This window comes from Amphiprion ocellaris, chromosome 11 (genome assembly GCF_022539595.1).
Source record: "Amphiprion ocellaris isolate individual 3 ecotype Okinawa chromosome 11, ASM2253959v1, whole genome shotgun sequence".
NCBI classification, from domain to species: Eukaryota; Metazoa; Chordata; class Actinopteri; family Pomacentridae; genus Amphiprion; species Amphiprion ocellaris.
The window spans coordinates 21,042,194-21,186,372 of record NC_072776.1 but is presented as its reverse complement, the minus strand read 5'-3'; the positions used below and the strand labels follow the sequence as shown (position 1 = coordinate 21,186,372).

General features: G+C 40.0%; 3 protein-coding genes and 1 long non-coding RNA gene across 5 annotated transcripts; 3 read left to right on the top strand and 1 right to left on the bottom strand.

Moving 5' to 3' along the window:
• Positions 1 to 79,854: 79,854 nt before the first annotated feature.
• igfbp5b (insulin-like growth factor binding protein 5b) lies at positions 79,855 to 93,279 on the top strand. The gene is made up of 4 exons (XM_023279041.3): positions 79,855 to 80,562; positions 89,078 to 89,292; positions 89,563 to 89,682; positions 89,911 to 93,279. The coding sequence occupies exons 1-4, from the start codon at positions 80,229 to 80,231 to the stop codon at positions 90,043 to 90,045; spliced, it is 804 nt and encodes a 267-aa protein (XP_023134809.1). The 5' UTR covers positions 79,855 to 80,228; the 3' UTR covers positions 90,046 to 93,279.
• Positions 93,280 to 101,745: 8,466 nt separating this feature from the next.
• igfbp2b (insulin-like growth factor binding protein 2b) lies at positions 101,746 to 130,262 on the bottom strand. Of its 2 annotated transcripts, XM_055015559.1 has the most exons (5): positions 129,537 to 130,262; positions 114,126 to 114,277; positions 111,300 to 111,359; positions 107,814 to 107,954; positions 101,746 to 103,646 (listed from the first exon to the last, which is right to left on the bottom strand). In XM_055015559.1, the coding sequence occupies exons 1-5, from the start codon at positions 129,895 to 129,897 to the stop codon at positions 103,488 to 103,490; spliced, it is 873 nt and encodes a 290-aa protein (XP_054871534.1). In that variant the 5' UTR covers positions 129,898 to 130,262; the 3' UTR covers positions 101,746 to 103,487. The 2 variants fall into 2 exon arrangements, with proteins under 2 accessions (XP_054871534.1, XP_054871535.1); XM_055015560.1 differs by lacking the exon at positions 111,300 to 111,359 and having other exon boundaries at positions 129,537 to 130,239.
• Positions 129,904 to 136,208, top strand: LOC129350084 (uncharacterized). Its single transcript, XM_055015558.1, has 2 exons — positions 129,904 to 131,815; positions 131,914 to 136,208. The coding sequence occupies exon 2, from the start codon at positions 132,756 to 132,758 to the stop codon at positions 133,887 to 133,889; it is 1,134 nt and encodes a 377-aa protein (XP_054871533.1). The 5' UTR covers positions 129,904 to 131,815; positions 131,914 to 132,755; the 3' UTR covers positions 133,890 to 136,208.
• A 183-nt stretch (positions 136,209 to 136,391) lies between these two features.
• On the top strand, positions 136,392 to 138,239 carry LOC129349992 (uncharacterized). Its single transcript, XR_008603177.1, has 2 exons — positions 136,392 to 137,278; positions 138,004 to 138,239. It is a non-coding gene; the product is annotated as an uncharacterized LOC129349992 (long non-coding RNA).
• The last annotated feature ends 5,940 nt before the right edge of the window (positions 138,240 to 144,179 follow it).

Sequence of the window (144,179 nt, the reverse complement as noted above, 5' to 3'; positions counted from 1 at the left end):
AGAGGCCCATTTCCAGCAACCATCACTCCTGTGTTCTAATGCTACATTGTGTTAGCTAATGGTATTAAAATGCTAATTGATGATTAGAAAACCCTTGGGCAATTATGTTAGCACATGAAAAAAGTGTGAGTTTTCATGGAAAACATGAAAATGTCTGGGTGACCCCCAACTTTTGAACGGTAGTGTATCTGATTTCTAAAATCCAGTTGCTCCAGCCAGCTTGGGAGCAGTTATCAAGCAGCTTTAGTTTCATTATGTCCATGATCTGCACGTGAAAGAGGACCAACTCTGGCTAGTAATCTTGCCGATCAAGACACATATATGTGCGTCTAAGTGTAAATGAGCCCCTAGCAACTGAACGAGTACAAGGCATGCCACATATCCACAACATCCACGCTTCATTTCTGGCTGAGACCTGCCTCATACTCCTGTCTCCTCATGTTTCTTGTCTTCCTCTACGCTTTCAGGATACAAGTTGAAACTGTAAAAAAATCCCATCTCCATATGATTCCAAGAGAGATTTGCAATGGCAAGTCTAAAAGCCAGTAAAAGGACAAAAAAAAAAGGCAGGGTGAAGGATTGCTGTATAATATAACATGAAAGGGTGCAACAATTAGATGCTATTCACTGTGAGGACTACACTTTACAATAAGAGCTGAGAAAGAAACTTAAGCTTGGTATTTTAAAGCAGGGAAGGGTTTGGGTATTTGTCAGGTTGCCACTTTAGTGCAGACAGCACATATCTCCATGTCAGCAGTGGCAGTGTTTGTTTTGGATACTGTTCATATTAAATAGATATGTCCAGCAGCCAGAGTTTCTTGACAATTAGTGACATGTATGAATTTGCTTTGGCAGCATGCCAGCTAGTTTTGTTTTTGTAGCCTCAAATGAAAAAACAGACAGATTTCTTTTTAATACCCCCCCCAAAAAAAAGATAGGTGGGTGTGAGAACAGTGTGCAAAGCAGTACAAAGTTTCATCTCGTGTGAGATAATCCTTACACTAGCACAGTTACCCCCGTCTCACTGCTACATTGGTTGTAACTCAACACACCCAATAAAAAAAGGGCTCTGCTAATGTTTAAAGGCGCTGTCTGGAGACAATGGTAATATAATACCAGCAGTAACATGGACGCTGGCATTGCTGGCAGCAGTGCCAGCACGGATAAACTGCCTCATAACCACTGGGAAGAGTCATTCATCTCAAGGACTGGCAAAAGGATGTTTCTTTTGACCATAGGGCGGAGGGTGGAAACCATGAAGGAATTTAAGTCAGTAAACTGGCAAGATGGACAGCGGTATACTGTTTAAGGGCAGAGCCCCTGAGGAATCCAAGGGTGATGGTCAAGAAAAGAATGCCGAGGTTGTGCCAAGGAGCCTTGGTGGCGGCGATGTTTCCACAGTGCAATCCTCGCCAGGCATATATACAGATATGTCTCCTGGGGGTGAGCATGACCTCTTATCCCTTTGCTTGATCAAATATGAAATGGTCCTGTGAAGTCAAAGACTGACAAGTCCACCATGATGTGCTGTAAACATTAACAACTGCAGTATGATTACACCACTGCTGCACAAGGATCACAATGGACATTTGAGGCTTTCTTGTAATCGTGCATGCAGACACTGTGCAAGTGTTTCCATGTATTTTTCAGTAGTTCATTATGAGGGAAATGACACAGTGATACTGGGATATCACACACAGTTAAATGTCGTCACTAGGGGTGAAGGTTTTTCCCTGAGATTTGAAAGTTATTGCTTCCTGGAAATGTATCTTTTCCTGAGAAACTTACAATTCTCACCATAAATTACGTTTTATTTTTGGATCATTTTCAACAGCATGTGTTCAATTTTTTTATTCTCTCTTGTTAGACTTCACATGTATGTTAGATGTGTAAAATATCTTCTGTCAGCCATTCAGAATATTGTCTTTCTCTGTTTTTCAGCAAATCATCTATGAGCAGTTTGAATATGTCTGACTTAATGAGAGTCTATCACTACACTGAATGATCGCTATCACTGACTAATCTGTAGATTTTAGCAGTGGAGTTCCCCTCACAGAGGACTAAGAGCCTGACTGGCAATTCAGCTGTGATTCATAGTACTGTACGATGTGTGATCGGAAAGTTTTGAGACTGTGCCTGTAAAAATCAAAAAACGGTACCCGATTGTTTTGTTGTGGTCAAAAAACCTGTGCAGAGTCACTGTGAATGACGTCACACCACAGTTCTGGTCATTTGCACTGAATGTTCCGCCTCAGACGCCTCAGAACATCACAGTCGAAAACACTGACAGTCTGACTGTGGAGGAGTCCATGCACGTCAAGAAAACAAGATAAGTACTCAGTCAAGGCAGCTCGGTCATTGTATGATTTCCAACGGATAAGTCCTGTTAAGTCTGCTGATCATGTGATCACAGCAGGCAGGTGACGTAGTGCTCACTTGTCGTCATAGTTACAGTGACAACGTGCAGCTATGTCGAAATGATACAGAAATCTTTAACAAATCTGTGAATCCAGACTAGAAGCCATCACTGCCAAAATCTAATCAGTTGGTCCTTGTGTCAATTCTGACCTTCCCTGAAAATTTTGTCCAAATCCGTTAGTCCATTTTTGGGTAATGTTGCTAACAGACAGACAAACAGACGGACAAACGTACCCTGATCGCCACATAACTCCGCTGCGTTCCTTGGCAGAGTAACAATAAACATGCATCTAGTGGTTCGGTTCTCTCGGTTCTAACTGCAGAACCACCTTTCGTCACCAGTGGTGATCCTCCACATGGAGGTTGGACCATCCAGCTGCTGACCAACACAGGATGTGATGTTTGCTTTCTGCTCCAGTTTGAGGTCCATGGTGTATTTACAAATACACACCTGCTAGCAGTCGCAGAAGCATCCTGATGCTGATAGCATGATGTTATGCAGCATCCTTAATTGTGACAGTAACTGTATGCATATTTGGCACATGTGACCATCACATGCTCTGTGAATGCAAAACAGGAATTTTATAATTACAGTTTGTGTGGTAGAGCAATACTGCTCGTTGTATTACTTCCTGGTTTACAAGCTCACTGAAAGACTCCTAAACCCCAGCAACAATCATAATGTGACAAACATGTTTAAAAATACAACTGACTAATGAGCAGTTCCTCCCATAAACAGTGTCTGAATATGCCTATTTTTGTGCAGATCTGAATGGAAAAGTTTGAGCTACTTGGACTCTCTGGTATGCAGTGCTGAAGACAGAATCACAGCATTATGAACAGCGATATCATCAATTATTCTCTTGTGTATATTTCCTGTGATTGGTGGTGTGACTGCTTAGGTTAGGGGAAAATGAACAAGAATCAAAAACAGTAACTAATCTTTTAACGGAACCAAACTGAACAGTGATTCATATTTTCTACCCATCATGCTACCTGAGGTGATTGCTGTACGGTGTTTGGACATGGAGGCCTGCATCTCTCATTTAGCCACTTCATTTTTTTTCGTTTGCAGATTTTCCATTGGTAAGTGTTTTGCCATACAGCTGCACAGCAAGCTACCATTTCAACATGAAAAGTTAGAAGAAAACTGCCAAACACATTATACAAATATATTATGCTAATAATGACACTTCAAGGTTGGACTTCAGTGTCTGAGATTGCAGTTATTTATTTAAGAGGTTTAGAAAAGCTCTTCCACAAGGACTTATGTGGCTTCCTGCAAGTAGTTTTCTTGTGTAAAGAAAGAACAATATTGGTGAAAAAAAAAACCCAGGAAAAGCTGAAATCTTTTTTCCCTCGTGAACACGAAGCAGATGACCACAACAACTACATGTTGTCAGCGCACATCTGGATAGACTGCAGGGATCACTGTGAACAGACGTGTGTATTATGGGAATCTGTTGGTATCTATTTTATATTTATCAGGTAAGCAAATCTGATCTTGAGCTCAGCTGGACTTGAGTCATGAGGAACAGGAATAATATGACTTCTACTGTCATCCTGTCTCCTCAGAGACCTATTCAGAAACTACGTCACAGGATGGGCCGAGTGAGTATATCCAAACACACCTCCGCTAACACAGGACATCCCTGGGTGACCTTTAAGTCTTATCAAAATAAGTCAAGCGATGAGTTGTTCTTTCACATGGGCTGGATGATATCATTGTTTCTAAAAGTCACAGTATAGATTTGAACCTCTGAGCATTTGAGGATCCTACTGGGTTTGCTTCTTCTAACCCTGCAATAGGAAACGATAATACACAAAGTAAAGGATAACTTAAAGTTGAACTGCAATTTACATTCTTTACTCAGTTTGTATAAGCAAACACTGAAGTTTGTGTAAAGCAGTGGAATCTATGTGTGCTGAGTTTGTCACACCACAGAAGATTGTTTCATCAACCAATCAGACAAATCTGAATGATTAAAGAAATATATGAAATTAGGTTACAGAATTATGGAAGAAAAATGAGCAGCTTTGTCGACTTTGAAGCTGTGATTGACAGCTTTTCAAAGCAGCACAAATGATGTGCACCTTAGTTTGTTTTAGCCAAACGGGTTAAATGTGAAATCACAAACTTTAGATACAGAATATTTTTGTCACTTTGGGGAAACAGAAGATTATCTGTGAATTGCATCTGTCTCTGATGAAAGTATGTAAAATGGTCACTGCAGAGGCAGGTGTTGGTGGTGATATTTATCTCTCCATCATTGTGGCTCTTTTTACAAAATCAGCCCACCTCTTCTTCATTTCATCATTCCTAGGAACTTTAAAGAAGGATGCAGAACTTTTCTGAAGACTCTGGCATCCAGGGAAGACACATTTGCAAAGCTATCTGAAAAACTGTAGGTTGTAGTAAACATATTATGTCGCTATCGAACAGATGAACTACAAATGTTATTGCGCTACAGTATAAATAAGGTAGTAGTATTAAGAAGAGGCTTCATGCTAAGTGCTTTTCCAGTGTGTCAATGACCCAGGATTTTTGACCTGCTCAAAAAATCCACAGCACAAAATTACTGAAAAGAGTCTAAAATCAAATTCAACAGTTCATTCCTGTCTTTTCACGTTTACAGTTACTATTTTCTGAAATCTATCACTTGTTTAGAAACAAATGTCAAAATTTCCTTCACATTATGTTAAGACCACTGGTGATTGTGTGCTGTCTCACTTCTGTGTTGGCCTCTGTGTGGGGAGATGGCTTGTAGAACTGTACTGATTACAGCTGGCTGAGGACAGAGCTCCAGATCTCACCTGGCAGACATCAGAGATGATTGGCCTGGAGCTCCAGACCTGCTCTCAGTGCTGGTCCTCCCCGCCTCCCGACCTGTCGGATTGGTCCACAACCTGGATTCCTCCTCAAACAGGACTCCAGTTATCACCACACCTGTTATAAATCCTCAACAAAACTCTCAGGCAGGGCGGTTGGGATTTAGTGTGAGCAGTTCCTCCTAGTGCTTCTTGTTTATTGGTGTTCGCAGTAACTTTGGTTAGCTGCTATTAGCTTAGTGAAGAAGTTTCTGGTGTGTGATTTTTGGTTGGCGGCAGTAAACTTAGTGAAGAAGTTACTCGGTGTGTGTGTGTGTATTGTAACTTCTGTTAGCAGCTGTCTCACTTAGTAAAGGAGTTACTGGTGTGTCCGAAAATGTAGCTTCTGTTAGCAGCTGTTAAACTCAGTTCAGGAGTTACTCATGGCCTCTGTTTTCTGTAGCTCGAGTCTTGTGTGTTAATGTGTGTTTTGAGGCACCTGTTTGTTTAGTTATTCATGTGCACTCTGAACTTCTGAGGCTGCTGTTGTGTTTAAGTTTGGCAAAGGGTTTAGCTGTTTTTTTTTCTTTAGCTAGTTTGATAACTCTACTAGCCCTTGTTTGGTTTTATTTGGTTCTTTGGTTTAGCAACTTCCACCAGCCCTTATTTCTTTGTATTATCACATTTGCTAAGTGTTAAACCTGACACCACCAGTCAAGCTTTACACAAAACGGGCAACAGGGAATATAGATGATTATTATTATTTATTATTCACAATGCAAATATCATAAAATCACAATCCCATTTATCTGAACAGGGTCTAATCTTATTCCACTGAGGCCGGCTACGCATCAGCCCATTGAACCACAAGGTGAAAATCGCTGCACTCCCTTTTCTGTGACGCCTCGCACAGAAAATCATCTGCACCTGCCTACTCACCTGACATACTTGATCATTGCCTGCCCCAATCAGAGGCAGACAGCAGAGGACCACAAAGTACCACTAATTACATCCAATTACGTCAGTAAGCAATACATTTCTTCACCTTACCAATAACATCTGGTGTTTGGGTTTTTTTTTGTCTTTGCTTTTTGGTTTGTTCTTTGTTGCACCTAGCTGACCATTGAGGCTGGGTCGTAACACTTACTTTATCCAGCACGATACTGCAGTTATTGTCCATATTTAAATTAATTTCAAAAGAGTTTCTTATCTCTGGGCAAGAGCAGCTTCGGGTATTTAAATAGTATTAATGACCATAGTTGACTGACGTAGAAATTGGCATATTAAGGAAAATGTGGTCAACTTTCATTTAGTAGTGTGCCACTGACTAGGAAGTTTTATACTGTATGTCCTATGAATGACTGATACATTTTGACCACACAGCATTAACTAGCATCCAACTACTGATTAAATATGAACCAACTAGTGATTTAGACATTTTTCCATTTCAAAAGTGGAAGTCAGCTGGCCAATGAGTCCCATTTATTTTCATTGTATATCAGCATCCGCAGAGTGATTTGCAAACCCCACATGCTCTGTGAAGTTTTCGTACTGCATTATTAAAGAGACCACTGGTCTAGGTGATAATAGCTGTCTTCTCTCATGAGTCCAGCCTTGTAGAAGGTGAACGCTGGGTCCCGTAACCACAGTTTATCCCATAAGTTCAATTATGTCATGTAGCCAGGAACAGTGTTGCCAAATATCTTAAATGTAAAGTAGCCAAAGCCTAATAGCAGGATAAAGAATCACATGACAGGATGTAGAGCTTTAATTAAGCTGAAAACATCCATCCTCAGCTATACCGAACAGGCATAACATTATGACCACCTGCCTAATATTGTGCTGGTCCCCTTTTGCTGCCAAAACAGCCCTGAGCCATCGAGGCATGGACTCCACTAGACCCCTGAAGGTGTGCTGTGGTGTCTGGCACCAAGATGTTAGCAACAGATCCTTTAAGTCCTGGAACATGCAAGGTGGGGCCTCCGTGGATCGGACTTGTTTGTCCAGCACATCTCACAGATGTTTGACTGGACTGAGATCTGGGGAATTTGGAAGCCAAATTCACACTTCAAACTGGTTGTTATGCTCCTCAAATCATTCCTGAACCATTTTTGCTTTGTGGCATGACATATTATCCTTCTGAAAGAGGCCACAGCCATCAGGGAAGACCGTGTACATGGTTTACAACAATACTTAGGTAGGTGGTAGGTGTCAAAGTAATATCCACATGGTTGACAGGACCCAAAATTTCCCAGCAGAACATTGCCCAAAGCATCACACTGCCATTGCCAGCTTACCTTTTTCTCTTAGTGAATCTTGGTGCCAAGTGTTCCCAAGGTAAGCGATGCACATGCAACCGGCCATCCACGTGGTGTAAAAGAAAACATGATTCATTGGACCAGGCCACCGTCTTCCATTGCTCCCTGGTCCAGTTCTGATGCTCACATGCCCATTGCTGGTGCCTTCAGCTGTGCACAGGGGTCAGCATGGGTACCCTGATTGGTCTGCACCCATGGAGCCCCATACACAACAAACTGCAATACGCTATGTATTCTGACACCCTTCTGCCAGAACCAGCATTAACTTCTTCAGCAATTTGAACAACAGTAGCTCGTCTGTGAGATTGGACCATATGGGCCAGCATTCACTCCCCACATGCATTAATGAGCCTTGAACCCTGTTGCCAGTTCACTACTGTTCCTTCCTTGGACCACTTTTGATAGATACTGACCACCGCAGACCAGGAATGATATGACCCAGTCGTCTAGACATCACAATTCGAACTCGCTCAAATCCTTACGCTTTTCCTGCTTCTAAACATCAACTTTGAGGACAAAATGTTCATTTGCTGCCTAATATATCCAACTCACTAACAGGTGCCACGATGAAGACATAAACAATGTTATTCACTTCACCTGTCACTGGTCATAATTTTATGCCTGTAGTTAGCTGCTGTTTGATGCATGAATAACACTAAAGCAGTGTCATAAAAATAATAAAATAATTTTTGCTGATGGCAATTTTGACCAAAAGAATACAGGAGGCAAAAGAAACACCAATGATTCTGTGTATTCCTATATCCAAGCAAAACTGAATTTTAATCTCATTTTAACTTGAACATACTTGCCTCCTCTAACATTGTAATTGTAATGAAGAATTGCCTGTTGCTGACCTCCAGATTATATCTTGATGTTCCCATTTTGTTTTCTAGCCCCATCCAACACTGTGGTCTTAAGTTGCAGTTTCAAAATGGCATATTACGTTACTAAACATCCTCAAAAGGTGTAATTACAAGATAATTATATGCATTACATCAAGACAAACCCAGTGTGTAATTGAAGTCATACCAGAGTACAAACAGCTTACCAAGCTTTCCAGTCCTTATCACAACAGTAATCCTCTAATTAGATTTACTGTAACCCAACACTCGGAAGTATTTTCTTTTCATATGTTACAGTGGTGCGTAACCTTTGCATGGCCCTAACCCTTCCACCCCTGTTCACTTACACACCCACACACACCTACTCTGTTCATGTGAGACTTCTGCACTTCAATTAATGAGGTTAGGGTAACAAACCTTTAGTAATGTCAACATCCCATCTACACAATCATTTCCTGCTCCTGTCCTATGACTAAATTAACTGGAGATTTGCCTTTGTGATTTCAGCAGTTTCCCACAGTGGGCGGCAAAAGGACAGCCTTGCAGCACATTCTATTAACATTGTGCTGTTCCTTTAGCTAAAAAACATTCTCAGTGCTTCCTTGAGCCAAATGCATTGCATCTGGTTTTGCTTTTTAAATTTAAATACATGTTTTTTAAAAAAAAAAAAAGCAGTGATAATAACTGAATCATGGCTCAGGCAGGACTCCCACTGTGTAATACTGCATGGATAGCTCCACTTAAGTAATAAATTGAGAAACCTGAAAATACATTATGAAACCCTATTCTCTTTAAATCAGTGGGGCAGCTAACCGCAAGAAGCAGAGCAGCGAGGCACACAGGCAGTATTATCTCCAAGATTCTCAACCTGACCAGTCATTTAATACTGATTATTAGATTATTAGTGAGGGGCAACAGCCATAAAATATGTTGTTGAACTCCAGTTAACCATGGTTACTTGTGTTTTGACTTGAAAGTGCCTGTAAATCAGACAAAAAAAAATCTTAATTTGTGACTCCACAGAAAAGTGTCTTATAAACCATCCAACTAAATTAAAAAAAAAACCAAAAAACAACTACAAATATATATGTGAAAACAGACCTGAGTTTGTCATAACCTGACAGATTAGAAGTGAAATCACAGTTTGTAGACATGGAATATTTTGGTGACTTTGTGTCTGTGGACTAATTTGCCTACTATAATAAACTAAGCAGACAAGGAAACATACACTCACTGGTGGGCATGTCCTGCCAATGATGCTACCAGATGTAGACAGGACGGGAGCAGGAATCCCAGGAGGGACATAGTCCATTCAGCCCATCCACCAGCAACAGCAGAAAGTTTGCAAAACTACCTGGTGTAAAAATCTCTGATTCTCAGCACTCCATATCTTCTTCATCTCATCAGTTAATGGCGAACACAAGTCAGCACTACTTAGTACACCGTCTTTTTCAGAAGTAGTTTTTTCCCCCATGTGTTTAGAAATGTGTTTTAAAACAAATCTTTGAATATCATTTACACAGACTTTCAGATGGAGCCTTCAAGTTAAATAACCCTATTAAAGTGTAATTATTCTAGAAATGGAAAGAGAACGTAACACCGCAAGCATGACTATGCAGGGTAAGTTTCAAGTTGATTTTATCTTCAATTTCTTAAAATAAAAAATCCCAAACTTGCCACAAAAGACAGAACAGTCTGTACAACATCTGTTATACTGTATGTCATACAGCTCAGTTCAGTTTGGCACTAATGAACATGCAAAACTCAAAAAACCCTTTTACTCTAGTACTTTATCAAGTTCATCAGTTCAGCACTGTTCAAAGAACAACACTGATTATTGGTCAGAAATAACAAACGACCTTTTCCAAAGTTGAAAGATTTGTCGTTCTATTGTTCCCTAACCTCTCCTTACATTGACTTTGTGGATCTATAATCATCATACGTACCTCAGTTCATAGAGAGCTTTGTCACAGGAATGTACACGTCATTTTGGGAGAGTTTGCTGAAACATCTACTAACAGTCTCTTGTGGGAGTACACATGGATGGCTGTGGACATCATGGATGCGTGGTTCATATCACTGTACTTCTTTCAAGTCCAACTGGAGTCTGCTTGCAGGATTAATTCTTTCAATGCACAATAGATCAGCATCTGCATATTCTGTGCATGCACACTTTTAGTGCCCCTTGTGTTCCTAGTGCACACTACTGCTCTTGTATCATAGTCAAATTTTGGAATGCTGCAACCACAGAGGGGTCGATGCAGTGTCTGGTGGACTTGGGCGGATGACAAAATTGAAATTACTATGACCTTTGTGGACTCACACATACTCATGGACGTGGGAAGTATGACATTGGCCATAGAAGTCACTTAACAGTGAAATTATATTAAACTGCTTCCGCAAATGCAGCGACCAGTGCCTCATAGTGATACTATGTAGAGAAACCATGCTGATGTCACTTTTTCATGTGTGCATGTTTACATTAGAGCATTGGCAAATTTGCATTTGCATTAGAGAATCCCTTGTTAACCAGACAGCTCTACATACTGGAAAATAATATAGTTACAAAGATTTGTTGTTGTGTCCACAGTTTTTCATATTGATGCTGGTGACACGTGTGTATGATATATAATATGCCATTTTTTCATCAATGGCTATCTAAAACAGTATATAACATTGACGGCGAGCAATATTGTCTACCAGAGGTGAGATAACCATAAACAAGGAAAGCACTCAGAGAGCGCAGTACTCCACAGAGACTGTTCATTCCCCTATATGGCGTTGTCAGAAATGCAGCATTTTATTTTTTTTTTTTTTTTAAAGAAATGCAGCAATTGTTTATTAGATATTGATGATCAGAAATCACGATAACATATAATGTGGCCATATAAAATGACCTTGCGCTGGGCACAGACGTGTGTTATGCATGTGTTTGTTATGTATGGATACTGAATTGCGTGACCTAAATATGTAGTCGGCAGCAGGAATTGATGGGACTCAGAAGCACCCCCACAATTTAATCAATTGTTCCTTTTTCATTTCTGATGGACAAGTCAGATTAAGTCCACAGTGGTCGATATGAAGTAGAATCGCAATCATGTGATCGTCAGCAGGCAGCTGACGTAGTGTTCGCTTGTTGTCATAGTTACAGCGACGCTGTGCCGCTGTCTCACAATGATACCGAAATGTTTAACAAATCCATGGATCCAAACTAAAAGCTGCATCACTCCCAAAATCTAATCACTTGGTTCTTGTATCATTTCTGACTTTCCCTGAAAATTTCATCCAAACCCGTTATTCTGTTTTGGGTAATATTTGCGAACAGACAGACAAACCAACAAAGATTGTCACATAACTCTTCCGCATTCTGTGGTGGCGTAACAAATCCCCTCTTATAGCACACGGGTGGAGGAGAGCAGAATTGTGACTAAAAGTCACAACTGGAAGGGCTTGACAGCAAATCAAATAGAGGAAGAAAGTGTTGGAGAGACTGAGACAGTAGAAGACATGATGGGTGAATGGTAGAAGAAGAACCGTTTTGGCCTGGGAACCCCTGCTTCCCTGCAGAACCTGAAGCTTGGCCACTTTGCAATAGATGACTTCACATGACGCACCTGAATACACAGATTTACACACAAACCTGGCCAGAGCTTCTGAGCCGGAATATTCGACACACTGCCTACTGACATCACTACAGCTGGTGTGAATTTAGCAGAACTTAGCCTAGGGCTGCCTCTCAGCAACAACACCCCCCTGCACTCTACACCCTCACACACACATGCACGCACACACACATGCGCACACACACACACACACCAACTCTCAGCATGGTTCCACCTTACTCTCACCCCCTCTTTTTTTTTTTTGCCTTTTTCTTTTCTGACCCCTGAAAGCTGATCTGATTAGAACTACTCCCAACATCTCAGTGTGAAGGCTTATCAACTGTGATCTATTTGATGTAAGAGGAGACACTCTGCTTTAAACCGGAGCTTATTCACACCAGGCAAAATATAACATTTTACATGCAGTATTTGCAGCTGACTTATCACACTATGTTACCTGAATGCAATTTGCTCTGGTGAATTAACAATGTTTATGGATGCCTTTTTCATAACTGATAACGTTTCAAGGTTTTATAATTTGTTACATTAGTCAAGAATATTTATTTCCTCTGTAAAACCTATTAAAATGTAAAGTCCCCCTACACATTTGCTTCCTTTTCAATTTTCCAGTTGTTTTACACAGCATCCTGTACTTATCACTACTTGGACATGTAAAATACTGAAATCATTCACCAAAAATATTGGCAGCACACATGTGCCTCGTTTATAAACAAACTTTATTTTCCCTCCCTCTGTCAGACGTTTTCCACTGCAGGGATGGATGGTTATAATGAGAGTTCCAGCGTCCAGCTATTTTTAAGGTTGGAGACAGGCTGTTATTGCGCTGGAGGTAGCGAGGCCTTTGGGGTGGTGGATAATTCCACAGACCTGCACTCCAGACTTTATGGGTCTGAAAATAACTGTCCTACCTAGCCCTTCCAATGCTCCCCCCATGGTAATCACAAAGTGCAGCCATCCATAAATGAATGTGGTATCTGCTTAAACTGTCATCTCACCAATATTAGGTGAACCGAAGTTCAGATATCTACGTCAAGAGCTGGGAAAACAAATCAGATGTCTGAAAGCATTGTGTCTTTCTCAGAAATCTCTGGATTTGTTCATTCATGCCTCACTGATATGTGCAGAAACAGAAAGAAGGTGGAGTTTTCAAGTGTGCTCTGTTGGTTCTTGACCAGAAATCCATTTTACCAGAACAATCCTCCTCATTCTATCAGTATAATTCTTTATTACAGCTATTTGTTGCAGCGCAGCAGTAGAAGTGACAACATATCGGCTTGTGAAGATGTTTTGGTGATGTCAACAATGAAGATGAAAACAGGCATGAAGAATTGCCTTCTTCTTATCTCCCAGCTGCTCAATCAGAGAGGCCCTGAAGTACAAAAAATCTTGGAAGTGAAGGAGACATGCACTGTTAGACCTTGTTAGGTAGTGAATAGCTCCAAGTCTCGGCCTCCATGTATGATTCACACTTATAATCAAGTGGTAGTGAGCCAGTTCAGCTCCTGAGGGTATCACAGAGTTGGCACAGTTGCCTGCTGTCAGGAAGTCAGTCATACAAAACACAAAAAAATAAATGGCCACTTAATTGATTTTACTGAACACCACTGAATAGTATTTTCTGGGACTCTGGATGGTGCCATTAGGGTTATCTGTGCTTCGGCTTGAAGACTAACAGATGGTGTGGATTGTAAAACACGTGGATGTTCAACAGGGGAAGAGGGTACAGCACACAGCATGGTATTAATGTACATGGGGGCTAAAGCAGGGTTAATGGATCACACATGAAGGGTTTAATGGGAGCCCTGCAGGACAAAGTTACAGTGGTTTTAAGTCGCTGTCAAATTTTACTCATTGGCAAGACTGATTAGTTTTCACATTTTTCTTTTACTGTATGAATAACCCTGTATTATAACCAATCCCAACTCAACAGTACATGCCCCCCTCATCGTGTCAAGTCATCTCTGACCTGCTGGACCATGGACATGGAGCTCGAGGGGTGGCCTGTGGTGTCTCGTCTCAGGAAGCTGTTAGCAGATCCTTTGGGTATGGTGGGCTGTGGGGTGGGGCTTCCATGTATCAGGCTTGTTCTGACGTGTCCCGTGGATGCTCAATCAGGTTTGACCTGAGGAATTTGAAGGCTAGGGCAATACCTTTGACTTTATTTTGTGTTCCTCGAGCCATTTCTGAGCAGTTTATGAGGTGTGGTGGTGTGCACAGCCCTGCTTGAGGAGGTCGCTGCTGTTGGGAAGTGCTATTCCTGAAATGATGTTTAAGTGGGTAGTACATGTCAAAGTAAAACCCATGCTTGAATCCCAACAGAACATTGCATTCAAATGTTTTAATGATTTTAATGGTGTGACTGGTTGGCATATGTTGACCAGTCTTCTTCCCATCACTGTTTTTAATGCAGTTTCACTCACTGTGATAGAGAAAGGTGAACAGGAGGTTTGCAGTAAAAATGTCTTTGCTAGTGTTACCAAAACTCTTCTTAATACATTATTGCCAATGTCTTATCCATATCTACCAGCACCAAAATTTGTAAGACAAGACAAAAAGCCCAAGCTGATCAATCACAGTTCTTATAGATATCCCTAATGTATTACATTACATGCATGAGTTGTATGCATAGGCTGTTTAGCAACACTGGAACTCCCTAATGCACAACTAGAAATCCACTGGGAAAGTGTGAAATATGAATGAATGGAATAGTTTCATACAAGCCCTAGAAAGACACACTACTGTTCAAAACTGACATTTGGGGTCACTTACAAATGTTTTTAAAGAAAAGCAGTTTTTCAATGAAGATAACATTAAATGAATCAGAAATACAGTCTAGACATTGTTAATGTGGTAAATGACTATTCTAGCAGGAACAGCTGATTTTTAATGGAATATCTACATAGGGGTACAGAGGAACATTTCCAGCAACCATCACTCCTGTGTTCTAATGCTACATTGTGTTAGCTAATGATGTTGAAAGGCTACTTGATGATTAGAAAACCCTTGAGCAATTATGTTAGCACATGAATAAAGTGTGAGTTTTCATGGAAAACATGAAATTGTGTGGGTGACCCCAAACTTTTGACCAGTAGTGTATAAATAAGCAAGCATGGTTGAAGACCAGCAAGTTATACAATTAGCAAAAACGATTAAAGATTAAGCCAAAAAAAGAACACTTTAACCAAAAACACCTCTTTGTGCAAACAGAAAAACTTACTTCTGTTATTCTGTTGTTAGCAGTACACCTGATTTACTGCAGGGCTGAATAATGTCCAACTGTTGGCAGTTGTCTTTTGAGTTAATAAATTGACATATATTATGTCAAGACAGCAGCTTGAAACATAAGGTGTACTGAATGCTAGTACACTTCTGAAAGTACTTCACCGTACAGGAATAGATTTACTCTGAGCTGTCAACCAAATAATCAAGATTTATATGAATCACACAAATCTGAAAGAGAAATTCAAGAAACCAGTTCCAATATAGCCTCAACAGTCTCTCCAGCAGGCATGGTGATAACGTTCACAAAGCATGATGGGAGAACATGAAACCAGCTGGGCTCTGATACAGTCTCTTTGAAATCTTTCCAGTTGCCGTGTTTTGCCGATGGCCGTCAGAGAGGGTGCAACAAAACCCTTGCTTCTGTGTTTCCTTGCGGGAAATAGCACCTGCTGTTTCTCATTTCAGATGCCATTCACTTGTGAGATTGAGAACCAAACCCATCCCATTGCTTGAGTTTATTTTGGGAATGCCTCGGGAGTTTGACCCCAAATCACTTCAGTTACGTTCTGATTGTTTGACCCTTTTTGTTCAACTGGACAGAAAGGTTGAGTTTGGCTGATGCAGTCGTCTGTCCATCACATCATTAAACAAAGATATCACTCGGACTAACCTCTGTAATGGTATGTCACTAAAGGTCAAAGGTTATGGCCTCTGCTGAGAATTGTTCAAGAAGCTTATTTAAGAGGCTTTTGTACTGCAGCTGTGTAATGCCTGATTTCTTTTCCTATCCTTTACTGATACAAATGTCTTCCTAAAAGTCAAGAAAAGTCTTACATAAAATAGGCAAAAATAGCAAAAAGGATGAAATGTTAAAAGTGAAAGGAGTGCTGGTGGAATTAGAAAACCATTTCATCCTGTGGTTAATCACATCAGGTCTACGGAGATTCTGTAAGCTTGTCTGAATCATCTGATAAACAACATAAAGGTACAATTACGCATCCGGCTTATTACCTTGAAAACTAATCAACGGGCTGTATTTCCTGCATCCGTGATGGGAAAGAGATTCTTCTAGTTTGTGTATGGAACTGGGAATTTAAACAAACAGTGATTGACCAAAGACCCTCTGCCCTTGAGATCTGTTCAGCATTTAAAGTGATATCTTCCACCTGGAAACATAGTGCAGCTTGAGATTAAGCGTGCACAGTATGTGCACTTCAACAGCTCCCCATTATGTAAAGTTTGTCTAGTTAGGTGTGCAGTACAGTACCTAAATATTGTAAGAACTGATATTTTTTTTTAAAAAATTCTAATGTTTTAATAGATAAAATTCCTTTTTAACAATTATCACGTTAACTCTTTGAATCCCAAGCAGTTTGTGGCCGTCTTTTGCTCGCTGTAGACTCATTCAGACTCTTACAGGCTATAGATATTTACATTTACATTTGTATGTCCTCTGCGAAACATACTTTTCTTTATACTCTGCACATCAAGTATAGAAAGCTAGTTCACCATACTGAATGCATCTTCCAACAACTCGGTCTTCTGTATACTGTTTTTGAACCAAGCTGTATTTTAAATACACTACTGTTCAAAAGTTTGGGATCACCCAGTCAATTTCATGTCTTCCATGGAAACTCATGCTTTTATTGATGTGCTAACATAGTTGCACAAGGGTTTTCTCATCATTAATTAGCCTTTCATCACAATTAGCTAACACGACATACCATTAGAACATAAAAGTGATGGTTGCTGGAAATGGGCCTCTGTACCATTAAAAATCAGCTAGAATAGTCATTTACCACATTAACAATGTCTAGACTGTATTTCTGATTAATTGAATGTTGTCTTCATTGAAAAATATTGCTTTTCTTTCAAAAATAAGAACATTTCTAAGTGACCCCAAACTTTGGAATTGTAGTATATGTTTAATTTTCCCCTAAATTTTTTCCATACTTGTTTCCTACTTGGTCTGTGTAAACACAGCCTGCAGTTCAGTCAAATATTCACAGACTTTTTTTTATTGCATGACTGTTGGTTACAGCTGAATGAAGTGTGGCTTTTCAAATTTGGTGAGAGGCCCAGATTTCAATCCCTGAGCTGCATGTCACACATGATTCACTCAAGGACTGCTGGAAAATTGAAAATCCAGTGATTAGATTTTTAGTTTCAGGCTCTGATAAATGATGTAATTGGTAATCTTTTAACGATAACTTGCACATCAAACCTGTTTTAGGTTTTGGGGTTCAGAGAGTTAATAATCATCCACTTGCATTTGTCATTCCAAATTGCCCTTTTTATGATCATGCAGAAATGTGGTTCTCTTCCAGTAAACAAATAAGCCTAAAGGCCAACTCGTGGTTTCAGCATGGGTCTATGAGACAAGTTTATCATCTGACCAAGTCTGGAAGGTGCAACTGCTGTGCAGAGGTTCGTGTGCACTCCAAAGTTTTTGATAGTATGGACTGCCTGCAAATTAACAGGACACTCCTTTGTAGAATGCAAATATACATTTTATTGCCTTTCTATCCTTTGTCCTATTCTTGTTTCGTGGCCACACATGCTGTTTTTTTTTTTTTTTTGACTTCACAAGTCATTCAGCCAAAAAAAAGGAGGTCTTCCTCTTGTTGACAGGAGGATACAAGCATGTTCTCTGGTGCATAAGTGATCATCAGGACTGCGTATACATATCCCCAATTGCAGTATGCATAAATGTGTGTGTATGTCTGCTGTCAACACACAAGTTCACAGCTGTCTGCAACTGTCCTGAACATTTTGATGGGTGATCCATTCAACAGCTGTCTAAACACTGAAAAAACTAAAATGAAAACCTCATGGAGGCACTAGAGGAAAAGTAACAGGATCATCAGCATTGTTGGAATTCATCCTCTGGGTACCCTGAATATCTGGAACAAAGTGGTGTACCCACCAGCCACCTGACTGCCACTGCCTTCACAGAGCCACATTGCTAATAAACTCTTGTCCAGAAAGCCATGCTTTTATTTCTGCTTTTCTCAGCTGTTGGAATTCTGCATTCTTTTTTAAGTAAAGAAGCTGCAGTTTAACTGTTCTAAATTTTAAAGACAGGAACCAGCCCATCGGCTACTCCTATCCTGGCTTCACTGCACTGGACTCCAATCACAATTTAGGAGTGAGCTAGAAATCCTTCTCATTACCCAACAGGCTTTACACAGCTTGGCTCTACCTTTTATCTGTGAATAGCTGATCCCTGATAAGTCCATTAAGCCCTTGAGGTCCTTGGAGTAAGGTCTCTTAGTTGCACTGTGCTCATAGGTTTGGAATTAATGTGACTGTGTTTTTAATGACATGCAAACCCAACTCAAGACTGCTTGAAACATTTAATTTGATTAATTATATTTTTTTCAGATGTATAGAACTGTTTTTACTCTTGGATGTTTTCAACAGTCAGCCATGATATTTGTGACAGGTGAAGTGAATAACTGATCATCTTGTGACAGTGTGGGAAACCTCAGGGACTGGCATTCGTGTGGATGTTACATTGACACATACCACTAGATACACGGCCATTCAAAAGTTTGGGGTCACCCAGGCAGTTTCATGTTTTCCATGAAAAAAGAAGTTTTTTGTCCTCCGAAGGGGGGCCTGACTGAAAAAAGTTTGAGAACCACCTACATAATATTAAGCAGGTGGTTTTTATGTTGTCACTGATTGATGTATGCGCACCTTAAATGGTCTGTTGTAAATTATTGCAAAAAAGTCTGTGCTTCCTTACCTCTTAAAAATTGCTTCAAAATTACTCTTTTTGTGTATTAGATGATATGTGGTCCAAATAATGTGCTCTCCAAATACAATGCAGTTTATTTACCACCTCAGGCATTTACCAAAAATAATCTCCTTGCTAATTGTCAAACAGACGTGAGTTACATGTTCTGGGAGATACATATGTGCAACAGATCTGTCTGAGTTGGGCAGGAAACTGGAGGAAATCTGATGAGCAGAGAAGACGGAGATGCTTGCATCACTGGAAAATGAGCAGTGTGAAGCTGTTTAACAATTTCATAATTTCATAAACAGACAAGATAATCCTTTACAGCACAAGGTAATCAGGTCACAGTGGACCGTTGAGCAAGAGGAATGTCAGACAAACACAGGTGGTTTCCATCCCAAATTTCCAGCTGAGCAGAGGAGCACAATTATTTCTGTCTTTTCAACAGTAAAACAGCAAAAGACAAAAATGTGTCTGACATCATGACACATAACGACATTATCAAAAACAAATATTATCTGGTGTGCTTTTTAAATTATTTTTTTGTGGCTTGCAGGTACAAAAATGTCTCGGCACAAGTGTCAATGAGTTCAGTTAACGTTCCAATTAAACATAGGGGGTATTGAAATAACTGCCTCCCAATTCACCTGGCATTCAAAGTGTTATTTTAAAATATACTGTTCAGGCCACACAAAGTCTCTCGATTAAAATGGGAAACGAAACAATGGAGCCCTGAAACAAGAGATAGCTTTGCTTACCGGTTGCTATAGGAACAGAGGAAGCAGCCGCTGCTAAGCAGAGACCCTGGCGGCATGAACCCACATAAAGGAGTTACTGACTGTTTGTGTTGATAATTGGTTAGCTAATCATAACAAGCTATTAATCTGACTTTACAATATGTATTTCCTTTAACGCCATGTATTTTCAAGGGTTGCTGGGGATATCTGCTGTGTGAAGCCTGTGAATGACTTTTGCAGAAGCTGAAATGTCCTGACAACAACCTGGTTCCTTCCCGTTAAAGCATAAAATGAACAAGTCTCCAAAGAGTCACATAGCAATTGGTTTGACTTTTCTCTGGCAGATGAACACATCGGAATGGGGAGTGGAACTTTGGTTGATTAAAGCCATATCCAGGGCTCTTAAGGTGACAAAGCGTGCAGCTGGGTGGTAACACCATGGAAATAAATCTTTGTGATGGACCGGAATTCATTATTTCTGAACAATATACTGTGTTCTACTGTGTGCATCTAATGAGAATTACGGTGACGTTAAATCTAAACTTCAGTGGATGGATATCACTAAATTTCCCTGTGTGTGCTCTTCACTGTAGCACTGAGCTCAAATTTCTCTTGCATTGTGTCGATTTTTTGCACTTCACTGCAACATTATGCTCCCTTCCATGCTCTTAATGTAAAATTATCTTAGAGAAATGTATGTTGAAATAGTGCAAGGGTGCAATAATTATGTCTTCCTTTAGAACTGACAATGGTTTTTCTACGTGCGCCCAACTCGAGATACTTGCATTGCATTAGCAGATGGATAACGAAGTAGCTCACTTTTTCTTCTGATGATATTCAGGAATCTGTTAAAGAGTTTATATGATGCTTTTCTGTTTGTTTTTGTGAGCATGCTATAACTTTTTTGTACATGTGAAAGCCCTAAGCCACAGCAACAGGAGTTAATTTCTCCTACAGATGACGCCTCATTTGAAGTTGAAACTATTCTTCTATTACTTATCTACATCACAGTGCAACACACTCGCGTACTACCTAGCATGCATAGCTTGTAGTTTAGCCATACCCACAAACAAAGACTGCTAGGTCTATGTCTTTTTGCCTGCAGTCAAATATCCAGGGGGATCATCTCTTATCAATGTTACCTCGCTTTCATCAGAACAGCTGACCATTCAGAGCAGCCTTAAAGAGTTCCGAGCCAAAATGGAATGATTGACACAGATGGTGAGAAGAAGTGCTGCAGCAAAGTATAAAAAATAAATTGCTTTTTGAACATCACAGCATGTAAATATGCTCTAGTAAACCCTTAAAATAAAATGATAAACTTGTCGATGTACACTACCATTCACAAGTTTGGAGTCACTTAGAAATGTCCTTATTTTTGAAAGAAAAGCAGTTTTTATTCAATGAAGATGACATTAAATGAATCAGAAATACAGTCTAGACATTGTTCATGTGGTAAATGACTATTCTAGCTGGAAACAGATGATTTTTAATGGAATATCTATCTATCTGTGTTCTAATGCTACATTGTGTTAGCTAATGGTGTTGAAAGGCTAATTGATGATTAGAAAACCCTTGTGGAATTATGTTAGCACATGAATAAAAGTGTGAGTTTTCATGGAAAACATGAAATTGTCTAAGTGACCCCAAATTTTTGAACAGTAGTGTACATAATATGTGCTCTTTAAAATTCGAATGGGGTCTGAGCTATACAATGCATAATTAAAAAATCTGGCCACTATGCCTATTCAAAATGAACACCATTCCTGAATAAAGTTGGCCTGCCAACCCCTTCCCAGTAATCACTATTGGCATTCAAATAGCTCTCCCAGCACTTCTGCAATGCTTGGAACACTTTGCTAGAAGAAGAATATTATGTAAACACAAGCACAATTTGTGAGGAGTGTCAAAACAGTTCACAGTCCTTAAGTGTGGCAATACAGTGACCCTTGAACTTGAATTTCATTCTGGGGAAAATAAGAAGGGACACAGGGAGCCAAATCTAGCAACAATTGTGTTTTTGTGGCTATTAAAACTTTGTGTAATCACAGCAATGCACTGGGCGCACAGCGCATTGTGGCATCCACATGCTATACACGCCACAGTTCAAGTTGTTTTCAATGAATTTTCTCCCTCAGATGTTACAGAAGAACTCTGCCTAGACAGTCAGACCGTCTGTTACTGCTCACACATGCTGCACTCACATGACCGTGACCCTAGACATGCACAACGTACAGTCCCAGAACATTTTTTACTGCACCATGTAGTGTGTTTTGCTGAGGAAAAACAAACAACAAAAAAACATCTGCAACCTACAAATGAATATAAACGTTTTTCAAAAAAAAAGAAAAAGGACTTATGGTGGATACATAGAAACCGTTTTGAAACTAAAACATGTGATGCAGAACTTAACTTGCATAGAAGTTCTGATTTTCTCAAATATGTTCAAATGCACTTTCACAAATGCATTTAAAGACTTTGGGGAATCGTATTGATTCTGAACTAATCCCTTGCTAACTTCCTTCCATCCCTCTGTTCAAAAATGCTTTTAACACTTCAGCTGAACCTTCTTTTAGAGTTTATAACCGTTCTCACGTCAAAGCCAGCTTCCTCTTTGAATAACGCTTCCCCATGTGTTTCCAGCGATGCTGAGGTTAGGTCTTAGGTTATCTTAAGGTTACGTGTAGCAAAAGTGACTGGGCAAAGGTTGGGTTAGGGGAAAGGGAAACACAATCAATGGGGAAACACATTTCAACACAACGCAGATGTTTTGTTTTTTCCGGCAACAAACTTAGAAAGAACATTCAGCTGCAGCTCAGCTGTGGGATCCAGGAAAAATGAAAAGAGGGAATTTCAGGCTAAAAAGATGAGAACTCAATAAAGTCTTGTGTTAGTTCCAAATAAACTTTTATATGTATTATGTATTCCAATATAATACAGTGCACTGTAGTGCATAAAAAGGATCATTTTGTCATTGCCAGACTGAACTGGAGGAAGGGTGACTTTGCTAATTCTTTTTTGTGTGTGTACATATGTGCATGTGAGTATTCTAATCCTTACTTGAAGAAGTTCACAGATTTTGACTAAAATGAAAGCTATCCTTGACACAGCCTGCTATTTTTCAGTCTAGTAACAATTGTAAACACTTGTGTCCAGTTTGAGTTGGTAGGGAATATATTGCTAATTCTGGAGCACAAATCTCAATCACAATACCAGCAGGCCTGCTTTCAATTACTGCAAAACCTTAGAAACAAATGTCCCTCTCTGGCCCTTTGAGGCAAGCAATCCAAAGTTGGGTATACCTCAGTTTGAGTAAGAATCAAAGTTTCACAAATAGACCTAATTAGAAGCTTCTCTTGCCACAAACGATAAGATCTCTTGTAATACACCCCAGATAGATTAATAAACTATTGGAAGGATGTTGAGAGGATCACAGCGCTGCAACTGGCAGTGTTTCACGGCAGTTTAGTTACACAAACCTCTGTTCCCGCTCCAGCTTAATTAGAGGGAGTCAGAATTTTCTGATTAAAACAAAGCTTGTGCCAGGATTGCCAGTCTTACAACATGAAAGTATTATGCAGCAGAAAAGTCTTTGGAGGGATTTGACTGGATTCAAAAGTATGGAATCTAAACTTAGTTTCACATTAGACAATTAATATGGGATTTTTTTTGTATGGTATTAGTCTCTACAGTGAATACAGCAAGCTGTTCCCATTCCAATAGACTCAATAGCAGCAGCCACAAGCCAAATAATGAACTTTTATATAGCTGCTAATGTACCATAGCATTTTAGATTAAATGTGTTAAGTAGATTCAATTGTGTTGACCTAAATGATGAATGAAAGGGGAGCTGCTCTGTTCTTATTAAGCTGCTTACAGTTCATTATGAGAACTGTAGTATACTCTTTTACTCATTAAAAAAAAAGTTCCTATAGTTCAAGCACAAAAAAATCATTGTATGTTATGTAGGTAGAAAATGTGTGCTGTGAACATATGTCTTTAATCACTCACTTGAACACACATACACAAACTACATTCAATTTGCATTCTGTATTTGCATACTGTAGTACTGCAATTATTAGTTTCGTGCACAGCTGGTACCACGTTAGCATTTCCCATCATGTTACACACAAATATCCTTTCAACAACAATGACAACAAGTAATACCTCAAGCTGAAGGCAGCCAAGTGAGACTAATAGAGGAATACAATAGCACATCATCAGCAGTAACAACTTCATAAAAGGAAGCACTGTGATTGGCTGCACTGAACAGTAAACCGTCTTCCCCCGTTTTATCTTTGGAAATCCCCCGCTGAGCACCAGAACATGTTCTACCAGGAAGAACAAAACAAATCAAAAATACAAGGAGACAAAACGCAAACCCACGAAAACAGTTATTTTTTTGGACGCGTTCCCAAAAACTGTTGTCACACTCCCAGTTTTCACACACTTAAGCCCCAGCCAGTCAGGCCCTGTCACTCGCCATCTTGTCCTGAGTGCTGAGAGGCCCGTGCTTCTGGTTTCCAAAATAAGTCATCAACAGGAGCCTCTCTGTGGGACGAGACAAAGGGAGGCTGATAGGAGCCCAGAGCTCTCACATTATGGACCCCAAACAGCTGAAGACAACCGCAACAGGCTGAAGCTCTGCTGGACTGTGGCATTTGAATAGGGATATTGGACTCTTAAAGCGCTTCTAACCATGAAAAAGCCTTTAAGTGCTCAGCATCAGGCCAAAACAAGTACAGTACATTTTGTTCCCAAATTTTCCCCCATTCCCCTGAAGGCACGCACACACCATCCTCTTCCTCATGTCATTAGATGTGAAACTGGTATTCCTGGCAAAGCACTTCCCATCTGAGATCACTCATTTTAACTATTAAAGCCTACTTTGATTTATGTTCTTTTTCCAGCCGCTTAACATTTTAATTAAATATAGGTCCGTAGCTGCATATAGGCTTTTGTGTTTTTTGACCTATAAATACTGCTGTCAGCAGCTCTGAAAGGCTCCTTAAATAGTCACAGTAAACACTTGTACAGCTTATGGCAACCTCCACTCATCTTACAGCGTTCATCACTCCATATAAAGTTATTTCATGCCCCATTTGAGATTCACTGAAAATAAGAAGGCAATGTATTGAAGTGTATACATGCTGCACAGGTTTCCTGGAATAACAGGGGAACAGGAACATATTGTCACTGAGAGTCTTGCTGTCACTGGAGGATATCAAAATACATGAAATGGAGCAACACTGAAATCTAATTCAATCAGCTGCACCCACATCAAAGTCCCAGAGATGGCTGTAATTCAACCCACATGATAACATAACAAAACAATCAAATTTCACACCCTGCCAATACTTTTCTATTAGACACCTCATCACACACCACACCAGAGCTGTAACACAGCCACCACTTTTACAGGGTTGTGGTCTCATTAGATTTGGAAGTGAGTTTGTGATCACACCAAAACCTGTGATGATTCCAGGTCAGACTGAATCAATTTTAACAATCCTTTTTATATTGTTTGAGTGACAAAAGAAATCACTTATGTAGGGGTTACATGTTTTATATTAGTTTTTCCTACTTTGTTCTTACATTAGATGCATCCAACCATTATCTATACACCTATCTATACTTAATCCTCATTGGGGTCACGGGGGGCTGGAGTCTATCCCAGCTGACTTAGGGTGAAGGCAGGGGACACCCTGGACAGGTCACCAGTCTATCACAAGTCTACATATAGAGACAAACAATCACACTCACATTCACAGCTATGGACAATTTCAAATCACCAATTAACCTCAGCATGTTTTTGGACTGTGGGAGGAAGCTGGAGAACCCAGAGAAAACCCATGCATGCACAGGGAGAACATGCAAACTCCAAACAGGTAGATCCCAGGCTGGGGCCCTACCTGTGATCTTCAAGCTGCAAGGCGATGGTACTAACCACCGATCCACCGTGCAGCCCTACATTAGATGCAGTGTATGCAAAAAATAAAAAATAAAAAACATCCTCCAGTGAAAATCTAATTTTTTGTTACCTTCTTGACATGTCCATGTAGCTTGTATAGGGGTCAACATGGCTGAGCATTTCCACCTTGAAACTGCAGTGCACTTATGATAGTGTCAGAAACACAGATTCAGACTCCTGGGGATTCAAATGTGACACACCTGCAGAACCAATCATGTCATCTTGCAGGGTGGGACTTTGTATCTTTATTCTGTTTCAGGTTTGTTTTCTGGTTGTGGTGTGCTGAGCTGCAGCTTGTGTATGTGATAAGGTAAGGAAGACATGGCACAAGGGGATTGAATTGGATAAGAAACACAAAGTTGACATTCACGCTTTCTTAGAAGTGTTTTAAATTGTTAAGACAAAAGACATTAGTGATCAAAACTAACTGGCTGTTCTGGCAGTTGAATGTCTGGCTCATTTCCTCACCAACATTAAAAAGCAGCACACAGCTGCTTCCCAAAGCTTTTCTATGGGATCCAGCCACTATCTCCCATGCAGCAGATGAAACTGTTTGAAACTGGGCCAGTGTAACTGGTGAGTAAGATGGAGGTTAATTAACAAATAATGAATTTCAAAGGCATGTTCTTATGACCTTTTAACTATAATTCAGAGTACAATAAAAAAAATAGGAGTGAGAGAAAAATTTGACTGCTTCCAGTGTCAGAAGACTTAGTTTGGCAGCCAAAAGGAAAGAATCTTGGAGACAAACAAAGAGGAAGGAGCAGTCAAGAGAAGCAGAGAAAAGGCGCTTCAGAGAGAAGCCAGAAACAGCCAGATCAAAAGGAAAGAAGGGGATAGATGGCGCATAATGAAGAAAGAGACGAGGAGGAACGGCAAATGCTGAAGGAATCACAGGACAACTGCTTGGAGAGAAAGAGCAGCTCTTCTCACCGTGCACCTATTTGCTGTAGCACAAATCACTGCTAGGCCCAGAGGGGAAAGCACTTTTCCTCACCTCATCGTCAGGCCTTGGAATCCCGTTCCACTTTTCCAGATGGCTTCAGCAGCAGCAGCAGCAGCAGCAGACTGAGCTGGTCTTGCTTCCGCTGACCCGCCCAGTCATCCCATCTGTCCAACCCCAGCAACCCCATCACTACTGGCTGCAACTGTTTGGGACTGGGAACTTAATCCCAGTCCCTCACTGGAGACCAGTTTGTGAGGTTCTCTGGCCTGGTTTTATGGCACCTGGCAAATAGCCTAATTGGTCAATGGTTAACCAAAAAGTGTGTGTTCCACTTTAACACAGCCATTCCCATGGAGTAAAAGTAAACCACTGTACCACTTAAGTTATTAAAATACAAATTTCTTTTTGCTGTATGTTTATGTACACATTTATTCCTGGCAGCCAGATACAGTACGCAGGGCTGAATTCTGAAACACATTTCAAAAGCAGAATGATTTTACATTAAGTCACCAGATAGTCACATAAACCCATACACAGATTCAGTCTATACACACATAGATGTATGCTCCTACTTTACAGTTTATATACCAACTGCTGATGGCAATTAAACATGAACTCCGTGCTGATCTGCATCTAAGTTCACATGAAAGAAGTAAGGCAAAAAAGCTCAATTCCAGTTCCATGTGAACGAGCCTTTAATGCTTTCAGATAGATCTATAGATGTTGGCTCATTCCCTATGCCAACATATACAAATCTCTCTTCAGAACTCCATATGGATTTAGGAACATGGTGTTAGGGGAACAATCAAAACATTATATTTTTGCCAGTTATTCAGCAGGAAATTTTATCTTCAGGGGTATTTTTGTGATCTCACAGGTGGCTGAAAGGCCCTCCGACCAAAATGATAAATGTTTCCTCAGGATAAAACTAAAGTTCAAATCCATCATTTCTGCATACTGTGCTGCTCCACTGTGCATTTTTTCTCTGTTGGAATGTATGTTAAATGTAGCACAGAGGCCTTGGCTAGTGAAGCCTGTGGAAATACTGGAGAAAGGTTGGTCAGCCACAACATTAAAACCACTTGCTTAATATTGTGTAGGATCCTTAAAAGCCACCAAAACAAGACCTCTAGGGGTCTCCTGAACTGTCTGGAAGTACAACATTAGCAGCAGACCTTTTAGCTCCTGTGGGTTGTGGAGTGGGGCTTCCTGAGCAGTTGTTTAATGGTGTGGTGGGGCACATTGTCCTGCTGGGGGAGACCATTGACGTGGTGTACAAATCAGACACAATGCAGGGTAATGAGAAGATCAATGTTACTCACTTCATCTGTCTGTGGTTCCAATGTTCTGGCTGATCAGTGTAAATGTTTATTTCCAAGACTATATATTTCAGATTTTTCTTCCTATTTTTTGTCAACATCCATTGTTGGACGTCAGCCAAAAACAATAAGTAAACTTATCCCTCAAAGTATTCACAGAAAATGCAACTTCTCCGGATTTGTGTGTGTGTGTGCGTGTATGTGTGCGTGTGTGTGTGTGTGTGTGTGTGTGTGTGTGTGTGTGTGTGTGTGTGTGTGTGTGTGTGTGTGTGTGTGTGTGTGTGTGTGTGTGTGTGTGTGTGTGTGTGTGTGTGTGTGTGTGTGTGTATTAACGAGCTCATGTGCCCAATAGCAAATTCATATTATCTTGGAATGCCACTCGTTTCTTGTGGCACCAGGACTTGACAAATGTCATAACAATCAGAGTGACACACTACATAAGGGAAGCGGTGTGTCACAAATGCTTAATAGAGACATCCCCCACTCTGCATGCAAGGACATTTGAGACTCTTTATTGAGGCTTGTGGGGCTCTAGGAGCCCTCTCAGTTTCCGCCAGCTGAAAAGGACTTTCTAGCGAGATGGGAGCAGCCTGGAAAGCATGGCCAAGTAAGAGCCAGGGTTTGGACTTCAGGCCAGAAATTTCCCCAGCTGCTTCCACCAAGCAATATGCAGACCCAGGTGTTCAGGCAGGATTTGAAACCCAAACCCAGCAGTTTAACTGTTCCACAACCCCCAATCCCATATTGCCCCTCTATTTACCCCTCTATAATGCTACTCCCCCCAAATCCTTTTTTTTTCTGTCAAACACAGACCAAACACTATAGTCATCCAAGTGTATATATTTGCTAGGTATGTCAACATAGTGCAGATCATATTAATTACTTTGTATTTTAATAATTAGGACTGTATAACCTCTGTGTTACCTTTGTTTATCATAGAGAGAAAACAAATGGGGTCCTGGCATTCATGTGTCTGTGAATGTGTGAGGCATCCTGGGAACTTTACAAGCCACTTTTAACAGTAGTTTTAGAGTAATACAATCTTTATGAAGCTTGACTCATTGGTAGTCAAAAGCACTCTTGTTCACTTCAGTGAGAGCTTTTGTTGCTCGACCAGTATGGTAGCCAGTTTATGTAAATCTAGCTAACAATAGTTATCTGGTTGTGTCTTCTGTGCATTGTGTCACATTCTTAACGGCCATGGTGTTTTAGTGCTTTACATGGTAAAGAAATACACATCTATTGCTTTGACATCTGCGTTCATTAGGTGCTTCAAAAGATTTATTCTGTCCTTCCCCAAACAAATCACAAACTCTCCTCCACTACATACTACAGTATTTGGAGCTGCTCAACACCAGTGTCATCTCAGTTTGTGGACTTTAATACCGTCGTTCAAAGACCACCTAACCATCAAGATGCTACAGCTGCTTGTACCCCGGGACATCTACGTGTGGTTTACGGCCATCATGACCAGCAGGTAACAACAGGTGCAGCTTGGCATCCACTTATCTGCCCTCCTCACCACCATCGCAGTGTTCTTTCTTCATTTCTCTGACTGCACCTCTAGCCATCCTTCCATCAAGCTGGTAAAGTGTGATGATGATACCAGGATCATAGGCCTCATTAAGAACTATGACGTGGTCTGCAGAGAAGCTCTGTCACAGCTGGCAGCATGGAATACAGAAAGCAACAAGCTCAATCGGCCATTTTCCACTGCAGGAATATTTTAGGGATCCTGAACCTTTCAGCATATTCGAACTATAAGAAGAAGCAGTAGAATTTCTTCCAGGGCTGTTTTCAGGAGAGATAAAAGTACCTACGATGGAACTCAAGTACAGGTTCCCATCAGTGTTCTGCATCATACCAGAGCCAGGAAGCAGGTTGGTAGGATAATGGCAGACTCATCACACTCCCTTCACCACCTCATCAGAAAACTTCCATGCAGTCCTTGGACCTGCCCTGTTTGAAGCAGGAAACCATGAACAGTTTTGCCCGAAAGCCATCACCTTCCTCAACAATCCATCCTAACTCCAACCTCATTCCCTGGATGCAGACCACATATCAAAGCTAGTACTGCCCTCATACATGCACACATTCACACACACAGACCCATTTTCACGCACAGTATGGGACAGCTCAGTTCATAGCATGGACACAACTGTTCTTCCACGATGCTGCATTATGTAACAAACTGTAGTTTACAAGCTGACACACTAGCAGCCTTGTGTTTTTCAATATCTGCTAGCCATCCATCCATTTCCATCCATTATCTATACACCTCCTAATCCTCATTAGGGTTGCAGGGGGGCTGGTGTCTATCCCAGCTGATTTAGGGCAAAGGAAGGGATACCTGGCCAGGTCACCAGTCTATCACAGGGCTACACCTAGAGACAAACAGTCACACTCACATTCACACCGATGGACAATTCATACATACTCAATTGATCTCAGCATGTTTTTGGACTGTGGGAAGAAGCCAGAGTACTTGGAGAAAACCTATGCATGCACAGGGAGAACATGCCAACTTCATGCAGAAAGATAACTGGAAGGCCGGGACGTGAACCAGGGATCTTCTAGCTGCAAGGCGACAGTGCTAACCACCGATCCACTGTGCAGTTTGATTAGACAGTTGAATTATTTTCTTTTACAGTTGATTTCATGTGTTGCACCATTGATCGCTCTCTTTTGACTTTATTTCTGTCACTGATTCAGCAGCACCCACAGGCCCCAATTTCTTTTGCAGTTTTGTCTCCTGTCTTTGTTAATGATGTTACTAAACATACAATAAATAATTTTACTAAACCAAAAACTATTTTAAAAACTTTTTTCTTTTCTGCTTCCATTTACTAGCGCACTTGGGATGGAACAGTCACCATGTCATTCCTTTGTCCATTCTACATTAGTCAAATAAAAAAGATTTGGATTCTTTAGTGTGATCGTGCTGTTTCACTGATATTACGAAGCAAATTCTCTGACTCTGTGACACTGCTCTCAAACTACTGATGCTACATATTAGCTCGTTATGCATAAATCTGTAAATGGTTTTAAAATAAGCAAAAGAAGATGAAAACAACTAACCAGAATAAATTTTCATGCTTGAGGGAATGTTTCAGTCGCTTCTATAGTGAGGCAGGCTAACGAGTAGGCATTTAGGGCAAGAAATACATATAACAAGAAAAGCACTAAGTGAGTGCAGTTCTCCACCAAGGCTGCTCAGTTGTTGCATCATTTCTGATGGATGAAATCTTTAAAAAGTTTGTGGTCCACAGTGGTGGATTTGTAGTAGGATCGCAATCGTGATCGTCAGCAGGTAGCTGACGTAGCGTTCCCTTGTTGTCATAGTTACAGTCATGCCATGCTGGTATCCTGCAATGATACAGAAGTCTTTAACAAATCTGTGGATCCAGACTATAAGCTGTATCACTGCCAAAAGCTAATCACTTGGTCCTTGTGTCATTTCTGATTCCCTGAAAATTTCATCCAAATCCATTTGTGAGTAATGCTGCAAACAGACAGACAAGCAGACAGACAAACATATGCCAGTCGTCACATAACTCCACCATGCTCCTTGGTGGAGCAATAACACAACCTCCTCTGAAAAGTCAATATGTGAAAATGAAACTTGGAAAGTTTTCACTACTTCTTATTTGACTACCATGCCTTTTACTACTTAAATCTACTTAATATATTCATCCATAAATTATAAAATGGGAAATCTGTTCATTTCATTTTCAGAAATTCAATACAGGCTGCTTCTCTGTGGTCAGTTAGCCACACACACCCAAAAAATTCTCTTTGAAGCAACAACAAGAGAACTGGATAAGAAAAAGCCATCGATGCATTTTAAAGAGTGCATGCTCTGGGGTTTGTAGCATGTGATGCTCAAGAAAGTCTCCCCATACTCTACAACTGACAGCAAGAGAAAAAGACTGGCTGAGAGAAGCACTGCAAATAATGAAGATGCTCAGCAGACTTATACCACAAGTTCAGTATAAGTTCAGTATCTTAATCTAACCAAACCACATGAAAAAATGTTCAAAGGTACATCACCACTGAAAAAGAAACAGAATGTCAAGGAGACAAGAGCAAAGGGAATAAGTGAAATAGTTCATTATATCCACTGGGGAATTCGATCAGTAATATGTAGGAATCTCTATACAGAAACACAGGTGCCATTCATGTGCCTGCCCGCCCTTACTGGTTAATGAAAAGAAATGAATCCATTAAGTCATGCAGACAAATTAAGTGAGTCAAGAGCATTAATTAATAATTCTCATATAATACATTCCATTTGGAATTAGCTGTGGCTCACGTTGGATAAGGGAGGTAATAAAATGTACGTGAGCACGTGTGTGTAATGTATATGAAGGGGGGAACTGGGTTAATGAGAAAAGTTCACTCAAAGTCCAACCTCCCTGATTCCATCTTCAGCTTGTAACACAAAGGCAGGCAGAGTTCACATGCACTTGCGGGGAAGAAAGGCGAGGTGACAGGTTCAAAAGTTCAGGCACTGCTTTAGACTTACTTCGCATGCCACTACCATTCGGCACACCCTGATACTTTGGAAATGTCAGGGGGAACCTCATTTACTGTTCTGTACTAAGCTCTGGGTGGCAGGGATCTCCACAGGGGAATACCAAAATGGGAATAAGAGCAGAGGGGAGCTGCAGAAAAAAAGAGCCCTGAGTCTTCCATGTCCCCCTTGATGAATTTGTAAAACAGATCCGCGATGTCTCACTAAAGACAAGCTGTGGCATGGCCCCCTTTTCAGATGTACTAATTTCTGAATGGTTTTTATCTTCACGAGATACCATGAAATCAATTCCTCCACCTGTGACCTCTAAATGCTATGGGATATATAAGCGTCACCCCAGGGGAATAAAATCAATTTCTCAAAACAGATTCCCTGTAGGGAACACTATGTCTAGTTTGTATGAAACAAAAACACCCTTAAATTATGGACTATTGAAAAAAAAAAAGAAAGAACCTCACAATTCCATGCATTTACTTTGGAAAAAGCTGTTTGGTTCTTATCTAGTAATACTTTTGCTGACTGATAAATGCTCATGTCTTTCAAATTCTACTCTCCCACTTTCTAATGCGGAAAATGTTCTCAAAAAGCCATTGGAATGTTTGTCAGAGGACAAACCATTTTTCCATCTGAGCACTTTCTATGACTAACAGTAATCCTTCAAGTGTAACCAAGACAGTACGTACTAAATAGGCTTACTTATTTAAATCTGCAATTGTGTGCAGAAAAAAAGGTGTATTTGCTTTCAGTTGAATTAAAATGCAAACATTCAAAGCAGGTTCAATATGTGCGGCAAATGGTACTTGAAATCTGAATCAGAATGTATGAAATTGAAATGATACTGAACTGTATATTTAAGATTAGCGTTCGTTAATTCTGAAATTCTAAAAACCTATTGTATGTACAGTACGGTTCAAAAGTTTGGGGTCACCCACACAAATTCATGCTTTTCATGATAACTCACACTTTTATTCATGTGCTAACACAATTGCACAAGGATTTTCTAATCATCAGTTAGCCTTTCAACACCATTAGCTAACACAATGTAGCATTAGAACACAGGAGTGATGGTTGCTGGAAATGTTCCTCTGTACCTCTATGTAGATATTCCATTAAAAACCAGTTGTTTCCAGCTAGAATAGTCATTTACCACATTAACAATGTCTAGACTGTATTTCTGATTAATTTAATGTTATCTTCATTGAAAAGAATGCATTTCTTCCAAAAATAAGGACATTTCTAAGTGACCCCAAACTTTTAACGGTAGTGTATATATATGTAAATTTTAAATCCTTATTCCTGTCTTAAGGGCCACACTTCATGCTTCAAGTCAACAGAGACACAAATAAGGGTCGGGATGTGGATGTGTGTGAATATCTACATTTATCTCTTAGAGAATTTAATGAAGCAACAGAGTGAAGAATGACAGGGAAGAGACCAGCGTGAGGTTTCCATTATTGTGCCACGTCATGGAGCTGCTGCCGTGTGGAAGGTCGGGATCCTTGGCTGGTCTCCATCCGTCTGACAGCCTGTCTCTGTGCCTGCAGTGGCTCCCTGCCCACCAGTTCACTTTTAATTATCTCTTAAGTCAAACTCACTGTGAGGAAGTCCAGGAGCACAGTATCAAAACCTTCTGGAGGATTTATTCTCTTACCCTCCTCTTTGGTTCCCTTGAATGAGTCGCACAAAGCTGTGTTTGTGACATCTTGCTCTGCGAAAAGTTTAGGATTGTGAAATCGTTTTGCCTCACACCTTACCCTCATTTTAAAAGCTAATTCTTTCCTGAAGCTCCCACTTTTCAGATTGCAATACAAGATTGTCTCAGCTGCCTCTGGTTGGATGGACATTATGTGGCTCTTAAAGAGGAATGTTGGAGAAAAACTTGCACGTTGATTTATGATGTGATATGGAACTTGACATTTTTACCACAGTGCTACTGTCAGGGCGCCATGGTCATTAGGCAACAAATTCAGTTCAGTCAGTCAGGCTTGCGACACTCCTCCCTATCTGTCTACAATCAAACTACGTGAAATGGACAACTCCATCTGTTGTGTTTTATGTACTCCCGCAAGATCCAACTTTGTAGAATCTGTAAGTGATTAGAAACACCTTGTATCTGAGCAAAGTTATGCAGATGCTGCTACAGTTTGTGTTTTATGTGTATAAGACTCCAATCAAGAAGACAACATAAAGTCTCAGAAAAGATGTCTTTTTGCAGTTTAATGCAGATTGAAATGCGCTGTCATTTGGAAATTCTGCTGAAATGCTGACAATATGAGACTAAGGGACATGACTGAGGGTTAATCCACAAGATCTCATGTTGACTCAGAATTTTGGATTACTCCTTAGTGAGTCATCAATCTTTTGTCGTGCCATTAGTAAATATTTCTTTCCACTCTCAGTCACAAACAGAGACTCTTAAGCCAATATTTAAAATTCTAAGACTTAAAAACAAGGCCTAACATGCAACAGAGAAAAACTATTTTGAAAAAAAAAAAAAAAACGCAACAGGAGACCGAAAGCAAAACATTAACATCCTCCAAGGCAGAGTTCTTCTTTATTGCTGGTACATGCTTCCAATTTAGAGAAAAACACATTATTAATAACTGCCCATATTGTTTTGTTGACAGCGTAGAGCCCCGAGAAACGAACACTATTTTAAGTGCTTTGGTATGTGGTCGGAAGGCCAATTGGACTGCATGTTTAATATGCTGAAATCAAGCAGCTGCAAAATTACAGTAGCGTGCTCTCACCGCAACCGACTGGAGCTGTGCAATTAATCAGAGGTTAACCCCACAACCCCACAAACTTGTGCATAATCTCTAATTTACGTACCTTCTCTCTTTACATGCACAAACACACACACACACACAAACAGACCGAGACGCTGAAGCCTCAAATGCATTCACCGACTCCTAAAAAGAATGTGTGTAAACATGTCCTTAAAGTAGATGTCATATGTTCTATAAATAGACATCAGAGCACCATGTGAGCTAATAAAATGTTTTGGAAGATGTCATGCAGAAAATAAGAACTCAAGGCAAGATAGCTGTTGTGGTTAAATACACTACCGTTCAAAAGTTTGGGGACACTTAGAAATGTCCTTATTTTTGAAAGAAAGGCAGTTTTTTCAATGAAGATAACATTAAATTAATCAGAAATACAGTCTAGACATTGCTAATGGGATTAATGACTATTGTAGCTAGAAATGGCTAATTTTTAATGGAATATCTACATAGAGGTACAGAGGAACATTTCCAGCAACCATCACTCCTGTGTTCTAATGCTACATTGTGTTAGCTAATGGTGTTGAAAGGCTAACTGATGATTAGAAAACCCTTGTGCAGTTATGTTAGCACATGAATAAAAGTGTGAATTTTCATGGAAAACATGAATTTGTCTGGGTGACCCTAAACTTTTGAAAGGTAGTGTATATCATGTTTACTGAAAAATTCTTAAAAAAAAGTACTCCAACTCCTGCAGTAAATTTACGAAGGAAATTTCCTCTTTCTGAGCTGTTGCATGTGTGTTTACGCCTCAGACTCCTCACACAGGCATCCGACTATTAATCATCACCTACTCTCGACTAATAGCTTTGTTATCTTAGTCTCACCTTCCTGAATTCTTAGCCCTCTGACTCTGAGGCAGGAAACTCCTGGACAATACCCCACCGCTGAATACAACGCATAAGAAATTAACATTAATACGTGTCAAGTGTGCTGTGAGCAGGGAGTTGAGCAACACAGCTGGGTTTCTGTTCAGAGCACAGCCAAAAGCAGCACTAAATAAGATAAGATAGAGGGACATGCAGCTCTGCATTCTATAAACTGCAACCATCTTTTTCTCCCTTTCATCAAGTGTTTTATTTGCTCGGCTATACTTTTATTGCTTCTTGTCATAATTCCTCCTCAAAGGAACACGGCGGAGTTATGTGACAATCGGCTTTGGTTTGTCTGTCTGTTAACAATATTACTCAGAAACAAACTAACAGATTTAGATGAAATTTTCAGGGAAGGTCAGAAATGACAAGGACCAAGTGATTAGATTTTTAGCAGTGATGCAGCTTATAGTTTGGATCCATGAATTTGTTAAAGATTTCTATATCATTTCAAGATAGTGGTAGGATGTCACTGTAACCATGACAACAAGTGAACGCTATGTCAGCAGCCTGCTGACGATCACATGATTGAGATCCTACTACAAATCAACCTCTGCGGACTTATTAGGACTTATCCACTGGAAATGATACAAGGAACAGCTGATTAAATTGTGGGGGTGTTTCCGAGTCCCATCAATTCCCGCCACCCGCTACATATTTAGGTCACGTGATTCAGCATCCGTGCATAAAGTACACATGCATAACACACGCCTGTGCTCAGTGCAAGGTTTATGTGTACATCTATTTTAAATGACCACATTCTATGTTGCCGTGATTTCAGATCATTATAACTAATCAACAAATGTTGCATTTCTAAAAGAAAAAAAAATGCTGCATTTCTGACAATGCCATATGGGGAAATGAACAGCCTTGGCGGAGTACTTAGGATAAAGTCTTTTTTTTTTTTTTTTTTTTTTTTAATATTTCATGGCTTGTATTTCCCCTGTTCTTCCATAAAAAACAAATCATCAATGCCAGATTGGATAAGGCATTCTCCACAATACTCAGTTTACATTACGACCTCACATGTTCACCTCCAAAAAGTGTATTGTTACTGTTGCCCTTTGGAAGGGCTCCTGCCCATCAGCACATGAAATATTCTGCTAACTACTACTGTACAGCATTAAGCTGGTATTGTTTGAACACACTTTGAGTGAGGTGACATGGTGGTGTTTGCAGGAGCAAATGGAATGCAGTTCTCACTTGTCCTTGGAAGTACCCTTGTTTGAGTCAACGATTCTTAAAGCAGTTCATTTAAGTTCATCCTGTTCGGAAGAAAAACTTAATCTCTCCCTTTGGTTTCGGTGATGGCCCTTGTTCATTTTATTCTGTTGCAAAGGAAGGAGGAGGGGAAGATCCTTCAACATCCTGGTCATGGATTAGTTTCTCAGTGGATGACATCACTTTTTGGGGCTTTGCCCTACTATGTAGTATTGTGCTGCCACTTGATGGAGGGGGGTGAGGGCTGAAACCAAAGGTTGTTCCCTGACGTGTCTCCGTTCTACATGGTAGAGTCTTAGTTAACAGTAATTAGTCACCATGTTAAGACGAAACTTAAACTTTACAACAGTGACCCTAACCATATGTAACTCTGTGAACCTATCGGTGTGAGTCAGAGAGCTGAATAGAGGAATCACTAACAAAGACATAAAAATTAGAGAGTTCATATATTTGTTATATATATAATCAGGATGAAAACTGTAGAAAGAAGTCGGTCATTGACATTCCACATAACTCAATGTCTTTTTTCATGTTCACACATGTGAAATGTCCTGTGAAAATGCATCATTTTCCGAAACAGCTAACAGACGCAGGCATCCACTGACTTCTGGTTTCCCACTTTGGGAGCTTGTGGATTCCACCAGAGGAAGTGCAAAATCAGGCAATCTGCAATTGCAGGATTAGCAGTGAGCCGTTTGTGAAATCCAGTTGTGCAGAGCTTTGTGTTCACTGCTGGTGTAGCAAGAAGTAGCTAATGAGATAACGCTCCCCTGTGAAATGAACTTCCAACCTGCAGATGGTACTGAGTCAAGAGTATGACTTATGTTTGAGCCATTGACAGATGATGTCATCACTAAGCATCATTATTTTATACATGAATTCTTCCAATGTGTCTTGGAAATAGACTACATATTCCTTGAATTGTAACTGCAACAGCTGCACAGTGGTGTGGTGGTTAGCACTTCTGCCTTGCTGGTTTAAGTCCTTGCCTTCATGGGATCTTTCTGCATGGAGTTTGCATGTTTTTCAGCAACATTTTATATTCACTAACATTTTTTTACTCATTTTATGTTTGCTTAACATTTCTCTTGGCTGCAGCTTTACTGCAACAAATGCAGTTTGTAGTACAAACATGCTGCCATGGTGTAAATATAACTGAAAATGCAATATTTATTTTCTGATATTTATTCTAATTTACTTTTGTATTTAGCTTACTGATGTTTACTTGTTGAAAAGAAAACCAAGAGCCCTGACTAAGATTGAAAATATATGTATTGTGTATTATTCTGACCCAAACCCTTCAAACCCAGTTGTATTTTGTGAGTACTGTACACTGCAAAGAATGGTGGCATACTTGTTGACATCATGGTCACTTCAGATAATCCTGTTCATCAAATCGATTAAGACTTCTCACTGTAACATTTTATTTCCAGAAATATAAAACCCTGAGCAAGACATACGTGTAGATAGAGGAGTGTTAGACGTCCACTCAGTAGGCTGTATGTAATAAGAGTTATTGCAAAAAATGTTACAAGATTAAAGGTGGTGTCTTTTCAAGAGATCACATTCCCCTTGATGTGCTCAGTGCCCCAGCTATGGCTGGAACAGTTCTTCAGTATTAGATAAGTTGTGCTCCAGTGATCATTCTTCTCAGTCTCAGTCTCCGTGAGGAAGCTCATGCCATCATGTTGTGTGGTTAGCCTCTGTCTTAGATTGAATTCTGAAAAATAGTTTGCCTTGCTTTAACTGTGTACTGAAGGGGACATTGTGTGGTTTTCCCTCCAATGTACTTGTACATTGTAGACTTGGCGAATCCCCGTGGTCATTGCAGAACGAGGTGTTGCTTTGTTACTTGTTCTGAATGTAATTCTCTTGGACAAGAATATAAAGTACAGCAGCAAGTGGGCCTTTAGATTTGCTACTTTATTCGCAGGTCGCGTTGCTTTACAGGGCTCCATTGTGCTGCGTTCAGTGATTGGCTGCAGTTTGCTCTGCAGCTGCTCCGGTACGTGGTGTTGTGGTTCAATCAACGTCCAATATTTGACGTTTGGCACATTATCGGCAATTAGAAGCCAAACTCAGTGGATTTTTGATTGTATTCCAATGCTTACTGTTTATTTTTTGGTTAGATTTTTGTAGAGAACTGATTAGGTATCAGCTTGAAGTCCAAAACTGAATTATTAGTTGCATTGTTATGCAGATCTCAGTGAGTACAGTATTCCTAGCAGTGGTTGTAATTATTTATGAAAATAGCATATGTTAAAAGAATGAGCATATATGCATTGTTACTGGAGTTACTATATAAAGTGTATGTATATATAATGGAACCATGAAAAAAGTCAGGAAACTAAGAAAGAGAGTAGCATGATGACATGCAGCACATTGTCCAGTCGGTCAAGAATCAAACCAGCCATCCACTGTTTGTGTCCATGTGGTATGTGCTCCAGCCACTTGGCTATCAGCTCGTTCCAAGGTTTGCTGTTTTAATGCACCTGATGGGTCCCTAATTAAAGTGAAACTTCTGTATACTGAAACATGAATCAGTGCACATTTTAAGAGTACCAGGTCCAAACATCTGCATTTGTTTGCATACAGGTGCTATTTATAACAATTTATTTGATATGCAGCAGTATATTTACGGATTTATATTTGGTTAATTCTGGATTAATCTCTGTTGTGGAAAACACATTGTGGCTATGAACCGCTTCCAAACAAGGGAGGGACTTCTGGAATTGTAATTGCATGTATGCTGTGCCTGACCAAACACATGAGCGCTCACATAAATTCAGACTTGAAGCTTAACGCATGGCAGATGATGAACTTCACTTCTAAATCTAATTCCATTAACAAATGATCATCTTATTTAATTCCTGGCAGGATCGGGACTTGAGCCGGCTTCCACATGGTTGCCACTGCAATTGGAAAATGGCTTTTGTGCTGGAACGCTGCCTGTGTGTCACATATGTAACAGGTTCAAGTTAAAACCACATAGTGGTAGAATGGGGGCAGGGAAGACCAGGGTTTGAGGTTGAGGAGAAAAGTGTGTGTGTGTGTGTGTGTGTGTGTGTGTGTGTGTGTGTGTGTGTGTGTGTGTGTGTGTGTGTGTGTGTGCGTGCGTGCGTGCGTGTGTGTGCATGAGGCACAGGCAGTGCTGAAAGAAGTGTGTGTCTGCATGTGTGTGCATGTTTATGTCTGAGCGCCTGTGTGTGTTTGAGATAGAGGGAGCAGACAGTATTCACTGAGACACAACAAGAGGTCACAGACGTGAGGAGAGAAAGTGCACATTCAGCATTTCCCAGGGAGGTGGATGAGCGGTTAGACAGTTGAAGAGTCAGAAGATGCAGGTGGTGCTGCTGAACGTGACGGTAAGCAGCAAACATAACAAGTCTAATCAGGTCTTATCTGGCTCTGCTACAATTTCATGGCTGTTTGAAGCAAGTGGGCCATGTTCCTCAGATCTTTGGTGGAGGATTTTATCTTGGACAAAAGTTTCCATAAAGCATTTTGGAGCTATGTAGAGAAAAGGGGTAGTATGTGTGTGCAAGAGATACCATTTCCACAGTCATGACTCGAGGTCTTCTGAGTACACAATGGTAAGTTAAAATAAAGTTCACACATTAGGAGCAAGGGAACGACCCAGTAACAATGCATGATAAAATGGCCTTTTAAAGAAATAATGCAAAAAGCATCTGACATCAAACGGCAGCAGTGGGCTCATAATTATTCATTTTAAAAAGCTATTATATCATTTATTTCTAATTTTAAAAAGGTTAAATGTATAAAATAAATATTTCAATATATACAAAAATATCTGTGGAAAACCAAAAATACTGTTTTTAAGTGTGAGCAGTGTCTTTGCAGCAGGAATCACACCAACTATTGAACTAAAATTCAATGTAAACAGATCATCATTACCAAAAATTAACCAAATGCTTTGGGCAGTATTTTAGATCTATTATCTATGTCAACAACACTAACAGTTAATTTGTCTTTAAAACATTCCCAGCCTGTTGTTAAATAAAGATTATTGGCAGCAAGTTCATATCGGTCTATCTACTAGGCCACAAGATAATTATGCAAAAAATGTGTGCTTGTTTGGGTTAAAGTTGAACGAGGCCAGCCATCTGCATATTGCATTATCATGAGGCACATTTCAACAAAGCATTTACACCCAGGTTAAGCTGCGTTAATACATATTTTCAGCCACGTGGGAGTAATACAACAAGCTATAAACAGAAGGTTGAATATCATTACTTTATATAGTTGTTCTCGCATCTTTTATATGCAGGAAGACAAATTATGAGTATAAAAAGCAGTCAGTGTGATGACTGAGCATTTCCACCTTGAAACTGCAGTGTACCAATGACAGTCTTTATATCATGTAGTCTTCCAGAGTTTCATAGGCAACAAACCAAAGGAATTAGTTTGGAACTTCGCTGAAATGCTCTGTTTTAACAAATGGCCATTATGTAGCACGAAGCAGTTTGAGAGTGTTTGAACAGAGCTGGAGGTGAGCTGCTGTACTAGAGTTGCAGTGAGTGTCAGAGGGGTGGGTGGAGACAAAGTTAGGGACTTCATAGGTCTGCACATTCGAGGGGAAAAACCGGTGTAAAGTTACACCATAACAGAGGTTTAATCAATGACTGGAGAGAGACTCTGACCCCCAAGACTATTGGGTCAACCACTGTAATCATATGTAGCATGAACAGATCAAGACAGGCACCCCTATAGAGTTAAGTTTCTGAGATGAGTTATTAGAGGTTTAATCAGTCTCCAGAGAAGGATTCTGTATGGTTAGGGTACTTTTAAAAATTGCCGAAAGATATGTGTTTTATTCATGTAACAACTGTTTTGCAATTATTTGGAGTTGTGTTTCTGGCCACCTGACTAATGTAAGCCCAATATTCACTCACTTTATTAAAGCTGTCTGTTTGTTCCCCACCAAATTTGGAGGATTGGCCAATAATTGTTACACTATAGTAATCAGAAAGTGATTAATTATGTCTATGCTATTTAGTGCTGGCCAGTTTAGTTTGGTTTATTCAAGCTTTTTTGCCAATGAAGAGGAGATGAGAAAAGAGAGTGAACAACAACAGTACAACTGTGAGTTGTAAACCCAAAACAATAGCTAATCGACTCAAATGGTAAGTCCTTGTCTGTGGGTGACCAGGAACAGCTATGTATACGTAGCTGTAACATTTAGCATAATAATTTGACTGTCATTATTTAAATACTGATTTGTGAAGGTTTAAAAAATATTGCCGGTGCCCCGGTAGCTCAACAGGTTGAGCGTGCAAGCCATTAACAGGGGCTATAGTGACCGACGCAGTGGCCATAGGTTCGATTGCAGCCCATGGTCCTTTGCTGCAAGTCTTTCCCCAATTCTTCTCCCCACTTTCTTGTCTTCATCTCGCCACTATCCTGTCAATAAAGCTGAAAAAGGCCAAAAAAAAATTTTAAAAAGTGTTGCTGAGACAAGGAATTTTTATATAGGTTTCTATCAGGCCACCGATTGATTCTTTAAAGATTTTGTGCATGTTTGTATTCACTCTGAACATACATGTTACCTTTACGATGCATATAAAACCAGAACACTGGCACTCGATTAAGGCACACCCAAACAGATTAGGAGAGTAAAGTGGGCATTTACAGCAAAAGCAGAGCCACATTCTGAATTTGTACCAGTTCACCAAAACAAAACAGTGAAGAGGGCAGAACTGGGTGCACCAACAAGATCAAGCTTACAGTGTTCCAAGTGCGCTCCCTGTTAGCGAAGGCCAGAGCTCACTTCAAGTTTTTTCCCACAAGTCTTGTTTGCCCACATGATCGACAGCTAGGCTACCAGTCGACATAAATCAAAACCAGGCTCCCGAAGGCTGCACTCAGCCATCATCTTCAGCTCTGTAACACCAGTAAAAATCCCCTTAAAAACCGCTGATGAAATAACAATCTGAGCTGTTTCAGCTTATACCACTTCTTACCACTGCAAGAAACACTCATAGCACAATGTGTAACTGTTGTGTTTGTTTTTTCTTACCGGTTAGAACCTTCAAATGACAACTTCTTGGAACTATCTATGTAAAGTTTGATTCCTGGTATAGTATGGTCACTAAAGGGTCATTGCAAAACCTAAGTAACCATTTGCATTGTGTGCTCAACAGAGCACTAAAAAGATTTGAATGATGTGCTCTGCATGTTTGCTTTTTTAACTTGAATTGACCACTGCTTTGCACTGGATTATTGTTGAGGTTTGCTTAGTCATTTTTCAAGTTAAGTCCGCACATAAACTAACTCCAACAACATGAACTGGTTGACTTTAACTGTTCAATGGCCTTTTGCTTTGTCTGATAAACCACACTCATATTTGGAGGTCAGCTCAATAAATATTCCACACATTCACATACTCCCTGAACTTTAACAAACCAGACGGGGAATTAATAGTCTGCTTGTGCAACACCAGCCTTGCAATAAAGTATTCTGTGTCTCTGATGAGTACATAAGTGAGTCCATAAGTCCTGTCCTCATGTGTTTGCAGTAAAATTTCATGACCTTGCTTCCCCCGTGTAATCTTCCGACAACCTTCTGACATCCTCGATTAAAAGTTCATGTGGGAGTGCATGTATGTGAACCCCAAGGCCTATTTTCATTGCTTCCTGCTTCAAGTGGGACTCGCAACCACACCCAAATCTATAACACTGTAAATACAGTGTTCCTAGGAATAGAGGTGTAAGTAACAGGTGCTTCTCAAGAGCAGCATTCTGGCCTTTCTTGGGAGCACATTTGAGAAATCCAGCAATATTTCAATATATGTTCAATAATGACGTGCATAGAATCTAGCTAACAGCTCTCGTGAGGGCCGTTGAAAAGGTGAACTCTGTTCTTGGCAAAATCCTGATTTCAAAAACAAATACCTTTCTTTCTGTGAACCTTTTCCCAAAGAAAGGTTGGCTATAACACCACAAATCAGGTTTGAGGGATAACACTTAAAATATTATTGTAGATGATGGCAAGGTTCCATCAGCTTTAATGGTGAAAATTAACCTGTCTAAGTAATCCAAGTAAATCTTGATCAAGTAAAATGAGGACAGCAAAGCCAGACATGCTTTTTATGTTAAGGAAACTGTAACAGTTTCTTCAGGTCGGACATTTCTTACTTGCAATAGTGGTCAAAATAGGAACTGCCGGGCACATGATGCCCACTGGGCCAGAGAGAATTACACTTTCTCTCAAACTTTCTGACAAATTAAATAGTTCAGTAAGGCTGGATAGATTTTTCTGGGAGCCATAAGATTCCAAAATGACAGTTTTTCAAGCCATATATATGTTCATGGAGTCAGCAGGAAGTCAGCCAGCTCAGTCAAAGAGAGACTTGTTTTATGGGTCCAAAGATGTGAATGTCCAAGGAAGCCTGGAAAACTTTATTGGCGTATGATCTAGTGAGCAACTCTCACTGGAATAAAAAAAAAAAGTGGCATCTTGGAACTAACTTAATGTGTCTATGAAAGACAAAAATTAGCTGGTTCCACACCTCGGAATCACTGCATACATCTTTGTTCAGTCAGCAAACATGTGCAGTGGGCCCACTGGCAGCTCTTCTTCATGTTTGATGGAACAACAGGCTAATCAGTGTTAGTCACAATATGCAGGATCAATAAGAGGGAAGTTATCTTCCTAGTGCTAACTAGTTACACACTAAATAACAACAGCTGTACATGTGGTTATTATTAGCCCTGCAGAAGTAATGGGAATGTTTTAAAGAAAAATGGATCCTATAAGTAGTTTTGACACTGGAGATGTCAAAAATTTATTCTCATGCATATATGCTGGACAGCAGCCCTATAATTATGATCCTCACTTGTGCTCAGTGCTAGGATATATCAGGATATAGCAAAACTAGTACTGACCATTTAGTACTTGGAGTATTAATACTTGCCCAAATTAAATAAACTAATGTGCAAGAGAATCGGGTGGAATTAGTCACATTTGTGTTGTCTGACAAAATAAGTGGTGCCACATGAGAAAAACAATGAGATAGAAGAGAGTTGACTAATTTAGATATTTCCAAACATTAAAGAAGGCTTAAAGTGCACAGTTTGCATTTTGCTGAATCTGTGACCATTAGTTCCATCGGCACCATTACCAGAAGCTGCTGGTGATGGTGGACCTAAACCAATTGTGTGCAACAGTGGATCAAACCAGCTGTCAGTCTCACATCCCATCAAATATGCCATGATATCTCTGCACATACAAAACAAATAAACATTTTCAGTGCTGTTAAACCTCATTATGGCTTTTTTTAAATTCTGTAATTCTGTATAATAAGATAAGATATATTTCATAATAGTGCTCTAATTCCCTCCATTTAGTGCTTCTGACTACAATTAACCAGCACAAAAATAAATAAAAATCTGTTATGGGAGACTAACAATCTATAATACACTATGCTGGAGGTCTTCTTCAATAAAGGTTTGTGTGATCTATTCTTTCTCAAACCTCTAGCAATCAACACTGTTTATGAAGGTGACATCATTATATTACAAGCCAAAGGATGTAACTCATTAATGCCAGCAAAACCACATGATATTCTGAAAAGGATAGGACACAGTTTACAAGGCAGTGAAGGGAGGGCTGAAACGCCTGTTAAAATGTGACTCGTCCAGATAAGTAATTGGTGCTCATTTTGCCAAAGACATAACATCATAAAAACAGCATCTATTTAAAACTGACTTGGCCTGCAAACATTACCTCCCTAATGTGAACAGTATGAGAATGTTAAATCTAGGTTTACAGCATTTAAATACTTTTACCAGGTGGTCTCTTTAAAATCAGAGTGAGAATAATTAATAGGATGTACCGTGTATTTGATGCACATAGCATGAAGGCAAAAAAGAAATCACATTAATAGTTTTTTCCTTAGCCATAGTTCTGCAGGTCTGGATAAATTATCATTATCTTTCATGACACAGGAAGTTGTAGAAATGTCTGAAAAGCTTGCATCTACTACTATAACTGAACACGACGAATTTTTAAAAAATGTAAATTAGATCCAGAAAACAAACCCACATACATTTTCAGGCATCAACTGTCCAAAAAATGGATAGTATTTTAGTAACTTACATATTCACATTTTCAGACCTTTATGTCGACTTTAAAATGTCTACAGTACAATCTACTAGAAAGGCTATGTATTGTCCTTTCCCAACATTTTTAGACAGTTTGTTGATGTAAAGTTATAGTTTGACCTTTTTAAAAATATCCTTATTTGCTTTTTTTGTAAAATTTAGATGAGAGAACTGACAGAAGTCATACTTGGTCACGTATTTTGGAGTTTCTGATAGGAGTTGGTTAACGTGGCTTAGTACACCAGGATATTTCTTTACAGCAAAAACTAAGCCCCTGTCCCAGGTGCATAAACATCTTGCTTTTCATTGTTTGCATTGTTTTTTTTTGTGAATACTGTATGTCTTATTATTGCCTTACACAGACTAAAAATGTTGCCATTTGAACTGCATCAGCCCACTCTTAATCATATTTGATAAACTATACATCACCTGAAATCCTCATGATTTAAACAATGTAAATCATTTTAAGATGACAACATCACAGCAGCAATAGCTCCTCACACTGTAATAAGGGTGCCTACAAAACAAAATAATAATTTCTGTCATCAACACGAGCATATACTGCCATTTAAAAGTTTGGGGTCATCCAGGCAATTTCATGTTTTCCATGAAAACTCACACTTTTATTCATGCACTAACATAACTGCACAAGGGTTTTCTAATCATCTATTAACCTTTCAACACCATTAGCTAACACAATGTAGCATTAGAACACAGGAGTGATGGTTGCTGGAAATGTTCCTCTGTACCTCTATGGAGATATTCCATTAAATATTAGCTGTTTCCAGCTAGAACAGTCATTTACCACATTAACTTAATGTCTAGCCTGTATTTCTGATTCCTTTTAATCAACTAAAAAAAATGTTGTTTTTTTTTTTTCAAAAGTAAAGACATTTCTAAATGACTCCAAACTTTTGAACGGTTGTTTATATACCAATCAGCCACCACAGGTGAAGTGACGACCATTGATCATCTGGTTATAATACAATGTTCTGCTGGGAAACCATGACTACTGGCATTCATGTGCATGTTACTTGACATGAACCACCTTCTTAAGCATTTTTGTGGACCAAGCACACTCCCATGGCAGCGGTACTCCCCTACACCAGCAGCCTCCCCCAACAAGACAATGTGCCACCCCAGAAAACAATACTGCCCAGAAACAGCTCCAGGAGCACAAAAAAGTGCACAAGGCACTGTCATGGCCTCTAAATTCTCCAGATCCAATCTGATCAAGCACCCATGGGATGCACTGGAATAATCCCGATACATAAAAACCCCACCCTGCAACCCACAGGACCCAAAGGATCTGCTGCCGGTGTCTAGGTTGTAGACACCACGAGACACGCCCAGACGTCCAGAGATGTCTATGGGTCAGAGTTGCTTTAGTGGCCTATGCAATAGTATGTGTGTGGTTTAAATGTGGTTTAAATGTTGTGTACGTGTTAAATCACTCTGCTCTATACACCATTTTCACTGCAAGAGTCCTACAAAGTGTCTCAAACCTTGTAGTTTAAACAGATTGGATGTTAAGGTGATGAAGTACAATATCACCTGACATGACCTGATGTAGCTTTGTGTCAACACCTAGTTCCTTCTTCAATGTTTCAGCTGATACTGTTTAAATTGTGCATAGACCCAAACTGTGTGTTTATCAAGTTAAATCATCACACAGCAAACATAGGTTCATGTAATATTCCAGGACAGAAACAGTATATATTACAACTAGAAGGAACAGAACTGGTGCTAAATAGCAACTCAGAGACCCAAGGAAGTTAAGTCATCATAGTTTTACAACACAAAACACAACTTGGGACATACCATTATCACCTCTGCCAAATCAAACCCCTCACACGTAATATTTTGCTCAACCTCAGTTGCCAGAGGAAAAATACCAGTTCTTGCTTGCACAACTTTGCCCATAAGACAAGCAAGATGTAACACGGCACTTAGATTAAATGCAAATAGGTGTATGAAGTCATTTGGATCATTAAGAACCTCAAACTGGCTGAAATGTGTTACAAACTTGGCCTTAAGAGCACAACATGTATCTTTGGAAGCACATTATCTATTTTTAGTCTTTCAGAATTTTGTTTTAAGAGTTTAAATTTGTACTGTGACTCCTAACAAACACATCCACACATTTAATCTAACTTGCAGATGACCACAAACGCACTGCACTGATGGCAAAACTCAGATGTTTCTAGTAAATGTCAGAATGCAAGCAACAGCCCCAACCTCCACCAGGGACAGAACGTGTTTAATAGGGCGACACTTTTCAGTTATTTTTCATTGCTGCTGTTTTATATGAAAATGAATCTTTAGCTCTGGAGAGAATACAAAAGATAGATTTACTGTTTAACTTGTTTTGATTTGCTGTCTTTTCTCACATACTTGGAGCATGGCTTTTATACACCAAAAGTAATCTCTTATCATTTGCTGCCAGTAAAGTGTCAGTTGCAGTCTTCATGTTCTGTCACATTCAGCAGGCCTTTCTCAAAGATCCAGTGATGGATGGGAGCAAACAGCAGAAAGGGATGGAATGCTTCATGCTACAATCTGTTTCCAGTAAAAGTTTTATGAGCGTGTCCTCTCCCTCACTGATGTTATGTCCAGTGACTCAACATGCAAAAACCAGCAATCAATCATGTGACACCTATCTAAAGCAGGTTGACACATTTGCAGTAAAGAGGAGAATCACGGTGGAGATTGATGCTATGCAGATTACATTTTACGAGTGGCTGGGGAAAAGTCGTTCGGGTTCTCATGTGTTACAAGAACAGCTGGAGAAAAAGGAAAAACAAATAAGAAACTCTGAGATAGAAAGGAATTGTCTTTTCAAAGATAAACATTTTAGCTTCTGGAAAATTTGACCTCAGTAATCGTGTGTGGACTTACCAATTATATAACGAAAGTATGAAAACACGGGAACTATAGTAGAGGCAATCATTGTTTCCTGGTTGGTTGGTGCCAGACAGAAATACCACATTGGAAGAATGCAAGAAACTTCTCCTGCTCCTCTTGACTTGGCAGTGTTAAAAAACTTCCCATGTCTGTTTAATTCCAAATGAGTGGGAAGCTCTATATTAACACAGAAGGGTGGATCAGAAGGCCTACATAGCCATGCTGTCACCACACAGCAATTCAGACTTTAAGTGTAAGCGCACAACAACATCAATGTTTCACTGAAGTCTAATGGGGAAGAGAGAGTCCAGTGAGTCTGAACATGGTTTCCAGTTAACATGCAGCATATCTGACTTTGTTGCTCCCCTGCTGGCCCTGAGCTTTGTGTCCTCCAACCCCTCCCTCGCAGAGAGCTTGTTAATTCTTGCAGGCTGGTTCCACATTGCCACACCATCAGTCCAACACAAAAACAGCGAGGCATCGGTCAGTGTGAGGGACATTTTGGAGGTCTGTGTGTGGGCTGGTCGGTTCGTCCACTGCGATACTCTACCGTTTAAACATTTGCAAATTATCAACAACTTTGAATAACCAGACTTCGTTGTGTTCATTGCTCCTTTGTATTTGAGGTCCTAAAGAAAAGCGATGCTATGACGTTAATGACCAAACTGTAGTCATGGCATTTGACATTTGCTTTGTCAGGCTCCATCACCGCATTGTGGTGAGCATAAATGTCAAACAATAGCCCTTTTTGAGGCACATCCCCAGAACTGTAAACCTATGAATCACTGTGGCTTTTTCTTGTCCTTTGAGGCGTCGTTTGGGTACAAGGAATTCAGGCTTTGGCAGCTCATTTTTGAACAAAAGACGTTTAAGAGTAGGTTCTGCGTTACAGTTTGTGCTCATCACAATGCTAGTCTCCAATTGCACACCCTAAACCTTCGTCATTGCTAGATAATGGCAATCCTGTCTCCACCTGTTTATCTTTGCTCCATCACTTGATTTGCTCTTAGTCTGGTATGCACAATGCGTCGTTGTGCACATAGTGAGCCAAGCAATCAGGATGCTGTCTGTATCCAGCAGATGCCAAATCTAATTCACACACAAAGATGTCAGCTCCAAATCGGATTTACTGCTTGTTATTCTAATGACACATACATGCTTTTTTCAAATTCATTTCAAGAACTTGCATTAAAGGAATTTCTTGTACATATTTTTCTTTAGCATTTATTTAACCAGGTTAGTCCCATTGAAATCAGTGGTTTCTTTTACAACGGAGACCTGACCAAGAAGGCAGCAGCATAGTTACATTAAAAAACAGTAAACAGCAGGTAGAATTAACAACATTAAAACTTGCTCACATATACATATACACTACCGTTCAAAAGTTTGGGGTCACCCAGACAATTTCATGTTTTCCACGAAAACTCACACTTTTATTCATGTGCTAACATAATTGCACAAGTGTTTTCTAATCATCAATTAGTCTTTCAACATGACTAGCTAGCACAATGTACTATTGGAACACAGGAGTGATGGTTGCTGGAAATGTTCCTCTGTACCCCTATGGAGATATTCCATTAAAAACCAGCCGTTTCCAGCTAGAATAGTCATTTACCACATTAACAATGTCTAGACCATATTTCAGATTCATGTAATGTTATCTTTAAAAAAGCTTTGCTTCAAAAATAAGGACATTTCTAAGTGACCTCAAACTTTTGAGCGGTAGTGTATATGTGTTAGTTTGTTTTTCATATGTTTGGCTCAAATGAAGTTGTATCTTAGCAAAAACACACTGATGCTAATACAGCTGTGAGAAAAGCTACCCTTTAGACATCATATTGTGCATGTACTGTGAATGGAATGGACTCCTTCACAGTGACTCCAATGGACTAGAAAGTAGTATAATAACAACTGTAGATTCATGATGTCTGCAACTGTCCATGTGTGCATCTGCAAGACGATACAATCAAGACTTAACGCAGAGAGACAAAAGAGAATGTTCACATTCACACCTACAGGAAGTCGAGAAGCTCCACTTCACCTGCCCCTCACAGAAACAGTGGTAAAGTTAAATATCCACAAATTAGTCTTGGGACAAGATGTGTGCAACAGAAAAATACTCAAAACCATGATCAAAGTGGAGTAAAGCAAAGCACTACACCCTCACCCACAGTAGGAGACTAAAGCTGAAATGTTGGCTCTCATGATCAATGTTATGGTCTGGAATCACAATGAGCACAATGTAAGAAGCTTTATTCACGTGCAACGCCTTGTTTAACATCGTATAGTTATGCATACATTTCAAAAGTATTGATTCAAGCGAGCGCACTGCGATCCTCATCAAATCCACTCGCAAATCTTTCTATTTATGCTTGTGCACAGCCTGCTCTGCATGAGTTCAAACACAGACCTACGCATACAATAAAAGTACTTCAAGTGCCTGCCAGCATTTGAGAAGTAATGACTAAAATGGTATTGTATGACAGGTCTTCTCTTCTTTATTGCCAGGATTTATTCATCTTACAGTTACATACCCTGTTTTTTATGAAATTTGATTGCTGCAGAATGAACTAAAACACATTTGATAAATTCCAAAAGGGAAACGACGGACCTTGGCCGTATTTCTTTGAGGCAGTTTCCCCCAGGGAGGAGATGTGAGAACGCCCAACTTGACTTCAAGGAAAGACAACATGGTTTCTCGCCCCGCTTCGGCGGGATGCAGACGCATGCTCTCCTAAAACAATACTGAGGAGCAGTCATCTTCATTTACCGTGATAAAGAAAAACACAGCTTTTTCTCTTAAGCTCTGGTGGGTGAGCACTCTTCAGAGAATGCTGTAGTAGATATTTCCACTGAGTGTTTCCATTACTAGTTCTAATGACTAACAGTGCTTCAAGGGTGTCATTGTTGTCATCTGCTCGGCACTGACAAAGACTGGGCCTTATCATCATGCTAATTTGTCTCCACATTGTCCAAATATCCATTCCAGTTGGCCTACATCTTTATTGTTTTTCTCTCTATCATAATGTTTTCTTGTCAGCCCCCTTTGCTCATCTATACCGTGTCCATGCTCATCATCGTTTGCACGGGGAGTATCAGGCTTCTAACCTCATTGAGTTGTAACTCCTCTCTGAGCCAAGAGGATTCTGCTTCTGTCTGTAGGAAACAAAAGTGCTAGAGTCATAAACAAAGGAGCCATTAGGAGCGCTGTTGTTGTGTAATCCCTTAGATCATGGTGGAATCACTTAACTGCACGGTTTTCTTTGCATTCCTATGACCCAAAGCACAGAAACTGTAACCATCCTCAGGGTTTTGAATCCTCTTTATTTGATTTAGAAACCACTCATCTGTCTCTCACAAGTTATAGTCTCATCATTCATGTCTGCCTCAACAAGCTCTTTAACCCTATTCCAAAGACAGATTTTGTGAACATAATGATGCTCCGAGAAATGAAAACTCCAGAAAATTTCTGTTAGCAGAACTACTAATATCACTTCGTACTCCTGAATAACAGCTAATTTCTCATAATGAATTAAACAAATTCCCTATCTAGAATTGTACATGTTATTCTTTGTGGCATTTGCAGCTGCTGTCAAAATATGATAGTTTTTAAATTTTTTTTAGTCTTACAAAGCCACTGAAATGTTTAAACTAAGACAGAAATCCTTGTCTGCAACCACTAATGTGTGAAAATACCGCTGAAGACCAACCAACCAATAGATTTGTTAGGTTGGTTTGTCACCTTGCTAACCCAGAAATTGGAGGAGAAGCTTTATGGTCTGACATAAGACACAAACTCCAGTGTTCCACGTGAACTTTCTCATGCAGGCTTTGTGGCTCTTTGGAGATGGAAATGTTTCTTGCTATGAGAAATGACTTTTCTTTTAAAACGTAATTGAAAATGCAGTATTGTTGTGTAGAAACATAACTCTTGGGTGACTCGGTTGCAAAAGCAAATCAATAAGCTTTTAGACTGCATCACGATATGTTTCTTCATTGCACTGAAGCTTATTTTTATCATTGTAGCTTATTTTGGGGTAATCTCACACATGCCATTCTACCATTCTCCCTAGAGCACCAAAACTTGGAGATGGTCCCTACCAACACAGCAAAAACATTAGCTCTGTTTGAGTAATGTTTGCTTAAGAAAAAGAGAAGCTACAGCACCCAGCTGTTTTAGGAAATTACAGAGCAATTATATACATTTCAGACCAGACTTTAAGGAGCAGCAACCAGTGAGTTCAGAGGGGAGTGTCACAGACAGGGTCACAACATCGAGAACCAGACTAATGCATTTTGTTTGGAGTCGTTTAAACATAGTGTTGGTCTTTCCATGGGATTTGTTGACAATAACAACAGTCTAGAACAGCACCAGTCTTATTGTTTAAGGGTCGCAGGACAGCAAGGCCAGGGACCATGATGATCTTTTGTGTACTGTGTCACTTATGTGTGGTCTGACACAGCAAAATGTGCCCCTAAACAATCTGGAACCAGAAGTTATATAAATACAAAAAACTGCTTAGGTCACATAACACAGAAGAATTCTTTTTTTTACACAAATGTAATACTTACAAGATAAAATCCAATGCAATTTAACTATGTTACATTATGTCTCAAAGTAATCCTTTAAATGAGTGACACACACAATACACAATGGCAATTTGTACAACTGGAATAATTCAGTTTATACACTACCAGTCAAAAGTTTGGACACACATTCTCATTCAATGGTTTTTATTTCATTATTTTGTACATTGTAGATTAATACTAAAGGCTATACTATAAAAGAATACATATGGAATTATATTGTAAACAAAAAGTGTGAATCTTCGATATTAATCTGCAACGTAGAAAATAATACAAATACATAAAAAGCATTGAATGAGTAAGTGTGCCCAAACTTTTGACTGGTAGTGTACGTGTTTGAACTGAACACAATTCTGAGGAAAAACAGTGATGTAGAAAGTTCCACCCTGCAAGCAGACAGGATTAGCTCCTCAGGTTTGCTACATATGAAATCTTGGAGGTCTGAAACTTTTTGTTTTTTAGACTGCAGCAGCGTCAAGGTGGAAATGCTCAGCCATGGCACTGACTGCTTATTTCGTTCATTGAATGTCTTCTGGCAGATTAAAAATCCATCCATCTATCAATAATCGCTTAACCGCTTAATCGTCATTAGGGTCTCGGGGGTCTCATGCAAATGAGAAGCAAAACTTTAAAATCCATATGTGGGAGAATGGAGCTAGCAGATCTACATCATCTGCAAAAAGGTTGATGCGATTAGGTCACAAAGCTGAACGCTCTCCACACCTCCCACATCTTGGACAATTATATTACACATGTAAAGATTATTTAAAGAACAAATAAGGGCTTCTTCCTGAACATCCATCTACCATTATCTATACACCACTTAATCCTCATTAGGGTTGCAGGGGGGCTGGAGTCTATCCCAGCTGACTTAGGGTGAAGGCAGGACACCCTGGACAGGTCATCAGTCTATCACAGGGCTATATACAAACAAAGAATTCAAAGAAATCATTGTTTAAGTCTATCATCTAAAACTCATCCCTTGACAGTTGTAATTATTGCACTGGGGACCTCCATTTAATGTTAAGTCACAACCTATATCTCCAAACAGTCTGTTTTTGGTAAAAATCAGTCACATGCAACTGCAGGCCAATTACAGGGCTTCTGATTTTGCTCCATCAAACACACCAATGTTTTGTGGTGCGAAGTCGGTGAGGGATTTTGAGTTTTTCCACTCAAATTTGATTTATATTTTGTTTGATATTTATTGTCATTTTTAACCACCCAAGATGTTCCTCTTTGTCAGGGCTTTGGTTCATTTTGCAAGATGAATCTTAAGCAAACAAAAAAGTTTGGTTTACATTTCTAATGTTCTTGTCATTTGTAAGTGCCTTTGACATTTCAGTGATTAATTGTTTAAAAAAAAGTAATCATTTTGCTCACTGCTACATAAAACTCAGTTTCCCATAAAACAATGTTTAATGCATGTCTGTACGGATGGCATACAAGAATTGAAATAGCTTTGATTAAATGCTGAAAGGTACTGAGAGGTATACTATGTTTAACCTCTCCATACCTTGAGGTAATTTTAATATCACACATAGCACTATTGTGCATAAAGCACAATAGTGCAATGTGTGACAATGTGACAATCAATTTCCATAAATCTGTCAATGTGTCTGACAGGCATTATATTGAAAACTAAATTTAATGATGGGGTAAAAAGATACACAGAGAAAACCACTGTCTTATATGTTGTCAGATTATGCTCCTACTATCTGTATACAATGTGTATCATGTTCTCTCTTTTTTTTGCATTTAGCTCGACACAATGAAAGATTGGTTTGCATAGACATATTTGCCCTCAGACACAGAAACACAATCCTGAAATATCTCACCTGATGAAAAGAACAAAAGACACAGAACAGACCAAAAATGTGCTGCAGATAATAAAGTTGTTTTCCCTAAACCTGCAGCACAAGATCCTCAGGAGCCTGTCTGTATATTCCAAATACATATATATGTGTTCATACAAATTTCCTTTTCTGGAACGTCGTGTATTGTATTCAAGTATCACTGTCCTGTGCATCTCGGTGAAGCATACATCGTAAGGGAAAGCAATGAAAGCTTGGTACAGAAAAAGGGGGTGGGGTCAGTGGTACCATGTTTCATATTTCTATGCTCAGTTGCATGGTGCACGAGCATTATCAGATTGAGATTACCATCCATTCCCAGCTGTTCCCTTTCACACTGGCCTCTCTATCCCTCCTACTATCAACTTTACTGCCACCAACCATCCCATTCCTTTCTTTGCTTTCCCTAAACTGCAAAGCAGGGAAGCTGCCGGGGCCAATGTTTTCAGCAATGTGTTGTCTTATCGTCACAGTTAAATCGCTCTATCCTCACAACATGGGGAAAAGATTGTATGCAAAGCATGTTTTAGCCTGCTCTTTACATTTTACCAGATCTGGGAGGAGAATGCACATCAACTACAAATGTGCTTCAGTGTGATACTTCATGATAATTTATTTTCATTTACACCACAAAGCCCACATGAGCAAATACTGCACCACAGTTGTCAAACAAAAACAACACAACATGTTATATTTTTGTCAGGTGTTCAGGAAGAAGGGCTGCACAGTGGTTTGGTGGTTAGCACTTTCACCTTGCAGCCAGAAGATCAGGGTTTTGCATGGAGTTTGCATGCTCTCCCTGCACATGCATGGGTTATCGCTGGATTCTCCGGCTTCCTCCCACAGTCTCAATACATGCTGAGGTTAACTGGTAACTGTAAATTGTCTGTAGGTGTGAATTTGAGTGTGATTGTTTGTATTTGTAGTCCTGTGATAGACTGGTAACCTGTCCAGGGTGTCTCCTGCCTTCACCCTAAGTCAGCTGGGATAGACTCCAGCCCCCCTGCAACCCTAATGAGGATTAAGTGGTGTATAGATAATGGATGGATGTAGGAGGTGTGGAGAGCGTTCAGCTTTGTGACCTAATCGCATCAACCTTTTTGCAGATGATGTAGATCTGCTAGCCCCATTCTCCCACATATGGATTTTAAAGTTTTGCTTCTCATTTGCATGAAATTTTGTATTTTTATTATTACACAACTGATGCACAACTAAGTGGCTAACTTTCTAAGCAATGTGTATAACTTCATTATGTTGATTTATTCAAGGTCTGATTGTTGTTTGTTAGTGTTCTACTGAATGGCAAAGCCTGTCCTCTGTTTAAACTATTTTGAATAAGAGAAGTTGGAACAGAAAAAGACTGCATTCAGTTCTCAAGGGAATGTAATCAGATGACAATAGCTCCGTTCAGAACCTGACTCCAAAGACATTTGCATGATGCTGCTTCCTCATTCACAGGACTGAGTCTTCAGTTGCAATGAACATATTGTTAGAGATCCCACTGTCAACTGATGACATCCTGTTACACCTCTACTGTTTGAACCTGTATATGTAAAAGTTCTTGTTCTAATAACTAGGATTGTGTTAGCACATCCAACTAAGAGGCTATGAAAATACTGGGGTGTCTACTTTGGATTGAGGGACTTTTAAAGACTGAAGTTGGTGACGTGAGTAATGTTGTTTAAGCTAATGTTCACTCAGATCATTCAAAGCTGCTGGTGTATCAGAGATACACACAGGGGGTCCTTTGGCATGACAGACCTATAGAAGTTTTTCCTCACTGGAGATAAGAGATGGAGGAGACTGAGGTATGTGTCCTGTGTTAAAACATTCTGTTTTCACTTTTGGGTTGGGGGTAAAACACAGGTACCCAAAACGTGACATCAAGGGATCCTGACAATACGGCACAATGTAATGACTTCAGAATAATATCCGGTCAGTTTACTGTGCGCTCACTTCTGCAAGTATGTTACCTCGGTGCTGACCTTGAGAAGCCCACATTAAATATTTTACTACTTGGCTTTACATCATTTCAGATCACACGCACTGGTGTTCACTGGGGGCTTCAGCCATATGGAGAGAAATAAGGAACCAATATAGGAATTTTTTTAAAAAATGAGAGTCTGTTGACAGTGAGTCAAATGCATTATACACTCAGCTCTTTAATAACTTCTGCTCAGGTTTGTTAAATGGTCTTTAATCTCCAGATGCAGCATCTCATCTGCTCAGTGTGAAGTTTCTGTCAGTTTTACTGCTTCACTCCCAGGTGTTAATGCAAATCATTACACCAATGTGAATAAAGCAACATGTTGTCCGAAAGCAGCATGTAGCTCAGAATGGCCTCTGTGAATACATTCAGATAGTATTTTTTTATTCTACAAAATAAATTTTGGATCAAGCTTGTAAAAGTTTTATTGCGTACATAACATCATCCAAAAACGAGCCAGTAAGAATGTTGAGTATATCCAGAGAGCCATGAAGGTTTTAGTTCATGTGAAAAACGAAAGGGAAACAAACCACACACCCCTCCCTTTATACGCTTTTTGGAATTATTGTTTATCAAAACTTGATCTCAGCCAGGGGGAAAACCAATCAGATTATTCATGAGGCAATCTCTGTAAGGATCATTAGCACGTCATCACAATCCATCTCCCCTCTTGGTGCTATCATTGCCTCTAATCGGATTAGCATCATTGTGTCATTACATCAGGGTACCTGTGCATCATTTCATTTGATGAAATAGTGTATGAAACTCCCAACACATGGAACATCTTACCCTGCAGACGCCCACAGCGAAGACACTGGAATATGCTTATACTTAACAGGCATGCAATACTGGTATTACCTCATGCTATTTATCATTGGTTTGAGTTGTTTTCATTTATTGTTGTAACATATTGCGATCATAGGAATGCTATAAGACATAATGAAACTGAATACAACATGCAAATACACAACAGTTCTGAAGTCTGAGGAGAAACTCTATGCCTCGAATCATATGTGACAGTTGGTAAGGCTCCATGTGGCCTGATTTGCCATGGTTCTGAATGCACGGAAAGAGACAAAGTAGAACTAGTTGAAACTTCTCTTGTTATTTCTGTTGTAATAACAGGAGAGAAATGCATTTATTGCTATTTTTCATGCGGATTGCATCAGCTCCTCGACCATTCCTGGACGGATTTAAAAAGAAGAAATCCTCCCCAGAAGAAATCCAAAACTGACAGAAATATGACTGAGGGATACTGAAAACACAACAAAGCAACATGCATGGAAAAAAAAAAAAAGTTTTGTCCTGACTGACAAAGGCAGAGAGAAGCAAGCATGTCAGCAGTTTTTGTTAGAGTGGCTCATCACTTCTTGTTGTGGCTTGCCAACATCACAGAGCCTGAGGTGCTCCGAGCCTGTCACGATAGGAGGAGGCAGTGGCTCACATGTGCAACTGGATCTGCGTGGTACATGATCCGCACAGTGCTGTTGCTGGGTAAAAGCCTGCATCTGCAACAGCATGTTTGATAAGAACGCACATTTCATTTTAAAATTCAGGCTCACAGGTCCAACAGGTAAATATGTTTGATGTATGTCAGATGTACAGTATGCAACTTGTGTCATGCATAGCAGCCTGCATCACCTATTAAATACTAGTATATGTCAATATCTACTAAAATATTATGACAAGACCTAAGATTTGTAGACTAGAGGCCTGTATCTACTTAAGCGTAGTATGTAGAAACATCTGGATCGTATAAAAAAAATGTAGTAAACCTTCATTTGTTTATTTGACTGGTTTACAGAATGCATTGAGTGCAAATTCATAAATGCCATTTCTTAAGGAAATTTACAGCAAACAAGAACAGTATTGTACCGTGCTTGATGTCGCTCGCAGCCATCTTTTGCGACTCTGCAGGGCACAGCTGCTGTACATCTCACGAGATAAACAGCAAAACCAGACAATTGCTTAACGGTACATTCAGGGCAGTCCTCATTGGCTCATAAAGTTGGGAAAGCATCATATGACAATGCTCAGCAGGTGTGCGTTTAGGCGGTCATCGGTCACTGGCAAACACATCACATTAACTGCACCAATGAAAATGCCACTGTGAGAGATAAATAATGGGAGACAGGCCTGTACCAGCAGCCTGGATATGCTGTTAAACGCTGAATAGAATACAAGCTACAGACACAAACACTGACAGCTGCAAATCATATGCTGAAATGAAATGTGAAAACTAGAAGCTTGAGTATCACAGAATATTTCTCAGTTTAACCGCTGGTAGTTAACACTTTTCCCAGCTGTTTTTGGGCACACTCCCACAAAGCTGGAAATGTCGGATTTTACAAATTGACAGAGAACTTTTAAATGGACTATTAGTTTTGTCTCAGTTCAGGCTCTCTGGATGATGCTGTGGTGAAGTCTGTCATTAAGGAACGGCAGGCAGGTTCAGCCCAGGCTTGAATTCCTTTTGTACACTTCAAAAAAAGAGAAAAAAAGCTGCCCCTGAAATGGAACGTGCCTACAGAGCAATAGCAAATAGTCCAAAGCAAAGACTGCACATAGAGATGGACAAACCCTCCTTCACTCCTTGCAGCCATCACCATCTTGGCAGTGCCTGACTCCTCCTAATCCAAGAATGAACAGAAAGGTGGAACATGCCAACATCTCTGTGCCATGAATTGTCTTGTGACAGGACCCTCCTGTTACTCAAACCATTGATTTTACATAAATTTAGGCCTTAATGCAATTTGAATGAATGGGTAAGTTGTATAAAAATTCACCCCCTTTATAGTGGTCATGAAGAAGGAAATTAACTATAGAGACCAGAACAGTTTTTTGCACCAGGCTATAAACATGCTTTTTCCTGCTCTGCAGTTGGACATTTTGGCATGGATGTCTGGCAGGGATTGACTAGATTTTAAAGCCAGCCTCAAATGGACATTTATCTTTACTCTTCAGCTTTGCAGGTCGGTGCTTGGTCTCAAAACTGCACTTCATAATCAGGACAAAGGAAGGTCTGAAACATTACTTCTAAACTGCAGTGCTAATAGTGTACGTTATTCAATGCAAAATTTGTCCTCATGAAGCAGATTTTTTATTTATTTTTTTAATCCAAAATCTTTGCCAGACACAGCATAAAGTGACTTTTTGGCCCTGATTAAGCCCTCTTGTTCCTCAACTTAGTTTGGTTAAAACATGATTAAATGCAAACTTGTTTCAGAATATGCACAATGCAACATGACTATAGTACTGAAGGCATTCAAAATTATCACAGAGTGTCTCTGCAATTGCCCTTTCAGGTTGGGTTTAAATAGATCAATAAGTGAGCCTCGAACATATTATTAGGTCTTAGGGGGCCCTTGAGACTCTGAGGCTCCTAGGCAGTTGGCTAATTTGTCAGGCTGGTAATCCAGCATGCGAGGTGCGTCACAAGACTTAATTTGTACATATTTACTTTCCTGGTTGTACAGTGGCTCGGTGGTTAGCAATGTCCCCTTGCAGCTAGAAGATCCCCAGAACGCGTCCCGGCCTGGGATTGGGATCTTTCTGCATGGAGTTTGCATGTTCTCCCTGTACATGCATGGGTTTTCCCTGAGTACTCCGGCTTCCTATAATCCAAAAACATGCTTGGATCAATTGGTGATTCCAAATTGTCTGTATGTGTGAATGTGAGTGTGGTTGTTTGTCTCCATGTGTAGCCCTGTCAAAGACTGGTGACCTGTCCAGGGTTTCCCCTGCCTTCACCCAAAGCCAGCTGGGATAGATTCCAGCCCCGCTGTGGCCCTAATGAGGAAGAAGCGATGTATAGATATTGGATGGATGGATATTTGTTTTTCCTCCTGAACTGCACTGTGATTACTATTGAAATTTGCAAGATTTTGCTTACAGTAATTAATATACTTCGCCAAGATATCGAGATTTATGCTACCACCATAAATCTTTTTCTTGTTATTACAAGACAGTCTATAAATTATCACGTGCCAATTTAATTACTTATAAAAGCAATGTTTCTTCTTATGATATGACAAACATGTATGTTCTTACTGTAAAAATGTTTGTCTTATAAAGACATTTCTTTTTACATAATGGGTTTTTCTATTACTGAACATAGTGGATGTATTAACTCAAACGTACTTTAAAGGGGACGTTTGAGGTTCACCTGCAGGGGTGCAAAAAGTTGTAAGCTTACTACAAGTAATCAAACAATAAAAATTCCACATAAACCACAACCAATAATGTGTGAGTCTCCCCACCTGTGGCACTCAGTCCCAAGACACAATTCTTTAAAACAGTTTTCAAATACATAGGTTTACTTTTTAAAAGGCTAATTCATTTTCTAAAACAGAACACTTTTTACCAAAGATACTCGAACTTGACTCAGTACTGGACTCATTGGCAGGTATGGATTACAGTAAGAGTGGTATTGCAATAGCAAAAAAAGAAATTAAAATAAAAAAGGTGTATGCTGCAATAATTTGAAAAATACGTATACAAATTACACTATGAATTGTTTTATGCAGTCCAAAGAAATAAGGTTACTTCTTGGATTCATTAAATCTTGGAAGACTTCTCTTACATTCTTTTTAAAATTGTTGAAGATTTATAAAGTCCTTTATGAACAGTGTCAGACATAGTTTACATTTAGACAGAAAAAAGTCTGAGCATTTCTTCATTCCATATTAAAAGCCTATACTCTATCAGCTCTCTGAGGAAAAGGTAAATGTTTCTGATAAAGCTGAATCTACAGTCAACTCCTTCCATTACTGCTGCTCTGCTCTGCTCTGCTCTGCTCCTGACCACAGAAACAGATGTTCTACAGGTTGCCCTGCTCTGAAAGGCTCCCATTGTTGGAGATTAAAACAGAGCAAGTGTCCACAGTGGGTCAGGGGTCGGCTTGGGCAAAAGGCACCAGGTTCAACAAGTCTTGACCTTTTAAATGAGTGCAATGTGATACAATGCATGGGTCAGCAGTCAAATGCTGAAAGCAGGCCCACATGTTGACGAACGCCCTCCGACCCCCGCCGCCTCAGACCAACCCCCTTCCCGGCCATGTCGTGTGGTGACAGACACTCTGCTGGGATAACAACTCCCCCAAGGCTTCTGGGTAATTAGGGGACCCAATCAAGCAAACCCAGGGCCTGGCGTTCTTGGATATTATTGTCATTTGATTTATAATGGAAACAGACAAGATTTGGTTTTACTTTTAACTTAATAATGAAGGGTGAAGACTTTACCAGCTCTAAGCACCAATCGATAACTCATTTCACTGATATAGTTTGACAAGCAAAAGAGTAGTTCAGCTCTACAATGCAGTCCTTCAAGCAAAGAAACATGCGGATTTGCACATAGATCTGGTCTTCGTTTTGACAACACCTAATAATTTTTGATTAAAGACGTCTCTTTGGCTTTCATCCTATTAAATAGTGTTGCATTATATATTTTTCCACTTACAATTTCTATGGCTCACAGTCCAAAACTTCCATTCTGTGCGTTCATTAAGGTGGAATGATATTTACCACTAATTAGGGACTCCAAGATGACGTATGAAAAATACTTTGTGACAAATCTATTGCGCTGGTTTAAAGCTGAAGCAGAGCAGATGCTCTATGGAGAGTCCAAAATAGCCCCACCACACTGGAGGTTTTTCTGACTTAATAATGTCAACACCAGAGTCCTCACAAAACCAGATGGAGCCACTTTATTTGTTGGACTGATTGCATCTGCTCAAGTTTATCTCCAGCAGTTCACATGGAGAGATGTCTGGTCCAGTCAATGCTGTAATTTATGAAGTGCTTTTAAAGGCCAGGGTTGCCACAGCATTCTGTGTAACAAAGCACATAAATGCATGATAACAACATCAGAGAACACTGCATAAATTCAACATGTGAGTCTAGATTGTCTTTTCTTCCTCGTCTCTTTCTCTGAGTGGAAACATGTGAAAGAATAAAAAGTAAGGTACACAAAGAGCAGGGAGGGACTGTTTCAACAATATGGGGGCTGGGACCATTTGAACCCACACCTGAGTTCTTATTTGTTTTCTAGATTGTCAAAATATTTTTTTTGTTTGTTTGTTTCAATTACAATTATAAATACCGTGCATGTTTAGTAGGAACGTAGTGTCCAGGTTGACTGGTTGATTTGGCCGGTCAAAATGTTTTCATCTGATCAAACTGGCCAGATTTGATCGCTGGTGTTACTTTCATAAGAAGAAAAACACTGGAAATATAGCCTTCCAGGATTGCTCGATACTTCAACAACAGAGGGACACACCTCACCTGACAGGTGAAATATCTTCAAGAACTAAAAAGAAAGTCCAGTTTCTTTTCTACTGAAGCATTTAGGATTACCATGACCTGCATTTCAGCTCCTGTCTTAGGCCCCATTCCCCAAAATCCCAATCTGCTCTGATGGAAATAAAGTAATGTTGGCTCAGCACATTGATCAAAGGTCTGTAGGTATAAAGCAGGAAGCCCTCCACAATAAGGATGTGAGTCTCCTCCTTCTCCTTGTGGTTGGACTTTGTGACAGTCTCTGTATCCAGGGTGTTATTAACGCCATGAGACTTCTCAAACTTCACCGGGTTCTCCAATCACATGTACATCATACTCATCATGGCGTCCATGTCCAGAGCAGTAACGACATCGTAATGCTTAAAGCCATCTTCACCAACTTCAGTCTAATCTTGGTGCTTGAAGAAGTCATCCTGATGGACCACACAGCAGTTGGGCAGGTTCTTGATCAGTTGGTTGGTGAGGGTGGTTTTCCCTCCATTGGTTACGCTGCAGATGCCGATGATGTACTTCATGTTCTTGGATTGTTTAAAGCTCACAAAAGGTCAAAACATCAAAAAAAAAAATGGGTCAGGAGTGATCGGACATGGAAGAAGGCTGAAAAATAGATGGCTGCAGCAGGAAACATCAACTAGTTGATTCCTCCATGGCACTTCAGTTTAGTGAGTAAAGTAAGAGCAGAAGGAGAGCTGCCACTCGAATGCAGTTTCTCCCCCAAGAGAGGGCCTTGTTTGGCTGTTGTTGCTACACATACTGACTGGAATCCCTTCTGTCTATACTCGAAGTAAAGATGGAACTACCGCTTAAGAAGGGGTTGCTTATTCCATCTTATACTGTAGATTCTGATGTAGTTATTGACAGAGAGTTTGTATGAGGAGACTGCTCCATCAGATGAACTGCACCCGAGTTAATCCAAAGTAATCTACCTGGAACAGTACCAACTCACCTAGATTACTCTCCAAACCTTAAGGATACCTCTGTGCATGTACATCTACAGCTAAGACATACACTCCCTCTTATGATAAACCTAACTATTGTCTCATCACCATCATTATCGCAACAATAAATGTCAGTCAACAAGTCAGGATACTAATGCATGAAGGCAAATTGAAGTGCGTGGTAGAGGTCATGAGGTCAGTAGAAAGGATAATCTCAGGCCCAGAAGTCTAAAACATGATATGATGAGTTTATTTTGCTGATTCGGACCAATATTCTATGTCATGTGTTATTTTTTGGCAGCTCGTCTTGAAAACCAGTAACTTGCCTGTATTGCTACGTGTGGAAGAGGATGTTCCAGTGAGGAGGAATGCTGAACTCTTCACTGAAGTCAACTGTGCTTCGTATTAAGTTTTTAAGAAACAGGATCCATCAGATAGTTTCTGCCTAAACAAACACTCTGGTTGGATCTGCTTACACTGAATCAAAGTCATGGCCAAGCCCATCAGACTCACATAATATATCTTCCTCTTTCTCTCTCCTTCTGTCATCGCTGAGTTTCTGCTGTCACTTTTATGGTATGCATGTCGCTGCGTGAAGCGCAATTTTACACCCACATTTTGATTCTGAAGCCAAGATACAGCTCACTGGTTTAGTCCATGTTTACTGATGACATTTCACTGTGGCCACATGAGAAAAGAAATGCTTCTTTATAAAAACAATAAACCACTTCCAGGTACATGGTCCCGGCCTATGTCGAAGGTCTGTTTTTTTAAAGCGTGTGGCTCTGTGCTGCCAGAGGCTTCCTTGTAAGCTGGTTTTGAAAATGAATGCCTTTATGTTTTGGTTTGGACCCACTGAATAATTTACTATGTAATTACATACTCTGCAAAAGCCTCTGTGTCCACTTGGGCCCGTTTGGGATTCTCTGTAGCATTGCAGTCACAACCAGAGCCTTGACCAAATCAAAATTCAAACCCACTCTCTAATCAAAAAACTGGAAAACTCACATCCAGAGGCAAAGTTTTATGTCTGCAGTTTTGCTAAATACCCTTATACCAACAATTGGGGTGTAATTTCTGATTTGCAGCTCAGCCAGACTGTGTTTTTTCTTTTCATTTGGGCCACTGCAAAACAGCACTTGGTTGAAATGCGGCAGTTTGTGCAGAACGAGTGCAAAACATGTCCCGTCATTACAGTTGGCAGCGGTCTGCTAAGAAAAATGACAGTATGCTTCAGCAAAGACACCAGTGTGACTGGTGGAAATTCCAGATTAGTTATAAAGCACAAGGAAAACAAATCAAAAATATGATCATTGTCACGAAAGAGTATGCCTGACTCTTGAGGTTGGAGAATATAAAAAAAAAAAAAAAAAACAGACTACAGGTCAAGTCAGCAAAGATCTTTCAGAGAGATGCTTTTTGTGTGATTTCAAATATGGAAAAAGCAAGAGAGATGTCAAACAGATCATGAGGATCAGATTCGGGGCCGGAGGCACATTTTGATGGATCAGCGTTGGATAAAACAGCGATGACCTGAGTCTAACTTTTTCCAAAGTGCCTGCAAATGCTGCAGCACAGCTCTCATTAATGCTGGCCTGCCTCTACACTGGAGGCATGTAATTCAGTATCTGTAACAGTAATATCTAAAATATAATCCAAACTGACTTATCTGATATCAGGGTTTCAGAATACATTGATTTGCTAACAAATGCATCATCTCTAGGCTACACAGTGACTCAGTGGTTAGCACTTTTGCCTTGCAGCTAGAAGATCCTCAGTTCACGTCCTGGCCTTCCTGGGATCTTTCTGCATGGACTTTGCATGTTCTCCCTGTGCATATGGGTTTTCTCCAGGTTCTCTGGCTTCCTCCCACAGTCCAAAACATGCTGAGGTTAATTGGTGATTCTAAATTGTCCGTAAGGTTCCAGTCAAACTTTTGTTATATAAATGATTTAATCCCATGTACTTAGTAAATAGCCTGCAGGATTTCAATGACAGAGTTTATGAAAAATAAGGTGCAAGAGAGAGAAGAGTCTCCTCGAAAGTCAGACTGAATCCAAAGCATAGTAGATACAGCACATCTCAGCCAACAGCGGTGGCCAACACTTGCCAAAACGTCATCTATTCTCTATCGTTCCTGTGCCCAGATGTGTAATACTTAATGAAAATACAGCTGATGCATGTGCATTTTAAATTACATCCATACCAGTGTGTTACTGCTGCTGATTAACCCGTTTGGACTGCTGTTTTTTAAATATAACCGGCTGTGGGGTTTTGCTCACTCAGCCACTTGCCTTTTAACAATTGGGTTTGTGGTTAGATTGTCAGTAAAGTGTGTGGAAGTTGCCTAAAGTATCAGTAGTACCACAACGACATCTTGTTGTTGCTGTGACTTTTAAATGTTTGAATAATCACTTGGTATTAACAAATACGTTTTCACAAGTTTATTAATGATGCATTAAACTAATGAAAGACACAACAAGACAAAGATATCAATGATTCTCTCTGAGGTATTAGATCATAAACCAAATTTTGTAGTATTGCAACCACCTAATTTTTACTTGTATACTGATGAGAGCGTGTCTCCAGCACACATCCTTAATTCTTTGATTGTGTATACAGCTGTACATTCCATATAATACGTATCAGCTAATAATCATTTCTAAACCCAACTTGGAAATATTAACACTAACACAACGGAGAAATAAACAAGAACAATGTGAAACACTATCATCATTTGTAAGGCAAATAAAATAGGTGTGAAATTCTAAAACCAAAAGCCTTTGAAAACATGTAAATCTCCTGATTTAAAGATGTTTAAAGAACAGGAATATTTGATTTGGAAGAGGACAGCTTTTAAAAAGCTTTGGAGCTGCTGCTGCACAGGCAGCCTCCAGGGTGGAACAGTTACAGCAGCTGGTCTGAGGATCTAAGAGGCCGAGAGGTAGAATAGGAGCGGAGAAGTTCAGACATGTAGCCAGGTGCCAGGCCATGCATGGCTTTATAGACTTTTTTTTATTTCTTTAAATCTACTCTATATTCAAGAGGTAGCCAGTGCAGGTAAAGTACCGTTCAAAAGTTTGGGATCACCCAGGCAATTTCATGTTTTCCATGAAAACTCACAATTTTATTCATGTGCTAACATAATTACACAAGAGTTGAACAGTAGTGTAGTACTGTAAGAGTACTGCTTTTCACCTTTTCATCTCAGGGGTCTTGCAGCAGTATTCTGCACCAAGTGCAGATGAGACAGTGAGGTTTGCCCAATACCAGAAACAGAGAGTTACAGTAATCTAGACCAGAGGAAATCAATGCAGTGTTCAGTCTTTGTGTCATTCAGAGAGGACGGAATTCAATTTAGCAGTGTTCCTCAGTTTGATGTTGCACTTGTTTCTTCTCTTTTTTCTCTCTCTCTCTTTCTCTTTTATTTATTTATTTATTTATTTATTTATTTTTTACACATATTGACCTTTTCTTGATTAGAGGTTAGGTGGGGAGGGATACTATTTAACTGTAATTATTCCAAACTTTGTTCTGTATGTGGGCTGGAGGTTAGCACTTTCGCTTTGCAGCTAAAAGATCCCCGGTTCGCGTCCTGGCCTGTGTCTAGGATCTTTCTGCATGGAGTTTGCATGTTCTCCCTGAGGATGCATGGGTTTTGTCCACGTACTCCCACAGTCCAAATCATGCTGAGGTTAACTGGTAATTCTAAATTGTCCGTAGGTGTGAATGTGAGTGAGATTGTTTGTCTCTCTATATATAGCCCTGTGACAGACTGGTGACCTGTCCAGGGTGTCCCCTGCCTTCACTCTAAGGCAGCTGGGATAAACTCCTGCACCTCCCTGCTGCCTCCCTTTCACATTGTTCTGTCTTCGCATATGAGTTAATCAGGATTCCATTCATTCCTATGAGAACCTCTAGATTTCCAATGTGTTTGAGAAATGTCTCTTTTTGTATTTTTCCAGTCTGTAACTTGCTTTGGGTACTTGGGAAAAAATGTAACCTTTGTGGTGGATCGCAGAGACACTGGACTGTGTGGCAGGAAGTTGGAATATTGAATTAGCTAACAGGCTATGTTGTTTAACAGCATTGACAGTCAAATTGTTTAATTTGCAATTACAAAGAAACTAGTTTAGCTATTTAACACATGCTAGCTAGGTAACATACATGTTGACACATCCTGCAACAAATATTTCACTAAACTGGCTCCCTGTCTGGCAGGATATTCTTCTAACTTATTCCTCTCCATGTATTATTCTTTCTATTTTACTGGCAGTAGTTCTCTGTGCACATATTCCAGAAAACTGGATAGTAAGAACTGTTAGCGTCTGATGAGCCTCTTGCATTAGCTGCAGAGAAGTCTGCAGTCATGTAATGAAATGCATTTCTTCACTTTGAATAGTCCATATATTTTATGGCTTTACAGACACGGAGCAAAACTATGTGGAAACAAGAAGTAACTCTTCCTTCCACAGGCAAAAATAACAGTTATTCACCGAACAGCTGGGTCATTCCAGAATTGGAGGACATTTTACGTCCCACCCATCAAATTTCAAATAATCCATGTACAAAATAATAAAACATGCAGTTGTTGTGTAAATTTACTTGTCCTGAGACCAAATCTAAAAAAAAAAAAAAAAAAAAAGAACAGGAGAAAGGAATGTTTGAAAATATTTTTAAAAATATTTTTCTCTTGCCCCACCCCTCAAACTGAATCTCAAATAAAACAGTTAAAATGACATTTAAATGTCCTTTTTTAGGTATTATGTTTTTCATTGATGTCTCTTATTATGTATGGAATGTGTGTCCCACAACATGCATGCAACTCTGCTAGCATAACATTTTTAGCAGGTAGAAGAAGAAAACAGTGAATCACATGAAACGCTGGAATTGACATCATCAGTTTTCCAAAAGAATGGTTTGAGCAAAGCTATGTCCTCTCTTCTATTTTTCATATTTTCATAACATTGTCAGCCTTGATTGAATGTCTCACTCTACCTCATATTATCAGGATAACTTTTTTTTTTATTGTTATTTGGGCCTTTTAGGCTTTTTTATTATGTAGGACCATGGAGAGAGACACAGGAAAGAGGGGAGAAGAATGGGGAGGAGGACCTGCAACAAAGAACCATGGACTGGATTCCAACCCATGACCAATGCGTCAGGGACTATAGCCCATTTATGGGTTGCCTGCTCAACCAGTTGAGCTACCAGGATGCCCAAGACAAATTCTTTTTACTTTTTTCTTTTCTTTTTTACATCAGTAAGTTTGTCCTCTTGATCAGCAGTAACAGCTAGTTAAATATCTAGCTTCTAGTCATGATCTAACTAATTCCAGATACTCCCAGCAGTTAGGGTGCCATGCGAGGAAATGTGTATAGCATATGAAATAAAACTGGGCCGTTTGTATTTCACGAATTGATGCAGCCACAAAGTTTAATTTGAATATTTCAGTCAGTATAAACAGAAGCTTTAATGAAGAGTTAGAGAGCGCCGATACACAGTAAATGTGATATTTGTCACATAGCGTGTAATAGTTGGACTTTAGCAACCTTAATAACATTAACTCTTTAGGTCTTTGTATCACCATATCAAGTAAAAAAATGCAGTAATGACTATGAATGATGTCATAAAGTCCAAAATTAATACCCAGATGCTCAGTAAAACAGAATACTGCTCCAACAGCAAAACAAGAAAGTGAATCAGAAATGTCTTTGGTCTTGCTGCAGGGCAAGAAGTTGAAGTCATATTGTAATTTATTTATAACAGCTTGTTCAACTTCTTGTTGTTTGGAAAGTTGTCATGTTAAGGATGATCAATTCTAGCAGTATTACTCTGTGAATGGCATAAAGTTATAGAGTTCTTGAAGACTTTTTTTCTGTATACTCTTTTCATTTGTTTCTTTGATTGTTACCATTACTGTTGCTTAACACAAAAACATTTTTTCTCTCCTGGATATATATTATAACAGTCCTGAAGGGTTTATTTTTGACCACCTTTTTCAGTTATTTCAACTTTCTTTTCTGAGAAACAATGTTCCATATGTGGTTGTTGTAAATGGCTCTATATACTACATTATCCGCAAGTGTCAGCCAAGGTTGTAGCTGACACTTTACTGAAGTGGAGACAATATCAGATATTTAATATTAAATCTCAGCTCAGCTCATGCTGCAGTTAAAGCTCAAAGCTGTATGAGTGCTTTAACAACCACAGTGACACTGGTCAGCTAAGTCTCAATATCTTGAAATTTCTGTCACACCCCAACATACACCACATCTCGACGTGCACCACGTTCCGACATGCGTGGGTGTGTGGCAGCCCATTCAACACTGCTTGCAGCTTTAATTTACATTTGCTTTCTTCCTATCACACTGTGTACATGTGCCTGGCTATAGCTCAGTACACATCCCAATCAGAACACATCTCACACACCGAGCCTGGCATCACATGCTAGTATGTTAATGTGCTTGATCTGCTGTCCAGCAGGATCCTGCCAGCTCGTCTTCTACCGTCCAAAATGCCATTCATACCCAAAGGCTGGCACATACCTGAGCTGTCCATTATCAGGTCTTTTGCCCAGAGCTGTTGCCGAACCGCTCAGCATGTGGCGCTGAAAGCAGCATGTTGACATGGCCTGGATAAAAGTAGTAGGCATTCACTTTAGACCCAAAAAGGAATGACAGGCACCTTAGTTTGCTTGGGAAAGTTTTCTTTTTCCCTGGACTGTTGATTTTACATTCATTAGAGTGACATTTTAATATAAATGCAATTGACTACTTGTACTCTCCTTCCACTCTGACATTTGCTGTTCTAATAAAACATTCCTGTGTTACATTGAATGAACTATAAGGTCAGTTTGTGAGTTACATTTCTTTTTCTTCAGCTCTTAGTTTGAGATCAGCCCTCTTCAAATACTGATGATAAATGTATTTTTTTGTTGTCCTATGGCTGTTGTTGTACTTCATGCTTTCTTGAACTCTTGCCAGCAGAGGAATTTAGTGTAATTTATAGTTGAGGAATTTTAATGTTGATCTTAGTGTAGGACATTCTGGATGAGAGCATTCGCTAAATACCTAAACTGACAAACCGAAGACATTGTTTGGAAGTGTTTAAAGAATACTTGAGGAGTACTTGATGTAAAAATTCAAATATTTGTACATATGAGTCGTCACTTTTGACCCGGCCTGCCGCCTGCATGCACACACGCACTTCTTCACATACACACATTAATAAAGTCGAACTTCTTTTGTTAGGTTGATTGCATAAGATTGCCTGTCAGTTACAAGAGTGAAGGATAAAATGGAGAAATGTGCAGGTGGCACAGGGAAATGCAGCCTTGAGTAAATTATCTTGTTAGCTATTTCAAGTTAAAGGTTTGGCCAGGAACCAGGCCACAAAACAAAACCATCCCATGCTGCTCATACACTCCTCATCTCAGACCCTCTTTGACATCTCTCACACATGTTTGAATGGGCTTTGTTTTGGAAATGCTTTAGGCCAACCATACATTAATAGACTATAAAAAGACTGCCACTTGTGTAAGGTTTTACACTGCCAGCTTATCTCGATCTGCAGAGTTTCCATCGCAGCGCTCAGATAAGCCTTCACACCGACTCACGTTACAAGATCATGCAGGTCTTCTCATGGTCACATCGAAGCGATTCACCGTTAATGGAAACCCGCAGGGCGCTCATCACCACAAAGTTCACCGCGCTGTTGACAATGCCTCTATAGCAACACTGTCAGCTGTCGGGAGACGCAATCCAAGAGGGAACGAGCTGAATATTTCTCACTATTCGGTGAATTAAAAGCTTCACTTCCAGGGCACCGATGTTTTCGGAAAATATATCACGTTTGTGAGATTTATTTTGTCTTTTAGCAGTGACCTGTGTATTGCTTTTATTGAGCCAATGCACATATACAGCTAAAACCACCAACTTTTCTTCCCAGTCATTTACTAAATGAGATTCAGTTGAGTAATGTGGACTTCAAATGCTTCAAGGCTGATACTGATATCAGTGTTTTTCAATTGAAGCTGTCAATAGCTCATATTTTGCACTGCTATTCAATACAGTTCATTAAAACTTGACCATAGTCAATACCCCAAAACGTCAATATTTTTACTCTTAACAGTGAAGAAAAGTTTCTGAAGCAGTATTTAGACCGTAATAAGATATTAAAGCATTCCAGACAACTGAAGCCCAGACAAACCAAAGTATTTAAGCGCAGCAGCGAAGTCCACTGCTTTCATAATGTTTAAACCCAACCTTGTCCTTCATTTCTGTAAAGTTGCTAACAAACCCAGCAGATTCATGAAATATCTTCCTTCCTTCTTGTCTTTCTCTATTTCTTTCATACACACATTTACGCATCTTCGTGTCATGTCTTGTTATCTTTCATACACACTTTTGATTCCGCAGCCTTCAGAGTTTTATTACGCAGCTGACATGACACAGAGCAGACAGGGCTTTTGAAATGCTGACAATGCTAACAGGTTCATTCCTGGAGCCTTGCTGTCTGGTCTCAACAGAGATACACAACAACACCTTTCTGTATGTCCTTGGAAATGGGAATGTTTGTGTGCCGAAGAGTGTTTGTGTATCACGCACTCCTCTTGTGTATATGTAAAGTGACGACTTGATGAAGTGGAACAAGAAAAATTACGAGCTGCGTTCTCTGGTGTTCATTATTTTCCATCTATGGGGAATGCAAGGACATAAAACACAAATACACCTGACCCCCCTCCTCCCACACACACACACACACACACTTATACAGCATTTACAGCATATTTGAACACATAAACATGAAAGCTGCTCACACATACATAAGTATGCAATTAAACGTACACACATAAACAGAGCGTACTGTACATCACAGAAAGTTTGTTCTCTGAGCACGTACAGTAAGAGAGCGTAGCTTGCTTGGTATATATTGCTGCCATAAAAAAATCAATAGTTTATGTGTTCAGTAAGCAACATGCAAAACATGTCTGTTGGGATTTAGTTAAATAAAAAGTAGATAGTGCTGAACCACATTTACTGTGTTTTATGTACTGTAGCTTACAAAGTAAGAAACCATGAAAACACAGAAAATATTTTGAATAGCCTTCTCTTTGTAATATTTTAGAACTGAGTGACAACATTGATACCGTTCAAAAGTTTGGGATCACTTAGAAATGTCCTCCTTTTGGAAGAAAAGCATTGTTTTCAATGAATACAACATTAAAGTCATCAGAAATCCAGTCTAGACACTGTTAATGTGGTAAATGACTATTCTAGCTGGAAACAGCTGATTTTTAATGGAATATCTACATAGAGGTACAGAGGAACATTTCCAGCAACCATCACTCCTGTGTTCTAATGCTACATTGTGTTAGCTAATGGTGCTGAAAGGCTAATTGATGATTAGAAAACCCTTGTGCAGTTATGTTAGCACATGAATAAAAGTGTGAGTTTTCATGGAAAACATGAAATTGTCTGGGTGACCCCAAACTTTTGATTATGCTGAAAAACCATGTGTGAAACCAAAATAGACATGAAGTCCACTACCGTTCATACAGCTAACACATCTTGCTTATGATACACAGTTTATCTCACAAAAAAATACTTATTTCAAAATACTGTAGCCAATATGTCATAAACGTCAGTATTGTTCAGCTGCTATCGGCAAAAACTACCTGAAGGAGAGTTCAGTTTGATCAGAGGTCTTTAGGAATTCTATTGCACATGTGAATAAAGTTTGGAGATCCTGGATTTGATGTGATAAACTGTGAATGCCACCTGCCAAAAAGTGATGCCACCTGGGTCAGAGGGTGCTGAACATCTTTAAGACTGAAAAAAAATTCAGGGGTTGCCCACTTCTCTTGTCTCAAGTCTGCTTTTGTCACTATAGGCATAACATATCTGAGTCTCCAATTAAACTGTCAGTGGTCATGTTGCATATTGAGTAATGTAGGCGTCAAGTTTTGACAAGAACACTGGCATAAAAATAACAATAGGCAGCGTTCCGCTGCAGGGAGTCAGCTGCAGGTGGAATGTGAATTTTATTCTTTCTGTCTTGATTCTGGCACAGGATTGGACAGCTTCAGCCATGACTTGAACTGTGAGTGCACCAAAACTACAACAGATAGCAGTTACTGCACATGACTGCAGTTCTATAATCATGTAGGAAAGACCATATGGTGACTGTTAAGTCACTGATAGCGGTGTTGGAGTGGAGACGACTGTTACTGGACGATTATATCAAGAGAGCAAACAGTGCTTGTCGTCCTCTCCTCAAGACAGTTGTCAACTCCAAGTCTAACCAATCAGCATCAAAACCTGCACAGTAGCTTTCCAGGGCCACTCAGATGTACGTTCTTTTGAGTAGGTTCTTTTTTCCTTCCTGAAACCTGCCCTGACAGAGGTTCTACAAAGGCGTTTCTTGCAGCCAGAACACACACTAAGTTAGTGTTCCTTCAGAGTGTTTGGTTGTGCTGCATTGATTTTGCTTCTTTTTTAATAATGTCCATTGTGAGTGCAATGCTTCACTAGTGGGGTATTTCTTCAAGCAGCCACACCCATGAAAATGCAACTGAAAAACATTTGCTGAATATTGGAGAACAGTCCATGTCATCCAACTCACTTGGAATAGAAGAAGTACATTTAGAATATTGTTTGGCATCTGGGCTCTGATCTCGTCACGCCCTGCAAGGAAACCGCGAGTCCAAGAAGTAGTTACTAATTTTCCCTCTATGGGGAGGGTTCACTCATTGCATACAGGTGGATGCTGGGGTGGAGGGGGAACTTGTGAACTGCTGACATATAATACAAGATTGAATGAGCTGGTGTTAGTCATATCAAGTTGCCACCTTCCAAAGCTACAATCTTTTATTACTTTTGTTGTCTTCAGACTGTATGTCTTTTCTGAGACCTGACAGAGGAGCAACAAACTATTTTGACATAGTTTGATTGCCTACATGACGCTTAGATGTGGATAATCGCACCATGTAAAGGATACATAGTGAAGTTGTTGAGATGTTTGTGAGGAGTAAATTGTCAAAGTTAGGCTACAAATGTTTGTTTCACCAATTTGTTGTTCAAACTGTTGCGCTTTCTGCCACACCCATCAGTGATGTGCTACTGAACCTTAGTACAAGACTACGTCCCAACTATGGTGTGAAAAATTCAACCACCAGATGGCAACACATGCAGGATTATCAGACCAACTTTAATGACTAGAATGATTTTAGGGACCTTTGCTTGGGTCCAGTTGTGTCCAGGTGAAAATACAACAAAGGTAAATATTAACTCATTATAACAAACATATAGACAGAGTTTTCTCTTAATAATCTTATTTCCCACGAGAGATGGGATTTATGGCTCTTTGAAGGGAGCCGGATCTTGAGGAGCCGTTCCTTTCAAAGAGCCGTTCAAAAGACTGGCTCGTTATATTCATTTATTTTAGAAGTCAACCAGGGGCAACTAATTTTTTTTTTTATCAAGGAAACAATCATGGTAGCAGTTATAAGATATGATATGGATCAGAATAATAACCTTTGTCCCCCAAAAAATGCATCTAAATGCTCCTACATTTCCACTGATTCTGGCTCATTTAAGGGTTTTTTTTTTCATCACTAATATCTCCTCCTCACTGATAAAGCACAAAATGTGGCTCAGCTCCAGTCTCCAGTCAGCCAGACTCAGGCGACGCTCACACTCCTCCTCCTCTAAGTTAGCTGCATATATAGCTGCGTTCACGTGAATGGAGCATGCTGTGGACAACTCAAACTCCAAGATGTCATTAGTCGTTCACGTGACAACAGCGTGGACAGCTCAGACTCATGGGGCACACAGGTGACACATGAAAACAGCATGGGCAATTTGCACATACAAACGGATCAAAACTGTGAACCGGTTCTTATTGTTGACTTAAAAGAGCCGTTCAAATTACTGACTCATTCGCAAACACATCTCTATTTCCCAGTTGGTTACCGTAGTGATACAATAGAAATGTCTACTAACTGAATACTTTAACCGATGCTGCTCATGTTCTTCCTTTCCAGTGAGAGCAGACCTTTATGGCTCTTGCTGAGTTGTCCTGTGATGCTGGCTGCTCTCTTGGACTGAACTTACACTGCTGAGCAGCACAAAATGCCAGTAGTTAAGCACTGTAGACATGCTCTGGGAAATTGCAGCGCTCTGTGATGAGTCCTCTGGCGTTGAAATCATAACACCACCCATCACAGAAGATACTTAGTCACGAGTTTGCACTTCTGCAGAGCATAAAACTTTGTTATTGTTCCTTTAAGTCAGGCTGATGGATAGAAGGAGAGTGGGACAGAGGGAGGAACAGATGGATTGATGCATGAACAGATCTTTGGGGAACTTGCGTTTGCACTGAACAAAGAATGAGAGCAGAGGAAAAAACAAGAACAAGAACATTGTGTCCCCTCATTTATGATAACATGAACAATATACATCCCTAACTGGAGTTGTACTGGGAGCAGATTTTCCTTCTAATTTGTCATCCTCTCTTCATCCTCAGCCTCATGCCCAGCTGAGATTTGATGGTTGCATCATTAATCCACACTGCTCTATTGTCTTAATCCTGTTCATTATCGCTGCTCTGGCTTGGCCAAAGTAGCTCAGATTTATGTCTAGAAGGGTTTTGCCGCTCCTGTTGGTTTTGGAGGGAACACTGACTTACCGCAGTCCTTCGTTCAGGAGCTGGCTGCTGAGACGTTGAAACGTTACAGGTCACCCCGTGCTCTTTCTGTGGCTGCTGCACTCGTTTGTGGCCACCTTTTGTTTCAGAATCTCTGCCTTTGTGACGAACTCTGACAAAATAATGTTGGAAAAAACCTCCGCTTCAGATGTTTACAGTTGAAAGGAAAAGATGGGAAGTGATAGCATTGATGGAGGCATGTAAGGGAAACCAGAGGAAAAGCCATGGGGCAAAAAAATAAAAAATAAAAAAATCACTCTAGATATGTAAACGGTGGTTATAGAAGCTTTCAACATCTACTGTAAACCAAGTCTTAAATAATCATGGCTGAATTGATGCGAAGAAAACACTAAACATGTGCCACACTGATGTTGCGGTGAAAACAAATCATATTCACCAAAGGTATTCCAAAGAAAATTGGAAATGCACATAGGAAATCAGTTTCATACAAGTAAGATTATGTAATTATACAGTCACTAATTCCAAGGAGAATTAGTGTCAGAATGAATAAATACTTGAAATCCCTGTTTTCTAGATTCATATGTACTTATCCCATATTGTGTGACTCTACCACACAGCTGGCTCTCAGTTTAGTGCTACTACTGTGGCAATTTCTGTGATTTCAAAGGGATAAAGCCTACTGTGCACAGGACATGTGAGTGAGCTCCTCCACAGTTTATCATTGTTAACAGTGCCTTCTAGTGGTCAGCAGCCACACCAACGTGAGTAAATCACTCTTCTATGCATCCCAAGCCTCCAAATGCAGGATTAGATAAAATGATGGCCACGTTTAGGAAATGTCTGTGACTCTTTATCAAGCTGTGAGTGGACATGGGAAAGACAACCAATACAGCTTCCTGACACTCCGCTGGTACCGGAGGAAGAAATATCTGCCCCAAAAGCTGTAAGAGATGGAAATAACAGCCCCGGCCGGGCTGATTTAGAGTGCATATGTGGTGCAAGTAGAGCACACGCTGAAACAATCAGGCGTTGTTCTGCATACAGGCTATAAAATAACAGAGCCCAGTTGCACTTAAGTTGTCAGGCCGTTGCCTCAAATGTCTGTATGCGTGACATCCTTCCCCCTCTCTGCTTCCCTTTTTTCTGGTCTGCACATGACTGTCTCCCTCTATGTGTGTGTGTGTGTGTGTGTGTGTGTGTGTGTGTGAGTGAGAGAGAGAGAGAGAGAGAGCATGTTGGTGGATTTCCCTTCTGACTACATTTGTAACACAAATGGTGTCCAATGGAAGCAACAGGTGCAGGGTCTGAGGACAGAAGCAGGTATCCCTGGGAGTGTTATCTAAACAAAGTGGGAAAAAGCTGTAAATTAAGACAAAAAAATGCCAAATCCATTTCCCTGTTCCAAGCCTTATATAAGTGAATGATCCACTAATGATACCACACACCTTTTTCCTGCAGCACTTGAGGTTTGCACCTCCTTTTCCTTCTCCGGGATATTCCATCCAACCCGTGACCATGAGGCACTTATGACTCAAGCAGGGGGTTACCGATGATTTCGTGCTTCATGACCACAGAAGAATCATGATGTCATTAAAGTAAACGGGTTTTTCCTTGAATAAAGGTCTCGGGAATAAAACGTGCACCACCCTCAAAATCAATTTTACGCACGTAATTTTTCAATCCATTTTTGCGCAATGATTCAGTTCAAATTCAAAGTAATAGAAAACATAAGTTTGACTGAGGGGTTTTTATTGATCCAAGTGCTATTTGTTTGCACCGGAATCTAGTTTGTTTGCTGAATTATCTCGTCCAGTGTAGAAATTCGGAATACCGGTGAATATGAGCGTATGTTGCTGTTTCAAACCACAAATCAATGCGCAGCAGAAGCCTGCAGGTTTTGACGAGTGCTCAGCTGAAAGGTTTTGATGAGGGGCTGCGTTGCTTTCTGCTCCTGCCTCTTGCGCCTCGGCATCAGTTCAGCCTTCAGGGTGAAAGAGCGATCCTCCTGCTGCTGAAAAAAAAAAGAAAAAAGTTTGGCCGCCTGCCAAGCTGTGGAACAAGTGCGCCTCCCTTCCCCGCTGTTTAGCGTATTCATAGTTAGGGGTTTGGGCTCGGCTGTTTTTAAAAAGGCAAGGCAGCTCTCAAGTTGATCAGTCTGCTCAGGAAACTTCTGCTGGAGAAAGTACTGGAGTCCAAACTGAAGGGGAGAGAAGTTGAGATTTTGTGCAAAGAATTGCTTTGCTCCTGCAGAGGACAATATTTCGGGAGAAAAAAAAAATAGCACCTACATTTTAAATTGCTCATTTGAAGTAATTTTGCAGCGTGCACTGCGAAAAGCAACTCTGTTTTTTTTTGTTTTTTTTTTTTTAAATATATAGATAGCAACACTCTTGGATAAAGACTCTTGGCTTTAACTGTAAAAATCGGATTATCTGACTGAGGCATTGTGTTCATTAGACCAGACTCCTCTCCGCATTTGAGGTTTTATGCTATAACTGAAGAGAACGCCAACAATGTTTTTGAGTTTTTGCCTCTTGGTGACATTTATCTTGGGGCTGTCCGGCTGCTTGGGCTCATACGTTCCGTGCGAGCCTTGTGACCAGAAGGCGCTGTCCATGTGCCCTCCGGTCCCGGTCGGCTGCCAGCTGGTCAAGGAGCCGGGCTGCGGCTGCTGCCTAACGTGCGCCCTGTCTGAGGGGCAGGCGTGCGGCGTTTACACCGGGACGTGCACCCAGGGCCTCCGCTGCCTGCCGAGGAGCGGGGAGGAGAAACCCCTGCACGCCCTTCTCCACGGCAGGGGAGTGTGCACCAACGAGAAAGGATACAAACCTGCCCACCCGCCCATAGGTAAGACGCGCACCGGCCGACTTCAGTGCATGCTTGGGAGTGAATGATGGCTAGAGAATGAGCTCTAAACGCATAAAAAAAGTGTCATGTAGACGGGACCGGGGTCTCCTCTGCCTGTGGATCAGTGTTTCTTGACATCTTTGGTGGATCCAGGAAGCCTTTGTGTGCTGCTGTGTGGACAGCAGAGTCTCAAAATCTGATTTTTATTCCAGCCTAAAGTTAAATAAATGAGCCAACATCACTGATCAGCCCATTAATCATTTCTCGCTTGTTTGTGGGACCCGAGCTGCTTCATTTTCCCTCACCCCGCAGATCCACAGTTGTAGAACCTGAGCAGCTCTGTTCTCTGACAGACCGTTTGTTTGACAGATGGTTTGAGGTGCCATCTGATTAACTTTTATCCACTGCCTCGAATAAACTGGCCGCTCTGCAGGAGCTTATTCCGGCTCTGTGCAGACACACACATGCACCTCGGCGGAAACAGTCTCCGTCCATCCAGCTGGAATAACTGCATTAAGTTTGCGTTGAGCTGCTCGTGTCCAATCTTCGGAGTAATGACAAGGCGTGAACGCAAAGCTCCGGTCGTGCGTCCCTCTGTGCCGGTTCGTCTGCTGCCGGCGCCTCGACGCTCTGCTGCGGTAAAACGCACATGGTGTGTCCCGGCTGAGTTGCGCCTTTAGTGCGGGACAGTGGCTGTCAGTTTGCGGTTTAGGGAGAGCCAAGAGCGGCTGACAAGCATCCAGGCAGTCCCCATGTGAAAATATTGACATTTTAAGGCAATTGCAGACTTTCTGTTATCTTGCACAATTTTTACGCGCGTGAAAAACTTTATGAAAAGTGGTCTATGGACTTAATTTATTTGTGTAGGGGATATTAAGAGGGAAATGTAGCCCCTAAAGTGGGGCTTAGACTGCAAATAGCCTCCTTTAACATAACCTGTGTAACAAGTGTCTGTCATAGCCCTCGATTTTCCATCCTCATGCCAGAGCGCATGAGTCGTTCGTGTCTGTCATTTTTCTCCGTTTTGCGCCTTTGCAGTGTCACAAGATTGCTTTAGATGTTAAATCAATCCAAGCAGAAGGAAAAACGCAGCGACAGATGGGGAGGAATGAAGTGCCACGCCATAAAGTTTGGGTCTTGTTAAAGACGAATTGAGATAGATTTAGGTCTGCAGGCTGCCCCTGGGTTGGTGTTTAGAGTCGGATTACCACTAAATCTGTATGCGTGAGAGAAAAGAGAGAAAGACACGGATAGTCAGACAGATAGAGGCAGGCAGAGGGAGGAGAGTTGAGCCAGCAGTCTTGAATGATTTAAGACATTTCTTGATGTAGCAGACAGGTCCACTGTCACTCCGAGCTTTAGCAGCTTGTCAGCAACTAGATAAGTAGGTGGTAACCACAAAGGTTTTGGCTACAAGCCTCATTCTGTAAAATAGGCTGCCACCGGGCTCATTCTGACTGTTGACGGAGTCCTCAGGCTCAGTGCGCAGCCCTCTTCTCTTCTTCATGACACTACAGCAGTGTGCTCTCTCTATGATTGTTCTAGAAAAAAAAAACACCCTGCATACCTTATGCCTGGCAAATCGTTGATCACTATCTGAAATGATGTAAATAAAGATCTCAGTATCAAGACTGTATGTGTGTGCTGGAAGTTTGTGTGTTCGTTCTCATGTATACTTGGGCGCGGCTGTGTGGGTGTCTGGGTGTGCATTGTGTGTGTGATTGTTGCTGGTGATGACACCTCAGGCAGTTTTGTGTCACTGTGGCTTTCCAACCAACCACACACACACACACACACACACACACACACCCACACACACACACACACACACACACACACACACACACACACACACACACACATAGAACCTGACTTCTTTGTTGGCCAACAGAGGTAATCGGAGCATCTTTTCCTGCCTCTGGCAGTGCATTCATTGCATGGGCGCTCAGTCACAACGCAGTGATTCAGCAGAATGCCTCCGGCTCTCTCTTTCTTCTGAAGGGCCTTCTGTCAAACAGCTCCGCAGATGGGAACTGGTGAGGTGAGCCTCTGGTTTCCTGTCGTGTGGGGTTGCAGCTGTCTGTGTGCTGTACCAGCTGAGCAAGGCAAACACAAGGAGGAGGAGCTCAAGTGTCCGCAACACTCGTGAGACCATGAGAGCTGCAGCCTACTAAATATTGACTGGGACAGTCAAACAATGGCAGAGAGGAATCCTTGCTATCCTGCAGCCCCTGCTTCCCCCCTCCTCCTCCTTCGGCATGAAAAAGAATCCTGGCCATCACTCTGCGTCTAGGTTCGTGTCCCAGCAGTGCATTAATTCATGTTTTGCTCTTGCACTGTGATCCCAGGAGTTGCTTGGACTGTGAGGCACAGGAGGTGGTGTGTGCTTTGGGGGCACTCAGACTTTGTTAGCCCCCTACGAGTGAATCAGACCCTGGAAAGCTTGCCAACAGATATGACTTCATGGCAGCAGGCCCCTCGTCCTTCAAGCCTCTGAAAGGGCCTTATGTTTTAACAGATTGCTCTTTGCCAAGAAACAAAAGATGATTAGGGAGTGGTTCCAAATCCAGAATACTCCACTCACACATGGACAGAAATACTATGCTTCATATTAGCGAAGCAACAGGAAACTTGCAGCCTTTGCTGACAACTTTAATACTTTACATTTGTCTCGGCTCTTTGCATGTGTGTAGCAGCAATTTTAACCTGCTGCCAGTCATTTTCAACCACAGTGACATTCTGAAAAGTTAGCGGTTTTCACATGTCACATGTCTTTGTCATTAATATTTACAATCATCAGTAAGTCAAGGAACTGCAGACTTCTGATGTTTAATACTTGCCAGAGAGCTTCACATATGTAACATGGGACCACTGCTGCCCTCTCATTTCTAAGCACCATACAGAATCCCTTGTCATCACATGCTTTTAGAAAGCTATTCAACTTTGAGGATTACCATCTGCTTTTTTTCATGTTTACGATGTCACTGTCACAGCTGGTTATTGGGTCGTGGCTGAGAAACTGGAGCAAGCCCGAAAACGCTGATTCTCTCCGACTGTACACTCAGACTAATGACAACCAGCCTCCATAGTCTGTCTGCTGTATATGTTGCGTGCTCATACAGACATGCCACGTTAGATATAGCTCTGGTCACGTGCGGTCCCAGCTGCCTGACGGCTTCATGATGGACTCATGCGAAAGGAAAGACTGTATGTGGCTTTCCGTCCGTCTCACCTTGAACATCTGAGACAGTGCAGTGAAAGCTTAGCATGCTGCAACTGATCTGTTGCAGGTGCTAGGGAGAATTATTGGAAAGGTCATTTTGCCAAGATATCACATGAGGACTTCAAGAAAAAGCTTGCAACTCGTGGAAAATGTGACGCTGATGAAAGGTAGAGAACCCATTTTTTGGATGTGACATTGAAACTCACGATGATATCTGTGTTTTATATCACATTTTCAGGTACAGTATCATCATATCTACCGTCGACAGCACTGGAGCTGCTGCTGGCAAGCGGATAACTCCTTTGGCACACTTGCTTGATTTCTCCCTATAAAACTTTACAGTGGTATTTGTACAGCTTACCGGTCACTGACACCTAGCCTGCTGGTGGCAACAGCTGCGAAAGAAATCAACACGCAGTGTAGTGCAGGGTTTTAAAATGATGTCACATGTGTTTAGACCTGACCTGTACTGTAATCTCACCCCCAACACCTGGTTACATACTAGCCTGGTGCAAGAAAGGGTGAAAATCATTGTCTCCGTGGTGGATTTTTTTTCATATTATTTTTTTCTATCTGGACAAAAAAGAAAATCTCTGAAGTTTCTCAGGATTTGGGAAACAATAGAGGCTCCAGTGACTTCTCCGAAATGTTAGTGTTTCTTAGAAAGTGCGACAGGTCATTGCTCCCTGACCCAGTTGACAAACCCATTATAGTCACTGAATAGTGCTTCCTCCTACATGCTTCTTAATAACTGAAACTGCTCCCTTGTTGATTCTTAGTTTTGATCAGAAGAATCAGAAAATACTTTTTTTCATATTAAAGCTTAGTTTAAATGGTATATGCTACATAAGCAGCTATGAGTCACATCCTTAGCCTGTAAAGTCTCACAAAGAAAAGTGTTCACCATGGATTCATCTGGAAGCAAGTTTTTCCCCCACTGTGATAATTTTTCTTTTTTAAATTCTGCTTAGAGATAATCTTTATACACTCCATCCAGGAGCACTCCACTCTCGCCAAAATAGCTGTTTCTGCCACTGGGGAGTTAGAACATCGTCACACCCAGTAATTGTGTTGTGGTGATGGTGACCCAAAAAGAGGTTGCGTCCGTCCATGTGGCTTGTTGAAAACCCAAACTCAAATATGGGATGAGACCTCAGACCAAAATTAGCAATGTACAGTAGAGCAGCCATGCACCTTTTCGCATGGCTTGCAACACAAACCGGAGCATTTATCTGCATTGTGGAAGCTGTAAAAGGGTTAGAAAGTTTGCTTACCTATAGCAGCATTTCCCTCTTGGAAAGACTTTGCATCCTCTCATAAGTCCTGTTTTGTAATTTATAATCCTTGAATTGTTCTTGTTGCTATTTATACCATGCATTCAGAAAAGCAGGAAACTTTTTGATTGCAATGAACATATTCTGCGTGCACAATACCATGGGAAGAGTTATTTCCTGCATATTCAGAAGCTGATTGAGAGCATGCACAACAGAAATTCGGCTGAAACAACAGGACATACGGCTGAAAACATTATTCCTTTACACTTGTGGTTAAAGAAAATCCTGGACAGAACATTTGATAAAGTCCGTATTTCCTTACTGTTCCAGCTGGTTTGGAAGTGGTCCCTTTTCAGTCATCAGCCTCTTAATCCTTCTCATGTAACCACTGCACTGCTGTCATGTCATGTGCAGCGGATGTTTCTTATGGGGTTTTTGGATCTCTTTATGAAAACACAACTGACTACTCTTGCCATTGTTTGAATCCAGTTTTTCTTTACTCTGCTGATGTTACTTTATCTGCAGTTTTTTTTTGCCACTGAAGAAGCTGGGAACTTTTGAAAAGCCTTTTGGACCCATTTCTATTGGTTACCAGGACTTAATTTTTCAACTCCACTGGCTTGTTCACACCTCTCTTTCTGCTCTAGAAACTGCAGGGTTATCAGGCCGTGGCCTTGCTTTCAAATATTAAGTAGCGGAGGCAGTGTGACGCTAAAGGATGGTTTACTAAGGTTGTGCTTTATATGACACAGGCCCTCAGGCTCATTTATCCCCACAATTATCTTGTCCTACCTCCAGATGAGATTAAACAGCACCTCCATTCACCGCTCTCTTACATCTTGTAAAGATGTAATTTCAGATGCAGCACAGAGACTGACTTAATCAAAGGCAGGACGTAACAATCGTGGTGTAATGCTGGGAAATCCAATGAAAGGTGGGAGAATCCATTGTCCTGGCTTTTTTGCTGTCTAAATGCTATTATTATAGTCTTAAAGATCCAGTGGAGAGAAAAATCCAAAGAAGGGGTAGCTTATCTTTCATGCTTGGACTGCTGCCCGTAAGAAACTTGGGATATTCATGAAGCATAATTGTGTGCAGATGTTAATTTTTAAACAGAGAAGTATCAGGTGCACCTCCTTTGGCTACTCTGCTCCTCTCGTCTTAATGAAATCTTTAGCTCGAGCAGAGGGAGAGAGATAGTGGCACAGCTTTGGGCTCAGCTGAATGGAAGAGCTGCACATGACTTGGCTCACTTGGCTCCCATCCAGCGTCTTGGCTGAGTTTCAGGAGTTAAACACAGACCCTCTAAGCCTCCTTTACAAGCTGGGTACCCTTAGCATGGAAAAACTGAGTTTTTGTGGCCGAACTGAAGAGCCCACATCAGAAAAGATGAATTTGGTGATTTCGTGAGTGGAGGAGAAAAGAAGCCAGACACCATTGTCTTTATAAAAGCTACATGAATTTTATTTATTTATTTTTTAGCCTTCCTTTGTAACGCTATTCTCTCAAGGCAGACATTTTCTCAAAGTGCCTGACTTGTGAGGTGAGTATAATTGATGTGCCATGGCTCAAAAACCTTTTTTGGTCAGGCCATTTATATGCCTAAATGAAATTACGCATGAAGCAAGAATGCACGTTAAAAAAACACACTCTTTATTTTCAACGCCATATTTCATAGCCAAATGTGTGGCATTTTAATCAAGCACCCTGAGAAATTATTGGACTGTACAGCAGAAATAACGAGTTTTTCCACAGTGGACACATGCATGGTGTGCATAGGAATGCTTGTTTGACGTATTTATTTATAGCGAGCAATAGCCTCGTAGTCTGAGCGGGGAGACACAAGGACACATCTAAACACAAACCAAGGCCTGCCAAGTCATGAGTTGTGAGATTAATTTCAAAGAGACGGCAGAGCAGCGCAGAAGCCAAAGACCCAATTCTGGTAATCACCCTGCCCCCAGCCTCCCCCCCCGCCCACTCTGCTTCCCCTCCCCTCCCAAAGACTCCCAGACGCTCATGCTGTGTCAGGCTCTTTGAACATCAGTTTCACGGAGCTCGTGTCCTCGTTACGTCTCGGTGCCTTCCTCCACGGTGGCTGTGTACTAACAGGCCAGTCAGCAAAGCTACGGCAACTTGTTAAATGATATTTTCCAACATATTCTCTATATATGGAAGTTGATTTGTCTTTCAGCAGCAGTTGGCATACAATCCGCAGCCAACATTCCTCTCTGGTTCAGTGCGTCTGGCCCTGTGCACCACGGCGGGTTTCCTTGTCAGATAAATATAACCAGGGTCATCCACTGGCACCATCGCTTCTGCCAGTTGGGGCCTGGCAAAGTCCCCACAATAACTCTGTACTTATGGTACAGCTAAGCCAAGGGGGGGAATGGAGGGCTTCTTTTTGTGGCCTCAAAGAACCTCTGGCTGGGGTTCCAGGCTTAAGAGGCTGAGCCCCAAAGATAGGAAACGGGGGGGAGGGGAGGGGCCACGTGAAGGATAAAGGACCTCAACCTGTAAATATCCCATCAGCAGGGACCGTCGGATCCCTGAGACTATAGTGCCCCCTGGGGGAGCTGAAATTACACCTAAGAAGTGCATAAAATGTGACACAAATGTACAAGCATTTATATGGGTCCACAGAGCAACTGGATTTTCCTCAGCTCGACATTTGAATCAGTTTAATGTGGGACACGTCGCTATAAAGTTACTACGCTCAGGGGCCTCAGTCCTGCTCGCACTTTAGCAGCCCAGATACCGTGTTTGCAGATTTTCCAGGCACAGTCCAGGCGCAACATGTGATGCAGTTTTCCCAAGTTGCAGAGGTCTGTGTGCTCACAAATAAGCGCTGCTTTGTGTCTGTATCGATGTGTGAACTTTAGAAACCAAATTGTCTCACTTAAAGGTATGAAAAGCCATGGGAAGATGTGTTGTTGGTGGACTACATAATAAGTATCAAAATGTTTGGTGTCTCTACTGTTCTCATGGATGCACAATAACTCAAACTTGTCTGATGTGAATGAACGTTTGGAGATTTATTTTTTTTCTGTTATTGTTATAAATAGAGAAACACGGGGTTCACCCGCGGGGCTGGGTGAGAAAAGATGAGTTAAAGCTATTGTCTTAGCTGTAGGAGTTCATCAGCTGTTGTCAGAGCTCCAGACTCCCCTCTTTTGTAAACAAATGTTAAACAGCAGTTGGCACACACCCTGGGAACAGCACCCACCTGTTATTGGAGTGAGATACGAAGGACTGACACGGAGCAGAAGTTTATAATTTATGTAGACAGCAAATGAGCACATAATATGATAATAATATACCGATACTAAACCTTGATTTTTTGTCAGTGTCTGTAAAGTATCACAAACGTGACTCAAATCTCTTTATTGGTGAATAATGAAAGTTATTAGATCAGATCGGATTCCCTTTCACAGAGATTATTTGCATTTCTGAATTATAAATACCAACTCAAATACATTGAGAAGTTTCATGAAACAAATCTTGATGAATGTCCGATGAACAACACATGAAACAAATACTTTTTTAGACTTCAATATTGAAGTGTAGGAGCTAAAACAATGACATTTATTGTAAATTGACACCTTGCATTGTTATAACAACAAGCTCCACATCACACAAAAGGCTCAAATAAATGCTTTGATAAACCCCCTGATTGCTACCTGCCCATAACCAGACAGCAAAAAGACGGTTAGTGACTAGTTGGTTAAACTGAAGGAACATTTAGCAGCTACATAGTTAGATGTTTCTCTCGGAGATGGTGGAGAACAAATCTGAGCTAAAAGCCAAGGTCAGGATGCATCGCTAAATGAATGCTGTTGTCTGCTGGATGATATGTCAGCATTGACTCTGAGCTTTAGTGAGGCAGTTCCATTCAGTCCACTCACGTTTATTGCATAAACATATTAAAATGTCTTCACAATAAAGCGAATCTGTGGCTTTTGTCTTTGGTTTAAAAATGCGATATTAATGAACCATCTATTTGTTATTTCTGGTGCAGATCGCGAGTCTCGAGAACATGAGGACACCATAACGACAGAGATTACAGAAGAGTTGCAGCCGGCTAAAGTGCCACTTCTTCCAAAAGACATTGTAAACACTAAAAAAGTCCACGCAATGCGCAAGGAGCACAAGAGGAAGCTGGGCAAGCTGCGCTCCATGGGTTCCACCATGGATTACTCCCCTCTGCCCATTGACAAACATGAGCCTGAATTCGTAAGTATCAAATGTCCAAAGCTTCGATTTGTGTATTTTTTAACATTTGGGACTTTGGCAACACTTAATGGTAGAAAGATATCCACATACAAGATCAAACACTCTTAATCCAAAGAGGAACTTAACTTTAAACTTTCAATGTTTGACTTCTGACCACAACAAAGATTATTGGTGTTAGGTTAGTCAATTTCATAATCTTTGAACATCCTGAAAGAGCTGCCAACTTTCTCATATTGCTTGGTTGTAACCCTGTTCTGAATTTCTCTGAAGGGTCCATGCAGGAGAAAACTGGATGGTATCATTCAGGGGATGAAGGACACTTCTCGTGTAATGGCTTTGTCTTTGTACCTTCCCAACTGTGACAGAAAAGGATTCTTCAAGCGCAAACAGGTGAGAGCTTGAGAGTCTTTCACCTAAGATGTTGATGTTCAGTTCTTGTATTAAAACTCTTACTTTAAGGCTTTTTATCAATCAGCTGCATTTTTTTTTTTTTTTTTTGTAGCAAAATCTGCTACTTTCGGTGGAATTGCAAGGATGCGAATTTGCTCACTGTCCCAACTGGTTATTGTATTATTTGCCTGCTTCCATTAACACCATGTCCTTCTCTCCTGTCCACAGTGCAAGCCATCTCGTGGCCGCAAACGAGGCATCTGCTGGTGTGTGGACAAGTACGGTGTTCAGCTGCCCGGCACAGACTACAGCGGAGGGGATATTCAGTGTAAAGACCTGGAGAGCAGCAACAACAACGAGTGAAATGGGGAGGACCGCCCTTTACCCCTTATCCCCCACCCCCTAACCACCACATGACCCAGGGCCCACGCCTCCTCTCTGAATCACACCTGTATGCTCCGCCCTCCGTTCACTTCAAGATTGTTTTTTTTTTTTCAAGTTGGAAAAAAAGGAAGAAGAAGAAAAAAATCCAAACATAACAAACAGGCTGAACAAAAGATACCTGTAATTTTTTTTCTTTTCTTTTCTCTTGTTGACCAAGCACTCTTCTCCAAATGAGGGGAAAAGTCCCAGAAGATTTACTCCATCCCTTGACTATCGCTCATGGGACCCCTTGTATGAGCCGGGTCCCCTGGCTGCAGATCCATGAAAATATATGCACTCAATGGATATATTTTTATAGAGGCTGGGGGTTTCAGTACAACACTTTATATCATGTAAAATTAACACAGAAATAAGCATCAGGCACATTGATTGAAAAACAAATCAGTTTTAGGCTGTGGAACATGAAGCAACATGTGGAACTGACGATTGGCAGAGTAATTTGGTTTTTTTTGTCTGTTTTCCAAAAGAAAAAAAAAAGAAACAAGAGATAGGGATATGCTGTAACAGTTGACTCTATCCGGGTATGTGGTTCTGTCAGAGCACTTATGAATAGGGGAACCTGCTTAGATTTGTGTAACTTCACAAAACGACGCGTGCATGGGTGCGTGCATGTGTACAGTGCGAATGTGTGGTATGTGTGAGCCTATGTTGGTGTATGACGGAGTGAGCCTATTACAAAAAAGAATGTCCTTTATTTCTTTCTCTTTTGTTTGATTTTGTCACAAGTATCGCTAGCGCTTGAGGTGGTCTTGGGGCTGGCCTTCTTTATTATGTAAAGTGTGTCTTGGGACATGGAGCGTTCAGAAACAAAAGAGTTAAGTAGATGGTCACAGTTGAACCTATGTAAGTGGCTCTTTGACAATGTAGCTAGCCTGATATGCCAACTGTGCCTATTTGAACAGACACTGCCATGCAGGGCGACACAGAGCTTAGAGAGCGCTGACTCTACTGGTGAAATAAAGATTTTCAGCTTAAGTGATGGGACTCAAGTTTGAATTTGATCTTTCGAGTTGAGTGCATAATCAAACTTGCCAGTTGGGCCGGTTGCTTCTCTGATTCATTTGTGTGAAGTGTAGTTTTGTATGGTTTTGTTTGTGCTGTTTTCTTTGCCTTCAGTGAAGTAAAGACCGCCCACTTTTGAGCCATGTTCCTTTATCAAGTGGTTTCCCCTCAGTACTGCTACTACAGTGTAACCATGGTGTATTACATTACTTTTAAATATAGTTATTGAATGTTGTTTTTTTCTGTAGAAACAAAATATGACAATAATGTAATTGTGCTTGGGAAAAAAAAGATTTTAGCCTGTAAAGAATTTGAGTAAGTCCTTGTAGCCTGTCAGGAGAATGGCCTACAGTCATTTGACTACAGGGAAGTCAAAGAAGCTAACCATCTGGAATCCTTCTGCTCACATGCCTCCATACAGAGGTTATCTGCCTACATCTGCATAGAGCATGATCAAAACACAAAGGTTACAGGTTATAACAGGGTCTTTAATAGAGTTGTTCTCTCTCTGTGTGCAAGTCACAGTGCCTTCCTACATGCAAATACATTTAAATACTGACGTGAAAGTGAAATGGATATCATACGGGGCAATTTTCAGACAGTCCCCCACTGGGGCTCATACTTGATACAACGATAAAGAGGTTCAGTTCTAAATGAGAGAAGAACAATGAATGTGGTAGGTCCTTTAAATGGTGTCAGCAGTGCATTGCAAATCCATTTGTAATCTCCGCCTGTACCTCGGGGTAATTCTGGACAAGAATGATGTGTGAGGAACCGCTGTGTAACCGCAGTCAGTTAAACCTCCTTCTTCTCTTTCTTTGACAACCAATAAGCTAATATTCTTGCTTTTTCATGTGAATGCCAATGTATATGTTTGCCAGAGAGGGGAAGCCAAAGGATGTTTGGAGGTTAATCAACCATTTTGTTTATTCTGCAAAAAAAAAGAAAAAAAAAGAAATGATACATGCATCCTTAATGGCTTCTGGTTGTGAATACATTATCGAGGGTCCTTGCCCCACTTCCAACACCAAATCCCCACTACCACTTTCGAAAAAAAGCAGCTTGCACTCATTTCAGTTACTCACTATTGATATTGACACACAACGACGTCCTAAGATGTGGTATCATGAAGTTAGTGGAACAACAACAACAACAAAAAAAAGCTAAATATTGTGTTATCTTGTGCTTACCTTTCAAAGGTAGTGCTTTGAGGTAATATTTGTTGACAGGGGCTGTGAAGCCCATGCCTGGGACCTCCAATATAGCAACATCTTTTAGGGAAAACTAGATCAAAAGTAACACGCAGCTAGAGATGTTCTCATGGCCTATTGCACAGAGATGACAGCTGAGGTAGACGGGGAAAAGAGACGGACGAGAGAGGGAAGACGAAGAGTGAGCGCCATGGGCAGTGGTCATAATCAGGGCCTAGCCACTTCCCCGATGTGGGGTCACCAATTGCATGACATTAGATACAGTTAGCAAGACAGTTTACCAGGAGTCATGGAAATCTGGGGAATGCAACACCCCAACCAGGAGCACAGTAACAAGTTCAGCTTTGATTTGAATGCTCAAAAATAAAAAAAAATAAAAAAAAAAAACAATGAAATATCTGATACCTGGAACTATTTAATGTCTGCAACAGTCAGGAAACTTAAATTTTCCAGGTATTTCTTTGAATCAAAAGTTGACGCTCACAATTTTTAAAAAGTCACTCCTTCATTGTGTCAGTGACTTTGTGTCTTCTATACCTGTTTGTGAGTAGTAGCTTCCTCAGGTTTCTCGTCTCCTACTTGGTTTGAACTCATTTTCACATTTCATACTTCAGTAGTACAGTAACTACAGTACAGCTTTTTTTCTGAATACATAACACTTTTTGGATGTAATAAGACAATACAATTGGTTCGCATAATTTGGTGTTCACTGGCTTGTGAAATAGACCCATCGGTGGCAGGAGGATAGCGGGAAATAAAATGGTCAGTATTTGGAGCTACATAAGACAAATAAGAAAAAAAAGACAAAAAATCTCAAATTATTAAAGTGAATATCACTGTGTAATATTTATTCAACTTGTAATTTATGTACTCTTTTAACCTTTGTCTTTTTTTTGTTATGACAAAGCATTTATTTAAATAAAGTTATGTATTCATTTAAGCATTCGGGTGAGGTTTTCATTTCTAGTTGTGGTTGCATTTTTAAGAGGAGTAAGTAGCTGCTAAGTTGGCTTGAAATGTGCAGTTTGAAGTGGAATCATCCTGATAGTAAGCACTGACTAATCTCCGAGGCACGAGCTGATAAACCTCTTAGACATAAGTCTGAGACACCCAGGCTAGCCCACAGGATCTCATGCAGCATGCAGGATGTGACTTTATAAAGCCTCGCCCGAAGGCAAGTCACCTGGTTTTCAACACCACAGTCAAAAAGATTGCACAGGAACAAGGAAGTCATTTAACACGATTTTGAACTTCAAGGGGGGGATAACATCTAGCGGGACCAGCTCTCTATTCAAATGACTGGGAAGAAGAGATTTGTAGCCTGAAGGAGGCTTCATCATGTTATGGAAAACCTGCCTTTATTACCACTTAAAGGCAGAATGGACTCCCCTGAGACACACCCGTTTACACAGACATACACATGCAGCTAAGTGCATACACAGATGTATTCACAAGATGGAGAGAGAATATGAGAAGGAGAAAAGGCCTCATAATCTTAGCAGGAGTTAACGTAGAAGACACAGTTTCACCATTCACGCACTTGTCACAATACTCGGCTGAAAGACACCAAACACATCAGGATCCTATGGTTAAGAAAAGGTTAAATATCAAGGGCAATGATGCCAGGTTTTGAATGACTATTAGCTTTGAATTTAGCAGCACGTACAGACAGCCATAAGGATAAAATACTGAAGCGATCTCAGGATCTGGGCATGCATCTCAGCAGATGGGTGTCTGGTCATTTTTATTCCCTTGTGGATTTCAGGAAGTGACAGAACGGGACTTTTCTTTTTGGGGGCCACCAAAATCTTTCCCCGGGGACCTCAAGACTTTGACCAACTCCAGATGTGGGTGACTGAGGCAGGGCATGAAAGGGTGGAGAGCCCAGCAGTTCCTGTATAGCTAGCAGATCAAGGCTGCCGTAAAGGTTGTTGTGGTATGTTTCCGTGTGTGTGTGTGTGTGTGTGTGTGTGTGTGTGTGTGTGTGTGTGTGTGTGACTTTGACTTCGGGGAGGAGGAAACATGTGTAGAACATTTGATTTGTGAGGCAGTGAACATGACAATTACTATTTGCCTTCAAAGAAACTGACAACTGCACTTAGGACTTCAAAGCATTTATGCCCCTTTTATTACATAATTAGGCCAACAACGTTGGACGTCTACATCTAACATCAACTCACGCACCTCACTCCGTCCAAAGCCAGTCAAACTGCTGTGCTGAGTGTCCCTGTGCTGCACAGACCTCAAAGTCCTGCAGCAAGGTTGGATTATCGTCCTCTCTGCATTACTGTGTATGCAGTAATGTAACTAAAGCCATGATCAGTGCTGTAAAATCACAAGCAATAGCTTAGGAGATGCTCTCAGTTGCATATGCGTCGATTTGCCCGTGGCTCATATCATTAAATGTGACTTTTAGAAACGATGATGGGACATTTCAAGGCATAAGCTTACAAATAGCATGCAGATGTTTACACTGCATAATTGCGATCTTTGCAAATCACTGCTTGTGCTCTTGTATAATGCTATCTCTTAAAGAGGTAATGGCGGTTCTTGTCATCACTGAGATGGAGATGAAAGGAGATTTGAAAGAATGTTCAGCGGTTGGAAGTAAATCACATGACTTAGCGGTGGAATCCTCCGATGCCGGTGGTAGAAAACGGCAGACAAGTGTCTGCTAGTTTTCATCCAAGCCCTTTCATCACAGATTGACTTAGACCTGGAATCCTAAATGGAGGGTTCCTGAGAGTGGATCGGATGTGACTGTGAGAACCACAACTGCATGTTAGGTAAACTAACTCTGAGATTAAGATTTGAGTACAAACCATAAAAGGAGCACAAAGGTAAAAGGTACAGTTGTATTGCTGATGTTGTGGCTCACAAGGCCCTGCTGGTAGTCCTGTATTCTATGGAAAATAATGTGTTTTGTAATGCCAATAAATGGTGACTCAAAAATGTCAATGTAAAAACAAACAAACAAACAAAAACTATCCAATCGGACATTTGCAACTATTTTAAGTTTGTAATTTTGACCATTAATTATACTAAATTTGTGCTCACTGGAGAAACTGCTTAGAACACAGCCACATCTCTAAATTAGGACTGACAGGGCAAGGAACACAAGTGGGCAGACACATTGTAAACAAACCCCTTTTTATAGCAATTATTTGGAAGAGAATACAAAGGCAAACTGTAAAATTACGACCCAAACAGTTTACAGACCCACTTCCTGGTTCAGCTTTGAGCAACCATTCTTGCTCTCACTCAAGGTTTTCCTTTGTATGGAGGGATTATTAACATTTCAGATGTGCTCACTTTCACTTTTCATTATAAATTTAATGGGAGTTAATTGTCCGCCAGTTTACTCCCTGTGTAAGGCTGACTGAACCTATTGAATTCAATGTTAGAGTTTTCTGGGATCCAAGCAATTGCTTTAGGGAGTTTAATGAATGATGGGAGTCAAACACATAATTTTCCTTGAATATTTAAGCTCTTAATTTCAAACAACGGCTCAATAAACACAATAATTTAAAGACATTCATTTATTGAGTTATTTTCTCTTCACATGCCTCTTTTGCTCAGTATAAATATAGAAGTGCATAACTACATCGGTACAGATACCCAGCATTGTCATAGAGAGCTGAAGGTTTCCCCCAACCTGATGAGTTGAAGTATAATAATTAGCTTTTTCTGTCCATATTCAAAGATAAATATCTGCTCTTCCTGGTAACATTGGAGAACCTTGTCATTTCAACAAAGATAAAACAACAATTATTTTGTTAACATTCAACAAGTACAGCTTCCGGGAGTCTTAGAAACAGACCCACCATCAACATATCAAGGGAAGTTGTTGAATGCTAACAAAAGAAATAGTAGCCTGAAAGTAGGGCGGATCTTGTACTATCTATGCCAGTACACACACACACACACACACACACACACACACACACACACACACACACACACACACACACACACACACACACACACACAGAAGTGTGCTTTTGCACATGCACACACACAGTATAACGCAAGCACAGATACTCACCCCCACTCTCACTCCCACTGCTGAACTACCCTCCTTAGCCCATTGTGCCTGATCTATTAAACCCAAAACAAAAGACACTTGTTTTGATTTGTTTGCAGGAAAAGGCCAGCCTCAGACTACCATTAAATGTGTGAGGACGCCCAAGATCCATGTGCAGCACCAAGCCAAATATTTATAGCAAACTCCCTGCCAGCAAACAGGCATTAATAAAACAAACTAAAAAAGAAATCAGAAAAACATGTCACAAAAACTGAACAGAGCTGTGAAGCTCTGGCTGTAAAAGCGTTCATATTGTGCACCTCCTGATTAATCACAGGCTTGGACCGGTGCTCAGATAACTGGCACACTGGCACATGTATAAGGTTACAAGGCCAAAACCTGTCAGGAGTGGTCTCATATGATACATTTTTGGCCACAACTTCAAAGAAGTCTCTCTTTACACCCGAATCTTGAATCATTTTGATCACAAATCAAAGTGACTGTTGTTGTGGATATTTGCCAGTGTTTGCAGTTTAATCTTAAGCTGCTTATAATATAAAAACTTTACATCTGTCCTTGCTGTTACCTGCATAATACAAAGTTTCAGTGTTTTTGCACTGACTGACACTTAAAGAATATTTAATCTTTTTTTTTTTAAGACTGCCAAGGTACAATAGTCACATATGTCTGCTTACATTTAAAATATCAGTCGCTATAATCATTCTGCCTCTCCAGATTGCATGTGAAGTGATACCTTACTTCATAAAAGATGGGGACAAAAGCACATTCAGCTGGAGCTAGTACAGTAGTTCTTAAACTCAGGGGCAGGCCCGCCCCCGTGGGGCATGGTGCCACTGCAAGGAGGGCGTGGCAGAGCAGGGAAAATTCATCCATCTATTATCTATACACTGCTTAATCCTCATTAGGGTCACAGTGTAGCTGAAGTCTATTCCAGCTGACTTAGGGTGAAGGCAGGTTACACCCTGGACAGGTCACCAGTCTGTCACAGGGCTACATATAGAGACAAACAATCACACTCACATTCACACCTACAGGCAATTTAGAGTTACCAATTCAGCATGTTTTTGGACTGTGGGAGGGAGGCACAAGGAGAACATGCAAACTCCATGCAGAAAGATCCCAGGAAGGCTGGGACACAAACCAGGGTCTTCTAGCTGCAAGGCGAAATTGCTAACCACTACACCACTGTGCAGCCCAGCAGGGAAAATATGGAATGAAAAAACTGAATGAATATCATTTCAAGTAGCTGATGCTGTCAGCAAGAAAACCCTGTCCAGAGAGACACAAAGATGACAGAAAATGATCATATTCCCACATTCCAAGATAACAGATTTGAATTGCGGGTTTTGTCCATTCAGTAGTACCAAACTCCAAAATTTTACATTTGTAATGCCACTTTACTAGCTAGGAATCGCCCAGAAAAAAATATTTAAAGATTTTTACTCAAAAAGTAGTCATTTTTTTCAAGTCCTTACAAATCAAGAATCTGTGCACTGTGCTGAAGAAACAGGTCTGTGTCAGAAAGCCAACAAATTTAGTTTAATTCTGTGAAAAGTGGCGAACAAAGATACAACAAGAAGCTTGTAGGCGACTTCCAAAAACACCTAACTGAGGTGATAATGATCGAAGGACATCTAACCAAATTTTAGTGTTGCTGTATGTATATTTTTCACCAAGCAAATTTTCTCATATTTCCAGAAGACCTATAATAAATCTATGAAAGAACCAATGTGCATTATTGCATTTTGTGACAAACATAAATGTGTTAGTCATTCTATCACAGAAAATTAAATTGTAGGAGTCAGTGAAAACTCAAAATTGCCATGATAGTGTTTGTTTCACTCCTTCAATACGCTTAAACGTTTGCTATGTGATTGTAGCCTTCCACAGCTCATGTTGGACTTTTAAAGCTCTTGCTGTGTTCAGACTTGCATCAGTCATATTTGACATATTTTACAGGTTCACAGCAAAATACAGAATCTTGATCAATGGGGTTCAGGATGATTACATGGCAGGAAGACGTAAAACTATCTCCAGTTAATTTGAAGTTTAATGTAAGCCAGATACACACTTCTGTGACATCAGTAGAAATAAACATGTATACCGCAACTTTATGATTATGCTGCATCTGCTGAATGATTTTAACACAATGGCTGCAATGCATCACAGATTGGAATCCATGGATGACATTTTTGAGAGATGATAAAACATTCCATGTCATCCATCTCTCACGATGATGAGAAACTGCTTGGCTGTCTCAGGGACAATAACAATGAATTGATTGCAGCTCTTGGAAGGGAGAGTGGTTCCAGCCCAGCCTGTAAAACAGCCCTATTCAATTAGCGGCCCGCGGGCCACATGCGGCCCGAAAGCAACCCTCGAGTGGCCCTAAAGCAACTGCAGAGTGATTGGGACTTGGGTCCGAGAAAAACAGAAAAACATCTTTCAGTAACACTGACAAGTTCTTTCAAAAATTCCAACAATATTGCAAACATCGAATGCAACACTTACCGTAACCTAGCAACTAACCCACAATGCATTGTGTTGAGGAGTCGCGTTTGAAAAGTTAACATTAGCAGTTCTATACAGGCGAAAATGGCACCATGTCTTTTTCTATCCTGAAAGGACAAATCGGCGAGGAAAACCGTCGGTTTAATCCTGCGTGGACTGACAAGTATTTATTTATTTACCACCAAGTCTGAACGCCAACCCAATGTGTTTACTCTGCAACGAGTGCTTTGCAGCGCTGAAAGATTAGAATGTCCGAAGACACCACATTGGAAAAACATGCCGCGTTTCGGACAAACTTTCCCGAGGGATGTCATGAGAGAGCGGCTATAATTCAGAGTTTGACTGCATCTTACAACCGGAGCTGTACTACAATGAAGCGGACCTGCACAGCTCAGGAAAGGGCCACGAAAAAGAGGCTGTTCACAGACTCAGAAACTGTGAAGGACTGCATGTTGGCTGTCGTGGATGAAGTTTTAACGGACCATAAAGTTAAGACGAGTGTGACATCTGCTATCAAACAGGTCTGACACGTCAAACATTCTCGCCACAGATGTCTTCGAGACATGGTAAGTGCAACAAAGCAGCGTGCTGTAGCAGACACTAAAGGTAGTTTTATGTATTTATGTGACTATTTTCTGTTCACTTATTATAAGTTTAATATTTAAGAAAGACATTTTGTTTTGACAGGTATTTCACTTAGTTGCACTTTATTATGCACTTTGATGTCAGCTTTATTTCGTTTCAAAGGGATACTAACTATCACTGTGCCTACTGTTTATTTTTTTGATTATATGCACTGAAGATGCGACTGTCTCAGATGAGACCAAATATGGACAGGGACAAACTCTGTTTTTTGTTATTTCAAAAGAAGAAAAATGTCTCAAGTTCTGAAAAGTTACTGTTAAGCAAGTTACTTTTTAATGCACGTTGAGATGTGAGCAAAACAAAAGATGGTGTTTCTAATCGGCACTTAGTTTTTATGTTCATATGCACCTTAACCTGTGCTTATATTTACCTATCAAAATGTGTTGAAGTTGTGTTTGAAATTTAAAATTTAAAGAAGCAGTATTTCAGCACAGGTTTAGTTTAAGTACTGCTCTTCTGTTGTGTTTATGTCCTTTTGGATGTGGCAATACGTTAATAAACATCCAGTGTGTTTGTTATCTGTTTGTGTTTATTTTAAATGGTTAACTTTGCTCACTGTCTGCTAAAAACGTCCGGCCCAGCTCATGTTCTTAGTCTGAAAATCCGGCCCAAGTCAATTTTTAATTGAATAGCCCTGCTGTAAAAGGAAGACAATACTGTATGAACTTACACATCATTGCAGTGACCCCAATATCCTGTTTTGTTAGAGGCATTCAGAGTCGTTAAAGGCACCTCTACATCCCTCTGTTAGGACTTTATGTTGGTTTCCTCTCTCTCTGCCATGACCTGCAGCACAACTATGTGTTTGTGTGTGTCCGTGTGCTCTGGTTGGTTTATTCATAGACACCTTTACCCACTTAGTATCACATTTGTCAATGTCAGCTCTCCCCCCAATCATCCTAATCCCTCCTCACGTCAACACCTCATTAGTAACCCCAGCAACACATGGCTATATACACACACTATGCACACACATGCATGTCAGCACACACAGCAGTGATAGGAATCACGATGCCACACCGCGGTTTCCAGCATTATTACTGCAGGTGCAATTTTTCCTGAGTGACACATATTTGGAGTTGTTGTTAGTGTTGATAGGAAAAACGCTGACAAACAACAACTCTATGCAGTTTATCATTTCGATGGGTGCAGATTCTTAGAAATACTTGGATGGTGTCAGATGTTACATTTCCAGTAATTGAACAGGATATTTTCCCTCAAAAAAAGGATGACAACAAAAGACAGCCGATGAATCATTTTTAGCGAATGTTAGAGAATTTCATTTATTTGTAACTAATAATAGTAAAAGAAAGAAAGTTGGCGCATTACCAAGAAATCTGACCAGTTATAATCAGTCAAAGGATGAGTTTGATAAAACTTGCTTGCAGAGTATACTGACAGCAAGGTTGCTACTATAATAGGTTGTAGATTGTTCTGTACTCTCAAATATTTTGTGCACTTAAGTTATTTCTGCAGTTACTGGCGTTTAAGCTGTTAGCTAACGCTATGCTAGGCTGGCATAACTACAGCGATGTTATTGCTAGCATAAACAGACAGGGAGTAACTTAAGCTAGGTTAGCACAACTCTAGCAATGCAATGTAAGCATGATCGACGCAACGACATATATATATATATATATATATATATATATATATATATATATTTGCAAATGCTGGACAAACCTTTATATTCTTTTTGGTCAGTAGTGGTTTGCACCTTGCAACTTTCCCATGGATCCATTTTCTTCCAGAGTCTTCCTTATTGTGAAATCATGCAGACAGACCTTAACTGAGGCCATTGAGGTCTGCAGATCTTTTGATGTTGATTTGGGTTCTTGTGTGCTAACATAATTGTACAAAGGTTTTATAATCATCAATTAGCCTTGTAAAACGATTAGCTAACAGCATGAGAACACAGGAGTGATGGTTGCTGGAAATGGGTCTCTGTACCTCTGTGAAGCTATTTCATTAAAAATTAGCTGTTTCCAGCTAGAATAGTCATTTTCCACATTAACAATGTCTAGACTGCATTTCTGATTAATTTAATGTTATCTTCATTGAAAAAAAAGCATTTTTTCTTTGAAAAATAAGGACAATTCTAAGTAGTGTAAGTATAAACCCCACTGCGACCAGTCAACTATCACTAGCACTGCATCAAGTGTTTCATGAGTGCCTCTGAAAGAGGTTGGTGGTGATGAAGAGGCATTTTGTGAGTTTGAGCATTCAAGTGTTTATTGTCATCAACCTTCTCAAATTAATGCACTTTCAAAAAGCACATACAATGTCTTTATTTCTTAGTTTGTGTAATAGTGACTGTGTATATTTAATAAACATAAATGCAGACTAAGCCAAGGGCTGTTTGTCATCGGTAGCACCAAGACAAATATCATATTGTCACCCTAAACAGAAAAACAAAATTACAACTCATTACGTCCCTCATTAGGCATATAAATGTAGATAAAAGAGATAAAAAGGAATTTTAGCCTTAAAGTTGATCAGACGAAAAAATTAATATGTGTAAAGTGAAAGTGGTTGTTCAAAGTGAAAAGCAACAGAAGATGATTACTCAACTCTGCAGTTCCCTTCAGCTCTATGGAGCATTTTTGCGTCTTTTAGCTCAATGTTTTGGTCTTCTAGCCATTGGTTTTTACAGTTCTTATGAACTTCTAACCATAGCAGTTTTTTTGGACAAATAGTTCTGATAAACCCTCTGTACAAGAGCTGAACAGCATCAAATGACAGACTAGCTGATGGAAATGGTGATATATCCATCAGCTAAAGAGTCCCCAATATTTTTCCTAGGAGTTGGTCAAGATGAAAAGATAGTTCAAGAAGGTGAATACTGGACTTGGAGTTTTTTGAAGGACTCCAGCACATCCCTAAATTAAAGCCAGTGTGGCTGTGTTGTTGCTTCGATGGATGACTGTTTGGCATAATGTAGTAACATGTCAATAATATGTTTGTTTACATTTTGTGCTACTGCCCCCAAGTGGCAAAAAAAATCTATTAATACAACTTTAACAGCACAACGAGTCAATTCTACTGACAAATCTTGCCACTGCAATCTGTAAAGAATTCTGTACTGTATGAGATATCAATTAAAGATGTATACATTAACTACATGAACTAGGCTGTTGCACAATGTGTAATAATCTGAAAATAATTCACTACCATAGTCAGATTACAGTTTACTCAAAACTATAATGCCCAACTGTCTCATTACTTTACTTTTTCAAAGAAATAAAACTATATATTTGTGCATCCATTTAAAAAATCTATACTACCATTCAAAAGTTTGGGGTCACTCAGATAATTTCATGTTTTCCATGAAAACTCACACTTTTATTCATGTGCTAACATAATTGCACAAGGGTTTTCTAATCATCAATTAGCCTTTCAACATCATTAGCTAACACTATATACCATTCAAACACAGGAGTGATGGTTGCTGGAAATGAGCATCTACACCTATATGTAGATATTCCATTAAAAATCAGCCGTTTCCAGCTGGAATAGTCATTTACCACATTAACAATGTCTAGATTGCATTTCTGATTCATTTAATGTTATCTTCATTGAAAAAAAAAACATTTTCTTTGAAGAATAAGGACATTTCTAAATGACCCAAAACTTTTGAACGGTAGTGTACATATTTATTCAGAGTATATAGGTTAGGTTCTGAGTCTTACAGATGGAGCAGTAGATACTAACGCATAGTTGTTTTTGGTTCTTTCATAGAATTTGCTTACAAAAAGTCAGTATATTGGCATCTTTATTGTTACTTAGTATACTTTCTCCTTTACCTTAAACCTAGTGTCAATTAAAACACAGACAAAGCCTTCAAATAGAGCGACTTGTTTACATTTGGATAGAATAGACCATTTAATGGAAAAATCCTCCAGTAATCTGAAATTCAAAGAAACCCTGTTGTGATGGTTGCAGAGGTGTTAGCGAGACGCCGCTGCAGTGGGCATGGCTCTGAGCTCCTCATGAAACTGGTTGCAGTTGGGATCCCCTCTGACTTTAGGCGTTGCTGGGATCTGGACCCCTGTTAAGGGGTTGACACACCAACACTCGCCCCGCTGGCCGTGGGTGGACATGTTGCACTGGAAAGAGAGAAGAAAAACACAAAGTAGACTAGTTGGAAAACACTGGAAAGAAGAGGAGAGGGGGGTAAGGATGCACAGTGGGAAGCAGGGTACATGTTAATGAAGCATGGCGTACTGTGGCTTGAGATGTGTGTGTGTGTATCTTCTGGTGGCGGGGGCCCATTGGACGAGAGTGAGGGCCATGGCTCGGGTGGGACGACACTCACCCAATAACAGCCTGTCCTCGGGTCATGCCCCCTACACACAGCCCACAACCATCCACAGACACACATGTCATCACAAACACTCTCACACACACACACACACACACACACACAGACATGCCAATAGACCAGCCCCCCCGCGGAGCCCCCCCTCTACTCAGAAATGAGGTCGTAATTGAAGTGGACACAGTTTACGCCGCGCACACGGGGCGGCCGAGTAGGGGACGGCGAAAAGAATGAAGAGCTGGGGGGAAAGAAAAGACTTTCCATTTTCTTCCTTCGATGAGAAAGAACAAAAAAAGTGACAGTTACAGTAATTACCGCGCGACAAGGAGGGACAACTCCAAAAGGGAGCCGAGTGTTGAGGAGGTACAGTGTTCCTCCCTGGGAACCGAGGACTCCAGTCCGAAACAATGCTGTTGTTTGTGACCAGTGATGAAAATTGGCTGAGTGGTTGAGAGCCCTGCTTTAGGAAACTGTGGCGCCTATTCAAATCTTCTTTTCTGCTCTACTATCCTCGTAAGAAAACAGTGGATATGTGACCTTGTTTGTCCTCCTCTGTCTGATTTCTATGGATGAGCAGAATTCAAATTCCCCCCAGTCGGAAGCACAGTTTGTTCCTCGGCTTAACAAAAGTCTTCCCATGAAGTACGCCAAACAGTTTTATTGCCTTGTAACCTTGAGCTCAGAAGCTTGTTGCCTCATTCATGATGACAACATCTCCCCACGCATTTGTGTGTGTGTGTGTGTGTATGTGTGTGTTTAAGAGCACAGCGCTAAAGGAAGAGGAGGAGGAGGTGTGCGAGTTTATAAAAAGGGGGGAGTTATATTTTTTTGCCAGGGTGATTTTGCCAGGCCGATACAACAGAACTGTGTGTGTGTGTGTGTGTGTGTGTGTGTGTGTGTGTGTGTGTGTGTGTGTGTGTGTGTGTGTGTGTGTGTGTGTGTGAGTCAGACTATGAAAGAAAAGAGAGGGGAAATCCAAGGGAGAACTGCACAAAATAATATGTTTGTCTCTGCGGGTGAGAGGCCAATTCAAGAGAAAGGGCGAGAAATTGAAAAGAAAAAGGTGAAAAGCAAAGGAGGAACAATTAAAGGTCAAGTTCCTTCAGACCTAAATGCGTTACACGTGCTGGCACAACACCGCCGTTGATACCGATAACCACAGTAGCTTTTTTCCATCATCAAAGTCAGTGGTCACCACTTACAACATCAACCAGCAGAGTTTAAAACCTGATGACATCTGCAACCACTCGAGTCTCTCTGTGTTCTTGTGTTACCGTGGACCATAAAACAGTAAGTCACCAGTGAATCCCACAGAGCCGTGCTGCTCTCTACGAGCTGAATCTTTCAAATATGTCACAGCCATGGCCAGATCCTAATGAATGATGTCACAGCAGGTGTTTTGCCTTTTGACAGTGGATGGAAAACACCTGCTGTGACACCACAGATTGGGGTGTATTGTGACGTGTGTGAAAGTTTCCGCCCGCAGAGAGCAGCCGCTTTCTGCTGTGTTCATCTTCATTTTACCACATGACAAATGAGTTTACAGTAGATGTGATATAAATTCTCCATCATCCCAATAATGGAATTTGAATAAATGAGTGTTATGAACAGCAATATTTTTCCAGTGGCACAAAATACACTAGCATGTGCCAAATTCACTCAAACAACACTCTATTACTGAAACACTGTTTATAAATTTTTAGATGTGCGTCATTCTATAAACATTTTCCTAAAATTGTGCCTGACACACTGTATTTGGATATCTGTGGAAACAACTGGGAAGTGTGGGCCTGAACAACTGATTTTGATCTGGAGTTTATTTCCCCCTCCGTCCAAATGTTGTGCTTTATAACTTGTCTGATACCACTGCTGTGCCTGGAAATCAGATTTAGTTCAGTCTGAAGGCTAATCATTGTTTGCGCTTAACATAGAATACTGTGTTTAGTTTATGCAGGGGTCAGCCATGGCAGACTCAGTGAAGAAAAGAGTTAATACACACGGAGTTGTATCTTTTAAACTTGACAAAACTGAAGATTTTTATCCCCTGGGGCAAACCAAGTTAAACAAATTGGAAGGTGTTGGGGAAAAATGAGTTGCTCTGCCTCTAATAGGTCCAGATTTTACAGGCTTTCTTTAGGACAGGGCTTCCTGATCTGACAATAAAGGACAACCTGAAGGGCTGTATCAGTAAGAAAAAAACATGTCCCACAGGATCACACCCCTCCATGTGATGTATCATCGACAGATAGAGATGGTGGCTGACATAAAGATATCCTACCAGTGGCTAGAGTGCACTTCTCTGATAATGACAGCCAAAGGACAGGCTCTGAGTGCCAGAGCCTCAGAAGCAGACAGGACAAGCTGAGCAAAGATGACCTGAGACAGTCCAGGACATAGCAGCAGAGTCTAAGCAGGGACAGCTCACACTGAGAGGAACAATCAAGAGACTGGAACAGTGTGCAGGAACATCTGTGCTGAGAATGGGCAAGAAATCCTAATTTCTCAATGGGTCACACCACTGGAAATGGTGGAGACCTGACAGATTCTGACAGATAGCTGCTGATTAACCACCCTGACACAGTAGTAGTCAACAAGGAGCAGAAGAAAACGGACAGATGTTACAATCCAAGCTGACAGTAACACCAGGAAGAAGGAGCATGAGACAACCAAGGACTATAGGAACAACTGGAACCATCTATTATAGCAGCCCTTAACAAAAGGCCAAGGTGATCTGGCCAGAGTGAAAATGACACTTATACGTTGAACAGTGTTTTTGTACTGTTCTGTCAATGTAAATCTAGTGGATGGTGCTTTGGAAAAGAATTGGGGACAATAAAGTCTAAATCTAAGTCATATTCCAGGTACATCTGAGGCCCCTGTCCTGAAGAACACAGTCCTATGAATAGCTAAGATACTGGACTCTGAAACTCCCAGGCCTCTGGTAGAGGACCCCTTGTGGGTTTGAGAGGGAGTGACACTATTCTTCCAAAAGATATTCCCACAGCTGGTGGTTTGTAGATGGTGGCAGAGAGCACTAAGAGCGCTCTAGCATCAGTTGTTGAATTGGGTTGAGATCTGGTGACTTTAAAGGCCACAAAATTCATCATCACATCATTTTCATCAAACTATTCAGTGACCTATCATGCCACATAGACGAGGACATTGCCATCTCGGAAGAGACCACTTCCATCATGATACAAATGTTAGATTATAGGTTAAAGGTGATCAGTCAGAACAATTTTGTATGGATTGCAGTGACTTTTCCCTCTGATCCAAAGCAAGATAGCAAAATGTCCCCCTCAGAAACTAGATCTCCTCACTGCAGGGGTCAAGGGTTTGTTATGTGTACACTACCATTCAAAAGTTTGGGGTCACTTAGAAATGCCCTAATTTTTGAAAGAAAAGCATTTTTTTCAATGAAGATAACATTAAATGAATCAGAAATTCAGTCTAGACATTGTTAATGTGGTAAATGACTATTTTAGCTGGAAATGGCTGATTTTAATGGAATATCTCCATAGAGGTACAGAGGAACATTTCCAGCAACCATCACTCCTGTGTTCTAATGCTACATTGTGTTAACTAATGGTGTTGAAAGGCTAATTGATGATTAGAAAACCTTTGTGCAGTTATGTTAGCACATGGATAAAAGTGTGAGTTTTCATGGAGAACATGAAATTGTCTGGGTGACCCCAAACTTTTGAACGGTAGTGTATATGTATACTGGGAGGGATTTTTCTTGTCTATGACCGCTTTCTGCTCGATGGGATGTATTTTTGAATTATTGTATAATTGTACAATATCGGTGCATTGTGCTATAGATTTCCATTTCTAACAACATAACTTCAAATGTAAAATTACTCTATATAGAACGGTGATGTATGGGGTTCTCTGTGAATTCATCTAACCACAATGTTCTCAGTCATGCAGAAGATGAGGAGAGACCCGTGCTCACCTGTTTGACGTTGTACAGTCCATGTTTGTCACAGTTTGGAAATTTGAGCCCATACAGATTCTCCAGCGGGCCTCTGTTATCCTCTGAAGTCATTTTGGAGATCTCCTCTAAGACTTTGTCCAGCTCCTGCTGACAGGCGCTCTGAAACGATGAGTGAGAAAGACATTAATACCGGCACTAACAATTACAATAGCTATTTAGCAGATGTTAAATACAAAAGAAAAAAAAAATACTCGAAGTCACATAGATAAAATCATGAGGACTTAGGTTGAGTTAAAGCTGGAGGCTGAGGAATGTGTTCTGTCCAAGAAAAAGAATGGTGAAATAAAATACTTCTGTGAGTCTTGTAAAAATGTCACAAATATACACATTTATAGCTAACATTTTTATGAGGTGCAGTTAGGCAAGCAGCAAGTTCAGCCAATATTATTGATGTGAGTCTGGTGGAGTGGAACATGAGTGGCCAGACTACTTAACACAGCTGGTGGCCATGACCACACACACACACACACACACACACACACACACACGCACACAAACCTGTGCAGACACGTATGTCCATGCATACACTACCGTTCAAAAATTAGGGGTCACTTAGAGCTGTCCTTATGTTTGAAAGAAAAGCATTTTTTCGACAAAGATAACATTGAATGAATCACAAATCCAGTCTAGACATTGTTAATGTGGTAAATGACTATTCTAGCTGGAAACGGCTGATTATTAATGGAATATCTACATAGAGGTACAGAGGAACATTTCCAGCAACCATCACTCCTGTGTTCTATTGCTACATTGTGTTAGCTAATGGTGTTGAAAAGCTAACTGATGATTAGAAAACCCTTGTGCAGTTATGTTAGCACATGAATAAAAACGTGAGTTTTCATGGAAAACATGAAATTGCCTGGGTGACCCCAAACTTTTGAACGGTAGTGTAAATATCAGGCATACTACTCCTTTACACACTATGGAACACACACTTAGCATGTATTCCAGTGTGTGCTGTAATGCACACACAGGCTGCATCAGTCTGCCAGTGGGATCAAAGGAGTCCGGTCTTATGATTAGTTGGCAGAGGATGAGAGAGAGGGGCAGGAGGAGGCACAGTCTGCCTTGAACCTTATCAGACATCTGAACATATGGATGAAAAGTACTCTTTCTCTCTCTCTGAGTCTCTCCTTCACTCTCTCGCCTACAGTCTTTGACTCCGTCTCTCACACTAAAGACACATAAATCCACATGCCAGTACATGCCACATAATAAAGGACACTTACGGATTATTTCAAGGCTGTTTTATGTCACATAATATTTAAATGCCATATGTGTGACTAAAGAGTTGTGCTGTCAATGTTAACCATAGAAGCTAACACCTTCAGCAGGCTGAGAAGAGCAGTCCATAGTTTAAAATTTCTGCAGCATCTTATCAGAACGTTTTTTGTCACTGTTACCTTTGAGTTTTTTTACTAGCACTCATTGCGGCCAACCACCACTCACTGATTACTTATTCTTTAGCCCGTCATGACTGGACATTACTAATCCCCAATGTTAAACAAACTTTCCTCGTATATATACTACAGCTCAAAAGTTTGGGGTCTCTTAGAGATGCCCTTATTTTTCAAAGAAAAGCATTTTTTTTCAATGAAGATCGCATTAAATCTCTCAGAAGTGCAATCTAGACATTGTTAATGTGGTAAATGACTGTTCTAGCTGGAAATGGCTGATTTTTAATGGAATATCTACATATAGGTACAGAGGAACATTTCCAGCAACCATCACACTACTAACTGATGATTAGAAAATCCTTGTGCAATTATCTTAGTACATGAATAAAAGTGAGTTTTCATGGAAAACATGAAATTTTCTGGATGACCCCAAACTTTTGAACATTTGTGTAGCTTTTTAAAAAAAAAAAAAAAAAAAATCTTCTCAGCTTACAACTTTTACCTCCGATGCAAATATTCAAACAACTCATGTCCACTTGTGACCAAGAGGAGCACAGAATTCAATTAGTCAACTATGTGATTGTTGGACAACCTGCTCTCCCACCTGAGCCACAGCTGCCCCAAGTAGGGCCTCCCTTTACTCTCAGAATGGCCTCTACCCTTGGTGTCATGGATTCCACATTCCTCTTAGATTGTTGACATTATTCAACACATCATTTTTGCAGAATTGTTAGCTGCACATTTATTCTGGGAACCTTGTCTTCTACCACGTCAAAGGTCTTCTAGTTGATTCAGATCTGGTGTCTGAGGAGGCCGCTGGAGTCCGTTGAGCTCAGTGTCATGTTCATGAGACCGGCTTCAAACGACTTGGGCTGACAACGCTCAACTGTACTCCATTCAAATCAGCTTTCTGGGGAGAAATGTAATTTTGTTCTGAAACCAAAGCAAACCAAAGAGGGGAGGATGGAGTTGTGAATCAGTCACCTGAACTTCACCCAGGAGACCAATGCTCGCATCCCGTGTGAGGCAGTCATTGTTAAGTTTCATACTCAGTTACTTTCAATTTTCACCCACTGTTTGGTTTGCTTTACTAACAGAAACCAAACACTTAAGTTTAGGAAAATGTCACACTTTGCATGACACTTTTATTGTGTTACCTACTTTAAAACCTTTATTAGCTTTAGGAGAATAGTACAGTTTTGCATCATGTTTTAAGCTTCTTCTCTGTTTTTTGGGGTTACCAGGGTGACAAGTCCCACCCCATCTAATGTATGACTGGTTTTCTGAAATGAAGCAACAGTAAAGCAATAAAATAAAGCCAAAACATGTTGATTATAAACGTACTTGGGATACATCACAAACAAATTCAATCTGGCAGAAAATATGTTTCACTCAAAACATAATTGCTGATACAGAATTGCCATGTATGAACGTGAGATTTGAGAAACATAGTTAGCAAAAAACACATTCAAATATTGATTGTTTTTACTAAGGGGCCCAAAGTATGGCAAGAAATTATTCCCCACAGCATTAGAGCAGCAGCTGCTGCTGCAGCCTGGACTTTTGACACAAGACAGTATGGGTCCATGGATCCATGCTGTTCATTCTGACCCATCATCTGTAGTCTGAGCAGAAATAGACACTTTTCAGGCTGCTCTACATTTTCCTGTCTTGAGCTGTGCAGTGTTGGTGAGACTTCACTACTGTTCAAAAGTTTGGGGTCACTTAGAAATGTCCCTATTTTTGAAAGACAAGCAGTTTTTTTCAATGAAGATAACATTAAATGAATCAGAAATACAGTCCAGACATTGTTAATGTGGTAAATGACTATTCTATTGAGTCCCATTTCCAGCAACCATCACTCCTGTCTTCTAATGCTACATTGTGTTAGCTAATGGTGTTGAAAGGCTAACTGGTGATTAGAAAACCCTTGTGCAATTATGTTAGCACATGAATAAAAGTGGGAGTTTTCATTGGAAAACATGAAATTGCCTGGGTGACCCCAACCTTTTGAACGGTCATGTATGTCAACAGTTGTCCTGAATACCTGGTCTTGACGAACAGAAGTGGAACCCATCTTTGTCCTCTGCTGTTGTCGTCCATCATTCTGCAATAAAGAACCGCTCTGCATAGTTATAAAGCGCGGCAATCTGACTTACTGTAGCCTTTCTGTCAGCTCTAAACAGTCTGGCCATTCTTTTCTAACCTCTCATCAACAAAGTATTCCGGTCTGCACAAATACTACTCGCTGTATTTTTTTTACACCATCCTGAGTAAACTCTAGAGACTGTTAAGTGTAAAAATCCAGGAAATGAGCAGTTTGAGAAATACTCAAACCAGCTGGTCTGACACCAACAAGGTCAGCATGGTCAAAGTCACTGACATCACATTTTTTCTCTGTTTTGATGTCTTATGTGAACATCAACTGCAGCTCCTGACCTATACCTGTGAGAGTTGTTGCCAGATGAGTGGCTCATTGGATGAATTAGCAGGTTTACAGTTGTCCCTCCTGAAGTATTTGGTGAGTGTATATACTATATGTATGGTGCCAAGTCTGGCCCTGCCCCAGCTCTGACAACACAACCTACATTATGCTGTTCTATGGCCTCACATGACCACCCGTAACGAAGTGCATCCATGCCTGACACCATCCGTCCCTCCCCCTGTCCAGCTGCACAACTCCTTTTACAGCATTCTCTCTTTTGTTGGTTTTAATGATCTTGACAATTGTATTGTACCTAACCACCTATTATTTTTGTTTTTTTTCCCATTTTGTTTTGCTGAAATTGAGTGAGTTAAGTGAGGGAGAAAATGAGAAAAAGCATATCATTGTTTGCCTTATTGAGACATATATGGGCCTCTGCAGGCGTAGCCTCCTGGGCCCAAGCTCATTTGCATGAAACAGAACATCCGTGCTTGTGCGCCACCCCGCTGAGGATTTTCCAGGAATTGTTTTTATTTTTTCGTGGAGCTGCGTCGGAGACTGTGAAATGTTGAGTGAGTGCTGAAGAATAGAGGTGGGAGGGGTTTGTAATGCATAGGTTGCCTTAAACTGCCAACGCACATTCCAGTGTGGGAACAAAACAATCACTTTTCATAATAAAGATGCTCATTATGAGGAGGTATTTAAACTAACACAACTCTGTCTGAATGCAAAAAGGGCCATCAGCGCCTTCACTGCCTCAGAAAACTTGCATATTTCCACATGGACCGAACAATCTTGACTCTGTTTTATGGTTCTTTTGTTGAGTCTGTTTTTTTTAGCTTTTTGCTTGGTGGCATGGTTCGGTCAGACCTCTGTTACAGAGAAAAACTCACCGAACCAAATGGTGAGATGGTCCATTCGCCTGCTTAGTGAGTCACAGTCTTGTCCAGCCTCCCTGTACACTAAACAGGTACAGAGGATGGCTTCATCAGTCCTTGAAAATGACTCCCATCCTTTAAGAGGTAAATTTCAGCTTCTTCCCTCTGGATGGAGGTTTTTAGTCCCAAGGTGCAGGAAAAAGCGCTATAAAAACAGCTTTGTTCCTGTCGCTGTCACTGAGCTCAATAAGAAGCAGTGACATTGCACTTTATTTTATTCTATTTATTTATCCTATTTCTTAGCTCTGTTTATTATTGTGACTTTTACATTTTATGTTGTTATCGTGGTTTTGATCCCAGAGATTGCTTTATTTCCGTAAATTTTTTATTGTATTATATTATGTTTTGTTTTTATTTATCTTAATCTTTTATCTTATCTTTTTACTTATACTTGCTGCTATATTGGTGAATGGCAGAACACTGAGCACTTTTTTTGTCTCGTTACTCGATCAAGTACCTGTCTGTCAGATTCAATGTGTATTTTGTTATGGAAAGCCAAATCAGTCATTTTTTCTGCAAAACAAATCTACCCACAGGTATAAATAAACTAACCATGAACCTTGAACCTTGAAATAATCATGAATAATGCTGTGTCTACACCTTGGCATTTAACTGATAAACACATTAATAAATGGTCAGAGGGAGCACTGAAAAGCCTTTAAAGGGTGATGACATCATCATACTGGTTTAGCACCACTCTGACAGAATTTATAACACAAGGCCTGCATTTGCAAAGGTTGATATACAGTGTCTACCTTTAAACTGTTAACCACAGAATTTCAGACACTTCAGTGCATTTTGTGTTTAATTTGAACAGTTATTGAATTACAATCAAGAGACCTGTGGAAGCTCATCAGTGTGTGCTTTCATTAAAAATGTTGGAAGGAGAAAAGTCCCATCCTGACCAAGTGAGCCATAAAGCTTCGGGGTAAAGTTTTGATCAGGGCTGGGTTGAGCCTGCAGAATGAATTTGAGTGCATTAAATGCTGATGATTTAACAGCATGTGTCTGTGTGTGTATTTCGTGTGTGTCTGCGCACGTGCACTGGTTGTTTGAGTGACAGAGTGCCCAGAGGAGGGCACCACTGTACCAAACATTGTTCCACACACAGCACATTATTGACGTTGTGTCACTGCTGGACAGACTGGTCATTTCACTGCAGCCTGACATGCACCACTTCTGTAAGACAACACAGAACATATGAGATGGGTGCTGCTGTAGGATGAAAATGTGGAAGAAAGGTAACAAACACGACCCCATGTTATACAGTACGGAGATTCTGTTTTGCTGGAATTGTTCAATTTTTGCTATCTTCTGTGAGTCTGTGCAGGTGAATAAAGCAGCAGGGAAGGTTACAGCATAGAGTTGCAGCAGTTGTGTATGTAAGATGTACAGTAGCTAGATTCACCAGCCTCCGCCATGGAACTAATGCATGCTATCAGTTGGTCCACAAAAACAAATCCTGGTACAAGGCTGTGGAAATGTTATGGTTCAAAGGTTTAGTCCTGACCTGAGGTACTTTCTGGGTTCGTTGGTCCTCCAGTTGATTCGTCTTCATCTTGGCTTTGCGCTCATTGTGGTGGTTTCTAATGGCGCAGTTTTGAATTAACCAAACATCTATGGCAGGTCTCTTGGTGAGTGGATTTTCGGTCCCATGCACCTCTGCAACAAATAAACAAACACACAAACCAACTCAGACATGCAGTACAATCTGTAGCATGTGTCCAAAAAATATTTCTCAGTCGTCTTGAAAGCAGACTTCATGTGCGGATCCAAGAAAGCGATTCAAAGCTTAATCAACTTTCTTTGTTTTCACTCCTTGTGTAACATTCAATACTTGGTAGCTTCCTAGAAATCCTTCTATGACTCATTTCTTTGAGCCTGACAGTAATATCTGTACTGCTTTTTGGTATGTAGTAAACAGGCAGATGTTAAAAACACATGCAAAACTGTCTCACAAGCTGCTGTCTAAAACACTCACACTGACATTCATCTGCATTTATCCATTCTATAATCATGAGCTGCTATTATAAGCAACCATGCTTCTAATAACAGGCCCCTTTACAAGTTGTCTTAATCCTGGAATTAGAAGACAAAGTCGCTGTGTGTCCTCAAGGCATCCTTTGTCCCTCATACTTCATGTGACTAATTCTATGCTGGACAGTCAGGCGTTGCAATGGCTGTAATTACTATGGCGACAGTGTGGACAGACCGCGCTAAGATCTTTTTTTGTGAAACGGCAAAGCTTTTTGCTTGCAGTCAGGTCACTGTGAGAATGTTTGGCTTCCTGTTATAAGAAAATACGTGCATCATTTGGTGGAAACAGGAGAGACACAAACAACACGCTAACAAGGTAATTCAGAACAGACACAACTGAAACTGAGCCGCACACTGTGCCACAGATGACTGCGCAAGTAAAACACGAATACATGCAGGGGGTTAAACCGTACAGACATTTATCAGCAGAGGAGTCAGCACAGTCATGACAAAGGCAGTCAATTAAAGAGCAGAGTTCGGCTGCAAGTTGTTGGAGGTGAGTCCAGACTCGTGAGGACGCACATCTGATGGAAGCTTTTCGTGCTGAGTAAGGATTTTTTTTTGGGTACCTCACTTACCTGTCAGAGGCTCAGTGTGTGTGTGTGTGTGTGTGTGTGTGTGTGTGTGTGTGTGTGTGTGTGTGTGTGTGTGTGTGTGTGTGTGTGTGTGTGTGTGTGTGTGTGTGTGTGTGTGTGTGTGTGTGTGTGTGTGTGTGTGTGTGAGAGTGTGTGTGTCTGTAATTAGCACTGAAGCAGAACTCTGAGGTTGTAAATCACGCCTGAGAGGGAAAGGCCCCCCAGTCTTCAGAGCTCCTTACACAAGCTATGGCACTGTCTGAATGTTTCTGTGCGTGTGCACGTGTGTCTGTGCACGTGTAAAATGTGCACACTGCCAGGTGTGAACACTAAGCATGTGTGGCTTCTATACTGCAACAAACCTTTGTCTTACTTAAGTCACATGTGTCTTGAAGTCTATTTCTACCAACTTTGCTGATGGGATAACAAAACTTCATTTGTTCAGTTTTCAATAGTTTCAGGAAATCTGGCCACAAGAGGTGTAAAAGGAAACTAGCACTGGAACACATGTACGCTACTGTTCAAAAGTTTGAGGTCACTTAGAAATGTCCTTATTTTTCAAAGAAAAGCTTTTTTTTTCTCAATGAAGATAACATTAAATGAATCAGAAATAAAGTCTAGACATTGTTAATGTGGTAAATGACTATTCTAGCTGGAAACAACTGATTTTTAATAGAATATCTACATAGAGGTACAGAGGAACATTTCCAGCAACCATCACTCCTGTAGTCTAATGCTACATTGTGTTAGCTAATGATGTTGAAAGGCTAATTGATGATTAGAAAACCATCGTGCAGTTATGTTAGCACATGAAAAGTGTGAGTTTTCATGGAAAACATGAAATTATCTGGGTGACCCCAAACATTTGAATGGTAGTGTATAAAATTATACTATTATCACTGTGCATGGTGCATTGACATGTTTGCAGGCCCTACCTTGTTCTTTCAAAATTCTTGTAAGACAGATTGTTCTCTACAAATACAAATAGGTTTTTTTTTTGTTTTTATCGTAACAGTGTATCTGTCAAGCTAGAAGCTTTAAGCAGGCACAAACTTGTAGGCATCTAGTGAAGCGCCACGAGTGACACTGTGATGATAATTCATTCAGTGACTCAGATGTATAGAGTTACCTGGCTCTTAATTATTTTAAAACTGGCTTTCTATCTAGCTATCAGATCTTGCTAATGCTATCTAAATGAAACTTGAAAGGAGAAATGATCATCTGAAGCTGAAGTTGTCAATTCCTGGTAAATAAGACATGCACAGACATGGCGACAAGTGTTGGCACCCTTACACCAAGTGCTGAAAGTTCTTTTGTCATATATGCCTACATGCATATAGTTTGCCATGGAATATAACACAGATGATATGGTTTTTCCCATAAAGATCATCTAAAATTAATTTAAGAAAATTATTGACCCCCCTTTAGCCTTGGTTACATTCTTGTATACTCCAGGTAGCACACAGACATCTGTGGACATCATAGACATGCAGTTGTTGATTTTAAACTACTTTCTTGTCCTTAATATTCACTGGAAGGACGACGTGCACACTAGGTCATATCAATGTATTTCATGCATACACACGCAAGCCAAGCATGTGCAATACTGCCCTTGTAGCATAACTGACATGCAGACACAAAATTTGGACTGCATGTCGATGTCTGCAGAGGGATCCACATGGACTCTTGTGAGCGTAAGGAGATCATGAAATTTCCATCACGTGGACCCTAGCAGGCTGTCAAGGACATGGAAAGAAAACTGGCCTTAGGAATCACGATAAACAAATGTTTTGTTTTAATATTTCAAGCAGATGATTGTCTTTGATTAATGTAATAGTCTACTTCAATAAGTACTTCTTTCTGTTTAAATGGAGACGAGAACTTATTGAACTGTTGTCATTGTGTGCAGGACACTGATGGACACATGGATGACGGAAAGAAAAGCAGTTGTCTGCAGAGATGTCTGAGGAAGAAAATAATTGCCATACATGGTTAGAATGAAGACCATCTGCAAGCAGTCTGATGTTCCTGTGATCACAGCTGCTAATATTATTAGGACGTTTAAGGTCCATGGGACAGTATCCAGCCTCCCTGGATGTGGCCACAATAGGAAAACTGACCCCAGATTGAACAGGAGACTAATTTGAATGGTGGAAAAAGAATCAGCGAAAACTTCAAAACACATACAAGCAGATCTCCAAGATGTTATGTCCCTTACTGAATGAAAGCACGCTCCATTGGAGACAACCCTACTTTGGAAAGAAAAATATAAAAAAAAAAACTGTCTGACTGGAGATGCATGTTGACATGTTTTTGGTAAGGCACATCAACCCCATGATCACAGAGGAATGAAGAACACCACCCCCACTGTGAAACATGGAGGAGGGTCTGTGGTGCTTTGGAGCTGCTTTGCTGCATTTGGGGCCTTGAATGTATGCGAAGAACAATGAAATCAGACATCACAGTCCAGTGTCAGTGAACTGTGGGTCAGTCGCAGGTCATGCCTTTGCTCTTTGGAAGGAGACAACACTCATCAGACCCGGGAGAACAGGCGCAGTTTCCTCATGAAGAGTCAAACTACCATCTGTGAAGTGTTGAAGTCTCATTGAGAGCGACAGAAAGCCACTGTTTGCAGTGATAAAATCAAGTTTTTACCGTGTTAACATGTCAATTTTTATATGCTCATGGAATAAGCAATCAGTGCCATGGTCTCCACTTTGAAGAGAGGCAGAGGCAGCAACTTTGGAGATCTGTGCATTCTAAAAGAAGAGAAGAACTACTTTAATGAAAAAAAATTTTTTTACATACACTACTCTAAATTATACTCAAAAGTTTCAAGGTCAAGGTTCACTTTATTGTCTCCCAACAGAACACAAGCTACTAAAACCACATAAAATAACTAATATATAATGAGTAACTTCAAACAAGTTAAAATAATATAAAGAAAAAAAATACACGCATACCCCCATACATACATCCATATGTACACAACATTTGGCTACCTCCTTTTGGTAGCTGCACCTAATTGGCCATTAATGAGCTTGATGCAAGAGCCCCCGTCCATGTCGCCTGCAGAGCAGCGACATCTTTCCCAGTTAAAGTTTGGGGTCAACGAGACAATTTCATGTTTTCCATGAAATTTCCCACTTTTATACACAAGGGTTTTCTAGTCATCAATTAGCCTTTCAACATGATGAGCTAATTAGCATTAGATATTCCATTAAAAATCGGCCGTTTCCAGCTCAAACAGTTATTTACTACATTAACCATGTCTAGACTGTATTTCTGATTAATGTTATTTTTGTTGAAAAAAATGCTTTTCTTTGAAAAATAAGGACGTTTCTAAGTGACCCCAAACTTTTGAACAGTTGTGTATGTGACTTTAATATACAGAGATAAGGTTTTAGAGGTTGACAATCGTAGAGGGAGTTGCAACAGGCAAATTTTCAACTGTGTAGATTCTTGTATCATTATTCTACAGTCACTACATTGTACAATCAACATTTTTACTTCATGATGATGGCCAATGAAATAAAACAAACAATCTTGTTGATTAAAGTGGTACCAGTATTTGTGGTCAGATAATGAAGTACATGTGTATCAGATTTCAAGGGAATCAGTGAAATATTTAAGGAGATATTTCTCTGGGGAGTAGTTGTGGACAGACTAATTAGCAAACATTACTGTTACTCAACCCCAAATTAAAGTCACTTGAAGACTATAGTATCCTTGCCGCACAGTAAAATCTTTCAAATCTGATAAAGTACTTGATCAGATTAAAAGGATTCACATACGCACACTTCACATGGTCAGACGGTGTGGCCACAAACAAGACCTAAAATGTCAAGAATACAAATTACACTCACAACAGTGTGTCAGGCTGGCTGAACATCATAAATTCCAACCTCCAGCTGAGCACACAAGCGTAGAATTATGTTCCAAGTTGTGTTACAATATTCACAAACAGTGGAAGAATCTCTCACATGGGAAACTTCTGCAGATCAAGAAAGAGCTTGAAATTACTAATTTATGTCTGCTGTCAGATACATACATAAAACTGGTTTGAAACAACATTGAGAAAACTGATATAGTTTTCTCGTCCCCTCAGAAATGCTGAATACTGTTGCTATGTGTGTATCAAAAGCGAAAGAAGCAGGAATGCTGTTTTGTGGTCAAGCAAACTGTTTAAACATAGACAGGTTGTAAAGGTTTTCTATAGACACTTATAGAAACTCATGACAGCATTTTCCAAGGAGAAAAAACACGTCTTTAGCCAACAGCTGTCATCTAAATACTGTGTTGTTGATTCTGTCTCAGTGCCATAGAAACTACCTGTCTCGAGCTGTTGGGAGTGTTGGCTTTGGGTATTGCCTTTAAGCAATGCTTTCACAGTTCTCTCATAGCAAAGAATGAGTAATGTCTTTCCAGAGTTGCTTAGCATTAATGTATTTGCGCTGTTATCGTATACAGTGGAGTTGTGTCTCAAATACTTGACTGGGCTTTGACGGCCAAGAAAGTGACCTAACAGTACTTGAAACCATTGTCTGTGTAAATGGTTCATCTTAAGGCTCGACCACTTCAAACACTTTACAGCTGGTTAAAGCAACAGAATAATGAAGGTCCCCTTCAAACCTTTTACGGTTAGCTAGCTCTTTCAACTCTTGATGTTGCTCTGCTTCTTTGTGGCTTTGTGTGTCATCTTACCCAATGAAGCTGCCTTTGTAGTTGTTAAAAGGAAACTTTTGGTGCTCTACAGTGTTTGTCAGACTGAAAAGGCAAAAGGGTCAAAGTGATCTATTTTTTCAAAATGTACACTTTTAACATTTTCATATGTGGAACAATACAGTATACACAGTACAAAATAGCCTTGATGTTGTAGTGCAGAGAACCAATCTCCATACATAAGTCACTTCATTATCTGTAGTTATTTTTTTCTGTATGTGGTTTCTGAGGACATTTTTTATTTCCTGTTCACTTTGTCCCATTCAAAGTTTGATGTCAATGCCTGTTGCTCTTCCACTTGTTGTCAATAGTAAGGTATTGATTCAATTAAAAGCTGCACTCATTAATGTTTCTAACAATTTCACATGCAAAATTTTCACTTGAAAAAAGGTTTCAGTATCTTTGAACTCTTAAATTTGGCTTTATAATCCACAATTTCACAGTTTTGGTTCAATTTAAAGACAGTTGTTTTCAGCAAAAGTCTGACAGTCGCACATACATTACTGTGCAAAAGTTTGGGGTCACCAAGACAATTTCATGTTTTCCATGAAAACTCACACTTTTGTTCATATGCTAACGTAGTTGCACAAGGGTTTTTTAATCATCAAGTAGCCTTTTAACACAATTCGCTGACACAATGTACCATTAGAACACAGTAGATATGCCATTCATTTTACAGACATTTACCACATTAACAATGTCTAGACTGTATTTCTGATTAATTTAATCTTCATTGCAAAAAAAGGTTTTCTTTCAAAAATAAGGACATTTCTAAGTGACCCATACTTTTGAACGGTAGTGTATGTACATGCTGCCCAGCACTGAACAGCTGACACACAATATTAGCTACTAGCTGATCAACATAGTGGAGCAATCAGCAGCTAAAGACACAAATATTGTGTAGAGGTTGGTGGAGACAAGAGGCGCAGTGATGCATATATGCAGTTTTACAATGTATACCCACCTATAAAGAGGGTGATCTGTTATATGTTGTTGTCTTAAATATCCACAAATAGGTATCATTACACACCTTCTTTAGCTGTTAAGGCAGCGCCTCTTTCCAGGAAACATGAGCAAACTGGCAAAGCTGCACAATGTCTTGGAAGAAGAAGAGCTGCCTTCAGGACAAATTCAAGCGTTCCCTCAAATGTTGTTTAATCTGTGAGCTTCATAGCAAAGTACTTCAAACATGGCTAATGTCATTATATATATAAAATAATGACATATATACATATATAATGACATATATATATATATTTATTTATACACACACACACACACACGTATAAATCTCTGTTATTTTTTTCAGCATTTTTGTGTGTAAAATCACAATCTAGAAAGAAAATAGCAACTAAAATTGTCAATATGCAGTCAATATTGCCCCCTGAACTGATGTGATTGTTAGTAAGAACCTGCAGTATAATGGCCTACTAAGACATTACTACAAATGGTGGAGGCCAAACCAAAGCCAACAGCAAGGAGACATGAGGATGTTGATTTGTAAATTAACAAATGCTAATATAATTTAGTGTGTCTGGTAGCAACCATCTGAGAGGACATTTACACCCCAAACTTTGATTTGATTCAAAACATAGTATTTTTGTCTAAGGAGTGTTACTGTGCATTGTGCACTTGATGCAGGATTTCATTGCAGTGTTGATCAAGATGGAACTATGCTGAAAAATTGAATGATATTTGATAAACTGATCATGTTTTATATTAATCTTACCCTGAAAAGTACCTCATAAGCATATTACATTTAATAAAGTTAAAAGTAATGCAGAAATGTACATCAGCACGACTTGTATGAATGCTTAGCTTGTTGTGACAGTAAATTCTGACCCAATTATGTTACAGTGATGTTATGCAAGATGAAACTTCCCAGCATGGGTTGTTTCAAGATTAGAAGGAGAAGGAGGGAGGGCCATTTACACCTCAGGGGGAGTTTTCTCAGAATTGCAGGCACCCACATGCAACTCCCACCCAAAGTGATCTCTTATAGCTTCACCTTTTCACACATACTGTGTGCAAAGCAAATCTACATAGAATAATTAAAGACCTGAGGGTGTGAGTGAAGGAGAAAGAGCAAGTCTCTGCAGAGGATCACCTCCAGGGCAACAAGGACAGTCGTAGATCATAGACAACACAAGAGGAGAGTGAAGGAGAGAGAAAATGAAAGAGAGACGCACAGGGAAAGTGCAAAAAAGGACTATAGCGGACAGTGGTTTCCTAAAAGCTAGAGGGGATTTTTCACTGGAGGACTGCTGGTCTGCATAGTTTATGAACACGAACCCCACCTCTATGTTAAATGACAACATTCTTGCTGCTTACAATATCTGTGCCTGGCTGCTACCGTATAGTTAAGGTTAGATGGTTATGGCAAAGTAACAACAGTTGATTTCTGGTTGAGGGTGGGGAAAGACTGTGGTTACAGTTAACAGAAAGGTCAGCGTAAATTGCAGGTCTGCAATGGGACGCTAACTCTTGTCTCCTGCATGATAATCTGACTTGCTATACACCCATCCAGCACCCAGACCACCACACCCTCTGCAGTGCTGCAGAAATCACATACTACTTCCTGCATCACTAGCTAAAGTTGGCATCAGATTTAAACAGTTTAAGTTCAGACAGATCCAGTGATTCCTAGAGACCTAGGTACTGAGCTGAGTTGTACATACACTGCCAGTCCAAAAAGAAAGTCACACACTGTAACATTTTGTTGCACTGCCTTTAGCTTTGAGTATGGCATGCATTAACTGTGGCATTATTTCAATAAGCTTCTGCAATGTCACATCATTTATTTCTGTCCAGAGTTGAATTAATTTTTTGCCAAGATCTTGTACTGACGATGGGAGAGTCAGACTGCTGCTCAAAGTCTTCTTCAGCACACCATGCTCACTGAACCACTTATTATCAGTGTGAACCTGATGAATCCTGGTATCGTCATCTCAGAATATGCCCATACAATCAGGGAAGAATAACTCCATTGATGGAAAGACCCGGTCATTCAGAATATTAGGGTAGTCAGCTGACCTCATTCTTTGGGCACATAACATTGCTGAACCTGGACCTGACCAACTGCAACAACCCCAGATCATAACACTGCCCCCACATGCTTGTAAGGTAGGCACTAGGCATGATGAGTGCATCACTTCATCTGCCTCTCTTTTTACCCTGATGCATACATCACTTTGGAACAGAGTAAATCTGGACTGATCAGATCACATGAACTTCTTCCATTGCTCCAGAGTTCAGTCTTTATGCTCCCTAGAAAATTGAAGCCTCTATTTCTGATTAGCCTCACTGATCAGTGGTTTTCTTAGGGCTGTTTAGTCCCATCCCTGGTGTTCCCTTCGCATTGCACATGTAGAAATACTCTTACTTTCACTATTAAACATAGTCGTGACTTCTACTGTTGATTTCTTATGATATGATTTCACCAAACGTTTAAGTAATGTCTGATCATGATCATCCAAGAGATTGTTCCAACCTCATTTGTTCCTCAAAGTTGATGATTCACCACTATCTTTCCAGGCTTCAATAATGCGCTGGATGGTTCTTAACCCAATTTTAGTCATTTCAGAAACCTCCCTAGGTGTTTTCTTTGCTTGATGCATGCCAATAATTTGACTCTTCTGAGACAGATTAACATCCTTTTCATGACCACAGGATATGTCTTCAGACACAGTTGTTTAAGAAATTAGAAGCTACTCACTGCATCGGCTAGGGTTAAATAAGTTGTTGCCTGCTGAAACACAATCATTCGTGTTGTAGTGGCTGTGAACTCTGTACTTTGTACATGTGAAACTGATAATATGTGAGGCAGGAGGTGCTTGATGACATCTCCAGGTCAGAGAACAATGGAAAGCGACACAGAACGGTAAGGCATCTACAGTGTGGAGGACTGTTTCCCCCTAGGATCCACTGAAGGAGATGCTAGTGTGGAAGATTACTGTGGTGGTCAAATGGTCAGTTCAAGCAGTTGGCTCAAGCCTGAAGCTAGAGCTCTGAGAGACGAGGCAACACAAATGCAACTTCAGCATAGATGTGTTTTATCACAGTTCAGTCAGTTATTTTACAACTACACATCTGAGTGTACAGAACCTCTATAATGTTGTAGAGAGTACAGAGTATGATTGGATCTAAACAGAAAACAAATAGAAATATCTGTAACCCTGTATGTTTTTCTCTTATGTTTGGGACAACAGATGGAAATTAGCACTTGTGCTAAATTTGGCTTATTTACTACAACCATGTGGAAATCCATGTGACTGTACATTTATCAATATGTACTGTCCCATCCAAATAAATAAAGAAATGAGAAATGTTGGAGAAGATTGTTTTCTGTGTTTCTATTTTGCGTCAGTTCTGTCAATAAGATCAGCAAGAGTCTGTCTATCATTCAGACTGTTCAGTGTAACAGACCAACATCATTCTTGGCTTGTTTTTCAAGCTTCATTTGGATTTGATGCAGTCCAATCAGGTTAAGCCCAATCACTGACTGACTGTGTTATTATTTAAGCCTCCAGAGAAACTGTCCACATTGGAAATGCCCAAACTGCTCTTAGTATTGGACTAAAACTTACTTTTTAAGCAAGCCAAATGGACACGGAGTCGTGCTGAACAAAGAACACTCAACAGACCTTCCCTGCAGAAAGTACAGTACATGTTGAAATGTTGATGACTAGTACAAATAAGGTAGTATAACCTTGACAGACGCTTCACACCTGCCATGGGCTTCAGCACCTAATAGGAGACAGTGAATACGTGTTTTTTGTTAAGAATTTAAAGGAAAGGAATGCTTAGTTTCATTTGGATAAACACTGTAAGGTCACACTAATCACCAGACTAAAAGCGTTGTGGCCCATGTTTGGGAGAACACCTTCTACTTCTAATGCTTGAGGAACATAAAGATCTGAAGGTATTGGCCTCCAATTTGTTTACATTCCCATCTGATCGAGCTCCTGAAAGATGCACAGGAACAAGCCTGATTCCTGGAAACTACATCCCACAACCTACAGGACCCAAAAGATCTATTTCCAGTGTCCCATTGCCAGAAACCACAGGACACCCCCATGGCTCGACTGGTCAGATCTGTTTTTGATACAACAGAGGGACCTACACAATACTAGGCATGGGGTTTTAGTGTTGTGGCTGTATTGGTGCTCTGTAACCATAGCAATATAGAAACTGTTACTGTAGCTCAAAGTGTGGAGGGGCAGAAGCAGTAAATAACATCAACATATCAACAGGACAATAAACAAACATAATATTAAAACTAAGGGAGTGTGAAGTGCGCTCCTATGGGACTAAGCTAAAGTGGTTTATTTGAACTCTGGACTGTTTACTCGGGCTGACATGCTGTTTACTGCAGTTTAGTGAGAATATGTCCATTGGAGCTCAGTATCGCACCACATAACCACAACAGAACGCCTAAAAATGCAAGTTTCTGTTCAATTTGAAATGAGCAGCATGATGGTTATTCAAAAGCATGAATATAATCTCAGCCAACTGCAGGAAAAGACTCCAAAATGTACATTTTGATGGGTGCACAGGAGACAGATGTGGACATCTGATAACAGTTACTTATGCTTGAAAAGTCAAACTTAACAATATGAACTGAGGGCAAACCGCAGTCTCAAACTATGCACATTTCAGCTTCTCCTTTATGTGTTCTAACTGGTTTGAGCACCAAAGATGGTAAATCACATCAGAGAGCCCGGCCCATCATGCTTAGCTAAAGTTACAGTGACTGGAATTGGGTTTGTTTTCCTTACCCTCTCCCATCGAAATCTCTAAGTCTGTGGTTATGAGGAGTCAAAAAAACAAAAGATTCCTAGGGGGGGAATCACCTCTACTGTCTTCTACTGTCTGAAAATATACAAAAAAGACCAGTCTGAGTAATTGGGTTGCATCTGTTGCCATGGAGATCGTTCCATTAAAAAAACAAAGTGAGTGTCTGTAGTGTCCGTCTTTCATATTTACTGTATGTTCAAGTTTCAAAATGGAATCTGCTCCCAAGTTTTTAATAGTAAATTGGGTATTAAATTGTGTTCCTCAAGCACCATAAACAAAAGTCTCCATCACCATAAGACACTCCCAGTATGAGAGCTCTGAGGATATGTGGGTTACAGACATGTTACGGGTTCATCGGAGGGATTCTGCCTGTTTGCTCACAGATGTGGGTCTGCTACTGCCTGCCAAACGCATTGCATATGTCAACAGTCATTTTCAGGAATCAATAGTGACCCTTTGTCCCTAATAACTGTAATGTGGGAGAGCAAAGCCTGACATGTCTTTGTCCCAGCAGGATGTTGGCTTATTTATTTTGGGTAGTTACTGTGACCAAATACGTTTGATGTAGATGGTGGTTTTTCTCATATAAAAAGAGTTATGCGGTGAAAATATAGTGTTGACTCAGTACAATGTCTTATGAAACTTCTCATCTTGCTGTGTTTTAACCTCATGCTCAGGTATGATGACAGGACGACGCTGGCTGGCTGGATGATGCTGGCACACAAGTAGAAATAAATTAATTTGGCCCCCAATGAATATGGGAAAGGTCTGTATTAAATTAAAGTATGGGAGGTACTTGGCAGAGGACTTGTCTACAAAACAAGTTCATACAGACCCAACATTATCATGTTCTGACAGTTTTAGGCCGTGGCAACATTATCAAGATCAATAAATTACCACTAATAAAGTAACATACAGTAGAAACAAAGGCTGCAGTCTGACTAAGCATCAGCTGCCTCTACTCTCGAACATAGATGTTGTGTGGCAGTTTTTTAAGTAACCCTTTGGTGTTTATCCTTTTATCAATGTTACACACTTACAAGATTATAGAAAACTGATGACTATTGACTCTAATACAGTGAAGAAACTGTTCTTTGGTCTTACAAAACTTGCAAATGATTACCTACCTCTGTGTGGCCATTGGATTTATCTCTGTGTAACATCTCACCTTATCGCTCATATGTTATTTCATTTATGTCAGAACAAAAGATGCTTTGAAAAACCACAATGTTGTACTTGCATTATAACCCACAGGGCGAGGACATTTTGTCACTGGGATCTAAGGAATAGATTATTCAGAGAAGGCCGATCAGGGGCAAAACTGTTACTGAGAGAAGTAGGATTTAAATAAACAATGTAAAACATACAGGACTTCAGCTGAAGCAATTCATCCTCTAAAGTTTGTTTAATGTACACCAATGTTAAAAAGTTTGGGGTCACATAGAAATATCCTTATTTTTGAAAGAAAAGCATTTTTTTCCAATGAAGATAACATTAAATGAATCAGAAATACAGTCTAGACCAGTGTTTCTCAACTGGTGGGTCGCGACCCAAAAGTGGGTCGCGGGGCCGTTTTTGGTGGGTCGCGAGCCTTTTTCTAAAAAGAGAGAAAAATAAAGATAATCCAATTTAGTGGCGAGTCATTGTAGTTCCCCTCCGCACCCGCAGGGGGTCGTCGTGTCAGCAGCGACCGGTGAGGACACTCGTATTACTGTAGAAGAAACTGCATGTTTTCATAGCAACAGCAGCATGGCTAAACGCAAGTACGACAGCGAGTACATTAAATATGGATTTTCCTACATCGAAGACAAAGGAGTCCAAAAGCACGCATCTGAATAAACTTTTCGAGCGGTTTAGCGACTACTTCCCGATAAACAACCCGAGGACGACTGGGTGCGCGACCCGTTTGGAATAAACATGGAAAGCATCACGTTGCCTAGCAGCGATGAATGTCAGCTGGTGGCGCTATCATGTGACGGCACTCTCAGAAAGAAATTCACAGAGGTAAGCCTTTCCCAGTTCTGGTGCAACGATGTGATGAGAGAGTATCCCTCCATTGCTAGTCGAGCGGTAAAAATCCTCCTACCATTCAGCACCACATACCTCTGTGAATGTGGCTTCTCAGCTCTTGTTCAGCTGAAAACAAAATACCGAAATAAACTGAACATTGAGCATGACCTCAGAGTTGCTTTATCATGCATACAGCCAGATTTTGAGACTCTTGTAAAGGCCAAAAAGCATCCTCAGCTAAGCCATTAGAACTTCATGTAGTTCTGCAGTACTTTTATTGTGACTTGTGACTTTTGTTTATTTGTAAGTGCTTAAAAACACACTTTTCTTTCAATATTGCACACTATTTTTTTCCCCAAATATTGGCTTTCAAATATAGTTAAGCCCTTTGAAAAATGTTTTATTGTGTTTACATTTTGAGATTGATCAGAACATTAAGCATTTCTTCACTTTAATAATTTGTTGAATGCACTTCATCAGTTTTCATGTTTTGGACTCTTTTGCACATATTTCTATACATAGTTTCTCCAGCTACAACAGCAATGTTGCAGACTTGTGCAGTATTATGAGAAGCTACTGGTTTTGTTGAATTGCACTTTTTTTGTAGAAAAAAAATGCACTTTTATATATCCTGAGAACTACTTGAGGCTATTGTTCTACTTGTTTCAAAGTCCTCAGTACTTGAATTAGTATTGCTGCTTGATTTTGAGTTGTTGTGAAGTACTTGAGTTCAGGTTTAAAAGTTTTGTCTTCGAACGCTCAATCAATAAATTGTTGATTTTTGGAGAAATATTGTTTGGGTCACGACTTGTCATTTCAGTTTTATGGTGGGTCCCAGGCCCAGACCAGTTGAGAACCACTGATTTAGTCACTTTCACCATTGCATCTGATGGTCTATCAGCAACCTGTTTAACATCCTTCTCATGAGTGTGGATAAGAGTGTCATCTGCATATATCTGGATTTTTATGTCTTCTTCACACACTGATGAGAGGCCGTTTATGCACAAAGTAAAATCAAAGGACCTAAAATTGAGCGCTTTTTTTTTTTTTTTTTTACAATTCATAAAATGATTTTGAAGTGACTGATTAGTATTAGTACAGCCCAGACATTAACTTTCTAAGTTTAAACAAAAAGCCATTTTACAAGTCATCGTTGTAGGGTAGATGGCAAAACCACTACATTACTTCAATGTGAATTGTTTTACAAACAGTAAGAGTAAAATCTAATAGATTCATCTTGTTAACCCTCCCTGAGAGTGAGACTCATCAGACATGCATTCACCTTTCAATAAAGAATACAGCTACTATACAGACTTGAAACTACATGAATTCATTTCAACTTGGAAGGTGCATGCCAAAACCAATCTGAATAGTGACACTGGTTTTCTGTCACTTACTTGTTAATCACATCAATAGTATCATGTCCCCATGTGGTTCAGTTAAGCTTGTCAGAGTGATCCTAGTTTGTGAGCGAGACATGCTGCTGCCTGTGAAGGTTTCCTACACCGAAGTCTGGGATTTGGGGAAGGGTTCTATAAAATAGTGCATCTCTAATATGTACAACACTGATGCAATTAGTAGCCCAAATTTACAGCCTGTCGCAAGATTAACCCAGTGCAATTCAAACAAATCAGTAAAGTTGCATGACAGACCAAAACAATGAAGTGGAAGTACTGAAATGCATTTCAATCCTTTGCTGGAGCCAGGGGAAAATGCTTATATTACCCATTATCAATGCAGCTAAGATGTCTCTCTATTAGGAGTTTTCTTCCCAGACTTACCATTTGTTGCCTGTTGGTCTGCACCAGTTGTGACATCCATGTCCACTTTTTGTCCACATCGCCCCAAACCCTGGATGAGCTGCTGCAAAGGAAATTCCGCATCCATGTTGGGGTAGCACCTGAGGCCGCTGGAGCACCTCGGTGTGTAGACGCCGCAGAGCTCCCCCTCCATCCTGGCACACACTGGACAGCAGCCACAGCCCGGCTCCCTCACTATCTCTGTACATACTGAAGTGACTTTGGGACATGCAGCCAAATGCTCCGCTGTGCAGCTTGGACATCGGAAAGCTAATTCCCCAAGTAACATTCCAGGCACAGCAAAGCATGCAAACAGCAACCCGTACATAAAATATACGACCATTATAATGTCCTCCTGGTCTATTAGTGACTACTGAAGGTAAAAATGGCCCTTGGAAGATAACAGCATGAACCTCAGGATCCTCTGACAGTCATCTGTGTTTGGGTAAACATTCCTGGTGCCACTGACAGGGTCCTATCTGCTCTCATATTACTGGCTGACTCTAAAGCAGCAGAGCCTCAAACCAACAAAGTACACTCCTTAAATCATTGACTTTGGTTTACTTTTAAGTGCAATGAACATATTTACTGTCCCCCCTGACCCCCTGAAAAGCCCTCATAGAGACAGATACTTACAGATTTTAGATATTCTTATTTGTGCATCAGATTAATTACACCTCTAGATGATTCTGTTTCCAATATTCTACTTCAAATAGCATTGGCAGAGGTGGACCAAATGTGCTGTTCTTTGAAGTTCAGTGCAGTGCATGTAATGACAAACAGAAATGCAACAGATTCCAGTTGCACCATCTCAACACCCAAACAAAACAAAGTTCAGCTCAAAGCAAACCATGGAAAACCAGACCTTTCCTGGGGAATGTTAGAGTCAGTGCTGAGAGTATGTGATGTGGGCCCTTCATTTGTTGCACTCAGTTAAAGGTGAGACTGGGGAGCCGAAACGTCCCTCTCTTTTTCGCTCAACTATTTTGCCTAATGGTAGTAATGAATATAATATGTGGTGTTACTTGTGAATCTGGAAGTTGGCCTGTCCCTTAGCCTCTAAAAAAGTGACTGCTGACTTACCCTGTGTAGAGATAGGATTTGTTATGTCATACTGCTGACCTCACTACGGTGTTTCTTTCCTTTGTTTCATTTTTGTCGTTTCACCTTTGTGTTCTTTCACTCCACAATTGGAAAATACCACATGGGAAATTCATTCTATTTCAACGTAAACCCAAAATTAATCAGATTTTTTGAGGATTTAGAAACAGTTCAAAACACAGGAAGATCCGATATATCAAATATTCTGCACTACTTCTAGATCAACAATCTAATTTAAGCAAATTAGTGGCATATACCATTATAAAATGACACTTGATTTGATCTTTTCAAAGAGGCCTCTTTGGCTAAATCTATCTGCAGGCATTGCTGATTGTTCTACGTTGCTCACTGAGGGACACTGTGAGAAAACATGCCATCAGAACCAGGTGAACGTGTCAGAATTAACTGTGTTATTCTGAACAAAGGGGGTGTTTCCCAGTATCAAATCGAATGCAAAACTGAGCATGCGTCAAAGCTGAGCTGCTCGGGGTAACGCCAAGCTCAACACAAAACGCGAAAATATTGTGGTAGCAGAGAGTATTTATGTGCTGTAACCACGGCCACTCGAGTACGAAAGGGGTTTAAATTTGGAGCGTTATTTGTGATATGCCTCCAAAGAGAACAAAGCCTCAAACAAAGCAAAGTGGACTAGACCTCGCTGAACAGGTGCGTGTGATTGACATGGCTGGCACCAATATCAGCTCAGCGGACCTATCTGCGTTGATCAGAACCATTTTAAGAGAAGAAATAAGCTCAGCGATCGAGAAACTTCAGCCGCAACTTGATGCTGTGAAGAAAGATATTTCTACGTGTCATAATAAGGTTGCTGCTTTAGAGGAATGTATGAATGCCATAGAAGGCCGGATGGCCGCGCTGGAGGAATCAGACGCTAGTTTGCGTAAAGAGAACAAGGAACTTCGCGAAAGAGCCGAATGGAGAATCACAGTCGGAAACATAACATCCGAATCCTCGGCTTGACACCAGGTGCTGAGAAGGGAAATCCGACTGGTTATGTGTCTGCTTTGCTGAATGAACTATTCTGGGATAAACTCCAGCATGCGCCTGAGGTGGACAATGCGCACCGCGTCGGACCTGTGGCCAAATCTGGGCAGCGCGCAATGATCGTACGGATGCACAGGCTGGCTACTGGAGAAGAGATTGTAAGTATTGCGAAGAGCGAAAAAGTATTGAACATCCGTGGAATGAAGTTGCGCATCTTTGCTGATTTGACTGCAGACGTTCACTGATCATCTTGCAGCGGAGGCATTCTACAAGAGTGTGATTGAACCGGACATACCCAACCAAGGAGATGAACATTGATGATTAAGGTATGAATTTTTGCACTTGGCTGTAGCCTGTTAATAAAAGACTGCTTTCTGAGTTTCAAATACAGTCTTAAGTGCTTGTGGGAATCTTGGTTCAGACTGTTAAATGTGATGGACAACTTAGAAGAACATGATTGGCATGGATTGTGAATCTGAGACCACAGATTAATAAAAATTAGGGTTGGGATAGCCTTACATAACATGGGTTGTCGCAGACAAATGTTGGCAAAATGGATGTGTAGGTGTGGAAATGCGTGTGAGTTATTGTCCTTATATGTCTGTCTTTCTTATGTTTTATTTTGTTTATTTTGTCAAATCGATAGCTCTTTAACTGATATTTTGTTGCGTAAGAAGTACTACTTGAGTTTAATATGTTATGGTGATAGATAAAACGTTATTGAGTAAAGGATTAAAAATAGCTCATTTGAATATTTGTAGGTTACGAAATAAAATTCAAGACATTACAGTGATTTTAAGGAACTATAATTTGCATATTTGGGCATTATCTGAAACACATTTGGATGCAACAATAGACAACTCCCGTTTGGATATAGATGGATACCTTTTATATAGATATGATTGAAATATAGACAGGGGTGGAGTGGCATTTTATGTTCAGGATCAAATACCTATTAGAGTTTGACATGACCTTGGTTGCCCTGGAGTTGAAGCACTTTGGTTGGAACTGCACTTATTATACATTAAGCCAATAATTATTGGCTGTTGTTACAGGCCACCCAGTGCCCCAATAGTCTGTTTAGATCAAATCTGTTATATGTTGGGTAAAGTCTGTGACCTAAATAAAGAGATCTACTTTTTAGGTGGTTTAAACATTGATTGGGGCTTGAATAATTGCTCATTAAAGAATAAGCTATGTTTCATAACTAACACTTGTAATCTGTCACAAGTTGTTACAAAACCAACCAGAGTAAGTTATAGATCTGACGGAACAAAATCAGCTAAATGTATAGATTTGCTTTTTACAAATGCAAGGGATTTGTGCTCAAATGCAATTTCAAATTGTGTGGGTGCTAGTGATCATAATTTAATTGCTATTAATAGAAAAACAAAAGTCCCCAAATCCGGTCAGAAAATAGTCATCAAACGGATCTTTAAATACTTTGATGAAGAGAGTTATTGTGCTGATGTCAGAAGGGTTGATTGGTCACAAGTAATGCTGGAAGAAGACCCTGACACAGCCTTGGAGGTTTTTACAAACCTAATAATGCCAATTATAGATAAGCATGCACCACTAAAACGAATGACAGTGAGAAATATTGCTTGTCCATGGGTAGATGCTCAACTGAAAGAATATTTTAAACAGCGAGATGGACTAAAAGCTGAGGCTATTTTATCAGGTGATATTATAATATGGGAGAGGTACAAGCAATTGAGGAATTACATCACAAAATTAAATAGAGCAAAAAAGAGGGCTTATTATGAAAACAAGTTTAGGGAAGTAAAATCAGACAGTAAAAAAACATGGAATACATTAAATGAAGTTACTGGAAGAAAATCTAAATGTGTGCCATCATTTTTAGAATTAGAGCATTCTTTTTTGACTAGACCTGCAGATATCGCAAAATATTTAAGTGAGTATTTTAAAAACAAAGTAGATAATTTAAAGAAGAACACGATTTTAAACCCAAAAAGTAATTTAGGGTATAGTATGATTAAAAATAATATTCTGAAAAATAAATCATGCTCATTTAGTTTTGATAGAGTGAGTGTAACTGTAGTAAATAATGCGTTAAAATTAATGAAAGTAAAACCTGCAGGTATGGATGAACTTGATGTAAGGTTACTGAAATTAGTGTCGGATGTTATTTCAATTCCGGTGTGTCACATCATAAATACAAGTTTACTAAAATGTAAGTGTCCAGTTAAATGGAAAGTTGCCTCTCCCTAAAAACAGTAAAGAATCCTTTTCTGGGAAAAACAGCAGACCAGTTCGTATCTTGCCCGTTTTGAGTAAAATAATGGAGAAAATAGTATATGACCAAATCAATTTATACTTTTGTAAAAATGGACTGAATTCTTCATCGCAGCATGCTTATAAGAACGGGCACTCCACAACAACAGCCTTGGCTCAGATCACTGATGATTGGATGAATTATATTGAGGACAAAAAATTTGTTGGAACTGTATTATTAGATATGAGTGCAGCGTTTGATTTACTGGATCATGATTTACTGTTGGAAAAATTAAAAGCTTACGGGTTCCAAAACTCTGCTATTCAATGGGTTAAAATTTACCTTAGCAATAGACAGTTTACTGTTTTTTTTTTTTCAATGGCAGCTATTCTGAGTCAAAGAGCCTTTCTTGTGGAGTGCCACAAGGAAGCTGTCTTGGTCCGCTGCTGTTTTCCATTTTTACAAATGAGTTACCTCTCATCTTGGAGAATGCCACCATTGTTTTGTACGCAGGTGATTTGATTATTTATGTGTCCGATCATAACTTGGTGAACTTGAATACCAGACTGAATGAGGAGTTAAAAGTAATAGAGGATTGGATCAATGAAAATAGGTTGGTAATTAATGCCGAAAAAACTAAATGTTTGTTAATAGGATCACCCCATCTGTTAAAAGATTCTCCTGTGCTGAATGTGTCTATTGGAGGCTCAGTCATTGAACAAGTTGTTGAAGCTAAGCTTTTAGGTGTTAAGGTGGATAATATGCTCCCGTGGAATAATCAGATCACATATATATATTGAATAAATTTGGTAAAAGTTTGGCTATGGTTCGCCGTTGCAGTAAATGCATACCACGTAGTGTGAGGAAAACATTAGTTGAATCAATAGTTTTGTGCCATTTAGACTATTGTTCTATTATTTGGTCAGCCACAACAGAATCAAACTTTAATAAATTACAGGTGGCACAAAATAAAGCTGCTGGGCTTGTTCTGAGCTGTTCTTTCAGAACAAGCATTGAGGAGATGCATCATCGATTGGCATTGGCTGCATGTAAAAAGAAGAGTACATTATTCCCTTATAAAGTTTATTAGAAAAATTATGATCACAAAAGCCCCAGAAATACTTTGTAATAAACTCACTTTTTTCAGGGATGTCCACCGGCATTCAACACGTCAAGCAGATGAGGGGCGTTTTTTGCTACCTGCCTGTAGAACCAATCAGTCACAGAGGATGGTGCGCTACAGGGCAATGGTGGCATGGAACTCACTACCACAGTTCTTGAACTTACAGTTGTATGCGACCACCTTTTGCAAAAGGTTGAGATTATTTCTACTGACTCAAGAATAACCAGAAAATGGGTATTTAGATTATGTAATTAAATGCTAAATTAGCTATTTTTGCTTGTTATTGTTTGAATAAGCATGTCTATAAGACCTGAATTTTTACGTGTTAAGTAGAGCTACCTGAGATTTCTTTGTTTTGTCATTTTAGTGTGTGAATTATTTAATTTTTCTTTTATTGTTGTTTTGTTATTGTTTTGTTATTGTCTTTGTCAAAGCATGTAATGTCTGGTTGTATGTGCATCCTGTTTTTGTCTGCCTGTCATGGCGCAACTGTGTTTGTGTGGAGAAGTTTAGACCCCAGGAAGAATAGCTTCTGTCTGTATGGTAGCTAATGGGGATCTAAGTAAATAAACAATAAACAATCAAATCATAGCTGGACTGTCAGTTTCCAAGGTACTAGTACTCTCCACTTTGAAACACTTTGTGGAAGCTGGAGCAGTTGTATCCAAAGCAGAATCAGGCAGACAAAAAGTGAACACACCATCAGAAGATCAATAAATAAACTTTTTTGAAGATGCAGAATTTAGTAAATGAAGAGCATGCCTCCAATCAGCAAAAGTCTTTTCAAAAGAAAATTGTCTACTAAAGTCTCAGAGAACAAGTAGAATCCGCAAAACTCTTCCTGGGAGGTTAAAACAAGGACAATAACTTGGACCGAGCTAAGACTTAACAGCGTTTCACAGTAGGTGATGGAAAAAAAACTCCTATTTATTGATGAATCCCAGTTATAGATCGGTGGCAGGAGACCAGCAGGAGAGAGAGTGATATCACAGTGGATCAGACCCACAGTGAAACATGCTGCTGAGAATATTCAGTCTGGGGGTGTACTGGACACCTGCAGAGACTCAACTCCACCCTGACTAAGGAGAAGCAGCTCTCCATTCTGCTTCATTGTCTGGTTTGCAACTTGGTGGAGAAGGATTCATACTGCAGCAGGAGAATGAGACAAACCCTGTTGTGACCTAAAGACCAAAGATGATCAAGGACAGCTGACTGTCATGTGGGGTGGGGGTGGGGGGTGGGGGGAGTCTATTCCAGCTGATTTAGGGTGAAGGCAGGGAACACCCTTGACAGGTCACCAGTCTATCACAGGGCCATATGTACAGACAAACAATCACACTCGCGTTCACACTTATGGACAATTTAGAGTCGCTAATTGACCTCTGCATGTTGTTAGACTGTGGAGTGCCCAGAGAAAACCCATGGATTCACAGAGAAAACATGCAAACTCCATGCAGAAAGATCCCGGTAAGGCCATGACGTGAACCGGGGATCTTCTAGCTGCAAGGTGAAAGTGCTAACCACCAAGACACTGTGCAGCCCCTGTAATAATAATAATAATTCCTTGCCAGGAATCCCCCCTAAATGCATTGCAATTTCTACCAAATGACAGACATTACCCACATGTAAATGTGTGCAACAGCTAAGGGATCACAGCTGACTGCGTTAAACTTTAATAAAGTGCTTTGTAGAGGAATAGCCTCATTCCAGACTCCTGAATATGCTCTGGAGTTCCAAAACATCTGGTGCTCTGCTCTTTGACACTTGTTTCTGTTGGTTGAGGAAACAATTGGCTATCCAGAATTTTGAAGGACAGTAGGAAATGGGACGCATTTGGAAAAAATTCAAAGTCATCCTCGTGGTGGTAAAAATTTGTCAGCGCAGGGTTTTTTTAAACAGCTGTTAAGAAAGTTGTCTTGTGAACAAATAGAGTTGTACACTTGTGATACTGTTTAAAGCTTTGGTTGTGCAGCTCCAACAGTAACATTGCTTTTGCAAATACAAGAGAAAGAATAAATATGCGTAACTCCAACTATGATGCCACTTGTTAGCTGACAGTCCTCAGGGAACACTGTAACTTGTTCATTTGCAGAGAAGGACACCTACTCTGCATGTGTTTGTGATATCAGTGTGACAGGTGAAACAGCCCATAAGGTACGTGACCATGGAACACTGGTGCATGTGGGAGGATTCGAATCATTAAAGACTTCATCATGCTGTGCTTTACCTCAAAATGGAGACTGCAGTCGAAGTGCATATGAGGTAAAGTTTACCACCCACTGCCATCTGACTCATTATATGTGTTCAGTAATGTGTGTCCTGATCTGTTCCGATCTTCTGGAAACTTTATGCACTACCTAGTGTCCTCAAAGCACCCACCATGAAAAGCAAACTTTCATGGAATGTACACAACTACCGCCATGAACGCTGGCTCAGACAGCTATTGAAGGTGAGAGAGTAAACATGGCTCTAGATGTACAGGTGGAATAGCAAAAAGTTTACTGCAGTACAAAGTCACGCATTGCCTGTCATAAGGAAAAGCTTAATGAGTTCTCTACCAGATAAAAGAAAAAAGAAAAGACTTTGGAAAACAGGTGGAGTATTTAATCAACCACTAAGCAATTTTCTTTTAATTAGACCAAATGATTCATAGTCTTAATCAATTATAGTGTAGCATATAGTTCATTTGTAGACATGCATAAATAGCATGAAGGTATTTTTATATGTAAAAATGGGTGTCAGGCAATAGCCTTGTTGAACCTGTCATAGGTAATTCAAGCTATTTTAGTTTCCCAGCAAAACATTGCTTTATAACAAGATGATTATTGTTAAACATTTCACCTGTCAGTGGTTTTAATGTTGAGGGTTTTATTTTAATTCAGGTCAATTCAATTCAGTTTTATTTATATAGCACCAATTCCAATTCAGATTGTCTCAAGACACTGGGACCCATATGGCCTGATTTTAACTAACTCTTCTTCTCATAGGTTGATACAACAGCTTCCAACCTTGGAGGAAGAACCTGATGGCATGTGGCAGATATGATCAGTCTGAGTCAGTCATGGTGAAAGACTTTGCCGTGGCAGAGACTAACTGGTCGACTGTGGGCTCTGAAAAACCAAGGACCAAAGGCTCCATTTTCAATGCAACAAGCTGTTTCTCGTTGCTAATACATGTAGTTTGTATTGCATCATTCCTTTAGTAAATGCTATTTTAATATTTCTCTGCTCTAAGGTTAAAGTAAATGATATTAGCATTCAGCACAGCCAACTATGTGTGTAGGAAACTCACAAGTGCTATGCAAGGAAGCTTTATCATCAGTATTTCATCCCCACACATGAACTTGCCATCACAGTGGATTTACATATTGTAACACAATTAAAATTCCAAAATAATACAACTTAAGCAAAAACAAGAGTGTACATACACTACTGTTCAAAAGTTTGAGGTCACCCAACAATTTCAGGCTTTCCATAAGAACTCACACAGTTATTCATGTGCGAACAACTGCACAAGGGTTTTCTAATCATCAATTAGCCTTCAACACCATTAGTTAACACAATGTAGCATTAGAACACAGGAGTGATGGTTGCTGGAAATGGGCCTCTGTACCTCTATGGAGATATTCCATTAAAATCAGCCATTTTTAGCTTGAATAGTCATTTACCACATTAACAATGTCTAGACTGGATTTCTGATGGATTTAATGTTATCTTCACTGAAAAAACTGCTTTTCTTCCAAAAAAAAAAACATTTAAAATAATGGCACCACTAGTGCTAGTAGCATAAGTTTTAAGTACACAGCACTGTACTAAACCATGGTTCTTTAAGTTTATGGTGCCTAGCAACGGCATACCACAACAAGGTCCTGCAGGCTGATGGTATTATTGGCAGGACAGGTACGGCATTCGCTACTGAGTGTTTTGGGTTAAACTAATACAGCCCTCCCAAACACAACAAGTCATACAGTACATAGATTTTGGTCTCTTTCTTTTACTACTTGTACAGAGTGAATGTCTCATGGAGTTTGTTTGGAAAAAGAATATAATTAAAAGCGATATTTTTATTTAATATTTCATTTTGCTCCATTAAGTGAAACAGAAAAGTGAGGATTATATGATTTTACTGTCAGTACTAATGAGGAGCACAAGAGCATGAATGATGGTTACGTAGTGACATATGATGTAATGAAGGATTAACACAGTCATATGATGAAGCGTGTGTTTCACCTCTTGGAGACCGCGCACTAACAGGAAACTTCTCGCCTATTACATGAGGAAGATATTTCCTCTTCTTTGATTGACCCTCGGATGCACGCTAGGGTTTCCAGCCCTGCAGTGCAGCTCCAGCATGATGTCAGTGTAGCTTAGAGTGTAACATGCTTTAACTTAGCAGGTTTGGGTGCATGAAGTAATGTCTGTCAGGCCCATCTATCCTCACTTTGCCTGATTCTGCCACTTGCATAAGGTTTCTGGATTGGAAAAAAAAAAAAAAGCTTTGCTGTAGGACCAGTGGGGGAGAATGAAACGTGACTGACCTGCTAACAAGTCTCACTGTTAATGGTCAAATGCAAGAGATAAGACCTGGTTGAATGAAACTAAAGTCTCTCAATGCCTTGTTTGAGAAATTAACACTTTATGCATTATTACTAGATTAAGAGTAAAGCATATTATGAGATTCAAATTAACATTGTGAACAAACATTAGTTATAAAATAGCTTTAGCCACGACGTGTACTTTTTTTTTTGCACCCCTGATAAGTCGTGTAAAAAGGTTTTGTGGCAAACATAATGCATGTGATTACTTTGAAACCATTAGTTTGCATGGTGATGACATTTCCAACTTTGTGGTCTAAACTCCACTGTGGAGTGGAAGAAATCCACCTCACTGGCATTTTAAGGCACTTGCAATTTCCTCCCCACCCACATATGCAGCTGCATGGTGGTGTGGAAGACACTTATTCCACTGAAAGACTGGCCTATCACAAAACATTTCATTCTCAGACTCTAAGAGGCTGGTAAGGCAGGCTTTTCATTGGACATACACAGTGTAGAGAGTCTCTCTTGCATTGGTTGAAATTGAAACTTTTCTGTGTTATCTACGTGTACAGGGTCAGGCAGCCAAGGTGCCAGTCAATGTTCCCTGTAATTTTTCCAGAGTCTGAGCAAACACACAAACTCCCTGAGCGTCCCTTGGACCACTGTGAGCAACATCAGACGTGTGCACTGTGGTCACACCAGCATCACATCCATTCAAGTTACATGGTTCATTAAAAGAATCAAATTACAGCATTTACATTTCTGTTAAAACACTTTGTCAACAGGAGCCAGTTGAAGGCTGCAGTGATTTTAGTGACACTACAATGTATAAGAGTGAAGTTATTGAATATTTGTCTCTCTTTACTGTTGCAGTGGTTTTGCAAATTGCAGACGGACCCTGTTCACTCCATAGACACCAATGTTATTCCTGTAGCTTGAAAGACAGCTACTTTTGATAAAACTGGGCTTGTAGCACATTGTCTGCCTTGCAACAATGGGAAAGAGGCACCGTTTATGTTTTGACAACCTATATCTAACGAGTTATTGATGCTGGAAGTCCAAATCTGTGAATATCTTTCCAACTTTACTGAACTTGGGGCCACTACCACCTAAGGAGTGATATATTTAATTTTGAAAAAAGCATTTAGCCATACTTAAAGCTTTAAGTGCTTTATTAACACGGAACTAAAAATTTTGTATTGTTTTATTATCACAGGTTCTGTCTGAAAAGAGGTGGCATCATTTTAAACTGTGAAATCAAACTAACAAAATGTAATGACCAACCAGTGAGCAATACTGGATTCTGCAAAAACATAAACAACTTTTTAAAAAAAATCTAAATCTTATCTTAACACAGTTAATGTATTAACTTATTTTTGTGTGTATGCATGTATTTATTGATTTATTTAGTACTGTTAACATATCAGAGTTCTGAGAGAGTTTTTCTTAAAATAGGCAAAGGCCATTTATTGATTACATATAGGCTGTTAAATGTTTATTAAAAACTAAAAAGCATTTAAAAAAACAACTTAGGCATTTATTGAGTCACTAAAATACTGTAGAGTACAGACCACATCAGCATGATTATAAGCATCCTCTGGTAAATTAACAACCAGATACTGATGTCTCTCACCATATGGACTTCAGGAGATGACTGGGGGATGATAAACTGTGACCTACTGGTTGGGTTCTCTCTGTTCTCATGTTTCTTACATGTTTGTCCCCTGACAGCCGGGTCCTAATGTTTTTTGAGCAACACACCATACCATACTATGACGTTTTTACAATGATGGTTCTACTATGGAACCAGTTTGACATGTTCAGGTGTTCTTTGTGTGAAAACTCAGAGATTTCAGGGATCAGAAGGTGGTTTTCAACTTTCTTTGTTAACTTTCTGCTTCAACTTTAAATTAAATTACCTTCACTAAGCCAGCCCTCTGGACTTCCAGGAAGCTGTGTTCCTATTGGCTGTCCAGGTGGCTGCTTGGTGTTATCAGGAACACCTGAGCAACTCAGTGTCTTCCTGCTTTATTTAGCAGCAGACAAACATTTCCTCTGTTTCTCTTCACCACTGAACCGGGTTTAGCTCCATTGCTTTAGTTTGTTCTTTAGGCGTTGGCTTGCAGCTTCCAGCAGTAAAATCGTCTTTAATGTGTTTCTTGGTGTGTTTTAGGGCTTTGTACTGGATAGTTGTCTTGGTAAAGGTGGTTCTTTAGCCACAGTTAGCACATGGTGCTAATGTGTGCAGTGATTAGTGGATTTGGTACAGCTGAGTTGTGTCTTTATCTTGGCTGTAGTGAGTCTTTAGAGGTTTTTGGTCAGACACATTCTGTATTCTTGTTTGTGAACCAGTGTTGGTTGTCCAGAAGGTAAGAGTTCCTGTCCTGATTCTCTGTTCTCAGAGGTTCTCTGGTAGGCTGCAGGAGACTTTAGCGTTTGGGTTGTGCTAGTTTGGTTTTTGTACGGTTTCATTTGGACAACTATCTTGAGGCCCCTCCATGTGGTTTAGTGAGGTTTTCTGCAACAGTTCTACAAAGCAACCTGCAGCAGAAGAGACTTTGAGAGTTTTTAGGAAGTTCTGGAGCCCCGACTTTAGAGCAGCAGAAACATTTGTCAGTAGTTTGAGCAGGAGAAGGTGAGCTTCAGAGTAGAAATGAGACAGAAACCTTCTTGACCCGTGTGGTGAGGTCCTGTACCAAGAGTTTGAGCAGGTTGTGAAGAGTCTGTAGTTCTTTGGTCTGAAAGCACAAGAAGAGTCGACTCATTAAAGGAGAAAACAGGAGATATTGTTGGTTCTTCTGTCACTCTGCAGTTTCCTTAGACTGAATATCAAGTTTAAATTTTAAATGATTTCCCATGTGAGCCCAAGAAGACTTCAATAAACTCCCTCCATCCCCTGGACACAACATATTTTATTACCATGTTAAATCTTTTTTTTAAATGTTTGAGTTTTAATCATAGTTTTAGCATAGTTTTTTCTCTTTGCTTGTTTAGTTTTGTCATCTGTGCAAAAGGTGCTAAACAAATAAAGTTGAATTGATAAACTGAATAATTGACTAACTCATGATTGTGACAACAGAAGTATTTTCATTGTGGTTTAAGGGTTTATTTCATTTTTAAGGTTGGGGTTAAAATCTTGACAGAAAAAGAAGATTAAAGAAATAATCTACATAACAAAAAGCAATTAAAGGAAAAAAATTAATACAATAAAACTTTAAAAAAAATTTATTATTAAAAAGATTTAAGAAATTTAAGATGTAATTTTCTAATTAAGCAGTTAAATTTTTTATTAAATGTTTTGTCTTTTTAAAGGTGTAATAATCTAATTAAATGTTTTGCATTTTTAAAAATGTTTAATGTTCTTCTTGTTTAATTGTATTTTTTAAATGTTTAATTATGGAAAATATTTTATCTAATTTTTAATATTTGTATTTTAAAAATTTTGTTTAATTTCATAATGACATGTATTGTATCTTGTTGAATTATCTAATTCAATATTTTGTCTGTTTAATATAATTTAATTGTATTTAATGTTTAACTCTATTAAACAGACAAAATATTGAATTAGATAATTCAACAAGATACAATACGTCATTATGAAATTAAACAAAATTTTTAAAATACAAATATTAAAAGTTACAGATAAAATATTTTCCATAATTAAACATTTAAAAAATACAATTAAACAAGAAGAATATTAAACATTTTAAAAAATGCAAAACATTTAATTAGATTATTAAACCTTTAAAAAGACAAAACATTTAATTAAAACATGTAATGTTTAATTAGAAAATTACATCTTAAAGACAATAAAACTTCAAATAGGAATTAAACAGAAAATACAATGAAGCATTTAAAAAGAAAATTAAACATTAAAAGGTGGTAAAACATTTAAAAAGAAAAACCTTAAAGATCTAATCGAAACATTAAATATTGGGAAAGGAAAAAAAAACTCAAAGAAGCCGATAAAATATTTGAAAAAACAATTAAACATTAAAAAGACAAAACATTTGAAAAAACAAACATTAAAAAGACAAACATTTGGAAATCAAATCAGACATTAGAAACAAATAAAAGGAGAAAAGAGCAAAACTAAACATTTAAGAAGAATCAAACTAAAGACAAAACATTTGAAAAGACACCAGTTAGACTTTAGAAGATCAAATTAAACAGAAGAGTCAATAAAACGATCAAAAAGAGCAATAACAGATAAAGGTCTTAAAGCGTTTTCTAGTCTGAAATGAAAACATCAAGTTGTTTCTTCAAACATTTCCTCTTTCTATGTTCTTGGTTTGATTGTGGATAGATTTACTAAGAACTCATTTCAGAAAACTGCTTTCCAGATAAAGTCTACTAGTAGTTGAACGCATGGATCAAACTAATGTTACCTTCTGATCTCCACAAACTTTACTGTTCAGTGAAGAGAATCAAAGTTTGTTCAGGATTTCTAAAATACCCACAGGTGAAGGTCTGAGAAGAACTCAGATGGACGGTCTAAATGTGAAATCAAGACTCACGGTCACAAGTTTTAAGGCTTCTGTTAACCAGAAAGTTCAAACTAACAGAGAAGTACTGAGAAACTTTTAAGATTTCAGTCCTCAGACTGTGGAAAGGTTCAAACTAACA

What these genes read in the sequence shown, in the direction of transcription:
- igfbp5b (XM_023279041.3), top strand. Translation starts at nt 80,229, where the DNA reads ATGTTTTTGAGTTTTTGCCTCTTGGTGACATTTATCTTGGGGCTGTCC. An exon ending in ACAAACATGAGCCTGAATTC is followed by an intron (nt 89,293 to 89,562) that starts GTAAGTATCAAA and finishes ATTTCTCTGAAG; the next exon opens with GGTCCATGCAGGAGAAAACT. An exon ending in GATTCTTCAAGCGCAAACAG is followed by an intron (nt 89,683 to 89,910) that starts GTGAGAGCTTGA and finishes TCCTGTCCACAG; the next exon opens with TGCAAGCCATCTCGTGGCCG.
- igfbp2b (XM_055015559.1), bottom strand. Translation starts at nt 129,897, where the DNA reads ATGGTCGTATATTTTATGTACGGGTTGCTGTTTGCATGCTTTGCTGTG. An exon ending in CTTCTGTTCGTCAAGACCAG is followed by an intron (nt 107,955 to 111,299) that starts GTATTCAGGACA and finishes TCATCGTTTCAG; the next exon opens with AGCGCCTGTCAGCAGGAGCT. An exon ending in GACTGTACAACGTCAAACAG is followed by an intron (nt 103,647 to 107,813) that starts GTGAGCACGGGT and finishes CTCTCTTTCCAG; the next exon opens with TGCAACATGTCCACCCACGG.
- LOC129350084 (XM_055015558.1), top strand. Translation starts at nt 132,756, where the DNA reads ATGTTGGGTAAAGTCTGTGACCTAAATAAAGAGATCTACTTTTTAGGT.